At 41.5% G+C, this 144179-nt stretch overlaps 2 protein-coding genes and 1 long non-coding RNA gene across 8 annotated transcripts; 2 read left to right on the top strand and 1 right to left on the bottom strand.

The window, feature by feature from the left end:
• Window positions 1-9576: 9576 nt before the first annotated feature.
• On the top strand, window positions 9577-10226 carry LOC133218038 (uncharacterized). The gene is made up of 2 exons (XR_009727039.1): window positions 9577-9655; window positions 9701-10226. It is a non-coding gene; the product is annotated as an uncharacterized LOC133218038 (long non-coding RNA).
• A 912-nt stretch (window positions 10227-11138) lies between these two features.
• LNPEP (leucyl and cystinyl aminopeptidase) lies at window positions 11139-59253 on the bottom strand. Of its 6 annotated transcripts, none has more exons than XM_061364057.1 (20): window positions 59045-59253; window positions 53867-53954; window positions 50180-50280; window positions 46140-46980; window positions 45144-45282; window positions 34660-34791; window positions 31529-31649; window positions 30796-30950; window positions 30362-30475; window positions 28146-28277; window positions 24010-24141; window positions 20373-20533; window positions 18439-18527; window positions 17119-17299; window positions 16239-16395; window positions 15397-15581; window positions 14586-14747; window positions 13566-13706; window positions 12344-12425; window positions 11139-11397 (listed from the first exon to the last, which is right to left on the bottom strand). In XM_061364057.1, the coding sequence occupies exons 4-20, from the start codon at window positions 46955-46957 to the stop codon at window positions 11266-11268; spliced, it is 3033 nt and encodes a 1010-aa protein (XP_061220041.1). In that variant the 5' UTR covers window positions 46958-46980; window positions 50180-50280; window positions 53867-53954; window positions 59045-59253; the 3' UTR covers window positions 11139-11265. The 6 variants fall into 6 exon arrangements, with proteins under 6 accessions (XP_061220041.1, XP_061220043.1, XP_061220040.1 ...); XM_061364059.1 differs by having other exon boundaries at window positions 53867-53951; XM_061364056.1 differs by lacking the exon at window positions 53867-53954.
• A 15702-nt stretch (window positions 59254-74955) lies between these two features.
• SHB (SH2 domain containing adaptor protein B) lies at window positions 74956-143366 on the top strand. The gene is made up of 6 exons (XM_061364069.1): window positions 74956-75700; window positions 99799-99916; window positions 121096-121311; window positions 128022-128190; window positions 131383-131502; window positions 140590-143366. Exons 1-6 carry the CDS (start codon window positions 75119-75121, stop codon window positions 140771-140773), a joined length of 1389 nt encoding a protein of 462 aa, XP_061220053.1. The 5' UTR covers window positions 74956-75118; the 3' UTR covers window positions 140774-143366.
• The last annotated feature ends 813 nt before the right edge of the window (window positions 143367-144179 follow it).

The following is a 144179-nucleotide window of genomic DNA, read 5'->3' as shown; positions in this document are numbered from 1 at the left end:
CTTGTTAAAAGATTTAAGTTATGCAAGCTTTAATCAATTAACACATTTTACCCTGTTGCAAAAGATTTTTTAAAGTTAGCAGAAGTCTGAATAAGTCTATGATATTACTGTTTGAGGGTCCAGGAGTTTAAAAAAAAAGAATGCCACCCTTTCTCCAGAAAGTTAGAAAAAGGCTGAAAGAGGCTTGTACTGGTATTTTAAGCTTATTTCTGACTTTATTTGCTGCTGATGTCCATTTCAGTTACAAAGACCATGACTGCTTTGAACAGGAGCAAGCCAGAGATGGTTTGTGTAGATTTACAAATAAGCAGGAAGCAAGTTAGTAGCAAAACAATATCTATGAAATAGCCATCTCAAAATTGTCTGTGTCTCCTTTATTAGACTATTGTTAGGTACATGAAGAAATGTCCCCAGAGTCTCAGTTCTATCGTTTGCAACAAGGATCTCCTCTGCTGTACTCCAGAGGGTCATCAAGCCATGGTCAAGCATCTACTTAAAGGCTATCTGATACAAGGAAGAGACTACGGAGACCCTCATAGGCATGCTTTTTTGAAACTCTTAATTTGGGTTTAACACATCCTTGCAACTTTCTTTTAGTGGAATCATATCTCAATGCTTCAGTAGTTTCATTATAGGTCATGTCATTCAAGAATACAGATACTCAAAGCTCAGAGTAAGCAATTCACAGCAGTCTTGAAACTGAGAAGTTTCATTTGCTTTAGATAGCAGTATATTCTAACAAAATTGAAAACTCAAAATGTAATTTTGTCCTAGTCTAGCATCCTTCAGAGACAGAAAATCTCTCTAAAATGAGATCTCAGGGTCTTTAAAGTTGTTTTGCTTTCTTGTCAGAGTAATACAGAAGAATAATAAAGATCTATTTTTGGCCATAAACTCAGAAAAGCAGTAAGACTACCCTAAAAAGAAGCACAACACATTTGACTGCTCTGTTTGTGAGATGCAACTGAACAAACCAAGGTTTGGACCTCACAGCTTTCTTTCAGGAACAGCTGTGCATTTTTCAGTTTTGTGTCTACTATCCACATGGCTGCTAAGCCTGACTTCCCATACAGAAAAGAAACAGCATCTTTTCATTACAAGGACAGGTTAGGGGAAAAAAAAAAACAAAAACAAAAACAAAACAAACAGCTTGTAAAGACTGTTTCACTCGGCAAAAACAAACCAAATGTTGTCTTTTTAAAAAGTCACAGAAGATATTGAACACGATCAGTCCTAACACCGACCTCTGAGGGATACCACTCATCACTATTTCTCCTTATGCAAGGAGCCTTATGTTGACGATGTCCATGTGCTGTACCAGGCTTCAAGGATAGTCCTTCCTGATTAGAGATTCATTGGCTCTGTTTCTTAACCTGCCTACACAAGGGCAAAGCCACCTCTCCTGCTGTTAGTTCTTTCTTCATCACTGACGTTCATCCTGACCTTGTAGGAGGCCCTTAGATCTGTCCAGGATTCTCCATTGTAACACAGGCTTCAACTTTCCAACTCTCTGCATACAGAGCTTGAGTGAGTGTAGTCATACACATTTTGTTACTGATGGGTGTAAAATCCTCTCACTTTGATTTTACAAATACAGATCTAGTTTCCTTGTTTAGCAGCTGCTGCATGGTTTAAAAGTACATGGTGAAGTTCCCACTCCCGCAGGGAGTGTAACAGAGCCTGGCTGTGGGGCCTTCACTGTGCTTCTCTCTCTGTTCAGTTTATTTCAGCATGTGCCAATGCTGCAGGGTTACCTGGAGAACTGTCACCAGGTAGATTCTGTGCATGCCAACTGCATCCCATCCTGGGAGTAAGCAGCTGCATTTTACCCTAAGGTTTCCTTAGTGTTATACCTTTGGGATATAGACTTGGGGGAGGTGATCTCTAGTTTCCTCTATTTTCTATGCAAGGGGAGGATGTGAGGAGTCTCCTTCTGCCTGAAGTGGCTGGTTAACCTGGTCCCAGAGAAGGGTCTGTGCAGCGCAGAAGCTCCCTCAGGCTGGCTTGCTGCAGTCAGCAGAATGAGCCACCACTGATCTCAAGAACTGCTTCCTCAAGCAGACAAGCCTCCTTCCCCAAAATGCATGGTCACCTTTGTCACACTGCTGATCTCTGCCTTCAGCTGAGACACCTCCAGCAGAAGCTGCAACTTTGGGTTTGCTCCATCAACAAAGCGTGCAAATTCCTGCAGGAACAGGAAAGTAGATGTTACCAAACAACAGCCCATTCTCCTGGGGAGCATCTGAGCTCAGCAAGGAGCAGAGACACAAGTGCTCTCCCTGCTTTGCAAGTGCTTCCATTCCTCTCAGGCTGAGAGAAAGGCAAAGGATGGAGGGAAGAATGGGAGCCCTGGCTGGTGAGAAAACAGGTGCAGGTAGTATAAGGTCAGCTGACACCTCTGCCCAGACCCAATTCCAGCTCAGGAAACATCTCTTACCTCTGCATCTTTCTTTCTGCTGCAGATATCCACTTCAGATCCTGAAAGGGCTCTGACCATCACAGCATACACCACCAGAGCTGCCAAGGCTTCTCAGGAGAGGCTTCCTAGGAAGCTCCAGCTTCTTTGGGTTGCCCTCCGTGAAAGCAGAATTGCCCGTGATTTAGCCATCCACTGTCAGCAATGCTCCCTTGCAGGAAGTGCCTGTTCCACAGGAGTCAGCGACCTCCCTCCATGTCTTTGCCTGCATTGTCCACACTTGCAGTGAGGTCCCGCAGTAGATACCAACACTGTGCAGCTGTGATCTTCAGGTGTGCTTGGTGCCCCAAAAACTATTCGCCATTTCCCCTCATTGCTTCCCTGAGCCCTGCTACCAGGCTGCATTGGCCAGGAGAGGTGCCTCTCCATTGCTCGCCCTGCAAGGCCTCTCTGGAAATCCCCCAGTTGAGGCTTGGAAATACATACATCCTTCTCTCACAGCCTTGCAGACTAAGCAAGCCCTTTGGTCCTGTGGCAGGTGCAGAAGTGTGGCTGGGAGGGTACCAGCCTCACTGGTAGTCCAAAAGCAAGTCCCCATCAGGGACATACTCTGGAAGCACTTGAGCCAAGGAGTTCCACACATATGAGCCAAAAAAGAAAGCTGGTATCCAGCCCAGCTGTCACACTCAGATGTTTGTTTATGCAGATTCATCAAGAACCACTGGGAGCAACAAGAAGATGACTTTCAAGCACCTCTTCTAGTGCAGGGCCATCTTTTGCCTGTAAAAGTGGGAGTCCTTTGTCTGTCAATGAGCCAAGTCTTGAGCCTCTTTACAGGTGGATTTTCACTTTTAAGCCTCAAGAGCCATTGTTTTGGAAGCCTGCTGCCGTCAGAGAGCTGTTAGAGCAGTGCCCAGGAGGAATGTGCTTTCTGTCCACACTGTTCAACACTGCCAGCAGCTCTTACCCGAAGTACGGGCTCCAGGAGCACCATCACTACTCTTGAGAAGCAAAATAGTTGAGCAAACCAAGACTTTTGGCTCCGCACCCCAGTGTCTCTTTGTCCTACCTCAGCCAAAGTTCGAGCCTCCGGGAAACATGTGGCAGTGAGACTGCTGAGGGGCTTGCTTTGCTCTTGGCCACAACAGGAGCAGTTGAGAGTGAGCAGCTGGCTGAGGAACACCTCTTGCTCTCCTCTTTGCTTGTACTGACCCTCAGATATCCCCTCTCTCTTCCTTTCTAAAGCAGAAATGTGTAGTACATGCATACTCCTTTCCCCACCTTTGCTTTACAGGCCTGCAATGGAGGAACAGGAAAGAAGCTGGTATGAGCTGCAGCACTCCCCACCACTGGCAGCACAGCCTGATTCTCACCCCCTCCCTCCTAGTCCCTGCTCCCTCAGCCGGGCAGGTCCCAGGGGCTTGGCAAAGCTGGGCCCTGACCAGCACATGATTGAAAAGAAGACTCTGAAAAACAAACACTTTAAGAGGAAACCATAAGTGCACATAGGAATTAAATATAATTAAAGGATCAGAGGGAAAGCCACCCTTTGGATGACTGGCTTCTTTACATTTATTTCCTTATGAAGGTTCCTTATATCCATCATAGTATCACCAAACTCCAGGAAACAAACTCTCCAGCCAGAATGATGGGTTTGTAACTGACATAACTTTATTATGGTACTGGGTGCACGGGGGATTGATCCCCCTGTCACACACATCGAAGAGACAGTTCACAGCTCACAGCTCACGAATCTTCATTACATACACATTCATCAGAATTCTGTGAAATGCCCACCCAATTCCTGTTACTCGTTGCATACGGTAACTTGTGCAGATAAGGCTGTGGGGAAGGGGCTGTGAGCTTGAGGAGTTTTCTCTGGGGGTTGCAGTGCTTGTCTGGGGAGAAATACCCCCACTCGTTTTACCCTTCTATGAAAATCCATTAGTTAAGGACACTGGAATGTGTTAGTGTTTCCAATTAACTACATGCTCTTGTTTGGGCTAATTTATGACCCTGAGACGCTCCTCGAGCTGTTTTCTTTCACAGCCGTTCACCTATGTGCCAGGCCTTACCAACACCGAGGAAGGCCTACATTGGTTTGAGAGAAGCCACCCCTTCACTCCCTTCACCCTGTTTGCAGCCTAGCCACGGCCCCGCCTCCCCGCTGCAGGCAGTGCTGTGCGCGTGCAGTTCCCGGTGTGCCCCGCGCAGGGGATCCGCACGCTGATTGGCTGCGGCAGAGGCTGGACCGGGGGACGCAGCGGGGCCTGCACCCGTCGGCGGCGCGGAGGCCGGGTGAGGGAGTGGTGCTGGGGGCTGGGGCCGGGGCCGTGGCCGGGGGAGGCTGGGGACCCCGGGGACCCCGGGGAGAGAGGCTGAGGCGGCTGCGGACCCCGTTGAGTGGGGGGGGTCTGTGGCCCCCGAAAGTGCAAGGGAGTGGAGCTGGGTACTACGGCGTGCTAGGGAGTGTGGGGGCAGGTTATGAGTGGTTGTAAGCACTGGGGAGTGGAGCTGGGAGCGTGGGGGTGCTGGTAGCTGTGGGGATCCCACAGCTTTCCGTGCCCACCCCAGCCTGCGTGATCTGCCAGCTTGGTGACACCTGCAGAGGAAGCACCACGAAGGAGCAGGTCTTATGCATGGAGGCCATCAAGCTAGCCATGAAACTGCAAGCCATGCATTGGTTAGTTGGCCTTGGAAGAGGGGAACATCCTGGCTCTGAGCTTAGGGTATGCGCGGTTAGGGAAGAGCTGGCCTGTGGGTAAAAGCAGCATTGCTGTCTGTGGCTCTTTGGTGGAGGACTAGCCCTGGCAAGAGGGTTTGGTACCTTCTCAGCTTGGTCTGGAGTAAGCATATACTTTGGGGCGTGGGATCCCATTAATTCATCTTGCCAGGTCAAATGTGAGATTGTTCCTTTCTGCCCACTGCTGTCCCTCCCCCACTGCCCTGAGAATGGAGCATGGCTGGTGGGGGGGCGCTTGGAGAACTGGGTTATTTTCCCCCTATAGGTGCACTTCCTTCCTGCTGCTGAAGGCCCAGCCAGAGCTGCAGCAGAGCAAGCTAGAGCTGAGCCACTTTGACCTCTAGCAGGTCTCTTTCTCCTTGAGTCTGATGATGATGGGTCCCCACTTTGGGCTCAGAATAGGGCAGTGGGGGAGATGAGCCCTGATAGTTTTGGTGCCAAGGACTCTTACACCCCATTTTGGACTGCGGTGAGAGATCCACCTTGCGCAGGTGCTGTTGGGGCGGCAGATCCTCATCAGCCAGGAGGATGCAGGGTAACTCTGAGCCATGTTTCCTGCATCCCTCCTCAGTCTGGCTGGGGCAGGAGCTGGGAGCAGGGCTGAGCAGGGAATATACCAAAATAACCATCCCTTTTGCCTGCAGAGTTCAGAGCCAGCAAGGCCAGGTGACGATCCTGCCCAGGAAGGGCAAACAAGAGAGAAAGAAGCTGCAGGACCCCACCTCTGAGCCCCCTGGGGAAGAGAAGGATTTCCTCCTGAGAGGGTCCTGCATTGGTGGTTGTGGCCATGGTGGGCAGCTGGACAAGCCAGATGCTCTCAGTGCCTGGCCAAAGCTGAATTAGAGGAAGAGGCTGGCCCAGACAAGACTGCAATGGCCGCCTCTGCGATGTGCATGGGTGTGCAGGGGCACAAGTTCCAGGCCCCCATCTAGGGACATGCAGGCACAGTAGAAGAAGAGGAAGGATGCCAGGCACTGCAGGCTCAGTCAGACCATGTCAAAAGTTGCTCTGGAACCACAGGGCCTGCTGCTTCACATCCAGGATCAAAAGTCTAAAGAGCCTGGAAGAAGGAAAAAAAAAAAAAAAAGAAGAAACCATGCCAGAGTAGCTTGTGTTCTGCACACATGAGTTACACGTGAGTTCTAGAATCTGGTCTAGAATCAGCCACAGAATGTTGATTTGCAAATACTCTTTCAAGTCAATTCCCAGTTGGTTCTCTATGAACAGGGATAATAAGTGCTGCTATACTAAGTAACTGTGAGCCTGATGGCATTTAGCGAGAGTGCTGAATAGGAATCGTCATCACACATCATTATTCTTGGTTTTACAACCTGAAGTGCTTCGTTCATGAAGAAGCACTGAAGGGTTCTGGTTCCCTTTGCCTGCTGCTTCTCCTTCCTCTCTGGCCAACACCATGGAAAGACACAAGGTTATCCAGCCTGCTGTCAGTAGAAAAAGGGTGACTGCACTTCTTGCCAAGAAAGCTTGCTGCAATGACAGGGGTGCTGCTCTTGAGTGAGAAACCAAGGGAAAGGGATGGAAAATACACATAATTCAGGAATCTCCCACTGCCTGAAGCAGCTGGCTAACCTGTTCCTGGAGAAGGGTCTGTGCAGTGCAGAAGCTCCCCCAGCAAGCCCCTGGCAAAGGCTGGCTTGCTGCAGTCAGCAGACTGAGCCCACAACTGATCCCAAGGAGTGCTACTGCCCAGACAAGCCTCCTTCCTGAAAATGCAGGGTCATCTTCTTCACACTGCTGATCTCTGCACCTACCTGGGAGGTGGGAACGTCAGTAACAAGCTTCCCAGAGGGATGAAACACACAAACAGCACCCTGCCCAGGGCACAGAGCGCAGTATAGCACCCAAACTCCAACATCCCACAATGGGAGTTCCCTGCAAACCTGCCCTAAAATCCATTCTTTAGGTCCACGTAAGGGTTCATTTCTCCAGTTAATTCCTGAATCCTCATGACCAATAACATAATAAAGTCAGGATAATCCCAGGACAGGAGAAGTCCCCACCTCATCATCTGTCCCACAGTGGGTCTGATCCAGGTTTAAGGCACACAGTGAAACCTGAAGCAGTGCTGGCCCCAGTGGCACACATGCGCAGCCAGATGCCCAGCCCAGCCTAGGGTCCTTGACATCCCAGTTCCAAACTGGTTGAGGTGGGGAGGAGGCCTTGCTTGGAATTGATGAGGAGCAGGCAGGGGTGTGCAGGGCAAAGCACTATCATTAGGCACATTCCATAGACAAACAGCCGCCTCCAGCAGGGTTCTGGGTTGCACTCAGGGGTTCCCAGTAACCTTTAGACACTCCCAGTTACACACAGAGGCTCTTGAAGGGTTTGCAGTTGCTCCCAGTTGCTCACAAAGGTTCTGGGTTGCCCTCTGGCGTTCCTAGTTGCCAGCAGTAGCTCACTAGTTGCCTCCACAAGGCTCTGGGATGTTCCACCTTCCCCTTCAGAGGCTCCCAGGGTGACAGTGCTCCTTGCGCCTGTGCCCCATCTCACACAGCTAGGCTTTCGGCAGCATCCAGCCCCGCAGACATGAGAGGGAGTACTTCCCAGATTTACCACTTATTTAACGTGTGTTTGATTGGAAGGGGGGAAATTGTATTTCGTAAGTGTAAAGATTGTAAAAACTCTCCCTGCTCATGCCAAGATGGGAATTAAAAACAAACAAAAATAAAAGCAAGAAAAAAGAAACCAAATTTGCTGGATTTGGGCTGGATTTTGACTGCATTGGAACAAGCCAAAACTCCTGAATGCCTGCAGTATATTGATGACATCGTGTGTGGGCCACACAGCAGAGGTCCAAGAAAGGCAGAATAATCCAGATTCTTTTGAAATTGTTTTTTGCCATAAAACAAATGTCAAATGGCCTTCATAGGAGCTCCAGTTTTTAGGAATAAAATAGTAAGATGGGTGTCATCCATATTCCAGTGGATGAGACTGAAAAGATCAGTTAGGTCTCCACCAACTAACAAAAATAAGCACAAGCTTTCTTAAGTGTCATGGGGTTTTGGGTAATGCAAATTCCACATTATAGTCTGATTTTAAACCCTTGCTATCAAGTGGCCTGGAAGAAGAATAATGCTTTACACTTCAGCCAGGGACAACAGCCCGACCTGGAGCCTCTGGCAGAAAGCACCTGGAAAGACTTGAGATTCTCCTCTGAGGTTTTGCAGCTGGGGATATACAGGATCTGTGATTCTGAATCTTACCTACGCCTTCTGCTTAAGCCTGAGATCAGGTCCATAACACGCAGCCTGCAATCATGTCTCCCAGACAGTGGTGGCCCAAATCTAAAGTTGTTTGCAACCCTCACCTTCATGTGACACCCCCATTGCATACCACAAACCCCTGCAGTTCCGAGCACATTCCACCACCTCACCTACACCCTCATTCTAGCAAGAACAGAAGAAAACTGTGACAGCTGTCAGCAGTGTTTCCCATACAGATAAGGCCAAACTAAAAGCTTTCAACAGCCCTCATCTTCCCCTACAGCCCCATCCCAGCCCCACAACTACAGCCTACGTTCCAAACACACACAAGAGGCTCTGCTCTTTGTCCTGCACCTATGCCTAAGCTTCACCTAATCCCAGCCAGACTCCAGGACCAACAGGAGTGCTGCCAGCTACGGCTCCCAAGAAAAAGCGCCCAAAACAAAGCTTTTCGCAGCCCTCACGTTCCTTGGCAGCCTTTTTGCAGTTTTTGTAGTACTGGGGCTATATAATTTGTCTTGCATTGAATCCTAACCCTTTTCCTGACCCTCACTCTATGCTAAGACCATGTATAAAATGGAGCCTCATCATTAAAGGCTGGCTGCCCCGCACCGTATCTTAAGACATTCCAGTCTTCATCGGTTCGTAGTTTACTGGGAATGGGAGGAGTATAATTAAACATTTCTCATGGAAGAAGGACTCCAGCACAGTTTTTAATAGGGTCAGAGATTCCATGCCAAAAAAAGACTTGTTAAAATCTCTATACCTGACGAACCAAAAGTATGCATATGCAACAAACAGTAAACTGAAACATTATTCAACAATGCCTCCACAACTTCCCCAGCTTTCCAGAGTTTCTTGGTAAAGATTCTTGTCCAAAACTCAGCTTTCATAATAGTCATTAAAGCATTTGAGCAAAATAGTAATTTTTTTAAATCCCCACAACAAAATCAGGATAGAAGACAGGATCTTCCACAGTTTCCATTATGCCTCAGTAATGCAGTTAGGGATGAGGTAAAGTACTTGGGATAGAAGAGAGAGAAAAAGTTTACCACTGACTTCTCATTTAAAATGAAGACGTAACTAGAAAGAGAGATGACATATTTATGCACAAATATGCAAAGATGGAACTCGTGATTCTTTAGAGATTCCAAAGATTTTAAATAAACAAGGAAATGAAGCTGTAACACACAGCAGTACAAAGATTCCCAGAACATAATTAATTACAATTCTAATTCCATCACTTTCAAGGAAGTACCATTTATTTTCAGTGTTCATACTGTGTCTGCTTACATACTTACATACTGCTAAACCCAGGACAATACTGCCAGTTCCTTTTTCAGTGCGTGTAAAAATTACTCATTTCTGGGCCTTTTGAGCAAACAAGGGTCTATACACTATTAAGATCTAACATTCTTTCAGATAATTTCAAGGTTAAAAAATCTGTAATTCTAATGTGATCTGAAAAAATAGGAATTTCTTTTCCAGGATTTTTTCACAGATATTCAGGAAAAAATGGGAGAAGTATGTTAATGCCTAAGCTGTCATTGCTTACAATTTTTGCTAACCAAATTAACAAACAATGCTGCGGTTTCATTAATTAAAGCATTCAATTTAAGTTCCACTGTGACAAATTTTTAAGTCCATTAATTTAACTTTAATTCAAAGTACTCTTCAGAATTAAGTGTAGCTGAAATTAGCTTAATTAAAACAGTACAACTTCTAGTTGTTAGTGCTTTCATTCTAGTTTATAACTGACCACATAACTGGACAACGATAAGACAACAATAGTCCTGAATCCGCTTGCATGAATCCACAAAAGGTGTATTAGTAATGAAATAAGTAAGAACAAATCTCCAGATAAAAAGGTATGTTTACACTTGCATGTGTTGTATATGTATATGCTATACCTCAAAAATGCCTTTTTCACTGATTTTGACACAGATGCATATTGCACAGTAGGTATTTCACCTTTTTAATGTAGCACATTCATGTTTTGGATCATTTTCTTTAGAAGATTTTGGAGATTTGTCTCACAAGGTTTTCCACAACAGTAGAACAAATCACTAAAATCTAAATGAAAAGATTTCCTAAAGGTGATGTCAGAAAGAGTTAGCAAAGTTCATGAAGTATACTGTGATATGTGAGTTATTAGACAAGGAAAAAACAAAAGTCTAATAAATTCAGAGTAAAAGTTCCAGTCACATCAGCGTTTCTGGAAATCCCATCTCTCTAACAGTTGGTTTTGCTATCTGGTTTTTCTTTTCCACACTACCACCCAGCCACTTCATACATCAAAGTGTATACTACCAGCATGAGATATTACCATTTCCTAAAGACTACTGTGAAAATAAAAAATCCAAACTTAAATCAGAACCTTATTTAATTTCACCTCAAACTGGAGTACTTTATAAGATCAACTATTACTTATACATCTGAAGTATGATTTTGTTTCATAACAGCTTCTATGTACAAATGTGGAAACCACCTACAGTTTAACATTATAAAAATCTACAGCTCAAGAAGCAATCTGCAAAGAAATAACAGTTCATGGTAACTCATTCTTTCTTTCTGTCAGTATTAACCCTCTGCTAAGGAAGCACAGCACAGCTCCAAATGGAAGAGCATATGTTTCAAATATAAAATTATATTAAATCATTTGTGCAGATATTTTGTCTATAGATGAAAACAGTTTCAGAATAAATACATCTTGCTCATTAATGTTCCAAGGAAAATAAAGATCTGCGGCATGCCCTGAGCTATCTAGACTCTTTAATAGTGCAGTGTTGCAGTGATGCCTGGTTTAACCAGGGCTTTTGCAAAAGAAATACAGCAACTGCCCATAGAGCTTCAAAAGGGCTGACACACCACAGCATTATATACTACAGTAGTTCTTGCAGCATTGCTAAGTTCCTCTCCATCCACTGGATGTTGAGCTGAATTGTGTCGATTGCCTCTTTTACAGAATGCAGTTGAGAACTCTGCTCTGATTTTGACTCAAAAAATGACTTCACCTGCATAGCAAGAGAAAAGAAAGAAAAAGAACATCTTCCTTATAATCAACACTGCCCACACAAACATATTCAGAAACAAAGGCAGGAAATCCCTGAGAATCACTTTTATCTATGCAGTAAGCAAACCTCTCAAAGGAGTTCCCAAAATGCAAGGAAAGCATTTTTCATGAGAACTGCAACAGTAATTAGTTTGGTTTCACTAAGGTATTTCACCAATAAACAGACATTCACTTATAATCACAGAGCACTCAAAAATTCTGGAACAGGAGTCTTGTTCTGTGACAACTCATTGCAAGCAATCCTCTTCAGTGCCTTGGAATGAACCTCATACCCACTCATAATTATCAATGCTAACAATTATAATACTATAGATCAAACTCTGAACGATTACCTCTACAAAATTACCTGAATGATAATATTGGACTAAGCCATAAGCTTGATACATTAACTTGTTAGATTTCTAATTTCTTACGGCTATTGACTGGCTTTTAACTGATACTCAACCCCTACAATAGCTCTGTGGGAGTGTTACAGCAAATTCAGGTTTTGTGGCACTGCATCACATTCCAGAGATTCCATAGCTTCTTCACAAAATCTAGACCAAAATTCTATTTAGACTGAATAATTATTTTGGGAGACAGTGTTATTACAGTTAACAGGAAAACAAAACAATTTAAACAGGTAACTGGATTCAGTTCTATATGCAACTGTGCCACATACTGAGTATGTGATCTTCAATACGTTCATGTATGTATTTGCCATGTTGTGAAGTATTTGTATGTATTTGCCATGTTTGCTGTGTGTGAAGTAGGGAAAGCAAGAGATGTATATCCTAGCAAAAGGACCTCAAGGACAGAAATTACATGTGTTTTCTTCTTCCCTCAAGTAAATGAAAACAGCATTAGAACTAAGGAAAGATCCCTTTCTGGTAGATTAAGCCACCAACCTCAATCAAGTGTGCCTTTGTTGCAAACTGAGAAGTCGACCAGCTAATGATATTCTGGATAGTGTATGAGCCTAGGTGAAACCTGAAATAAAAACAGAAGTTATTTTTAACTAAGAGCCACTTCAAGATGCAAGTTCAGTATACATGTGCACATTCTTATTTCTACCTTTTCAATAGTTGGAAATCATTAAAAGGACTTGAATTCAAGTTTACAGATCTAATTTATTAAGACATACAAGTCTTAGAACTCCAAGACTCCTAGTACCCTAATCCCTCTAAACATGGAAAATTTTCAAACTTATATCACAGTTTAAACAGTAGAGAACTGAGGACACCACACACCGAATACAAATACCTTTATTTGTGGCATGTATTCAAAACTATACAGTAATTGAATCTGCAACCAGGTTTCATTTCAAGCAAAGTAATTTTGTAATATTGGAATAGGTTGCCCAAGGAGGTTGTGAATGCTCCATCCCTGGCAGTGTTCAAGGCCAGGTTGGAAGAGGCCTTGGGTGATATGGTTTAGAGCGAGTTGTCCCTGCCCATGGCAGGGGGGTTGGAACTTGATGATCTTAAGGTCCTTTCCAACCCTAACTATTCTATGATTCTATGATTGTATGAATAACAGCTTGCTAGAGCAGAAATTTTCATGTATAAGAAGCTTTTTTTAGCAATGTGAAACTGTTCCAAATCAATACGAGGATTTAGAAATACAGTTTTCCATGAACTGTTGGCTTTTTGGAGACATGCAAGCTAGCTGTCCTGCTGGATACCTTTCAAGGCCTGTTAAGGAGAACATGTATTTCTAAAGCAAGCAGTATTTATTGGTTATTTGGATTTGTGCCTGCTGTAAAAAGGGGGAAAAAATATAAATCTGAATGAATTCCCTGGGTCAGATTTTGAATGCATTTGATCCATATAAATACCCTGAATCTGTGGTAATCATCTTAAAGACAGTATCCTTTTTAACAGAAATCCAAATCAAGATTTTTCAGAATCACTATGAAGCTCTACAAGTCTACAAAATCCCATCAGCTACTGGTGATACTTCAAAGTTTATGTTCCATGTAATTTTTGTAAAATAAGATTTTTAAACGGGTTAAAATTTTAATACAAATCATCTCATATGAAACCAACTATTTATTATTGTGCTTGAAAGAAACAAACAGGTGCTTTTGCCATTGTAAGTGTGAAGTTTCAGCTACATCAAAAGCCTTACTTTCGTGTAAGCTTTTCCCAGTTCTCTTTGACAAAGTCCCAAGCCAACAAATATCCAGGTAAACTCTGGCTAACAGTTGCTATGATGTGTGAAAGCTCCTGTGTCCTGATGACTTCTCCTTCAAGGCTGTTCTGCATTAACCTAAAAGACAAAGCATATGAAAAGGGACAGGTAAAAACATCTGTTCAAATCTTCACAATTCTCCTGAGACTCCTAAATTACATGGAAAAGATTATATAATAGACCAAATAACAAAGAACTTTTGGCATCTAGAACACGCCAATGCTCCATTTAATAACCACTGTATTTACTTCACATTAGTTTCCAAGTACCAGCGAGATATTAGCTCTAAGCCAAGTAACTGAATTTTCATTGTTCTTGGAAAAGGTGAAGCAAATTCTAACAATGCATAAAAGACAACAGAGAAGAAAGCTGTAGCACAAATCACCTAGCAGGACAGCCCTGGTGTCCTTCATGCAGAACTGAAATTTGGTCTACGGAGTGGTGTTGGAGCATACTGTAAGGTCAAAATTTCACCCAAGGAAAGAAAGAAAATGGAAAAAAACAAAACCAAAAGCAACCACCAACAAACCCCAAACAACTAAAACAAACAAAAAAAACAACCCCCCAAAAAAAAAAAACCAAACCCCAAACTAGTTATTATCTTTGTTATAAAGATACACCAATCTTTTACGACTCCATAAAGCAACCTGCAATTTTGTTACCTTCACCACAAAATCTGCAATTTTCTGTTACCAGTAGCACAAAGCCTTGAAGTTAAACTGTTTTCTCTTTATAAATATTCAGAATCTGTCTTTTTAAGCTGTTCTGTTACATAATCCTGAAGAAGCTGATACTTCTCACTTAAAAATAATTTATTTAAGGCTGTACAAAATATGTGAATAGATTTTCATTAGCAATCAGAAACATTTTCAACAATACAAAAAAGGCAATACATTTTTTCATAGAAGATTTTTAACACTTTTAGTTTACACAGCTACTTTTTTTGCTCCTTCATACCAGATTAGCTTTCTGACATCTTCTGTGCTGGCCAGGGCTTCAATCATTTTACTTTTCTCTGCTTCAGAAACTGAAGAGGAGTACATCTTTAGGAGGAAGTCCCAGCCATCACTAGATTTGGCTCCAGCTGTAAATATGGCTTTCATAACATCACTAGGCAAGCTACAGGGAAAAAAAAAGAAATACAACAAAACAAAACAAAAAAAAACAAGCAAAGAAACAAAAGGGGGGACATAAAAATGCTCATCTGAGAACAAAAGGAAGAAAAGTCACAAAATGAAAATATCAGCTTGAAAGAGATGCCTCTCTCTTGAGCAATTGTAAGTTTGGTGGACTAAACTCATGACAGTCTAATACCTTAAGTCACTGGGAAAAAAAGCAAATCATTTTAGTCATGTGAAAGCACAGTAAATTGTACAAAAATCTGAGTAATTTTCTGTGGTTCAAAATGCACATGAATCCGGAGCAGAATGAATTCTGCAGGATTAAAAGGTATGCTCTGATGTTGCTATTAAGCAATTATTGAGCGTGCAGGAAATGCAGATGGAAGCAATTAGTAAGTCTGCAGACAAAATCAAATTCTAGCACAGTACTCCCTCTCATCTTGAAATAGCAACTTCTTCTACATAAAAAACAGTAAAAGAATGAAATGCTTATCATCCATGCTTAGTTGGTGGTGTGGTTGGAGTTTCTTTTACTTTTTTTGTATTTATTATTGTTTTGTTTGTTTACCCACCCACCCAGAAAAAATGGTGGCAAGGTAACAGGAAACAGGTAGATAAAAGAATTGGAAACGCAGTTTTTGCGGTACCTCATTGTTCCATTAGAGTTCACCCACTTCTCAAACATTTCACTGGCAGTTGTTCTACAGTTTCTTATATCATGGGTGCAGGCAAAAGCTAGCAGCGTTGACCGGAGCTCTCGTTGAGACAAGACCCCATCATCTGTCCAACTCTGTTGATCAATTTTTTCTCCAAGCAGGCGCTCTATTCTGTGCTAAAGGATAAAAAATCATTAGCAATAGCTAGTTCTTCCCAAGAGGATTTCCTAGATATACATATTACAAAATTATCTCTATATATACACACAAAATTAGTTTAAAAAAAAAAAAAAAAAAGCCTCTAAGCCTGCCAGGTGACAGTTAATACACCTTAGTTTAGCACAAACAAACCAACAAGCCTTTACCTGTAGGCTGAACACTGTTCGTGTTTGTAGTCTTCTACCTTGCCAAAAACACAGCTAGGTACCCACCAGCTACTACATCTCAGGTAAAACACTTTAACTTAAATATTACCTCATAGACACTGCATTGCAAACCACAGCTTGGTCTGTTTATCACAGCATATCTCTCAAATATTTGAATAAATACTAAATAAGGAAAAATAACATAGTAAGAAGTTTTTGGTTTTTATAATTTTCCCTAAGCACTCACTAATTACCCTTAACAAAAGACTTAAGGAAAGCAGGCAATACTGGCAACTATCTAAAATCCCCATCCATTTTAGTGAGATTACTAAATACTATCTAAAATCCCCATCCAATTTAGTGAGATTACTAAATACTCAACTGTCAACACTTAAAAAAGATAATGTAACTATCAAGAACATTACAGGTAATTATTTCAAATCTGATTTACAGAATACTAAGACATACCATGAGGCGTGCTGCCAGCTGTTGTTCACCCTTTTTCTCTAAAAGGTTGTATATAAGACTCAGCTGAAACAAAGCTTGAGTGAGTGGCGCAGTGCTGCTCTCTTTGTTAAGGTAATCAATGAGCTCAAAGGCCTTTTCCAGAGACTCTTTTCCTAGACTATAGGTCAATAAATACAAACATTAAAATGACTTCCAAAACAAAAGCCCTCCCTGAAACTTGATCAGAAGTGATGCTCTCCCATCACACTAACAGAGGGACTGGGGAACAGAAAGATTAACAAAAAGAAACACTTTGGATTTAGTGATTTTTATATGACAGCATCAGTAAGATCTGAACAAAGCAACAATGGCCAAATTTGCCTTTAATTAACAAAACGATGTTTAAAAATGTTTATCATAAACAAGGGTATTCTGATACAGGAAGCAGCTGTCAAAGAGGTCATCCAGAATGCTGTATCTCACCAGCTCTGATGGCAGTGGTGTAAGAGGAGAGAGGGAGCCAGTGAAAATTTGACAGGCAAATAGCTTACTTGTCTAAAGTGAAGCACTCATTGACAGAGTACAGGAAAACAGCCTGCTAGGCAGATTATCAGACACTAAAGAAAACCATCTTTCTGAAATGGCAGCTATCATGTGGCTTTTTGTGATGCAAATAAATGGATGCTGCTATAAAGAACAGGGAGATAACATGAAACACCACTACAGAAACATCTGTGAAATAATTAAAAAGGAATAGTGAAGAGTGAACAGTTTCAACTGGCTAATAAAGACTAAATTAAAACTCCCCTGAAGCAGTCTTTCCACAATCTAAGTCTGATCTTATTTGACTTGGAAAAATCTTTAAACACAGATCAACTGTTTTCCAATATAAAAGTCTTACCCTGCAAGGTTGAAGATATTGTTGATTAAATTGGCTCTGTCTTTAGGACTCAAAGCAGTATGGTTTTTTTTCAAAAGATCAATAAGTGTTTTCCAGTCTTCACCATAGTGTACTATGTAATAGCCGTTCATGTCCACATTGAATTTTATCCATTCCACCTCTTCTGGAAGTTCAATGATAGCTAATAGATAGACAATCAGCAGCAGAAACAAACACTTAGCAACTGTTTGTTCAAATCCAACTCTATGAAGTAGACTGGTTCCAGAGAATAAATAAATCCTTTTCCACCCACTAGTTCCCCTACTATGAAGAAGGAATAGTCAGTACAAAGGTTCCATGAGAAGGCTCCAAAATTCCAGGCTGTAGTTCTTCCTCTTTCCTACATCTGACTGAATGAATAGTATTCCAATCTGCACCAAGATTTATCTATGCAGTTAATTTTTCCTCTTCTGTCAAGTCCTCTTTTCAAACCCCATCTTTTCTCTGCATACTTTCAGGTATATACAAAGAGAGGGCATTAATTAGATGCAAGGCCAACTCTAGTTTCAAAGTCAACTAGATAGAAGAAGCCAGGCTTTGGGAAAAAGTTCTTCATTTCAGTTGAACTAATGCCAAAAAGGTCAATTACCACAGCACCTACAATGCGTTTGAAATTTAGTAAATATTCTACCTAAAACACTTTTGTAAAATCTCCTACTCTTATATCCCCCACATCCAACTTTCTGCAGTGAGTGAGGTACTAATACAATGAACATGCGACCATCAACAGAACCATTTAAGGTGAAACAAAAATTATGAAATAAGGCTACTTTGGTATTCTGGTAAGATCAAACCCACATCCAATTAAGCAGCTTTGTGTGAAACAGTTTTGTGTGAAAAGTTCTACATCATCCCTCAAAAACTTAAATCTGATCCAGATGCAGCATTTTCTTGTACTATTAAGGCAAGGAAGTAATATTTCAGTGGAAAGTGACTTCCTCACATTTCGGCTCACTCGCAGAGCAGCTCTTGCATTACCTGCTCTCTGAAGGACATGCAGTTTCAGAGATTTTATACGTGCATTTGGAGGAAAAAAAGTACAGGTTTTTACAAATTTCAATCTTGTGCTTCTGCTCCACTTGCTGCCATTTACTTGTACATATAATGCTATAGGGAACCAACTTTCTAATGATGACACCAATAGTAGTGGCTGACTCCAGATCTCTGCAATTATTTTGTACTACATACGGCTTCATCTTCACATCTCACTGAACTGTGCGCTCAGAAACATCAGTAATCTATAATACTTACGTAACTTGCTACTGAAGCTTGGAGACATACCTGACTTCTGGTCCAATAAATATGCATTAGTACAATGGGTGAAGTTACAGCTACTAGTTATGTAGGTGAGAGGAATATGCCACAGATAACTGCAAAGAAAAGCAAATGTTTACTTACATATTACACATATATTATTCTTGTCTTGAAGGGTGTTTTTGTTTGGTTGATTTTTTTTTAATTAAGCATTTTAATATATTAAAATTACTATTTCATGGTGGGGGGGGTGGAACTAGATGATCTTAAGGTCCTTTCCAACCCTAACTATTCTATGATTCTATGATGAATGGTAATAGAACCACAGCATGCTGTGTAAAATAATAGCTTAAATCTCATTCATGCAATCAGAATATGAAAATAAATGTATAGTAATTATTTGTTTATTCCTACAACATTGAGAAGTGTGAAATTTCCACAGAATCACAGAATGGTTGGAGTTGGAAGGGACCTTTAAAGGTCACCTAAGTCCACCCGTACTGCAATACACAACTAGACCAGGTTGCTCAGAGCCCTGCCCAACCAGACTGCGAATGTTTTCAGGGATGCAGCATCCATAACTTCCCAGGGACAACATGTGGCATTGTTCCATCACCCTCCTTGTAAAAGATTTCTCCTCTATATATGGTCTGAACCTACCCTCCTTTAGCTTCAAGCCATTACCCTTATGCTATTGTCATATGGACAGGAAATCTCTGGCTGTATTAGCAGTATTATTTTCACCTCAGTCAAATGTTCTGTCTTCCTGAAAATTTAAATTAATTATTTTTTAAAACAATTTGTATTGAGTCACATAGAAGACTCAAATTCCAAATCATAGGAATAGAAACCAAAAGTGACTGCATACCACAAGGACTGTCCCAAGTGAATGCCAGGCTGGAAGAGTAAGTGCTATGGTTGCTTATAATGATGATAAGGACTCTTAACTGTTTAGAGAAAACACCACTTTGAGGGAGATGAAATAAGTTGCACATATGCAATATGCACATATTCCAATTTTGACAAGTACCCCTTCTGTGTAATAGCTCACACAGAGCACTCTTCTTCAAAAGCTTTTTATGCATTCCCCAAATTGACATCGACTAGAAACAAAAGAACAATTAAGCCTAATGATCCTTTCCTTCTTCTTTTACCTTTCAATCACACATTATTTTCCTTCCTCCATACAACAAAAATAAAACAAAACCCCGTGACATCAATATTTCATAAGACAAATCCTTTCATGGCCTGACTCTTTAAGACAATGGAAAGGACTCAGTTCCTGTTAAGACTTCAAACAACTGAATAAGAACACCAGAATCTCAAAAGGATTCAAATGTTCATATTTTGGTTAGTTCAGTAAGGTTCATAATATAAGATGTATTTGCATGAATTCATTCTTATAATTAGCAACTGCCACAATTTTTCTTTCTCACCATTTGCATATGTACTTCCTTTTAGGCTTTGGTACCATGGATATTGTCTCTCATATATTTAGCCATGTGCTGTCATGCATTACTGCCGTCTTAACGATTTTAAGTGAAGAAAGTAACTCTAGCTTCTCAACTTTCCATTAACATATACATTCCATTTCCATTAACATTAACATTTTCATTAACATTAACATTCCATTAACATTCCAAGATACACGCTAAATTTTGGCAGGAAGGAGTAAAGGCTCTTAAGTAAAACATGCATCTGTAACTTCTGCAACCTGCCTTTCTTCAGCTTCCTATTATCCACATAAAAATTTTCTGAAATTAAAAGAAAGCTTTACCTGTGGAATCTGCCTTATGGTATTAAAATACTAGATGTGTGAATGTGTGCCACTTTTCTATTACTACCTGCCTTCAAAAAAAAATACTAGAACGTATGAATATAAGTGAGAAATATGTACAAGATACAGGAAAGATATCTATAGGTAGATTTTAACAGATAAAAAGTATTAAGAAGGCAATAACCTTGCATCTGGCGTCCAGTTTTCTGGTTCCATGAGGTACAAATATTTCTCTTGTTTTACAGAAATAATCTTTCCCTTTCGGACAACAGTGACTAAAGGAAATCCTTTCTGCACGATCCAAGTTTTCATCAACTTTTTTACATCTAGTGTTCCATTGGTAATCTGTACAAAACAATCATAAAATAACAAGAAAATAGCAAATGGAGAACGTTCCTAAACCTTCCTCTTTAACTTGCCAAGTACGTAGTATTGTGGTTCTGTATCTGTAAGCAAGCACTTTGACACTGAGCTTGCAACTTTTCTAAGCAATGATTTAGGGGAGCAGCTGGGTTTTATATTCTTAAATTGAGGGAATCCTAGCTGATCAGTGAAAAGACAGATTGGAAACATTAGGTATGCTGAACCAGTGTGTCATGAGAGTGAAGAAGAAAATGTTACAGAAAAGGAAGTTATGGTAAGCTCCCAAGTTCCCTCCTACCCTTTTGTGTTTCCATATTGGTATTCTGATATTATATGGGTGTTTTGGATTCAAGATCTTTTAATTCTGAAATTAACATTACAAATTGAATTAAAGCAAAGTAGTTTGTACAACAAAAACAGCATACCCTTTATCTCCTTTTTTTCTTTCCTCCCACTGACCAGCCTTTGTATAGCTTAACCTTCAACCTCTTCTAATCTGTCAGGAACTGTTTGTACTAAAACATCCCCACTGAAGGACAAATACTTTATAATGTCTATGTATCACTGCTTTTTTATTAGCCAAGATGATCATCCAACCTGAAAAGCAGTATGTCCTCTAACTTACAAAAATATGTTTTAGGTTGAGCTATCAGGAACAGAAGAAAATTAATATATCATTATTCAATTCACATTTAACTTATACCAACCTATACTGTGTCTTTTTCTAGTTTACCTCAGCAGCATCCTACTGTCAACTGTTCTCTCTTCAAGCCAACAGCAACATGTACAGTTTAACCTCTTGGGAAAATACTACACTATTTATGCAGAGAATGACCATGAACTTTACATAGCTGTTTCAATTCAAGGGAAACAATTCTCTATCAGAAGTTTAAAGTTTATAGAATTTGCAGCCTACATATTTTTTTAACTTTTTATCTATTCCCAGAAAACCACTGTTCGCTAAATCCTTTTCATAGAACAGTTTGGGTTGGAAGGGACCTTCACAGGTCAACCCACCCTTCAATAAGCAGGGACATCTTCAACTAGATCAGGTTTTACCCACAAACACATCCAGCCTGGCCTTTTCCTCTGTCTTGTTATCACAAGCTGTCATTGTGATACTCACAATGGTACTTCATGCAATCCTTCAGCAAATCCACCACGAAGCCCTGATGCATGCTATCACTTCCTTTTGCCACTATCTTTTCTTTCTTTCCTGTTACACTTTGAAAACACCAGGAAATCTATAAGATCAATGCCAGCAAGCCAAAACCAAACAAACAAACAAAACCCCACAAAAAAACTCAAACCCAGGAGGAATGTTAAAAGATCAGGAAACTAATGAAGTCTAACATTTGCATTTTGTCAACTTGCCTGTTTCTCATCTTAGTCTTCCAGTGTAACACTGTGAGCCACCTAAAGACTGGCAGAAAGATTTATGTTTAATCTGTATAGAGACATGAGTAAACTTGAAGCTTGATCTACTGAAATAATTCTAATCCAAAAAGGGAATATGGAAGTGTACAAAAATGTAGGCCACATGAAAATACAAAATCAACAGCATTACCACCTACGTGCAAAAAAACTCCGCAAAACAAACCAAAGGCTCAGGCACAAAATTAGGTGCAACCAGAAATGGACATAGGAGAAAAGGTAAACATCTTAAGGAGCATCAGAAAACATCTAAAGGACCAGTTAGTGGGCTCCTCCACGCAGAAGGGCAATTTCTGGCAGGTAATGCTGTTGAATACTTGGTGTCAGCAGGATTTTGGCAACTATTAAATTTGCACTAAATAGAAATGGTTATTTGTCATTAAAACAAGAAATACACAAGAAATGAGTTCTGATGTTAGATGTTACTAAATTGGTTGGATGCAATTCACTTAGCAATACTATTACAGGTGGGTGAAGCAATCCCACAGTTAGTAGCTATTATTTTTGACTCTTAAAAGATGACTGAGGTTCCAAAAGACTGGAGAAAGAGGTCTGCTGAGTTTGCAGAAAAGCTGACCTTGGCCCATGGGCAAAGAGTAGAGTTATGATAAAAAACCCCTTCTTTCTGAGCCAGGGAGACAGACTAAGCAAGTAATTTAAAGTTGTGAGAATGACACTTTTCTTGTGCTCTAGTAACAGTTAAACACTGCAGCCAGTAGCAGTTAAGTCCTCACATTTAATTAATGTAAGCATGTGTGTGGTCTCTTCAGCCACTCTGTATAGATAATACCATCTCCCTGAGGTATGTTTTCTATGTATACAAGACTGAAGTTGTATGGTCAGAAGGCTCCATTTTGCAGAAGTTGAAAAAAGAAAAGTCTATTTAAAAAAATATCACTATACAAACTAGAAGACTTCTCTGTCATAAGAGAGTCACAGTCTGATATCACTGATAATCCCTCACTAGCTGACAAACTAGTGACTGTATGACTGAACACACACAGCCACTTGTGACATATGGGAATAAGTAATAGTTTTCCATTCTGCAGAATTTCAAATATCATGAGGTAGATGTGAAGAACCAAAACTAAATATTAAGTTAGTATTCTGCTTAGGACTCAGCTTCTGCAGGGAAACCTCACATATATTTCTGAGACTTTTATGCACACTATGCAGTACACACACTCACAGGGAAATATGTTTCCTTCTCTTACACAACTATCTTGACATTCCCTTGGTGATACTCATCAGCTCTTTCTTGTTGGGATCAGTCCCTTTCTTGCACTCTCACTCAGACACATTTTCCCTTTCACCCCCCACCCCAGTGCTCTATCCATTCCACTTCTCCCACTCCACCCCTCTTCCTCCCCTTCTCCCTTATGCTGTCTCTCTCTCCTCCTCCACATGCACCCTCTTGTCCCTACTCTCCCTGGCTTCCAGAGGCTTGCAAACTCTCGCTCTCTCCTGCCTGTGCCATTGGTTTCTTGTGCCCTCAGTCTCTGCCCTCAGTCTCTGCCCTCACACCCACTTTAATGCCTACCTTACCATTTGAGAGCTGCTGAACTAAACTGCCCCCCACACTCGGTTTTCCTACAACCCCAGCCATGCTTCTTGAATCAGTTCTGTCACTGAAATGAAGTTACACTAGTACAGTGTATCCCAAGACCTCTACAGAAGTTGGATTATTGGAAAGTAAAGTTTTGCCCTGCTTTTGAGATATCTTTATTCTGGTCTTAATACACTGACAATGCAACTCGAGAAAGAATATGTACATAGTGATGTATACACCATGTGGATATGCATGATAGTGCATTCCCACTTCCAGTGGTTTTTTTTGGGGGGGATGACACTCAGTGGGGTCCTAAAAGCTACAGAAATATCCATATCTGTATGACAGAACTTTTGACTATGATAAGCAAGAATTTGCAGAGTATTTCCCTATGATCTATTATCTTATTTCTTTCACAAACCAAGAAATAAATCAAATTTACAACAAACAAGAACAGCATATCAAAGATGGATACCTCATTAATGCTGTCCCACAAGTCATCATTCTGGGCACATCCATACTTGTGATTATGCAAGTATACCTCAATTCCAGCTTGGAAAACATCCTTAGTGAGATAGTGCTTCAGCATCAAAAGAAGTGAAGCGCCCTTCAGGGAGGGGAAAAAAAAGAAAAAGAAAAAAAAAAGAAAGAAAAGGAAAAGAATTGGTAAATTAAAGGTATAGAATTTGTTGAGGCATATGCTTTTTCACAGTACAGGAATAACTCAGTAGCTGGCAGATTTTACGCCAAATGATATCATTTGAATAATTACATTAACACTCAGATGCCTTGTAAAAATATTTCTTTTAGTATTTCATAAAGTCCAAATACACTTACAAAAAATGCTGATACAGCTTGAAAATTTTTCTAGTTGGTATCATCACAGAAATATTGCCTTCCTACTGGTCTCTGCTGGCTGCCATGTTTCATTAGAAATACTCTTCTGTACGGTACAGAACTGCACTTGTGAGATGGTATTTAACAGTCATATGATTTGCAGTTGTATCAAAAAGCTAAAAATACAGGGTGTCCTGGGTTTAGCACTAGCAGTCATTTTTCTCCTTCTTGGTAGCTGGTGCAGTGCTGTGTTTTGACTTTCGGGCTGGGAACAGAGCTGAAAACAATGATGTTTTGGTTTGGCCAAGGACTTTGTGGGCCTCATGCTCTGCCAGGGAGGGGGGAAGCCAGGAGGAAGCAGAGACAGGACACCTGACCCAAACTGACCAAAGAGGTATTCCATACCAGAGCACATCATGCCCAGGGGGGAACTGGGAGTTACCCAGAAGGGCTAGGGGGACTGCAGGGTTGGAGGAGGTATCGGTCGGTGCTTGGTCGGGCTGGGGGAGCGAGTTACTGGTCGCCTGGTGATGAGGTGTTGTATTCTCTTTCCTTGTTATTTCCTTTATCATTACTATTATTGGTGGTAGCAGTAGTGATTCTGTGTTATACCTTAGTTACTAAACTGTTCTTATCTCAACCCATGGGAGTTGCATTCTTTTTGATTCTCCTCTCCGTCCCTCCAAGAATAGGGGAGGGCAAGAAGAGGGGGTAGTGAGTGGACAAGCTGTCTGGTTAGGGTTAAACCATGACAGTTCTTTTTGGCACCTAAGGTGGGGCACGAAGGGGTTGAGATAACGACAGATCTGACCGGATTAATAGTCACTCGTCACAATGCTGATTTATTGGCTCTCAGAGTTGTTCCTCTTGATCTCACAGCTTCAGAATGTTGTAACTTACTTAGAGCCGGTATTTGCTGTGTTAGTGTTTATCAAGTGTGGGGCTTGGGCTAAGGTTCCTGTCTCACTGTACTTTATGGCAATGACTTGTAATACGGGCGGGCTCCAGCAGCAGGGCGGGACGGACGTGGCCGTGGACTGGTCCCTGGCCGTCCGGCTGCTCCTCACCGTCCTGGCCCTCGCCCTCGCCTCCGTCTGCGTGAGGCTCTGGGGAGCCGAGGGGGGGCGGCCCCGGGAGCCGGCGGCTGCTGAAGCGGCCCGGGAGAGCGGCCCCGGGGACCAAGCGGGAGCGGGGCCGGAGGCCGGCAGGGAGCGGCTGCCGGTGGAGGAGGTCGGGGCGGTCGAGGAGCGGGAGGAGGCGGCTGCCGAGCAGCGGGAGAAGGCGGCGGAGGAGCCGAGCCCCGCAGAGGAGCCGAGCCCCGCGGCCGAGCTCAGCCCCGCGACGGCCGAGAGCATTCCCCGGAAGCCGCCCGCCGAGCCCCAGGAGGACGCAGGAGACCCCGCAGCATTTCCCAGCAAGGCAGAGGAGGAAGAGCTGGACTCAGGAAAAGAGAAGCTGGTGGTGGGAGAGCCGGCAAGCACAGCAGCTACACCAGCCCCAGTGACAAGTACAGCAGCATCGCTTGAGAGTTCTGAAGGTTTTGAATGGCCTTTGGGTACCCTTGGGACCTGCCTGCTGATTGTGATGGTGTTCACCATGTTGGCACACACACAGAGTGTGTTTTACCCACCACCATTTTGTCTGATCTCAAAATTTAAGCAGAGTCGGGTTTGGGTCTTGTCTGGGGTTAGACGACGATATGGGAGGACCAAGAGGTTTCCCCCAAGGCTGGACAGCCATGAGTGGCAGGGCATGTGGGACAGTATGGGCAAGTATCTAGTCCACTGGGCCCCTCCAGTGCTTTGGAAGCATTGGAGATGGAAGGCAGCTGTATGGAGTCCCCAGCAACAAGCTGCAGAAACTGCTGAAGGGGACAGTGAATTATTTTGAGCCTGGTGGGCCCATGGCACTTAAGGCCATCAGAGCAGAGATGCAACATCGAGATGGACTCATGATCGAGGGGTGGACTTAGCAATGGACACTATTGCCCAGGTTATTCATGAGTGTGAACACTGCACACAGCCTCTCCTGCTCTGAAAGACTGTTACAAGAGATGGAGCCTGACATCATGGACCAGATGGACTCAGCAGCTTTATAGGGACTGGTCCATGGACTAAGATAAGAGTGCACTTAGATAAGAGTGATGGTATATTGAAAATGTAGGATCTGAGCATGACATGAATGGTATGGAATAAGGAGTGGATAATGTCCTGGGTTTAGCAGTAGCAGTCATTTTTCTCCTTCTTGGTAGCTGGTGCAGTGCTGTGTTTTGACTTTCGGGCTGGGAACAGAGCTGAAAACAATGATGTTTTGGTTTGGCCAAGGACTTTGTGGGCCTCATGCTCTGCCAGGGAGGAGGGAAGCCGGGAGGAAGCAGAGACAGGACACCTGACCCAAACTGACCAAAGAGGTATTCCATACCACAGCACGTCATGCCCAGGGGGGAACTGGGAGTTACCCAGAAGGGCTAGGGGGACTGCAGGGTTGGAGGAGGTATCGGTCAGTGCTTGGAGACAGGCTGGGGGGGGCGAGTTACTGGTCGCCTGGTGATGAGGTGTTGTATTCTCTTCCGTTGTTATTTCATTTATCATTACTATTATTGGTGGTAGCAGTAGTGATTTGTGTTATACCTTAGTTGCTAAACTGTTCTTATCTCAACCAGTGGGATTTGCATTCTTTTTGATTCTCCTCTCCGTCCCTCCAGGAGTAGGGGGAAAGCAAGAAGGGGGGGGAGTGAGTGAGTGAAAGCTGTCTGGCTGGGGTTAAACCACAACACAGGGAAAAGAGGAAATCTACTTAGTAGATCTACAGATGACTGCAGAAGGACAAGTGCATTTTGATAGTGACCAAAGATGGACAGGTGGACCCATCGGCCCTGAGTAGACCAGGTTCCTCAACTGTGTCTCAGACTACTCAAGGATGGCAGTCAAATCATGTTGACCAGTTAAGACTTGCAAAAAGAAATTGGAGAAGACAAACCAAGACAGCTGTGGGAACAGCACTGCACTGAGGTAGGTGTAGTATTTGATTATTTTCTAGTAAGTACTAGCTGCTCCCATGGTTTCTTATTAGATGAAATTGCAAGCATAGACAGATAGCGGGGGGGGGGGGGGGAGCTAATCTAAACAATATAAAAGGCTTTCTTCTAACACTATCAAAATTATGTGACACAGTATGTAAACTTGAGACAATGTGAGTAAAAACTGGGCAAATACAGATACTTGCTCTCTCATGCATTTTCAGGTGAGGCACTGTGGAGCTCACAACCCTCACTAGACATTAGAAATAATCAAGTTGCAGACAACCAGGATATGCAGTGAAATAATTTTGTACTCCAGATGCAAGCCTACAGCTCAGAAAGTCTCCAAAGTACTGATTTTTAAAAGCAGGGAGAGTATAAAAAAAAGCAATTGCTTAAGTAAGAGCCTTGTTTTTACTCTTTTCATAAGCATTTCTTACAGTTTGCCATCAAAATAGTAAATATATCTAACTGGATATTTTGTTTCACTTGCTGGGTAACCCTCTCACATCTTCATGAGTATTCTACTTTCTGCTGAAGCATGCATGAAGCAAAAGGATATTAAGTAAGAACAAAAAACACGTAATCTTTACCTAATTAAAAAGCTACATAGATGCTCAGAAACACTGATGAGAGATCCTGCATTGTTTGTGCTAAGTGTAAATTACCCCCAAACAATTATCAGTGTATGCCTACTTACTCATGTTTTCAATACTAATCATTTCCCAAATATTTCAAAATATTTCTAAAGTTACCTTGATATAAGAAAGTGCATCAAACATTTCTTCAATTTGCTCTGAAGACTGAACAGCAGAGGACACTGGATGTGAAGAATTCAAGGAATCCTTCATCATAGCCTTGAAAATCAAATCAAGGAAATCTTCATCCTAAAAAGGAAAAATTTTAAGTGTCTGAGAAGCTTGACCATAGAGCAGAACAGTAAAAGTTGTCTCTGCATTGCTATCCCATTGGCTTAACAAGCCATTGCTCACCTTCCTGTCAATGAAGGTAGCAAAAAATTTGTCAGGGTAGCATTTATAAAATCTATTTATAAAATCATTATCAATCATTTAAAATGTATTTAAAATAAAAAATGTTATGAATCTATTTATAAAATCATTTCAGCAGTGGAATCTCACTCTTGAGTTTGCATCATTATCCAAACCCTTAAACTCCTGTTTCAGGTAAATGCATCATTGGCCTTAGTGAAAATAAATTTACCTACTAAGTATGTGTCGAGTTTCAGATTTGGCTCACCAATGTTTTCAGTTCATTTACAGGAAACAGGGAATACAAAATCATAACCTCTTTGGTATGAAGTCTGGTGAAATTCCTCACTATTGTGTTACTTGTGAGAATGTAAAGAACATCTCTTCTAGTGATCCTAGTAACAAAATATCTTCTTTTCTTCTAGAATTAAGATATTTCAATTGAATACATTGTTAACAGAACACAGCAACTCCAAATGCTCAAAAGAAGCTGACTGCACTGCTATTTGTCCATTTAATTTCACTGAGACTTAAGCAAACAGTTCTCTATACAGTTACCGCTACACAGCAGAGAGTTCTGTATGACACAATAAAGATACACTTTAAAGTTTAAAATATTAAAGCCATTCTTCTTGAATGCAAAAGTTCTGAATGATTTGGGGTTTCTGTTATTTTTACCAAAACACATCTTTGGCACCACCAACTGGAGAAATCAGATGTTGGTGAAGGCACTTTGTCAGGCATCTTTCAAAACAAAGTATGCAAGAATTAGATTTGTTCTTGTTAAACCATTAGTCTAGTTTTCTCTCCTCCTGTTACCCCATATGCACCCAAGAAGCACCCCACAAACGTACTTTCAGTGGGCATCAAACTCAACAACCAAGCTAGCCCGAACTGAAAAATTTTTTAAACACTCAGTTCCAAAATAGAATTCTACCAAACCAAATTAGCAGCCCAATTTTCTTAATGCAGCAACAAATATGAATTAAGAACTAAAAGTCACACTCAGAATGCTGAGAAGAAAACAATCCAGCAAGCAGGACATGGTACATGTCAGGTTTTTAATCCCATGATTAAAACTGCAAATCATAAACACTCCTCGAAGCTGGTTCCAGAGCCTTCCTCTCCTAGGAGATACCCTTATCTAGGATGCAAAATTAGTCTCCCCACTGCTCCCTCCCTTTACTTCCACTAATCTTGGTTTCTCTGTCTTCGTTCAGTGACAGAGATGCTTCACAGCAGTGGCTGGTATCCATTCCGTACAGAGCAAAAGATCAAACTTGAATCCTTCAAGTTTTCCAGGGTTTCAAAAGCTAGGTCACTTAGTACCCAATACTTTCCTTCAGCCACATTGCAAACACAAGTGCCAGTGTGGGAGCAGTGCTTTGTACTATTTGTGTAACTCAATGCTTTCAGAATTCATTAGGTGGGACCATATGATACTTTTATACAAGACCCCTGATTTCTGAATCCCGAACTGATTCAGACAGAAGCAAGTACTGCAATGGAAAGACAGAAATTATCATAGTAATACTTAGTAACCTGAAGCTCTGTTGCTTCTTACGTCTACTAGGAAATGAAGGGTACTACTTTCCTAGTAGTTCACTAGAAAAAGTACTTGGTCGACTATATGCCTGGACTTTCTGTGTAAAGAAAAGTTATAATGTGATATATAGACATCTGCATGTTTTAATACCTGCTGTCCTTCACAGAACACTTTAACCTACAGAAAACACAAAAGCTGCATATAGACTACTACCAAACAAAACAAAAACCACAAACACAAAACCAGCATACCCAAAGCCCACCTCCCAAACCACTTCCAATATAATGAAATTTATAAAGCAGAGGAGATAACGTATAACCTCAATGGTGCTGAAAGGGAATTTCAGCATAGTTCGTAAATATCAGTTCTTTACAGGCAGCATTAAAACATAGATCATACCAAAGGTATGGGGAATATAGTTACAGAAAGTACTTACTGAATGTAATTCTGGAAAAATCTCTTCCATGGCAAAGTACTCCATGAAAGTGGCAAATCCCTCATTCAGCCAGAGATCATTCCACCATTCCATAGTTACCAGATTGCCAAACCACTACAAAAGACCAAAAATACTATTCTATTTTCATAAATAAAATTGGATTAGTACAGTAACACTTTCTCTATCCTTCGATTGCAGCGAAATCAAGTCCAGTCAAAACCACAGTAATAATTTTGCATGAACGGCTCCCTAAGTACTTCAGGCAGAGCTGCACCCCACCTGCTGTACTAGAAAAAATACAACCACAAATATTTCCAACAGACACAATGTACAACCCCGTCACAGTGAGGACACGAGTGAGTTTAAGGACAAAATTACATTTAAAAAAAAAAAAAATGCACCACATTTAAACAATGACCTCCCCAGACTAGTACCTGATGGGCAAGCTCATGTGCTATCACTGCAGTTACTGACTTTTTATCCCTTGCTGTAGAAGTATGACTGTCAAACAAGAGTGCTGATTCTCGGAAGGTGATCAAACCCCAGTTTTCCATTGCACCAGACTGAAAATCAGGAATTGCTACCAAATCTGGAAAAGATTTGAGAAAAGCATTTGAAAACTGCTAGTTAGAGCAATTATGTATTTCAGATCTACCTGTTCTATTCAATAAACCCTGAAAACTTCATTATTAAAATCCTGTGGTGTGGACATGTGCTCATATCTCAAGCAGCACAGAAGCCCCATAGACTTACAGCTATGTTTCTGTAGCACTGCTCTTAAGTAGTTTAGATCTTGCCTTTAGACCTTGCATTAACATCTAATGAGGAAATGAGGCTCCCCTACTGAAAGCAGAGGTTTAGAGGACTACATTTCATTATCTTCCTTTCCAGTCAAACTAATACATATGCAGAGAAGTCAGGGTGCACATTTTGCACTGGTGAACATGATTCACAGATTGAGAATTCTCTATCTCCCTACCAAGGCATATCACGTTAAATTTACATGGACTGCTTTGATGTTACGTATAATTATAAGCAATTCAGTGTCAAAAGCATATAAAAAAATCCAGCTTGGGAATGACTTAATGGTTGTATTTACCACTTTTTTTTTTTTTTTTTAATTTAGGTGAAACCTTATTTTGCAATTTTCACATGACAAGGACTTACCTAATTTTTCAAGAGGGTAGTTTATTAAAAAGTACTTTTGATAAAATTCCAGAAGTTTCACTGATGTATTTAGGGCATATTCAACTTGGTTTATATGCTGTGGTATGGCATAGACGGATACCTAGGCCAAACAGAAAAAAAGATTTTGAAACATATAGCTACAAGAGCTTTAGAAGCAAAAGAGAAGCTTGCAGAAGTTCCTGAAACAGATAGCACAGTGTCATGGTTTAAGACCAGCTGGTAATTCAGAACTACGCAGCCGCTCGCTCACTTTCCCATCTTCTTCCTCCCACCGCTCCCAGAGGGATGGGGAAGAGAATCGAAAGAATGTAACACCCATGGGTTGAGATAAGAACAGTTCAGTAACTAAGGTATAACACAAACCACTACTGCTGTCACCAGTAATAATAATGATAAGGGAAATAACAAGGGAAGAGAATACAACCACTCACCACCTGCCAACCGACACCCAGTCCAACCAGAGCAGCAATCTAGCTCTTCTGGTTTACTGCCCCCACTTTCTATACTGGGCATGACGTGCTGTGGTATGGAATACCCCTTTGGTTAGTCTGGGTCAGGTGTCCTGTCTCTGCTTCCTGCCGGCTTCCACTCCTCCCTGGCAGAGCATGAGGCTCAGAAAGTCCTTGGTCAGAGTAAACATTACTGAGCAACAACTAAAAATATCGGTGTTAATCAGCACTGTTCCCAGGCTTAAAGTCAAAAACACAGCACTGCACCAGCTACTAACAAGGAGAAAAATGACTGCTAATGCTGAAGCCAGGACAGACAGTTTTCGGAGTACACTTCAGTTACAAATACTAGTTATGAAGCTGTCAGTGAAGAGTTGGTTTTTTTTTACTAAAGCCAGTCAAAATACAGACAGACTGTCCAGGTGACCGGTGTGTATGTGAGAACAACTCAATGCTGACACCCTTAAGGAAAGTATTCATTAAGGGTCTACATAAATAGAAGTTGATCCAGTTCCTTTTTCACTCCCTCATGAGTTAAATGACACTGCCTGCATGCCTCCATTAGTCAGTAAGTTTTGTCTATCAGTATGGTAACACTAGTATCATCTGCAAGAAATTCTCCCAAGAAATAATAACTGGCAAAAGTTAATCAATTTTCCTACCTGAAGTAGAGCCATATTAGACCTGATGTAAGAAGCATTCACAAAAATTGAAAGGTTACAGCCTCCTTCTAGTCACACTGAAGTGGCTATATCAATAACATAACTTCGATTAGGTTACAGGCTGATCCAGGTTTAGGATGCCCTTTCATACACAAACAAAAAAATACGTTGAGACTGATTTTCCTATTCTATTAAAAAAAACCCTTCCTTTTACCATACTACAAATCAGTAAACAAATGACATTTCAAATAGATAGATAGAGTGATCTTTTAATTTTTGAGTTTGAACCAGCAAGGACAAAATCTAGTGCTCCTGGAAACGTATTCTTAGCTGCAAATTTTAAGATCAAAACCAAAGGATCTTCTGAGTTCTTAGACTTCAACTCTAAGCTATTTTATAACATTTAAGACAATAAGCTTACTCTGTGTGAACTGGTTAGCCGAAATCTTTGAATCTCCCAGCCACAAAGAGCTGGAAGCATTCTGAGAAAATGTAATTATATGCTTCCTTCTTACAATTTTCCTTGACCTACTAGATGCTGTTGGCAATAGAACAACCCACTAGCTAGACTTTGGCCTTACTTAGTATAACCATTCTTACGCTTTCTTCCTTTAAGCTGTCGAGTACTCTTAGATACTGCTAAAACCCTTGTGTTTGGTGCCTTCTAAAGGTCTGCTGGACTTCCTTAGCTTGGTCAAACCTTGCTTGGTGGTCAAAATGGAAGGAGAAGCACAATTAAGAACCTTCTTCCTTAGTTAGAACACATCACACAGTCCTTTTCTCCCGTCCTACATGCCTCTGCCATAAAATACCTCAGAAGTACTGACAATCCATGCAAATTGCTCTCAGTTTTATGAAAAAAGCAAAGCAGACCTCCATAGGTAGTTGTTTCGAGCTCTGCAAACATGAAACATTTAGTATACTCATCAGTTTTATGCCTGCTAAAGAACTGGCTACATAGTTTTAACAGACTACAGTTCAAATACACACCTGAATGGTAGCCACAATGTGGGGATTAGAGAGGGAATAAAAAAAGTAGTGGTCTAACCTGACCAAATGCCTTATTCAGCTATAATTAGAAATACTTGTCCAAGTCAGATTCAAAGCTTATTAACCAGTACCTTTACTTGTGTATACTGGATTAAACAGAGGGTTGCTTCTCCTCAGTGTTACTAGCAGTATTTATTCCCTCTGGCCCTCTCTAGGCAGGTACTGGCACTTCTGACTTTTCATGAGGAAAGGCCAGTTCCTGTTGGAGAGTCATTGCTCACATCAAACTTCTGGACCTCCTAAAACGAGATAAAGGAGCACCTCCTAATATTGAAATGCTTTTTCTTTAGTTAGTGTAATTGCACACATCGTATGAACTGCTCACTGACCATGCAGACTATATTCCCACGAAGGACAAAGATCAAAGAGGACCAACTGTCTCAGCCTTGAAAAACCAAAAGTCTCACAGTGAAATAACTGTATTCAGGTGACTAAATGCAGATATAAACTTAGTCTGTTTGCTTTACCGCAGGGCATGGGCTTGTTTGGGGCTTTTTTAGTAGATTATCTTTGCAAGCATAGAACATATTTGCAGCTTGAAAATAGTATGTACACTTCCCTGGTAACTGTAATGTTCCTGTACATCACCTGAACAACTGGTTTTCATGACATTACTCCCTCGCAGATGAAGTATTAAAACTAAAAGTTTAAAACTTTCAGCTCTGACAGCTTTTAAGAATTTTAGATTTTGTAAATTTCCACTGTTAACAAGACCTGATGCTGAGTCCTTTGCTGGAACAGTCTTCTCAATCTGGTATAAGCACTGAAGTCAGCCCAACCTATAGCATATGGCTTTTTCCCCCTATACTATTATGAATATAATAAAAGCAAGAAAATAAATCCAAAACAGACAAAGCTTGCTTGTGGGTTACAGATTTTTTATGTTTTGTTTTGATTGGCTGGTTGACTTGAGAGGGGTGAGGGAGAACTTAAAATGCAACAAACATACCAGACTCTCATTAGTTTCCCTACTGATGTTTTTCAGGTCTGCAACAACAAAGGCTACTAGGTAGGTGCTCATCTTCAAACTCACAAAAAACTCATCTTGAACAATTCCGTCTGTCACAGGAGTAGTGGCTTTCTGCAGATGAAAGGAAAACTATTAATACAGACACAAAACACTACGACATGCAAGGAAACAATGTTAAATACATAAATTAAAAAGATATATATAATTTAGTTCAGACTTTGACCCCCTGTATAACCCAAAATCTATGTGAAGATTAGCATTAATTCAAGAGGGCTTTAGGCTAGATAGGAGGCACAGTTCAGCACGGCCTACTAAAAACGGTGTTATTGCATGAGTTAAACATCTGTCTTTTCCCAGAAGCCTCTTCAAAACTAGGTAATCAGACATACTATTTTAAAATAGCAGAACAAAAAGACATTCACATACACCTTTATAAAAGAAAAGAGACTGCATTTTAAAAAGTGAAGAAAACCTATGGTTTCTGTTAATTTAAAGCAAAAACTTGCCCAGGTTACTGCCAAATGTAACTATCTGCTCAGTCTTCTGAAGTAAGATACCATCATGTATCTTAAATTACATTTAGTGCAGAAATTCTTCTTTAATATTATCCCTGGAAGGGCACACAATATGCCTTACTTTTCTGTATAGTCCTTCACAAGCATAAATTACACAAAGAATAAAGCAAAAAGTTTAAAACCAATATAGTGCAGAATAGTAAAGGTCTGGAGAGAGAGATGGTAATCCATATGGCTTCCTAAACTTCATAAATAAACTTGCTTCCAGAAACCACAAATATTTAAAAAACAACAATAAGCTTAGTTTTAGGCAGGATCATTTCAAACCAATGATTTAACACTTAACTGCCACAGAAAATTTAGCTATCAACCTTAAAGAGGAATAGATTTTTAAGCCTGAAGACACAATGGGACAATTATCTAGCCTAACCACTGCCTATAACAGAATGCCATCACTGTATTCCTTCAGCAACTCAACATTTCTGCATTTACTACAGCTTAATCTTCAGAAAGAGGTGATAACCTATTTAAGAAAATATACTCTGGCTGCAGATAAACTGGTTCAAAAATCAGTTTTCCTCATTACGAAAACAAACAAAAAAAACCAAAAACAAAAACAAACAAAACCACTAACAAAACCACAACAGAAAACACAAGTCCAAGCATACACAGTTTATTTCTAGCCTTAATGTGTGTCAGCCACTATATATTGATATCCTAGTAATGTGCATGCTAGTTGAGAAGGCCTGCCTCGAAGATCTCTTGCTCACGTAGGTATTTATAGAAAATGAAGTTCAGATTTAACCATCTCATGCCTAAATTAAAAAGGCTGTCCATTCAGTACAACTTATTACCAAGAACCAGTTATTACAGAAGTATCTGTAAAACTTTTCCTAACAGGAGTTTATTTAAGTGTTCATTTTCAGAAAAAAAACCTACCCCAGAAATGATCTCATCAACACAATATACTTCTATAAAACACAATTTCTTTCTTTATTCACACAAGAATCAACTCATTAGCCTGTACATAATTGCATAGGGAGCACATAGTATGTAAGAGAATACCTAATCCAGGCTAAATTGTAAGAACTCAGCATGTGCTAAAGCTCTTGTGAGATAAAAAAAACTCCAAAGAAATAAATCATAAAACCATGCCACTTAAAAGAAGATTTACATATAAAAACGGGTACAATTTAAACAAACTGCCATGGACACAAGAAGAAGTGCTGTGTTGATGTAGCTTACTATTTCACAGACATTCTTGCCTAATTTCTTCCTTTAGACACTTAAAAAAAAAGTTTTTATTGTAATTCACATGTGCAAGTTATGTGGAGAACTTACAAAAACAAAGGAACTACTTTTGAACCCATTCACAGACTGCATGCTTGGACCTTGTGCAACAAAAGTGGAATTATATAGTATCAAATTATCAGGGCATAAATTTGGAGGACAAAATGAAAATAATATTGTTTACAGTATAAGTACAAATAAGTAATTATCTTGGGGATGTTGCCCGTTAGCAAAATCATCAATCCATTTACTCTACATGTTTCTATATCTTCCTGATAAATTCTAAGTAAACCTCACCTGTTCTTCTGACACAAGAATTCACATTTGATCCCCAGCACTAAACATACAACTTCATTGCTTTTAATGTCTTTTTCTAATACTATCTTTGTTCCACATCCAGAAGCTTTCTCAGATCTTTATCAGACATGCAGGTGTTGTAACAGCCTGTTTTTTTCAGATTTAATTCACATTTCTTGAGGTGTGAGAGCTATTTCCAGTCTAATTAGAAGAAGATTCTCTGGCAACAAAAAATTCACTAAACAAAAAATACAGAGTTGCCCTTTCAGGCATGTTGGCTGGACTCAAGTTACAATTCTTGGCAACACAGAGCTTCAGCTTCTGGGCAGACTCTCTCAGGAAGGCTGAAAAGTCTGCTCTTATCTCTTGAGTGAACACTGTGTTCACTGACTGCATTGTGACCCACTTGCATAGTTTGCAGAAAGACACAGTCTGAAATGTCACAGTCTTGCCCAACACCACAAACACAGGCACAGCATTTTCCCAAGTGACCTCTTTCTCTACATGCAAAGTTGAATTAACACCTCTCACAAAAGACATGAAATCTGAGTGAAAACATAGGAGAAAGTAACGAAAGTGATGGAAGGTCTAGGTTAAATGATTCAACAAAGCACCTGCTGAGGAAGGTACCTTGGAGGTGCTGCACAACCATATATGGTAGGAAAAAGACAAAAAGGAAGTAGATACACGTGCTTGCTACCATGCGATATCTTACTCTATCACTTACTCTGCTGAAGAAGCCTAGTACCACAATGGACATGAGCAGACATACCAAGTGACAGTAGGCAGGTAACTGCTACCAAAGCACTAGCAACTATCAACGCAGGAAACACCCTCCAGTGAGTTTCCGTTCAGTGGTAAATGGTAATAATGTTTTGATGAAAGTGTCGTGGTTTAACCCACAGCCAGACAGCTTGTTACCCACTCTCCCCCCTTCTTGCCCTCCCCCTACTCCTGGGGGAACGGAGAGGAGAATCAAAAAGAAATGCAACTCCCACGGGTTGAGATAAGAACAGTTTAGTAACTAAGGTACAATACGAATCACCACTGCTACCACCAACGACAACAATGATAAGAGAAAACAGCAAAGGAAAGGAGTACAATACCACGCGCCGAACCGCCAGTCCGACCCGGCCCACCCCCTCTCCTTCCGGGTTCCCCCCCAGTTCCCCCCTCGGCATGACGTGCTGTGGTATGGAATACCTCTTTGGTCAGTTTGGGTCAGGTGTCCTGTCTCTGCTTCCTCCAGTCCTTTTCCCCTGGCAGAGCATGATACTTAGAGTGGATGCAATTTCTACCAAAACATCACCTCTGTCAGCTTTGTTCCCAGCCCGAAAGTCAAAACACAGCACTGCACCAGCTACCAAGAAGGAGAAAAAATGACTGCTGCTGCTAAACCCAGGACATTATCCACCCCTTATTCCATACCATTCACGTCATGCTCAGATCCTACATTTTCAATATACCATCACTCCGATCTCAGTGCACTTCTATCTTAGTGCAAAGACTAGTCCCTATAAAGCTGCTGATTCCATCTGGTCCATGATGTCAGGTGCCATCTCTTGTAACAGTCTTTCAGAACAGGAGAGGCCGTGTGCAGTATTGGGTCGTTGCCTGCTGATGCTGATCATTCCCTTACTGTAGAACTTGTCTGGTTCTGTCAAAGTTCGTTCTCTCTTGGGATGATGGTTGGAGGGAAGTCAGGGCTAGTTGCTGGTGGCCTGAAGACATCTGGTTGATGGGCTATTAAAGTATTACACAGCAGGCAACAACATACAATTAAGTTCATTGGCTGTTTTCCCCTAAAATTAAATCCCCTTGAGGTACACATCGGACTTCCCCATCATCCTGCATTACCCACCAAGTGTATCCAGGTCCCTGAGCAAAAGCAATCCCACGAGTGGGTTTGCCTTTACTTGAAGCAGGAATAACCCAGACTGTCTTCCCCAGCAAATTCTTCATATGCACCACAGGAACTTTGTCCCCCTCTGCAATATGTAAAAGTTCCGATTGGGCTGGGCCAGCTCTGTTGGCAGATCCTCTAGTGTTGACCAACCAGGTGGCCTTTGGTAAGTGTGTATCCCAATGCTTGAAAGTTCCCCCACCCATTGCTCTCAGTGTAGTTTTTAACAGCCCATTGTAACTTTCGATTTTCCCAGAGGCTGGTGCATGGTAGGGGATGTGATATACCCACTCAATGCCATGCTCTTTGGCCCAAGTGTCTACAAGGTTATTCCGGAAATGAGTCCCGTTGTCTGACTCAATTCTCTCTGGGGTGCCGTGTCGCCACAAAATGTGTTTCTCAAGGCCCAGGATAGTGTTCCGGGCAGTGGCGTGGGGCACAGCGTACGTTTCCAGCCATCCGGTGGTTGCTTCCACCATGGTAAGCACATGGCGCTTACCTTGGCGGGTTGGTGGCAGTGTGATATAATCAATCTGCCAGGCCTCCCCATATTTATACTCCAGCCATCGTCCTCCATACCAAAGAGGTTTTAACCGTTTGGCTTGTTTAATGGCAGCACATGTTTCACACTCATGAATAACCTGGGCAATAGTGTCCATTGTTAAGTCCACCCCTCGATCACGGGCCCATCTATATGTTGCATCTCTGCCCTGATGGCCTGAAGTGTCATGGGCCCACCGGGCCAAAAATAATTCACTTTTATGTTGCCAATCTAAGTCCATCTGAGCCACTTCAATCTTAGCAGCTTTATCCACTTGTTGGTTGTTCTGGTGTTCCTCAGTGGCCCGACTCTTGGGTACATGGGCATCTACATGACGTACCTTCACCACCAGGTTTTTCACCCGGGCAGCAATATCTTTCCACAGTGCAGCAGCCCAGATAGGTTTACCTCTGCGTTGCCAGTTGCTCTGCTTCCATTGCTGCAACCACCCCCACAGGGCATTTGCCACCATCTATGAGTCAGTATAGAGATAAAGTACTGGCCACTTTTCTCGTTCAGCAATGTCCAGGGCCAGCTGGATGGCTTTCACCTCAGCAAACTGACTCGATTCACCCTCTCCTTCAGCAGTTTCTGCAACTTGTCGTCGAGGATTCCATACAGCTGCCTTCCATCTCCGATGTTTTCCCACAATACGGCAGGACCCATCAGTAAACAAGGCATACTGCTTTTCACTTTCTGACAGCTGATTATATGGTGGGGCCTCTTCAGCACGCATCACCTCCTCCTCTGGTGACATCCCAAAATCTTTGCCCTCTGGCCAGTCCATGATGACTTCTAGAATGCCTGGACGACTGGGATTTCCTATTCGAGCTCGTTGTGTAATTAGTGCAGCCCATTTACTCCATGTAGCATCAGTTGCATGATGCGTAGAGGAGACCCTGCCTTTGAACATCCAGCCTAGCACGGGCAACCGGGGTGCCAGGAGGAGCTGTGCTTCGGTGCCAATCACTTCCGAAGCAGCTCAAACCCCTTCATAGGCTGCCAGTATCTCTTTCTCAGTTGGGGTATAGCTTGCCTCAGATCCTCTGTATCCCCGACTCCAAAAACCAAGGGGTCGACCTCGAGTCTCTCCTGGAGCTTTCTGCCACAGGCTCCAGGTAGGGCCATTCTCCCCAGCTGCGGTGTACAATACATTTTTTACATCTGGCCCAGTCCGAACTGGTCCAAGGGCCACTGCATGAACTATCTCGCGTTTAATTTGCTCAAAGGCTTGTTGTTGCTCAGGTCCCCATTTAAAATCATTCTTCTTACGGGTCACGTAATAGAGAGGGCCTACAATCAAACTGTAATTTGGGATGTGCAGTCTCCAGAACCCCACTGCACCCAAGAAAGCTTGTGTTTCTTTCTTATTAGTTGGTGGAGACATTGCTGTTATCTTGTTGATTACATCTGTGGGGATCTGTCTACGTCCATCTTGCCATTTTATTCCCAGAAATTGAATCTCCTGTGCAGGTCCCTTGACCTTACTTCGTTTTATGGCAAAACCGGCTTTCAGCAGGATTTGAATTATTTTCCTCCCTTTCTCAAAGACTTCTTCTGCTGTATCGCCCCACACTATAATGTCATCAATGTATTGCAGGTGTTCTGGCGCTTGCCCCTGTTCCAGTGCAGTCTGAATCAGTCCATGGCAAATGGTAGGGCTATGTTTCCAGCCCTGGGGCAGTCGGTTCCAAGTGAACTGGACACCCCTCCAAGTAAAAGCAAACTGTGGCCTGCACTCTGCTGCCAAAGGAATTGAGAAAAACGCATTGGCAATATCAATCGTGGCATACCACTTGGCTGCCTTTGACTCCAGTTCATACTGAAGTTCTAGCATGTCTGGTACGGCAGCACTCAAGGGTGGTGTGACTTCATTCAGGCCACGATAGTCTATTGTTAGTCTCCACTCTCCATTAGGCTTTCGCACTGGCCATATGGGGCTATTAAAGGGCGAGCGGGTCCTGCTGATCACTCCCTGACTCTCCAGTCTACGGATCAGCTGATGGATAGGAATCAGGGAGTCTCGGTTGGTGCGATATTGCCGCCGGTGCACTGTTGTGGTTGCAATTGGCACTTGTTGTTCTTCAACTTTCAGCAGCCCCACAACAAAAGGATCCTCTGAGAGACCAGGCAAGGTGGACAGCTGCTCAACTTCTTCAGTCTCCAAAGCAGCAATACCAAAAGCCCATCGGTACCCTTTTGGGTCTTTGAAGTACCCTCTCTTGAGGTAGTCTATGCCAAGGATGCATGGAGCCTCTGGGCCAGTCACAATACGGTGCTTTTGCCATTCTCTCCCAGTCAGGCTGATTTCAGCCTCCAGTACAGTCAACTCTTGGGACCCTCCTGTCACTCCAGAAATATAGATGGGTTCCACCCCTTGACAGCTCGATGGCATCAGGGTACACTGTGCACCGGTATCTACTAGAGCCTTATACTTCTGCGGGACTGATGTGCCAGGCCATCTGATCCACACAGTCCAGTAAATCCGATTGTCCCCTACCTCCACCTGGCTGGAGGCAGGGCCCCTCTAATAGTCATCACAGGATTGGACGCTTAAGTCATGTTGAAAGGGATTATTCTTCTTTATCACAGGAGCTGGAGTAAGATCAGCTCTTCCACTCCACCTGGGAGACTGCTCACCAGAGACTGAAGCCGTAGCTCTCATGGGACGCTCAGTCTTGGCCTTTGCTCCTCTTTTCAATTCACTCACCCGTTCCTCCAAAACTGAAGTAGGTTTTCCATCCCACTTTGTCATGTCTTCTCCGTGATCCCGCAGGTAAAACCATAGGGTAGACCGTGGTGTATACCTCTTGTATCTCCTTTCTCGAACAGTGGGACGCCTTTTGCTAATAGCTGAAATGTGTGTTGGCACACGCGAGGAGTTGGATAAGTCAGATATATCGTCCCTCAATTGTTTGAGATCCTGGGACAGTTTTTCCACAGCTGAGATGATGGAAGGGGTGAGATTGTCTTCGAACTCGCGGAGTTTATGAACCATTTCATCCACTGTTAGTGGTACTATGTCATTCCAGGTTACTGTTGCCAATGAATGGGCGTATGATGATGGTGCATTCCGTGTAAGTTTTCGCCACATGGGTCGTGTACGTTCGACTTCATCTGGATCTATGGGTATATTCCCGTTATTCGGCTTGATGTGATAGATCATCTCTACGATGGCTGATTCTCTCAGAGACTGGATACCTTTGTCTATAGTAGTCCACTTGGCCGAACGACTCATAACATCGTCCTTGTATGGAAACCTTTCTTTGACAGCTGCCAAGAGCCGCCTCCAGAGACTGAGAGACTTTTTCTCTCTTGCAATTGCTTTGTCAATTCCCCCTTCTCTAGCAAGTGATCCCAACTGCTTGGCTTCTGTACCTTCTAGTTCGTGACCATCGGCCCCATTGTCCCAGCATCGGAGCAACCAGGTGATGATGTGCTCCCCTGGTTGACGGGTAAAATCTTTTCGCATATTCCGTAGCTCGGTTGAGGTCCGAAGTCGAGAAGTCACCTCTCCTTCTTCTTCTTCATCATGTGATGATGACTCCTGATCATGTTCTGGATCGAGTAGTGAACACATTGTTTCTTCATCTTGCTTTAACCTTCCTGCCTCCTTTTTGCTTTTTCTCTTGCGTACAGGGGCAACCGATATTGGTACGAATTGGTCCTCTGGTTTAGTTGCAGTTGTTATCACTGTGGTTTGAGTAGCGACTGTACTTGTTGCTGGGGGTGGTGTAGCTGCTGTACTTGGAGCTGGAGTATCTGTACTGGCTGTTGCTTTGCCCTCAGATCCAGCGACATTTTTTTCCTTTTGAAGGTGCTGGAAAGCATTGAACATGGCCCTGTAAGCGTAGGCCAAGCCCCAGCACGTTGCCATGATTTGTCCGTCTCTGGTATGGCCAGAATGACCACACACCTCATTTAAGTGTTTTACTAATTCTTCTGGATTTTGCAGTTGTTCGGTGGTGAAATTCCAAAGTACTGGAGGGGCCCACTGACCTAGATACTTGCCCATACTGTCCCACACACCCTGCCACTCATGGCTGTCCAGCCTCAGAGAAAATCTCTTGGTCTTCCTACTTCGTTGTTTAACCCCAGACAAGACCCAAACCTGACTCTGCTTAACTTTTGAAAACAGATGAAATAGTTGTGGCCAAAATACACTCTGTATACGTGCCAACATGGTGATCCCCATCACAATCAGCAAACAAGTCTCAATAGCAGTAAAAGGCCATTCAAAACTCTCAAATGATGCTGTAAATGCTCTGGGGGGAGGAATGGGAGGGTAAAAGAATGCCTCCTTCACAGGTTGACCACCCGAGAAGGAGAAAGAATATGTGTAATTGCTAAGCATTTCTATTATATACCTCCCAAAGTATAAAGGTGGTGACCATACTGGGAACATAAACCAGATAAGTTTCATGATCAATAATTCTATTGTGTTACAAGTCATCATCATAAAGTACACTGAGACAAGAACCTTAGCCCAAGCCCCACACTTGAAAAACACTAATACAGCAAATACCAGATCTAAGTAAATTACAACATTCTGAAGCTGTGAGATCAAGAGGAACAACTTTGAGAGCCAATAAATCAGCATTGTGATGAGTGACTATTAATCCGGTCAGATCTGTTGTTATCTCAGCCCCTTCGTGCCCCACGTTGGGCGCCAAAAAAGAACTGTCGTGGTTTAACCCACAGCCAGACAGCTTGTTACCCACTCCCCCCCCTTCTTGCCCTCCCCCTACTCCTGGGGGAACGGAGAGGAGAATAAAAAAGAAATGCAACTCCCACGGGTTGAGATAAGAACAGTTTAGTAACTAAGGTACAATACGAATCACCACTGCTACCACCAACGACAACAATGATAAGAGAAAACAGCAAAGGAAAGGAGTACAATACCACGCGCCGAACCACCAGTCCGACCCGGCCGACCCCCTCTCCTTCCGGGTCCCCCCCAGTTCCCCCCTCGGCATGACGTGCTGTGGTATGGAATACCTCTTTGGTCAGTTTGGGTCAGGTGTCCTGTCTCTGCTTCCTCCCGGCCTCCCCTCCTCCCTGGCAGAGCATGAGACTCACAAAGTCCTTGGCCAAACCAAAACATCACCTCTATCAGCTTTGTTCCCAGCCCGAAAGTCAAAACACAGCACTGCACCAGCTACCAAGAAGGAGAAAAAATGACTGCTGCTGCTAAACCCAGGACAGAAAGATAACCTAGTTCAGACACAGACCAGGTAAGAAATTAGTCTTGCTGGTCTGTCTAAATGAATTAGGCTTCCATAAATGTTTGGCAAACAGTTTAACATCATAAAGCATCACCACAAAATTCAGATATGCTCTTACAAGATTTTGCATGAAAAGATCTAGCTGCAGAAATTTCAGATCCCTCATCCATATTCTGGTGTTGGCTCTGTATTCACATCTTACTTCTCCTCATTTTAGGCTCAAATGCACATGCTTCAAGGTCAGGCATATCTTTCACGAAGACTGTTGCTAGTTACACACAGCATTGGTAAAGATATTCCAGTATTCTGCACATTTGCAGCATCAGCAAACATAGAAAACTCAAAAGTGAATCTTAAGGTCTATTGAGACTGTTGCAGCCAACAACAAAATTCCTGCAAAATAATGATTCATTTAAATGTAACAGGAATCCCTGCCATAGCCAGTCAACATCCTACAATAACAGCCCTACAACAACATCCTACGTTGTGCAGTACATTGAGCAGTTTCCTCTACAAAGTTACTTAGTTCAAATCTTTGAGGAAGAGATAGTTGTTTTATTAAAAAGTCACAAACTTTATAGCTTATCTGCTCAAGTCAATATTCTGAGCATTAATGCAACAAAACACAATGCAAAGCACTTAAACAGATTATCTAGGCAGCTCCTCTACTAAAACTCTACAAAAGAAGGTACCTTTGGCATATTTGACATAGTGGCAAGTTTCTCATCTCTCTTGATCTTGATGAAAAAAGTAGCTTTAAATGCTGGTTCATCAAAGCATGGAAAAGCAGACCTTGCTGCCACAGGTTCAAACTGAGTTGCTGCAAACCACCTAACGATAAGAGCAGAAAAAAGCAAATTTAGAATTATTAAAAGAATAATGTCAGTTTATTTATGATAGAACAGTCATTTCCCCACAAAACTCATACGTTTGCTATGGGAGTAGCTTTCTGTCAGGTGGTCCTGGACTGACCCAGACTGCTTTTTCTACCTTTTATTTATTGCACTGCTTTGTTTCTAAAAAATGTTCATGGACAAGTGTGCGCCAAAAGCGTGAACACTCTTTAGGTACATGACCAGTGTTAAGACCCATTCAAAGTGGGGGGTGGTGGGTGGCAATTTCATTAACCTTATTGGTAAAAACCACTGATTTACCCTTTTTAAAAGTGGGCATGGTGTTTCCCTTTTCTCCAGTCACTGAGGACTTCATGACTGACTTGACAATTGAGAGCTGCTTGGCAACTACATCTATCAGTTCCCTTAGGAATGTAGGATGCATCTCTTTGGGTCCCACGGTTTTGTGTATGTTCAGGTCCCTCAAATAAGTCTCACACCTGATCTTCTCCTACAATGGGGAGACTTTGTTCCCTCAGTCCATTGAGACTCAGGGACTGGGGAGATTCGGGAAGAATTTCCAGGAAGAAACTAAAAATTAAACAAACAAAAAGCCACATTATAACTACCTACAACCAATATGTTGCACTACATTTAACTGACAGAGAGGCTGCCCTCACTTAATGAACTCACCCATTAAAGACACTTTTTCAGGTTGATTAATCAGGAGATTAAAGATGGATTTTGCTCAATAGGAATCAGTTGTACAAAACATCCAATAGAAAAAGCTATTTCTACTATTATTAAAGCACAATCTAGAGTGACAGAAGAGAGAAGATGCATTTGTGGGCATACCTTTGCTTGGAATTCTCATCCTTGTAAGAAATTTTGTAAAAGCCGTAATAGGTATCTGATAAATTAGACGAATATGCTATGTTGACAGTATAATTCTGTCCTACGAGAAGAGCCTCAGGAGCCATAACTGCAATCTGGTCATGCAGTGGATATTCCAGGAATTCAGCTGGCTTTTCTTGATGCCCTCCTGCTGAAGTAATAGTTGCCTTGGTGATATTAAGTCCTGAACTGTGAAGTACAATCTTCCAAGTTACATGGATGATGTTAACCACTATCTTTACAGAGCCTGAAAATTTCAGAGTAGTTAGGTTGGGTTGCAAGACAAGATCATAATGCAGTGGTACAACATCAGAAGGAAGTCTAATTTTTGCCCATGGAAATAGTTTCCCATTGGTTGCCAAGGGGTATATTAGTTCAATTGTATGGTTTTTTTTATGGCAGCCTTCTTTGGTAAAGGTACATTTTGGAAGAAGATAAATCACCATTAGTAATGCGACTGCAATCACAAGAATAACTGTGAAAACCACCATGGTCTTTGTAGAGGGCAGTGAACATGATCCATTTGAACTTTGTCTATAGACAGACATGTTGTTCCGGAGACTGGAGCTTCTGTTCATGAAGGACAACCCCAGCAATTTTGCTGATGACTCATAATCCTCTTCATCATCATCCATTTCATGCTCTCCAAGGCCACGGACCAAGAGACGTGAGCTCCTCGGCTCATATTCCACTTCATCAGGCTCCAGGGGATGTAAACAAGGCTCTTTTGCCAAGTCAACAACGTCAGGCTCTTCTTCAAACATGCTGTTTTCAATCATATTCCTGGGTAACTGAATTTGATCTGAAAAAGACCATATGTTACATATAAACAAAAGTTGTGGTTATAATACCTCAGATACAGTTTACTGAATTACAGAATGGGAAACACTTTTACAGAACATGCAATCAAGAGGTCATCAATTTTCTCTCTCAGGTTTGTTTCTAAAAGACTTTTCTGTGCTTTTCTGCCTACCATAACTTCTCATTCAGTATCTTCAAAAGATGCTTCCGTTGTGCATACTCAATCATGTCTTGCACCACAACCAGGGACCAGCTATACCACTACATAGCACTCCCATTTAGAATCACTGAATGGTCTGGGTGGGAAGGAACCTTAAGATCATCCAGTTCCAACCCCCCTGTCCACGTCCCCCAGACAGGGCACCTTCCACTAGAGCAGGTTGCTCAAATTCCCATTCAGCTTGGCCTTCAACACTGCCAGGGATGGGGCAGCCATGGCTCCTCTGGGCAACCTGTGCCAGCACCTCACCATGCTTGCAGTAAATAATTTCTTCCTTATATCTAACCTGAACTTCCCCTGTTTAAGCTTAAATTTATTACCCCTTGTCCTATCACTACAGTCCCTGACGAACAGTCCCTCCCCAGCATCCCTACAGGCCCCCTTCAGGTACTGGAAGGCTGCTCTGAGGTCTCCACGCAGCCTTCTCTTCCCCAGGCTGAACAGCCCCCACTTTCTCAGCCTGTCTTCATACGGGAAGTGCTCCAGTCCCTTATCACCCTCATTCACTGATGTCAGTGTCTTGGCTACATTATTCCTACCCCAGTAAACTGTATTTATATTCAACTAAATTAGTCAAGATGGAATATTCTTTCAGTTGCAGAATAAAGCATAGGCAACCAATACAGTTTTAGAGGAGTTTCTGAATAGTTAATGAGTTCTTTAATAAAGGAGAAAATCTGTCGATGTGCTGGCAGCTACACAAAATATCCATTTGATATTCTTAATCTTCATTTTCACATATACCCAAAAAAAAGATTAAACGTATTCCTCATATAAAAATGGCAGTATAAAAATCATTGTTCCAGTAGATACCTTCTTATACAACCCTTGAAGAAATCCATGCAGGTAAAAAGTTACACCAGTGCCAATCAGATTTTGCCTCCACAAAAATCATCCTTGATAGATAACATAACTGAACATAAAAGAAGAACTGAAATTCATACAAAATTTTAAAAGTATCAGATACTTTAATACTCCACATGCAGTTATATTTTAATCAAACTTCTGGTCATCTCTATAGCTGTTTATGTAAAAGGGTATCTTTCAACTAACCTACTGAAAAGTGATAAAAATTAAAAACACTTGTGGAAATAAAAATGGGATATGGACATCCAAAAGTAACCAACTTCGGAGCAAGGTACCTTTTTCACACTGTATTTAATACAAAGTACTATAAACAACATAGAAAGGATGTTAGCTGGCTTTTCTCAGGACACCACAGTGTTGTCTAGAGAACAAAGCAACTTAAATGGAAAAGCCCAAGAAACCCCACTACCCCCAGTGTTTTAGGGTCTTGACATTACACTTGAGTTAGCCTCCTCTCACAGCTTCTAAGGGACTAGACAAAGCTCTTTTCTGACTGCAAGGCTTCAGAATGAAACTAATCTCTTTCAGATGTGAAGTTCTATTTATAATTGAAAAATAATCATATCACAGCTCTATCCACCAGCTCTTAGGTTCCCAGAATGAGAATGATAATTTTTTCTTTTGATTTAAACATACTGAAAAGCAGGTTGGTTTTTATTGATTTCTGATAAAAATACACATTTTGCCAATCTATATAGAACTTATAATATCAGTGTTACCATAATACATTAGTGATTTTATCTATATTGCTAAAGTCTCATCCAATAACTAAGGATATTATACAGAAACAAGTAACATTAATCATTTCAGGAATATATATATGGCTGCTTGATAGGATCTAAGATGTTGAAACAGACTAATGTAAGATACTGGGAGGGTAAAGATTTGTGGTTCAGTAGTAACCTTTTATTCCCCCCCCCTTTTTTTTAAGTCAGGTTTCTATATGGCTGAAATTCTCATAGGTGAAAATAAAACATCTTAAAGAAAAGATGGCAAGAATGTTTTCAAACCAGATATATAAAACTCCTCAACATTTACTTTAAAATGCACCAAGACTTCCTGTCTCAAGGGCACAAACTCCGAAAATGATGGCGTCTGTAGTCATAACACTGAAAAGGATGGAGCAAGAATTTTTATTCTAGCCTATGTTCTACTATGCTTTTCACTTTGTATAGTACCTGTGTATTAAATCTCTAATGGTACTAGCCTGCCACTTATTCTAGAGTTAGACTGACAGACTGTTCAGATACCCTCAAAACAAGTAAGAGCTTTGTAAATCAGCACCTTGCATCTCCAACAAAAAACTACTGGGTTACTGGGGGGGGGGGGAGAGACGTCAGCCTTGAACATCTTCCTGCAAAGTCCTTAAAATAAGTAAAAAGAAAATAAATAAAAAAAAATCCTACTCCACAAAAGTCAGTAGAAGGTGTACTGGTCAATCTGATCAAGCAATACAGAGATGGATGAAAGCAGGTAGATTCTTGGAATTTGGATCTAGCTGCTCACCCTTTGTCTCATTGTAAACATGCTGCTCTGAGTAGGAATAGAATCATAGGGTCACAAGGTACCTGGAGCTGGAAGTGATTTCAGTAAGTCACCTACTCTAACCTCCAGGCAAAAAGCAGCTTCTGAAAGTTTCTCCTGGGGCATTTCCCAGAACAGTGGTTCATGTTCCACCCTTTAGGCTGTGGTTGCAGTTCACTTGTCCAGCAGTATGGTCTCTACTCTGGAGCATGTGCACTTATATGTCAGATTGGAAGCCTCACAGAGTAAAGAAGGAGGGTAGAAAGCTAAGTTTCAAGTGAACACATAGATAAACTAGAGCAGAAAAATTAATGGAAAGACAAAATATTGTGCAACGGAAGCTTTTTTACAATTCCTCTGCCCAATAATAGTTTATCAAGAATTCACTAAACCACTTGTAACAGAGATTCGGTTGATTATTACCCTCTGCTGGCTGCTTTTCAAATCTGCTGTCTAGGTTCAATCAAATTCGAAAACAGACCAAATTTCTTCAAGTCTCAAAGCAATCCCACCCCAAACCAACCAGCTGCTGGTGGAAGACACCCAAATCAATATCTGCAATGTAGAAAAGGCAGGTATTAAGACTCACATCTCAACCACTCCAAAAGGCAGAAGACAACACAGCTCCAGCACCAGCCATGGCATGTGCTGCTGCATGGCCAGCAAAAGAGGTAGATGACAGGGGAGGCACTGCAGAGGGAAGGAGGAGAAAGAGAGTATCAATCTGGCAGAAAGTAGGCTTTTATCAGCTCTGTTGCTAATAGAATAGTTTGCTTATCGAAGAGCTTATTCTCTAGTAAGTTTTTTTCTAAAGCCAATTGTCAAAAGTATTTTTAGAAGTTGCATGTAAGCACTCAGTCAAAAAGAATTATACAAAATAATCTCCAACTGAAACTAAAAAAGCTACAACAAAAGTTAGTTTCAAGGCAACTCACAGTTTTAATACCTAAGAGACATTCATTTCCATGAAAACAACAGTTAGAAACAATTTCTGCTGAAGCATTTGCAAAACTTGGAAGCAATCAAAGTCTTGGTTCTTCTGTAGTGATGAAAATCTATAAGATCAGAACCTTACTGAAGATCAAGGGCAACACCAGACTACCATTCTGCACTGGAGAGCATACAGACAAGGTATCAAAAGCTTACTGGTGTTACATATTTGCATTCACAGAAGCATAGAATTCAGGCTACTTTTTGGAGAGGAGCCATAGCAAACATGTATAAATTTTTTACACTCAGATTAACTCTGGAGTGTTTGTTTCATGCTGGTTTATTGGGATTTATAATATTATAGTATGAATCATCAGTCATGTGAATTGAACTCTTACAGCCTCATAGTTTCAATGCATGAGCTGCTACAATATAGCTAAAAACCTATGGGAAAGACAAAATAAGGTATTCTTAAACAAAACCAAGTCATTAGGAATAAGCAGCAGCCCAAGGGAAATGACTCTAACCATCACATTTCAGTGTGATCTTTCACACCAAGGATCAGTGTGATCTTTCACACACAAGACACAAACATTCCAATTCAAGACATAGGCATTGCACATGAATTCAGATTCCAAATATGACACAGAAAAACTTGGTATAACTGTAATACTAGGGAACTTTCATCTGTAAAACTGCACATTCCAGTGAACTACCACTGCCATGACAGAGGCTGCAGGTGCACTAGAGGCATTTGTAGTCATGCAAGTCTAAAATTAGGGAAGTACCAATCCGAGATGCTAAAATGCACTACAAAAAATTATCTGTCACGAGGCATGAAAATTTAAATTTAAGTCTTTACTAAATACAAGGAAAAACAAGGAGTTAAAAAAAAAAAAAAAAAAAAAAAAGGTCACGGGGCTGAGTATTGTTGCTCCCCAATTGGCACTAATTAAGTGATGCTAAAAGCATAAAGCTTAAACTTGAAGTTACAGCAGCTAGAAGCTTGAGCATGCCCCAGTGAAAGTGGCAGTGTTTGCTGAAATCAAAAAGGTTCCTAGAGAGTGTTGGTTTGTTTTGTTTAATTTGGGGTGTTTTGTTTGTTTGTTTCATGAATGTGAGAGCAAGTACTGCAGTAACGAGCTTCTGCACACACACTGGAGCAGAATTCTGCCAGTTGGTCTGTATCATGGAAATTAAAACAATATATGGATTATGTATTTTAAGACTCTCTCTTACCTTAAATTGCCATAAGAAACAGGAGCTGAGAGCATAATCTCATGTAAATCACTGTTTATTAGTCTTGGGTGCTTGTAAAAGGCTTTCTGAAAGTGTCTTCCTGATTTTTTAAGGAAAGCACAATTGCATTTTCTTCAGCAGGACCTCAGGCTGAAGAACCACATGCATCAATTACTTTCCAGCATTTACTGGTTACCTTTATACAGAGATAATCAGACTATCACTGATACGTCTTTAAATCTTTACTTTCGTGTCAACAAAAAGAGTGTGGTTAATTCACTGAACATTTTACTTATTCAACTGGCAAAAAAATACAGTGTTTTTTTCATATTTATCTGAAGGTCAATAAAGATAGCTGAAGCTAACTAATACAAGCTTAATCTAGATTTTGATAACCAACACAGGAATATTGTCATAGCATCATAGAATGGTTTGGGTTGGAAGGGACCTTGAAGTTCATTCAGTTCCAACCCCCTATCTTACACTAGACCATGCTGCTCAAAGCCCCATCTAAGCTGGCCTTGAGCACTACCAGGGATGGGGCAGACACAGCTTCTCTGGGCAACCTGTGCCAGCATCTCACCACCCTCATAGTAAAGAATTTCTTCCTAATACCTAATCTTCATCTACCCTCTGACAGCCTAAAGCCATTCCTCCTTGTGCTATCACTACATGCCCTTGTAAAATGTCCCTCTCCAAGTTTCTTGTAGGACCCCTTCAGTACAGGAATGCTGCTGTAAGGTCCCCCTGGAGCCTTCCCTTCTCCAGGCTATATAATGTCCATTCACATCTTAGCAAATATTTTTAAATTTCAATCTGGTATTTTTTCCACAGTGAAAAGCAAGGGAAGTGGAGGGAAGGGAAGAGGAGGGGGTGTTTTCAATTATACTTTGCTCTTTGGGCACTACTGAGAGAGAAAACCTTCTACAACTCCCAAAAGCATTAAGCCAGTGTTCCATTCTCAGCCAGGGGTTGAACAAAACACAGAATGGGAAAGAGGGCTCTGAACTTCAATGTTAGAACATGGGGTTTGTGTTTCCTATCTCCAATCTGATCAACAGTATGCTTTGCAATTAAACATATAGAAGCTGTTTAACCCCGGAAGCCGAATGAAAAGGCCTTTAGTCTTCCAGGAACAAGACAAGACAGGAAATAGTGTCTCAAATTTCTTGAGCTACTGAATATACATATTCATGACTGCTTACTATCTTCTGCACTGTATCTGTTCACCAATTTTATGGCTGATAAATACCAGGCTCATCACAGCTGAAGTTGCAAAACACTTCTCTGCCAGTAGCAGTTGCTCTGTGGAAAAATTTGTAGAGAACTTTGCAAAATATCTAACAGACTATGAGTCATACATCTGACAGGGTTTTTTTTGTTTGTTTGGCGTTTTGCTGTTTTTCTTAAAGCAATAAATTCAAATTATCATACCTTCTCACCTAGAACAGTTTCTTAAAAAAAAAAAAAAACAACAACCAACCCACTGTGCTTTCCAGATTGCTATTGTTAATTAAACAAACTTGACAACTCCAGTGATAATACTATACAAAGCATTTGTAGGTCACAAGTACTGCACACTCATTGCTTCATAACTGGTAGTTCAGCTCACAGAAGTAATAATGTCTAAAGGTTATTGCCTGTGACTTGCAGTGCAGCGACTTTTATGGTTTTAACAGAGCAACAACATATCTCCCTTTTGCCAGCCTCATTATGTGGTAAGACAAATGACTTTGATAGAGAAAGACATGGTAGTGTGCCTGCATGGTAGCTCAAGAAATACTGAGATCTAAATTGCTCCAAACCCCTACCCAGGTATCATATATCAGCTTTGAAATAAGCTTCATTACAGTCATGGGGTCAGAAGCAGTTCAGACACCAGATGCTTTTCAGAAGGCATCCTGGGACCACTTCTTCCATTCATTCTCATAATTGCAAAAGCAGGTGAGAGAGCTGCAGACTGCACTGCGTGACAGACTGATCTATACAGCAGATGAATGTGCCCCGTGGGGTCTGTGAAATACTTCTGCAAAAATACCACCAGGGTCATTCTAGAGCCAACCCTGAGGGAGCTCCAAACAACAAGCTGTGCATACAGGCAGCTAACCTGGGTTGCTCTGCCCAGCAATGTACACATCCTTGTTCACACCACTGTTATTAGAACGTACACACATTTCAGAACATATATACTGCTACTAGAAAAAGAAAGAAAATAGCAAAATTAGGGAAAAAGATATAATAGAAATAAAACCCACAACTTTTTGTTCCTCTCTAGACAAAGCGTATTTTTAATCACCAATTTTACTTAGAAGAGAATAATTTCTTTAGATCATAGACGTGCCAATGATACAACCCTACATAGTAACAGTTCTAAACCCACGAGGGGGTTTTGCCTTGATTGATCTTAATCCCATAATCATAATTTTTACAGATGAAAAGTTACCACAATACGGCCTACTCTTTTTGTGAAAAGGACCCAGGTTTGGCAAAGACAAGGTTTAGAATCTACATATTGTCATTTTAGATATGCCACTGGAATGGCTTTCATGGTTTTGTGTATACATGGGATGAGGCAGAAAATAATCAAAAAGAACTTTTAAGTGTAAAGGATATTGACCCTCCTGCATTTTAACATTTAGTGTAGCCTTTTCTATCTTACCATCTCTCAGCACAGCACTAGTCTGAACTTTTGCCAATCAAGAGAGCTGCCAACAAGTCAGTTGCTGTGATGGAGCCAGCTAGCCTAATCAGTGTACCTAATGTAGGACAAACAACGGCATTCCCACCATAAGCAGTTACAAGTAATTCTATTGATGTGTTAACGATTCTTTCTCTGTTCTCACGTTTCTCTACTTCCCTCATTATTCTAACCATCAAATTGCTTTTAACTTCATGGCAGATGCTGGAATATTCTGTTCCAGATTTGTTCCTAGTACATCCAGATCTTAGCATTGTAAAATGCCAGCAAAACAAGGATGTAAATCTTAGCCCATGTGAATGGAGCCCAGATTGTTTCTCAGCTACACAGAGTGCATCCAAATTACTAAACTCATTTCTGAGCAGCCATTGCTATACAGGGAGTCCACAGAAATCAGTAAAAGCATATACATATCAAATGCACTGATAAAACAGATTCCTGTTTACCTTAGTTGACACAGGAACACAAGATACAGATGCTACAACACGGCTTTGTGGAAAAATACTATCCAGCAACATGCACTTCAACAACATAAAACTCATATATAGAAACAGATACAATCAGCCTTTTTTTCCGTCAGTAATATTTGACTAAAGTAAAATGCTTGGGATATGCAAAACATGGGGGAGGGAGAGAAAACACTGAGATTCTGAGACTTTTTTATCTACTGTCTCACCAAAACAGATTACTCGGTCTGTTGGTCAAGACTGAATATACAGTTTAAAACCAACAGGAACCTTTCTGCTCCGTGACACAACAGTATGCAGTATTGACAGCTAGGTGTATGCCTGTTGCTTCTAACAAATTATGCACACAGAACATGCTTCTGCAGTCTCCAATACCAGAATGGAATGGAATGGACTATAAAATCATGCAGTTCCAAACCCCCTCCCACGGGCAGGGACACCTCACCCTAGACCATGTCGTCCAAGGGAAAATACATATATATACTGAATTATATACTGAACAAATCTAACACAAAGACAGAAAACATTGATGAATAGTCAGGAACTAGCTGAAATTACTAGATTTTGCAAATGACATTTTTCTCTTTGTAAATTACATTAACTAACTTGAATCATTTCTACCTTCTACAAAAAAACCCCACTTCTTCCCATGAAAGCCTTTTTATTTTGTTCATCAGTTTAGTTATGCAATTAACTTCAAAGTTTTTATTTCCTGTGTAAAAAGAAGATAAAAATAATTTAAGAATGTCAGTAAAAGTGAATATTATTTGCATTTCAGCAGATCATCACATTTCAGCATATCATCACAAGTTTTCTCTTCTGCAGCTACTTGTTTATGCACATCAGCTGTCATGAGAAATGCTGTAATAGTTTACTTCCACCTTTCCTTTCATCTCAAATGGAACAGTTCCGTGTTTAACATATTAAACAGGAAATGGTGAAGTAATCTTTCAGAAACACATACAATCTAAAAATAAAGGCAAAAAGCTTGCAAAACATTTCATAGTATTGTCAAAAGAGAGCTGTCCCAAATTACACGATGTATCTCCTTTAGTCAGGTTTGTTTGTTGGTTGTTTTTTGTTGTGGAGGGGGTAAAATTGTGTAGGTAGCAAATGACTAGACAGAATTAATAAATTCTGCTCATTAGTTTTTAGATACCAATTCAGAGGATTTGAGATCATGTAACTTGGAAAAATAATTATGTGCAAACACAGTCAAGTTCTACATGTGCTTCTAATTTGATTATTCATATTTCTGAAAAGGTCTCAGATTAAGAACAGTCATGTAAATTTGACAAATTTATATAAAAAAATAAAATCTTACCAATAACCATTTCTGACACACTGATTTACAACATTTATAACATTTCAGAGAAACTTCAGACTGAGAATGAGGAAAAAGTTCTTCACTGAGAGGGTGGTTCATCACTGGAACAGGCTCCCCAGGGAAGTGATCCCAGCACCAAGCCTGTCAGAGTTCAAGGAGCATCTGAACAGCATTCGCAGCCATACGGTTTGGGTTTAGGTAGTCCTGAGAGGAGCAGGGAGTTGGACTCAATGATCCTTACAGGTCACTTCCAACTTGAGATAAACTATGATTAACTCAGTGACTCCAGGACCTAAGAATGGATCTGCAATTAACTGTTCTTCCAGAGCCACAGAACTCATACATTATCTTCAACTAAAGTCCTGGGCAGAAAAGAAGGCATAGCAGAGAGCTCTCCAAAGTTGACTTGAGCTAAGTTCCCAGTACGGGGCTGGGGGCTGAAGTAAAAAATTAATCTTAAACCTTTTTATTTAGGTTATCTGAGTGTTTCCACTGGAGAAACTATTCAAACAATAAGAGTTCAGCACACCTGCTAGCATTTCTAGGAAAGGATTTCTTTGACTTCTCAATTAGAAAAACAGTGATCTTTCATTCCCACTTCAGTGCATTTGCTGCCTTAAGGACTGTTTTATAAAGTCTTTATATCCATTCTGAAACAGCTCTACATCCATAAAGTAAAACAAGAAATTGTCTTCTCGACAGTTTGACAAATGGGCAGAGTTCCAAATCCAACTGAAATGCTTTGGAAAATCGTAAGACTCAGTGCGCTCCCCCTGTTTTATAAAAGTAAAAGCCCCAAAGAACTCTTGAGAGCTACAGATACAATATTGTAAGCTTCCCGTGACAACCACGTTTTCCTCTGAATTTACATAGGACTTTGTTCAGGAAATTAACATACACACCCACAAACATAACACAAACCAAAACCTTTCAGTTACCATAAAGCATAGTTTATTTTAAAAATTTGATGCCCGTAACAGCTTCAGACCACCAGCCAATAGTGTAAACATCCCTTTCAGTTCAGATTTTAGCAGCTGCTACTGAGCACCAAACACACCTCAAGATCATCAAAATAAGGAGCAACATCTATGCTCTCATATTTGCACATTCTCTTCAGTGTCCCTCCCAGCACAGCCAGCTTTCTGGAGGAAATTTATTAACCAGCTTCAGTTACAAATTTTCATCCAAATCATCTTAGCTCCATCCCCAGGCTTTTCACATAAGGGAAAAAAGAAATAGGAAGTTCTGAGCATGAATATGGCTTCTTAGTGGTAGCACAAGTACCTTTGAGCTATATGATCAAACTCACACTGCCACTTCTTCCAGCTGCACGGTTACAAGTGCAGAATCTTTTTAATGTTTTATTGCACAATGCAGTAACATTATTATGTCAAACAGACTTTTAGACTGATAGCAACGACAGGGGTGCAACATAGCACTCATAGGGGAATGCATTTTACAACCTTGTGACTGTAATAAACTGTAAACCAAAAGATCAACTGCTTGTACAAACTGTACTATACATATGGGAAAAAAAACCCCAAACAAAAACCATACAACAAAAAATCCACAAAATAAGGAAACAAAAAATCTCAAAACAAACAAAAAAAAAGTCCATCTTGCTAGTTAAACCAACAAAATATACCCAGAGATCATGACATTCAGATACCAAATTTTTAGAGTATTTGAGAAAAGGGAAACACAAGGCAATGACAATATACTTCCCAAGTGAAACAGAAAGTTTATTTTTTACTGCATGGGTTTTTTTCTGATTTTGGCAGAAGTTTTGTACTCTTGATTTGGCAGGTCACTGAGGAGTTAAAATATAATGCAGCAAACTCTACCCTGTGTTTTAGCTATAGCTACCCAGCATGTTTGTAATTTAACAGACCAAATCCCATCTATAATAAAAGAGCTGTATTTTCAACAGAAAGCTGTTGCTTTACCGAGTGTCTTTTCTTAAGTCCATATTTGGCTATGGTCTTAAGACTAACCAACATACTTCAGTTTCAGTTTGATCTGAGAGCTTAATTTCCTCTTCTGTCCTGGATCGATAAAATGTGTTACTGATACAGAAGCAGCGGTAACATGGACTTCACATGGCTTCTTTTCAGTCACAAGCATAAGCACACACACTGTCAACACTCTTGTATGCTTATCTCAAAACTGCAACCACAATGTTACTTTAAGCATTATTATTCTGTCAGTGCACCGACAGTTCTGAAAGGTTCCTGTTTCCAGGAACACACTGAAACATTTTTTTAAACAGCCTAAATCCTCCTGTATTTCATTTCTCCTTTGCTGTGAGGAAACACTGTAGAAAGTGCTTAGGTCAGGAAAACTGCATAAACAAGGGGTTTGGGTCCTCCTTCTCATTAGAGAGACATGATGGCTTTGGCATCATGCGGGTGCTTATAAGGCTCTTTCTTTCCACGGAGCAATACATAGTGAGAACGCACCTTGGTGCAGAAGTTGCCCAGGCTTCATGTTGTCCGTTATCTGCCACAGCAAGACTATGGCCAGGCAACAAGTACCGAGAAAGAGTAGGACCCTCTTCTCACCTTCCAAGTTACAACACACGTGTCCTAATTCACCCAAATAAAACAAGACCTGAGGTGACTCCCACGGAATAAGTACGACTGAGGAGTCTTCCCCATTCCCCATGGCAAGTAGCTCCCGCTGGGAACTCCCGCCGCGCCCGGGCCCTGCGGCAGGAGGCAAGGTATGACGGGCCAGCCCGGGGAGGCCGTGAGCCTCCATCCCGAGCTCGGGGTGCACCGCCGCGGTACTCACCGCCGGGAAACGGCTGCATGTTCCCTCGCAGAGTCCGGCCTCCGCCCTCAAGAGAGAAACTCCTGGTGAGAGGGGAGAAACGACGCGGCGGCGCGGCACGATTCTTCACTCCTCCCGCAGCATGCTCCCAGGCCAGGCGCTGCCCCGGGCTGCTGCGCCACCTCACACTGCAGTTGCTGTTGCCTGACCTGATCCCACCCCTTCAGCGGCCGCTGATGCCCCCCAGCTCTGCAGTTTCTCAGCCAGCACCAACAACCCTCTGCCTGGGGCCCGGCGCCAGCTTCCCCCCCGTCGCCCCGCCCCCCGCCAGCCCCACGCTCTGGGTGCCGGTGCGCACCGCCGTGCACGGCTCTCCTTGCGGGAACGGGTGTCCTGGTGTCGGGCCCTGCCGTCTGCTCTCCTGGGGGTATGTCGGGGGTGTCCCGTCGCTGCAGGGGAGGGATGACCTGACCGCAGGGCTCGGCTCCGGGACGCCGCGCCGAGGCTGCTCAGGGGCCTGACACCCGTGGCAATGTGCGGGACCCTGGCAGCTTCAGCTGCATGTCACCGTCACGATTTAAGCTTAATTTTCTGTGTTTAGCTTTATTACTGCCTTACCTGCTCCCTCCTCCCTTACCACTACACTTCTGTCATCACGTGGCTGATTAAATACCTTTTTTTCCCCTTAATATGGGAAAATTTTAACCCGATTGTTGGAAAAGAAGAAAATGGGTGTTGATTCAGAATCTGAAGGTCCCCTGTTTATTTTACCAAGTAAGAAATCTTACGTTTAACTGTTCTTAAGGGGGTGGGCAGAGGGGATGGGGGCCAGGCATCCACAAGAGCTCGGACTTTATTCACAGTCCTGTACTTCTTCTCACTGGTACATGAACCGGGAAGGCTATTTTTTCACACCTTAGTCTTAAGTGTTTTAAATACTTAGTTACATTGACAACCCTGTGGCTTAAACTAGATCCTAGTTACGTTTCACACTATGCCCTTGGAGTTTAGTTCCAGCCCTAATGTAGAGCTGTGTCAGTTTTAATTACTGTTTACACACCAACATGGTTTTAGACACTCCTTAGCATACAACAACCCATCCTCAAAAGAAAAACTTCAATTATTGAATTATTACATGAGCAAAGCATTTCTTTTAATATCATAGGATGTCCTGAGAGCTTTCTCTTCTAAGCACAGACCCTGCCTGGCCTATATTTAAATATATTAAGGAAACATTAACAACCATACAGGTGACTCGGCAGTATTGGGATCCTACACAGTGTCATGCAGAGAGCGCAGAGAGGCCCTATTAATATTTTTTTTAACTGCTTATCATTTGCTTTCACCATTCTTCATTTTTATCAATCCATAACTCTTCTCTGTGAAGAAGAAGGGCTAAAATAAGATCATGCTCTAGTACATGTGTGGAAATTTCCATAACTGTATTTCCCTATTAAAGTCAAGTTTTAAGAGAATACTATCTGAACTACTCATAGTTAGTATATATGGTTAGGTATAGAGGTCATTTCACAGGAGCACCAATTTGCATTTGCTCAGTAGTACAAGAATAAGGGTTTCCATATAATTTTGTATGACATCATTTAGAACACATTTGAACAGAACTGAAGCTCCAGCTTTGTAGGAGTTGTTAAAAACCTGGAATTTCTGCAGTGAAATGATGAAAAAAAAATCTCTGTCAAAAAGTTACAAATCCTTTTCACTATTAAATACCAGTTTTAGTTATAGCCCAGTAGTAGGAGTGATTGATAAGAACAATGAATGTCTGGTGTTTTTTTTCCCATGCCTTAAGTAAATTATTACCACAATGGCTTTTTTTTTTTTTTTTTCAAGATGCAGAATATAACATTTCTTTAATTGCACAAAGTCCTAAATATATCCTTAAAACATCTGCTATGATTTATATTCCATCTTTTTTTGGCAGCCTCCATTCAGGAATATCTTAATTGAGGCTTTTCCATAGGGGAAAATATGTTTGCTAGAAACCCTGCCTCTTTCTCACCTTTGAAGAACTGCTTTCCCTGAGATATTTCAGCTTTTAACAGAAGGAAACATGACTCAGAACTTCTTTGTTCTGGTTTATTTTTCTGGTGAGAGGAACAGAATTTTGGCCACATGAATATTACAACTGTCAGGTAGACGCTTGGGTGCCTTTGACACAGTGGGAAGTATCCAGTTGTTTTCTATCAGATCTGCACATAAGAAGAAGCTACATTAAAATAGGATGTAGGGCTCTGTAGCTGAGAAGTTTCCCAGACTCCAGAGTTTGAAGACAAGTGTGTTACTTCATCAGACTTGCTAAAACATGTTTAGCTCAGAATCAGATGTGGGACGGGTGAAACGTTTGGCTGATGGCCTTAAAAGGGACAAAAAAATTCCCCCAACAAATACTTATACCTAAAGCTTGAGCAGAGAGAAAGAATGGGGAAGTTGGCTTTATTCCTTGACTGAGGTAGCAAATACTACCGATTACTGTGTTAATTTCCTCTTTACTGTGAGGGGGTTTTATTTAAAGCTAAAAACCTGTACATTGCTGACACCCTTATCCCCTGCAAGCAAGAACTACAGCTGTTAGTAACCACTGTCTGTTCAGAGTATTATCCCAAGGAATCCACAGTACAGTGTTTATAAAATAAATAGCCTTATCAGCCTGTGTATCTTACCTGTTGAGATATCCTCACCTAGGAGAAACAGCTGCTACCACAGAAGAATCATTGCTATGTATATTATGTTGTCACAAAACCTACCTTTCAGCAATACTTCCTAGATCTACATTCCTTTTTGATCAGAGCATAGTTAAATTACACATTACCTTGCCTCTTCCTGTTGTCTCTTCCAGAAGCTTCAAGACCACTGCATTTATCTTAGGGAAAACATCTTAAATGCAATAAATTTCTAACCAATTAGATGAAAAATAGATCTGAGAGAATAGGTACCATAAGTGCCTCAATATGAGAAAAAATTCCACCATGAACTATACAACAAAGAATCCTTGCATAGGAACGCTTATAATAGTGCATGTAGAGGCATGTACAAGAGGGAGCATTCAAGGATGCCAATGCAAGAAAAGTTACTATCAAGAATTTCCAACGAGTTAAGATATGCAAAGACAACCACATCTCATTTAGCTCCACTGCTGACAAAAATATGTATTTTAATTGTTCTACTATGTATTTTCTTAGAATCTAGCAAATTCTTTATTCTTTCTGGCCTAGAACGAGGATTTGGCAGGATGCCAATTGCAGTCCCATTCCCAGTAGCCATGTAGAAATAAACAGCAGTGGTACACGAGCTCCTAGATGGATGACATTGCTACATTACAGATAAATTAAAAAAAAAAAAAAAATCAAAAAACCAACAAACAAAAGCCCTCAAGTTCAAGACGTATTTTAAGAAGGAGAGGCTTGACAGGGTTAGAAGATTAGAATGTTTTACTGTAGCATAGACCCTTTGCCTGTAAATGCTCTTCCTGCCTTGCTATTTTTGTTTAATTCATAAAAAATAAATAAACTATTTTAAAACTTCCACATCCTGAAATTAAATCAATGTATTTTTCTCTTTTCCTTGCAACATTTCTACTATGTTTGTATCTCACTTCTAGACTCACATCTATATTTTTGTGGTTTGGTTTTGGGTTTGTGTTTTGTTTTGTTTTAAGGAATACTAATTAGAAATTATCATGCACTATTAGGATATCATCCAGGTAGCAGAGAAGAAACTTGTCAGTTTTTGTGGTCAGTATTCTATAAAGAATGATTCAAAAGTTGCTTTTTCCTCAGGTAAATTAGAATACCGTTAAGTATGATAATTTGTGCAGATCTAACAGCTTGCCACTTAACAAAATGGCAATGTCCTTTTTCTGCTCAGCTCTTCCTCTTGGCCTATATTTCCTTCATACTTTCACTACTAACTTTGTACCAACTCTGATACTAGTTATATTCCTCTGCAGGCTGATTCAACTCTTCTACTGCCTAATCTGGCAGAAAACTAATTCAGCAAAACAGTGGATAATTTTAATTATGGGTTTTATCAGAATCTGCAAAGGATATCATCAGTAAAAGGAGGGCTCACAAGCATGCAGCTAAGCAACATCAGCTCAGAGTGAGACGAAGAGAAGGAAGATTCTTCTCAGTGGTGAGATGTCTATGGCAATCTCCCCATTAGGGTTCAGTTCTTCAGCTTTCTACATATATGGATTTAGCACTCTCTTTCCAGTGTTTCTATTCTTAGCTCAGCTCAGGAAGCAGTCAGTTCTCTTATCTAACACTAATTGAAACTGCATAGATTGTAGAATGGTCAGGGTACTGCCACAGAATACATGCATGTTATTGCACACACTTCTCTGAAATACTCAGTGTTGACAGTACCAGATTTGATTTCATTTGCACAAGGCTTTCATGAGTGCAAAACCCTTGCAATCATCTGAATAGGATTATAGAAGAAAATTGTAAGCAAACAGTGAGACTAATGCTGTTTAGCAAAATAATATATTTTAGTGATGTTCTCTCTCAGTCTTAAATTATGTAGAAGGCTGTAGAGCTTTTACTTGCAATGAAAATGTAGCCTCCAGTGTTATGCTAACAGGCAAGGTATGCCACAAAATGACTATATGCTAGCTATAGAATATAAAAAAATATGCAGTTTATTAAGCAAGCACACTAATGTGAATAAGCACACTAGAGCAAACAAGCATACTAATGTGAATCAGGTGTGTATCTCTCTATATATATTAAATATATGTAAAGTACAGAGGAAAATTAGCATCAAATCATTACTGCATAGAGAAAATAGAGATTAAAAAGAAATACATCACTAATTACCACCGAATCACCAACCGGTCCCACACTTCAGCTGGGAAGTCCCATTGCAGCCAACGCCGGCAGTCCCAGGTAACTGGAAAACTCCTACTTGGTGCATCCACCCGTAGGTGAATCTTCAGATTCAGGCACAAGAGGGTCCTCCTTTTATAGCCTTAGAAAAACAGCCAGCTTTATGCCAGATCACTGTTTACTTGTGGGGCTGTGCAGCTTCTCACCATCTCACTGTTGGCCATGCCTAGAGTATTGGCCAGGAGCCCTGGTGCAGCCAGGTATGAAGGTCATAGAACAGCTGCACAATAACTGAATGATGAACAAAAATATATATACTTCACCAAATATACTTTGACAAAAAGTGTAATTTGTAGTCTCTTGGTCATGAGAGGGAAGCAACTCTCAGATAGGCTCCCATCCATTACATCCAGTCAGATAGTATATGCAGCAGGGTAGAGATCACAGCATATGGTAATCAAGATGTACATCAGTGACATCTTTTAAACCATGGTCTAACTTGCAACATCTCAAGGAAACAAGAAAGTATAAAGTCTTCCCAATGTTTTTGAGCTCTGATTTAAGTATATATTCAGCATCTAGAGTCTTTCCACTTGCCTGTGAAATTTTCTGCTGTTTCATTTATTTCACTGAAAGTCTTTCCATGTTGTCAGTGTTCCTTTAAAAATAAATCTTTCAGAAAGGCAGGTAACAAATAACCTGATAACACTATGTTGAAGAGACATATAATTGTTCTTAATCAAACACTATAATTATTCTGCTACATTTTTAATTAAAACATTAATTTCAGATATTAACAAATTCTCTCTATTTTAAGCAATAACTAATGCTTTTAGGTATCCATTCTAAGCAATAGATTGGCCTTCATAGGGCTTGTGTGCTACGGCTTGATACTAGTTATGTTTGTATTATGAGAAAATAGTTATATAATCGTTACTGGTATTAAAATTATAGTTTACATCCTGTCCATTGGAAAGTCTCTGTACAGGCAATTGTTCCACAACCACATTTAAGAAGCACTTATTTCATGTGATTCTTATTATTAGACTAGCAGTATATTACAAGATTTCTACAGAGAAAGTCAATGCAGTCAGAGAATAGTACAGTAAATAATCATGGATAAAACAAATGTTCATACACACAGGTTTGTGAACTTTGCAGCTGGTGGCAATTGGAAAAGATAGGTCTAGGTGGTGAACAAAAATGTTGATTTAAAAATTAGCATGCCACTTGGTTAGGATAACTTCTTGGATGGTATAGGCAAGAAGAGTCAGACAATCCAAGCAGCTAAAAAGTGGTATGGCTTCCCAGATGGATACCACTGTCAGACAGCAAAAGTTCGTATGGATTAGAAATACATTCCTGCACCTCTGGCTCCAAAGGCACAGGATAACTGCCAGTTATGAAAAGAGCATTAATGCACAAAAAATGTTTGTGAACATAAGACATAGTACAGAATAATGAAATTTAATCTGAAGATCTTATGCTCCTATTAAGTGGCCGGTGCTCCTTTTCTTTGTCCTCGCACCTTTCACATTAGTAGTTTCTTCAAGATCGAGTAATATAGGGAAACAAGATATTGTCACAGGACTCGAAGATAAAGAAATAACATATAGCTTATTTGAGAAATAAAAAACATTAAAGTTCAGTCCCAAGGGCTCAGAGTTAACCAGTTCTGCCTATTTTTAAACCTTTATGCAATATTTTAAATGCACCAGTTTTCAAAAACTTTTTAGGTAACACCCAATTTTCATAGAATCATAGAATCTTAGAATAGTTAGGGTTGGAAAGGACCTTAAGATCATCTAGTTCCAACCCTCCTGCTGTGTCCCCTGCAGGGACACCTCACACTAAACCATGTCACCCAAGCCTCTGTCCAACCTGGCCTTGAACACTGCCAGGGATGGAGCATTCACAACTTCCCTGGGCAACCCATTCCAGTGCCTCACCACCCTCACAGTAAAGAACTTCCTCCTTATATCCAATCTAAACTTCCCCTGTTTAAGTTTTAACCCATCACCCCTTGTCTTATCACTACTGTCCCTAATGAAGAGTCCACCCCCAGCATCCCTATAGGCCCCCTTCACATACTGGAAGGCTGCTATGAGGTCTCCACGCAGCCTTCTCTTCTTCAGGCTGAACAGCCCCAACTTTCTCAGCCTGTCTTCATACCGGAGGTGCTCCAGTCCCCTGATCATCCTCGTGGCCCTCCTCTGCACTTGTTCCAACAGTTCTATGTCCTGCTGCTCTGAATCTCTTCTTTGCCCAACCTGTAGCTGTGCCTGGGATTGCTCTGACCCAGGTGTAGGACCTTGCACTTGGCATGGTTAAACTTCATAAGGTTGGCATCAGCCCACCTCACAAGCGTGTTGAGGTCCCTCTGGATGGCATTCCTTCCCTCCAGCATATCAGCCGAACCACACAGCTTGGTGTCATTGGCAAACTTGCTGAGGGCGCACTTAATCCCACTGTCCATGTCACTGACAAAGATGCTGAACAAGATCGGTCCCAACACTGATCCCTGAGGAACACCACTTGTTACTGGTCTCCATCTGGACACTGAGCTGTTGACCACAACTCTTTGCGTGCAGCCATGCAGCCAGTTCTTTATCCACTAAGTAGTCCCCCTATCAAATTGATGTCTCTCCAATATAGAAACAAGGATGTCATGTGCGACTATATATATTAATCAGATATACAGCTGATATGAATGGGTACACTGACACAGCTCTATTGGACTGAGCACTTTTACAATGAGTTACAAAACCAAAGGATTTAATCCCATAGTTTCCAGACTGAAGACTAGTTTCCCACCGACTGATTTAGAAAAATCAGATATTGTTATCTTTCCTAGAAATTAAACCATGGAAACACACATACCTGCACATTAATTTCAATAATATGTTCAGTTCTCACACTGGTGATTTCTATCCAAGTGTACAATCATCACCATTATGATCCAATAAAATCCAACATATAAGACAGTTGTCAGCTAGTTAGAGGAGAAATAGAGCTCTGCACTCCAAAGTGATTTTAATTATCGTGGTGTCCTGGGTTCAGCAGTAGCAGTCATTTTTCTCCTTCTTGGTAGCTGGTGCAGTGCTGTGTTTTGACTTTTGGCCTGGGAACAGAGCTGATAACAATGATGTTTTGGTTTGGCCAAGGACTTTGTGAGCCTTGTGCTCTGCCAGGGAGGAGGGGAAGCCAGGAGGAAGCAGAGACAGGACACCTGACGCAAACTGACCAAAGAGGTTTTCCATACCACAGCACGTCATGCCCAGGATGTAACTGGGAGTTACCTGAAAGGGTGAGTGGACTGAGGGTTGAAGGAGGTATCGGTTGGTGCTTGGTCACGCAGGGGGGGATAAGTTATATCGGTTGGCTGATGGTGAGCAGTTGTATTCTCTTTCCTTGTTATTTCCCTTATCATTATTGGTGGTAGCAGTAGTGATTTATGTTATACCTTAGTTACTAAACTGTTCTTATGTCAACCCATGGGAGTTGCATTCTTTTTGATTCTCCTCTCCATCCCTCCGGGAGTATGGGCAGGGAAAGAAGGGGGGGGGAATTAGTGAATGAGTTCTTTTTGGCACCCAACGTGGGGCACGAACCCACAACCCTGGGATTAAGAGTCCCATGCTCGTCTGACTGGGCTAGCCAGCTAGTGAACAAGCTGGGTTTAAACCACGACACATGGTCTGGTGAAATGGGCTACCTCACTGCAACAGTACATTTTCAACTCAGTTTCCAGAAAGAAAAGAAAAAAGAAAAAAAAAATAATTTTCTGGAATAGCCAACTGCAAGTATGCATATGCAATTACTAGCCTGCTGTTTGCAACATCCTAGCTAGCTTCCCACAGTACCCTAAACATGTCTGGCACTTACCAGACCCCATCATACTGAAACTGCCATTCTTTCTACCCTACTCTCTATATCCACACTAACCTCATTAGTGTAAACAGAATAGGCAGAGAACATAATGGATAGTTCAGAAACTGCTGACCAAGGTCTTGAGAATGGGGAATGGAAGCAGAAGTATACAGCTTTGAAATTTCCACATTAACCTCTAAGTCTTCTTTGGTGACACATCGGTAACAGCAGTGACCAAATAGCATGACACCAAGAGTGCTGTAGTCACTTCAACAGTCTTAGGAAGTGCATATCTATTGAAAATAAAATATAAAATTATGAATAATATCTAGGAGTCTTATGCTTCTGTTTCTGAGGAATTCACATGACTTTGGTTGTGAGCCTGCTTGTACTCACAAGATATTTAGCTCTCACGAGTGCTACCTCGGCTGGACACTGAAGGATGGCACTGTCTTGAAGGAAAAGAACAGAGCATATTCTAAAAAAAGGCTGATAAAACTGCTGTAGCTGAAACCTTCAAAATACTTCTCATGTCTCAGGGGGAATCTTACACAACACTTAACGCATACCACCACATGCACCCAAAGAAATGTTTGCAGGATTATCTGGCTGAAACATAGAATATGCTTTTAGAAGCATTATGATTGAGGTGATACAACATTAGGAATCACCATGTAACAATTCCAGGGGTAGATGACTGCACATTCAACAACTGCCTGGGATCAAAAGGAAAAGTAGCACAAAGGACTTCCAGCCACTCCAGCCAGTAAGTTGGGTTTCATCTGGGTGCAACTGAAATGCCTCTATGCCAATTCATGTAGCTTGGGGAACAAACAAGAGGAGTAGAGACATGCCACACCTGAAGGGCTGCGAACTCACTGCCATCATGGAGACATGGTGGGACGCAGCCTATGACTGGAGTGTTGGAATTGAGAGATACAGGCTCTTCAGGAAAGACAGGCTGGGGAGACAAAGAGGAGATGTCACCCTCTATGTCACTGGAGTGCACACAGCTCTGCCTGGGGCTGGATGTGGAGCCAACTGAGAGCTTATGGGTGAGGATTAAAGGGAGGGCAGGGACAGGAGACATTACAGTGGGATCTGCGACAGGCCATCTGACCAGGAAGACCAAGCGGATAAGACCCTCTATAGACAGGTGGGTGAGGCCTCACATTCACAAACCCTGGTCCTCATGTGGGCTGCAGCCACAGTGATAACCATTGGAGGTACAACACAGCAGGGCACAAGTAATCCAGGAGGTTCCTGGAATGCACTGATGATAACTTCATTCTCCAAGCAACATAGGAACCAATAAGGAGATGGGCTATGCTGGACCTTGTTCTCACCAACAGAGGGGGGCTGGTGGGGACATGTTCACTGGACGAACATGTTCACTGGACAAATATGTTCATGCAACTGCAAAGTTTGGTGCCACTCACCAACATCTGTCAGCTTCCCCTTGGTAAGCAATCTTTGCTTTTCCTATCTGCTCTTGAAGAAACAAATGCACACGCAGCAAGTACTCAAGGGAGTCCACAGAAAAAAGTCCCTGAACAAATGCTGGAGTATCTGGATGGGTACTGTACATACAAAAAAGTCTGCTGCATGGAAGAGTGGTCACTACAGCTGCAGGGAAATTCTACCAACAGGAACTAAGACTCAGTCATCCTGATGTTAACTAATGCAATGGAAATACTGCTTCAGGATTTGGTTCACCTGCTTCCTATGACTCGGGGGGGTGTGGGTGATATGGAGTGGAAACAGAGAGCTGCACCTCCAGAGGTTGGCAGAAAACTGGGTCCCACAATTCGTCACAATGCTGTCCTGCAAGCAATGGCAGTGAGACATATGCTGCAGCAACAAACATGAGGTCTGAGAAGCTGTAGGCAGCTTCTTCAGTGGAATAAAAATAGCCACCTTGACAAACAAGTCCACCATCATGAGCATCATTGTATACCCCTAAGATGTAGGCATGTTCACAATAATACACATTGCAGTAATTTCCCATAGCCACTCAGGAATTAAGTGTCCTGTGGCTTTCTCTTGACCTGGGCACAGACACTGCAAGACCAAACATAACTGGCTGTCATGAACAGCCAATTCTCACCCCTGTGAGAAGCTAACAGCAGCAAGCCTGTGGGATCCATGCTAGGATTGCTAAGGTTCATTAACTTATTACTTGGAAGACAGTCTGAACACTGAGCTGGCAAAGTATGATGGTGATTTACATTTGTGTAGATCACCTACATGTAGGCAAAAGTTCAAGGTCTTCAAGAGGGCCTAGGAAAACTAGGTAGATTGAGAAGCACTGATGCAGTCAACTACAAAGCAATACATAATGAATACTACAAAGTAGTGTGACTGGTACCCCTGTTCCTGACAGCTGGTAATGTGGTTAACATAACTAATGCCATTTTATGATAGCCTGTGGGTGGCAAACTTATCTGTAGTCTTTACCTGAATATGGTGCAATATGCACAAATAGGAGGAATACAAGTGCACTATGAATGCTACAGCCTTTTCCTGAACTACTCAACATAAGTCAGCAAAAAGGAAGCTTATCAAAAAAAAAGAACATTCCTGTATTTTCTGATGACACCTCTTAACATGCTGAATGCTTGTGATCTTTTGCTTAGCCCAAGCCATACTAACAAAAGGATTTTCCTCCTTTCCAGTTTTGTTGTAGATATTTCAATATGAAGAATTGATCAATACGGAAAATGTTGGACTTGTTTTCTTGTAGGATAACTCTAAAGTTAGATATGGCAGCATGACTTGGGTGTTTATTAATCCAGAAAGTTCTTTCCTCTCTATGTTACCTGTTACTTCTTCATTTTTATTTTAACTTGAAATGCACTGCATGTACTGCAATATTAATTACACATGAAAACCAGAAGAAAGAGTGGAAATAAATGTCTTGAATTCCAGTGTAGTCGCTACTTAACTTCATTATTTATTTAAATTAGCATGATTAGAACTGTGGATACTCTGTCAACACAAATTAACTACTTGTGTGCAATAACACACATGTATCAAATGCCAGCTCTTCATTTGGTCTCAGAAGAGGTAAGCATCTCCTTATTACTCACTCTCTAAGCTGGAACAAATTGCAAAGCCTCTCCTGGTACTTCTACTACAAGAGATGCAGAGCCAAGCAGAAGCAGATGTTCAACTTGGATCATAACACTTTATTTTGTAATTTCACAGAGAAGTTTTAAGAAAGTTCCCTTTCACCACTACCCCTCCAAACCTATATTTAGTAAAGAAACATTTCAGAAACAAACCAACCATAATTCCGTTCAAAACTCAGAAAAGATGAAGTATGTTTCCTCTAAAAAGCCATGTGAAAATCATTTGGAGACAGACTAAGAATTCTGCAGGTGCAGATATACCCTGCATTAACAGACTGGGGTTGGAAAGCACCCTGCACGCATCCGAGAGTGCTGTGGTTCTTGAAGACTCAAGCTGAAACAACCTCTGAGATTGGCATACTTCACACGTAATAGAAATATTAAGCTCATTTCTCCGCTATGCCTGTCTTGCAGATTCTTCTATTTTCATTCATAGATATTATCCAGGTTTGGCTTTTCCTGGGGTTATCCAGTATCCTATCTTTCCTATCCTCACACATTGCTGAGATCTGATGGTAGGTAAATTAAGGGAACGTCTGAAATATTAGAGAAACTTCCCTGAACTATCATCATTCTGTCACTCCAAGCTGTCAATGCAGATGAGAAAATGTAGTTCCGCATTAAGCCACAAGGCACAGTACTGGAACCTTCTTCCCCCTCACACACTGGATACAAGTCCTTGGTGGAAAGACTGGCAGAACAGGAATTAGGGAGCTGCTAGACTTCTGGGTAATGAGATCCTTTGATTTTCAAAGAAACTGAAACTCATATTGCTTCAAGGCAAAAAACTCACCCCTGTATAAAGATCCTAGAACATGACATTCCTAGAAACAACAACTGTTGGGAGTCTTGCAACCCCCTGAAAGACCCGAGTATTAGCCAGACAAGAAAGAGGACACTTCGCAGGCTCAGGCTGAGAAACTGATCTGAAATAAAACCCTGACGTTTGACAGGATGAATGTGCTAGTCAGAGGTGTGAGAACAAAACTGAGGGTGTAAAAACAGAAATGGTTTTTATTTTGGGCAACAGAAACAGTTGCCCAAGCCAGTAAAGAGAGCATGCTCTTCTTCCCACACAATCTTATGGCAATGCTGTAGGCAGTCCTGCCAGGAAAGAATTATAATTGAACCCCATATTCATAGTGGAAGAGCTCCGTTCTCAGGAGGTCACTCAAACATACAGACACCCTTACCATGAGCAAATTGCATATTAATGACCAAACACAAGGAATTCCCTTACATTCATATTAGATACAAGGAAGAAGTTCTTTACTGTAAAGGTGGTGAGGCACTGAACAGGTTGCCCAAAGAAGTGGTGAATGCTCCATCCCTGGCAGTGTTCAAGGTCAGGCTGGACAGGGCCTTAGGTGACACGGTTTAATGTGAGGCATCCTTGCCTATGGCAGGGGATTGGAACTGTATGATTTTAAGTCCTTTCCAACCAAAACATTCTATGATTCTATAATTCAAAAGAGAGAATGAAGCTTCTTAGAGAGAATGTGCAGCCAAGCACAAGGTTAAAATGGTCCATAAAACCAGATAAAAATGTCACGTGAAAATACAACCTGTCTTTACTTCATGAAGAAAACTGACTCCATTCTGGCCTCAGAACCCATGACAGGGGGTGGGTGCATAAAATATGCTACACACAATATTGATGGTTGGCTTCAGCAGTGCCAACAGCGAAGTAAATAGGTTCTTGCCAAAATGCAACAGGGCACTGGTGACTGGTAATGAGAAGCAGATAAAGGGTTCCTCTTCTCTTCCCTCCCCTATTCTGAATGTAAAAAGGGAAGATAAGAAGAAATCCATCTCCCAAATGATGAAAAGCAGCAATGCAAATGCAACGAGCTCCTGACATCTTCACATCACTCTCCAAACACTGCAAACATTTACTATCCCTTCTTCAAAACGGGTTTACATCTCAGTTCTAGTGTCAGGCCATCCTTCTGTGCAGAAACCATGCTAGGACTTTTGCTGTTAAGAACACATCCATGGCTCCTAATGACACTGGAATGTCCTTGTGCAGAGCTTTGACATGTATGAAAAGAACTCCAGCGTTGTAAGTCCCCAGATTGCTCATGTCTCTGCATTCATGGGCTTGATAAAGCAAAAGGGATCTGGAAAACCCTGTCAAAAGCTAGAACATTGTGAATTAAAGGGATGAAAAAGATGATTCAAAATGGAAAATAATTTTGTATTGCCTGTATGGATGGGTTTGGATTTTGAATGAAGAAGGCCTTCAAAAGATGTAATTGTGAGGCCTTCTTTATCCTTTATTTGAAGCGGAATTCCATCTGTGCAGTATAGCCAGAACTCAACTGGTTGTTCCAGACCAGCAAGCACAACGGAAGCACCACAGGCCAAGCTATGGACTGGGTAGTTCTTTTGTCTGCTGAACTTCTTTATTGTGACAGAGGCCATATGTAGGCCTGGAGACATCAGTCTAAGGATATTCGTATCCCCACTTCCATACTCAGTGCCTCCAGCCTCCTGAGGCCAGACAGAATCAGCACTGGGATGGGGACTAAAGATTCAGGTAAGGCTATCACCTGAACTTGGGAAAACCTGCTATGTTAGATACTTACCTTTGGGTAGATTAAGAAAGATAGACCAATCCTAACTGGTCACAACAATGGTGGGCCAGCAGATCTAACCCCCCCAGCAATATGGAAGCTGAGCAGCATGATTCACACAGGTATCATCTCTGCATTTGACTCGTCCTTACCTAGGAACATACATGCGAAAGGCACCTACTAACAAAATACACAGTACCCTATATGCTTTGCATCATAGAATGATTACGGTTGGAAAGAAACTTAGGATCAACTAGTTCCAACTCCCCTACCATGGGCAGGGATGCCTTGCACTAGACCTCGTTGCTGAAGGCTCTTTCCAGCCTGGCCTTAAACATTGCCAGGAATGGAGCATTCATCACTTCTTCAAGCAGCCTGTTTCAGTGCCTCACCACCCTCACAGTAAAGAACTTTCTTATATCTAACCTGAACTTCCCGTTTTAAGTTCTAACCCATTATCCTTTGTCCTATTCCTACAGTACCTAATGAAGTCCCTCCCCAGCATCCTTATAGGCCCCTTCAGAGAGTGGAAGGCTGCTCTGAGGTCTCCCTGCAGCCTTCTCTTCTCCAGGCTGAACAGCCCCAACTTTCTCAGCCTGTCTTCATACGGTAGATGCTCCAGTCCCCTGATCATCCTCGTGGCCTCCTCTGGACTTGCTCCAACAGGTCCATCTCCTTTTAATGTTGAGGGCACCAGAACTGCACACAGTACTGCAAGTGAGCTCTCATGAGCGCAGAGTAAAAGAGCAGGGGTCATCTCCTCCAACCCAGCCAAAATGAGAGCTTGGTTCCCCCCTTTGGTAGGGACCATCTGAGCCCAGCCTAAAGACCCCCCCCACCCAACTGATGGAAAAGGGGACGCACCCATAGCTGTACCAGAAAAGCCCAAGCCCGACCTGTGTAGGCAGTGCCTGACCCCACATCATCCTGGCTGCAGTATACCGCGCCCTCGGACAACCGGTTGGAGGAGAAACCAAGGCTTCTGGAGCTGAAGCCAGCCGAGAAAAAAAAAAAAGAAACCCTGGCCTGCGGTCTCCTGGCGGCGGCAGTAGCTTCCCTGCCCTTCACGCGGCAGGTCCCACCCGCTGCTGCCGCGGCCGGCCTGGCCGCCGCCGCGTCCCTTCTGTCACGGAGCGCGGGCACAGGTCGTACCGACACTCGCGCCCCGGCCACGAGCGTTGCTGCTGCTGCGGGTCCTGTCCCTTCCAGCGCTTACAAAAGGATACAGCGACCCTGCCCAGACCCCCGTCTCCGTTCCCGTTCCCGTTCCTTTCCCTTCCCCTTCCTGTCCCCGTCCCGCCCCGCAGCCACCCGGCTCGGCCCCGGCTGTGGGCGGGCAGAGGCCTGCTTACAGCTGCGGCGTCCGCCTCGCCGGTGCGTGCTGAGATCAGCCCGGGCCGCTTGACGGTGTGAAGGGACCGGGTTGCGTTCGCGAGAGCCGCGAGTGAGCGCAGGGCCTGGGCCGGGAAGGGTTCCGTCACGCTGGGAAGCTGGGGGGGGGGGGGGGGGGGGGTGTCTAAGCGGGGCGGAGGAGCGGCGTGTGTGCACAGCGGGGCGTTCGGGGCGCCCCGCTGCCTTGCTTCTCCATGCTGGCGCCGGCGCTGAGTGGGGCTGGCGCGCCGGGCGCCGGAGACAGCGCACGGTGCTGAGGGGCCGCGGCCCGGGGAGACGATGGCCAAATGGCTAAGTAAGTACTTCAGCTTGGGCAATAACAAAACCAAGAGTCCCCCCCAGCCTCCGCGGCCCGACTACCGAGAGAAGAGGAACGGTGCCGGCAGCGTGCCCCGCCCCGACGGGCCGCCGCACCTCCACCTTCACCACCACACCTCGCCCGGCTTCCCGCGCCGCCGCCTGCGCGACGACACCAGCGACCTTCTCCGCGCCTACCGGGCACAGAAAGACCGCGACTTCGAGGACCCCTATAGCGGACCCGGCTCCTCGCTGCTGAAGCTGCGTGCCATGTGCCGCCCGGATTACTCGATGCCGGAGGATCTGGGCGAGGCGGCCCCCAAGGCTTTCTCCTCCTCGTCATGCTGTGCCTCGCCCCCCGCCGCCGGGGCAGCCGGCTCCCCTCAACTCTTCCGCAGTCACAGCGAGCGCCGCCCGGCCACGCCACCCGACGTGAAATACATCTCCCCGAAGCATCGGCTTATCAAGATCGAGGGTGGCGGTGGCCGCGATGTAACAGGCAAGAAGCTCAACAAGGGCTCCAAGCAGCTGGCGACCTCTGTCCCCTCTGCCACAAATGACAAAGTAAGTGTTGTGGTCCTGTTCCCGAACCCGTAGATTTGGCAGTAGGGCTGGGGCTGCATCAGCCCCTGGAAGGGATTTTGGTGACAGGACTAGTTCCTATCTGAATTCATCTAAAGCTGTCACTGCTCTCCACCGTGCTGCAATGGGTGGCCTGGCTTTTTTCAATATCTCGGGGCAGGCAGGATATGTGCAAGGCTGGCACGTGAAGCAGTGGTGCCCAGTCCTTTCAAACTCACCTCCCTTCTGATGGGGCAGGTGTGCCTAGCTCTGCTCTGGGCATAGTGCAGTGCCAACTTCAGGAGTGATGGCAAGGCTCTGAGGTTGGCATGCTTCTGCAGAACAGGATGTGAGTCTTTTGAGAGAGTGCTTGGGGAGCCCTGAAATCATTTGAGAAGCCCTGTGCTTGTGACCCAAAGTTGTAGCCTCAGACGCGTTGCATGTGGTATGGAATGGTCATATGTATATATATGACCACATACCACATGGAAATATATGTATATAATCTTTATATATAAAAATAATAATCTGACGCCATCTTGAGTCAGACTGCCTGTCTTAAAAGAGACAACTTGTCATGTACCCAATATAGCTTCTTTGACTCCTTTGGTGTCGAAGGTGAAGTAGTTTGAAGTCCTGTGTACAACAGCATCACAACTTCCATGATAACTGTTCCAACTGGCAGGTACCTTAAGCAAACATAGCTATTAGCTCAGTTGCAAATGTTCTCCTATCTTTTAATCTTTGTTCCCTGCAAATGCTAGCAGAATACTGTAGACACAGCACTGGAAAGTGCTGAGCTCAGGAGCTTGGTTTACAGCTGGGAAGCTTTGCAGAGGGAATCAGTGTTAATTATTTTGTAAGCACAGCACATGTTCCCCCCAGCCTTGTTGGTTCTGGTAGCTTAGTTCTAGTTTTTCCATAATTGAAATTAATATTTCTTCATTTTGTGAATTGTCATTTACAACTTCAGCGCAATAGTCGCATCACAGGAATTCCAAGAACGTGCTCAATGTTATCAGGTTAAGTGATCTGTGCATACAGGTTTGAGTATGTAATATGATTGCATTGACTAGTGACACATTTCCGTGAAAACTTGATAAATTACATCCTGTCCAGATGAAATTCCAAATAAATCAGCTTGCAATGGTGATGATACAAGATCTCAAGTCTAAAATTTATTACATAGCATGTCATTTTAAGTGTACTTCCTGACAACAGTTGCGAAAGCAGCAACTTCTTTTGTTGGAGTAATAGTCTTACTGTGTTACCACATATTGTCTTCTTTCAATTGCCTGTGTTGATACTATGTATCTGCTTTTGGCAGATACTTTCAGCAACTTCAGAGAAAATAACTGCTTGGGGCAAAATGCTTCGAAGTGCAACTGCTAGTTTTTTTCTTTCTTTTTTTTTTTTTTTCTGATTTATTATCTTTTCATTTTAGACACTACTTGTTCTTTTTTGACTGAGAGAGAGTTATTGTTTTTCTTAGTAGCTGGTGCAGTGCTGTGGTTTAGTTTTAGTCTGAGAAGAATGCTGATAACACACCAATGGTTTAGTTGCTGTTCAGTATCATTTAGCCTGGTCAAGGGCTGTTCAGTCTCTCATGCTCTGCCAGTGAGGAGGGACCCAAGAAGCCAGGAGGGAGCAGAGTCAGAACACCTAACCCAAACTAGCCAGAGGGGTATTCCATACCACAGCATGTTATGCCCAGTATAGAAACTGGGAGGATTTACCCGAAAGGGGAGATCGTTGCTTGGGTCAGGATGGGTATTGATCACTGGGTGGTGAGGAATAGTATTGTGTGTCACTTGGGTTTTATGTGCTTTTATTTGTTCTGTTGTTGTTTCCTACTATTACCATTATCATTATTGTTTGTATTCTTTCTATTATCACTATATTTTACTTAGTTATTAAACTGTTCTCCTCTCGACCTGCATGTTTATACTCTTCCAATTCTTCTGCCCATCTTGCCTGGGAAGGAGGAGTGAGCAAGTGGCTGTGTGGTGCTTAGTTGCTGGCTGGGCTATAACTGTGATGCTACTGAAGCAATTTTTGAAGCACAAACTACATCTGTTGCTAGGTAACTTGCTACCTACTGTGTGGTCATAAATCTGTGTGCTGCCCCCAAGCCCTTGTTGCGGGTTCTAAAATTTGTTTTGAACAAGCAACCGACGTTTTCGTACAAGAAGAAACAGAACACTCATTTTGCAGTCACATTCTTTCTGTCTTTGGGAGAAAGAACTATATGTGAGCTACATGCTAAAAGCAAAATGTGCTGCTGCCATCCACAACAGAATTTGGTTGTGATGCGCTACATAGCTTGCCTTTTTTTCAGTTGTGTTTTTTCCTCCCAGTAATGGGAATGAAGTACCTTGTATTTCACAGCCCTGGAATGTGAAGCCTGACAGGTGAACCTGGTAAGCTATGATCATAGTGGGCAGGCAGAGAACTGCTTCTCTCCTACACCTGTCATTCAATGAGGAAAAAATGGAGGACATTAGTTAACAGAATAAGTCTAGCTCAGTGGCAAAGCAAGTGAAAATAAACTTCTGTAAGAAGGTGATAGCAGAAGGGACAGTAAGCATGTTGTCAAAAAAGCTAGAGGTTTAACATTCAGAAGAGTTATGAAATGTTAAAAACATGGGGGGGGAAATCTGTGAGTAGCATAGCTTAAGCTATGTAGTTTAGGAATGAAAAAGATCTACTTGCCATAAAGGCGTGTCATCATAGAAGTATGTGTTTAATGATCCACTAATGTTTGTTAAATGCTTGTGTCCATTTAGCACCTCTGTTTTTTTCTTCTTTGCATACAAAGATAAACTGCTGTTTTCTGAATGTTCACTAAGTGAGAAGTATGGTTTTCAACAAATTCAGTGATCAACTTTATAATTTTTGTGACTGGTCATCAGTAAAGAGTTGTCTGCAGAGCTCAGTTGTGTGTTAAACTGGAAAGAGTTACTGGAATGGGAAGGAGATTTAGGAAGGTGCTTGGTTTTTTGTGGTTACTTCTAAAAGACAAATGGCAAAGTATGAATAATGGCAGACAGGTTAGTCAAAGTTCCCAAGAAAAAAAGTGATAGACCAGCTGATTCAAGGAGCAGAAGAGATGGGCATTAAAAGCAATGGCAGGCATGATTGTGTTTTGCAAGATTCCAAGTACAGCTTGTAAAAGTAACCACAGACATGTAGTGTATCTGGGCTTCAGGAAGGTTTGATGTGTAGAAATAGAAGTACTGATTAAAGTTCAAGCAGACAAATCCAAACTACCATACATCTTTAATAGTGAGGTGACTAACCTATACAACAGATGTCCAAGAGAGAGTCACCATCACCAGGTGTCTTTGAACTCAGATTAGTGGGTGGATTTTTTTATTTAGGTAGTATTGTCAGGCAGGCTTTAGGGCTTTGACAGTGATGCTTATCTTCAAACAAGGGAGAGCAGGCTATGTTAGAATTCATGGCAGGAGCAGCTCAGTTCCTCCAGTGTGGGGGACAAGAAGCTACTGATGTCTGCCTTTAGTGCTGGCCTAGGAGATGTTAACTGCTTAGCTCCCCTATGACAAATGAATGAGTGTAGGCAAGCTGGAACAATTTAGGAAATTACTGGTTTCCATCTGTAGTGCTGGCCTGGGAGATGTTAACTTCCTAGCTCTCCTGTCACCAGCAAATGAGTGTAGGCAAGCCAGAACAATATGTGGCTATATGCTGGAACAACCTAGCGGCTACTGTGTGTAAGAATAAATTCAAGACCTGGCTTAACATGAGCTCAATAGACAGAACACTTGGTGAACTGGGGATCTGAAAGAATGACTTGAAGTCTTTCTCAGCAACTCTCCTTTATCTGGTGTTGTATGGTGTGTGTAAATCCAAGATAGTAATGGGTGAACGGAAAGTGTCCCTGTGAAAGGATACTTTGTGTATTTTGTCAGCTGTTACACTTTTTTGAACCTTAACGTTTCTCTGCCTGTATTTGCTGCTGAGGAACCTGGAACACTATTCAAAGGGCAAAGATAATTGTTTCATAATGAGGAGCATTTTGCATTTCTACTGTGTAGTGGAGAGAGATCTGTGCAGCAGTTCCGGATACTGAATGCAGAAGACACTCTTGCAGCACCGATTTGCACAGGACATGTCTGATGCTGTAGAGAATAGCTCAGTTCTTCACAGGCAGAACTGATCCAGTGCAAAAGCATGTCTGGAATGAGTGGCAGCAGCAATCAGGCAGGAAACTGCTCAGGGCAGCACAGTTGCTGACTTGGTTTACAAAGGTCTAAAAATGAAGTCTGTGTGTGAATTCTATACTTGTATAAGAAAAAAAAAAAAAAAAACAAACCACCATCCAACCCTTTGTTTTCATGGGATCCACCATGGAAGTGTGTGGTGCAGAAATCTGGCTAAGCGTGAGGGCTAAAGCTGTTTTCCTGAAAAGCTTTCACCCCATTATGTAAGAAACAAGCACATTTCTGACATTGCAGTGGCCTATGGAAATGCTGTTTGCACTTTTAAGGTTTTCCATAAAAATATTTAGGCTCCATGGTACATTATTTATATCTGTATATAATTAAAACATTTTAGTAAAAATTGAGAACATGTTTGTCTTATTTCTATACACAGAAGGTCTAAGTTTCGTTTGATCTTGCAAGTGAGAACAATCAGGTGTATTTAACAGAATCTAGCAGCTGGTATTTTGAGGTGCACTGAGAAAACACTTAAAAGATATCTAAGCAGTGTTGGGGTTATTTTTAAAAGTATATAATTTCTAGAGATCCTAAACTACAGATGTATCTCTCTGTCTCTTTCCCATGTTCAATCCATTACAACAGCATGTAAAGCTGCCACTCATTAAAGTTGGTTCTACTCTGAAACACACTTCCCCACTGCATGTGGCTCCGATTGGTAGATGGCTCTGCTTTGAGGCAAAGGTTTCTGGAAAAGGTGCCACTGGTCTTGTGAGCCTCCATAAATGGCTTGGACAAGGCCACACATAAAAGCAAGCTGCATTTTTTTCATCTCATGTTATACAGTGCAGATATAATGCAGCTAGAAATGCATTTTTCCACATATATCACTCATTATTAAGGGAAGGAAGGGAAGATACTCAGTTATTACCTGAGTCTGTGGAGTCTTAGTAACTTTAGGGCTGTTTGAAGTAATGTGGTAGGCTGTTCAGTTACAAGCATCTCTGGCATCTGCAGTGATTCGGAGAAAACTCCAGGAACAAACTTGCCAACAAAGTTTTCAAGCTGACAAGCAGGTATTCTTTATTGCGGTGCCGGGAGACACGGGGGATAAATCCTCCTAACGTGTGTCCCCGTACTGCTGTACAAGCCACCCTTATATAGTCACTGGGCATACATACATATTCATGAGGCTACGTATGGATTACATCATTTTCCAGAGAGTTCCCCGCATGCGTACAGAATTGTGGTGGTGGTCTCTGAGGGTCGGTTACTTCTTCCAACAATCTTCATCACTTCTGGCAGCCTTTGAAGCACGCGCAGTAGATGCTCATACCAGTTTAATTGGTTCATTAGCACCAGAGACATAATAATCCTCCTATCCTCCTACTTATCAGTTAGTTTAACTGTAGCCCATCCTGGACACCTGCCATTCCCAGATACTCCTTATCCCTGTGTCCTGTTCTTCTAGACTGTTTTTCTTAAAACTAGGCCAACTATAACGATTTATCTTGTGAGAATTCTTAGTATGTTCTCTAGTTGTACTCTGTTTTTTTTTTCTCTATGTATCCTGCACCTCAGTAATTTTCCATTGTTACTGTTACAAAGCCATCAAACTTAACATTACTTAAAACTTCTTATAAAAGTTTCTATATCCCATTTTGTGATTTTGTGCCCCTTTGTCTCAAATTCCCCCCTTTTTCTGTCCTTTTGCAAATTCTTTTGCAACATTTTATATATTACCATTACCACCAAAAGTCTTTTTGAAATAATATCCCGTTTCTACCTGGTGCTTAGTTTCATTCCGTTTCCATTCTTCGTAATTTATCATAGACCGTTTACAACACCAGAGGGAACATTGTATCATACCACAAGTAATCAATATTAAAATAATTAACACCAATATTCCTGCAACCAGTTGCCTCAACCAGGAGAGATTGGGTAACCATGAAGTTAACTTTTTCCATGTTTCTTCAAAGCCCCAGGAGGTGCCATCCATGGCCATTTCACGAAATATCTTAGTTTGTTTCCAAATTTCCTCCAGATCTGTTTCAATTCCACCACTTTAGTCTGTATAGGAACTACACCTTTCATTGATTATGGAAGAAACCCCTCTTTGTGATGCCAGTAACATGTCTAGAGCCATTCAGTTTTGTAATATCACCTTAGATAGGCTAGTTATCTCTTGTTCTGCCTGGATTATATCGATGTTTTTACTTTCCATTTCCTCTATGGTTGCCGAGATATTTACAATTGCCTTCTCTAATTCACTTACTGCCAAAGATGGAATTAGCCCTTTTACAAAACTGTGAAATGAGTTGTGCTGTTGAATAATAGGGTTAAACCCTCAATTAATTCGTTCAGCAAAACTTCTAATCCAGGTCCTGGAAGGGTACCTGTTGATTATAGTAAAATTGGGTATTACAGCACCTAAGGTGCATGCCCCCTTCCAGTTGGGGGTAGAATCTTATAAGCATTTTTCCACATAACCAATACCATCCTTTCCCTTTAGGAACGGGCCATCACTGAACTACGATACCATCTATGTTAATTGTTAATTGTATGATTGTAATTTGAATGGTGACCTACATCTGTGGCATTTAAACAAGCCTGATCTCCTACTCTGGTTTCTGATGTAATACCCCTTTGTGCACAGGTGTAGTATTTATTACCTGGGTTAGGATTAACTATTTCAAATGTTAACCTTTCCTTCGAATACAGATCGCTAGTGTTCACCCACAAATTTGTCCATGAGACAGTGTTAGGAATTGGAACTCCAATTAATGGGAGATCCAGGCTTTCTCCTGATTTAGGCAACTGTGCACACACCCAACAGTCATTATGATGAAAATATTAGTAACATTCTGCACTAATTTCAGGTATAAATTCTGGTCCCAAGCTTGTGCGCCAGTTATCATATGACTCCAAATTATGACCGACACAATTTCATACGCAAGGGTACTGAAGGTTCGATCCACCCTGTCTTCTCTGGCTCTGGTGCTTTCTTTATTCTTGAATAATGTGCCCAAGCAGGTTGTTCCTTTATCTTCACTGCTGTAAAGGTGATCAATAATATCTGGTACAGTCCGCTCCACTTCTCCTGTAGAGGATCTCCTGAAGAATTCTTAACATAAACCCAGTCTCCAGATCTGAAAGGGTGAATTGGATAATCCAAACCTCTTGCTCTTTTCCCTATTATCTCCTCCAATTGTTTTCCCAGATTGATCAGAAACTGTCGGAGATAGCCTTCTCCCACTTCCTGAAGACTTTCTCCTTTAAACTGGGAGTGATACGGTCTTCCATACAAAATCTCAAATGGGCTAACCTCTTCTTTTGACCGGGGTCTAGTTCGAATTCTTAATAAAGCCAGTGGTAATGCCTGGTACCAATATAAATTTGTTTCCTGACATATTTTACTAATTTGTTGTTTAATCACATGGTTCATCTTTTCTACTTGCCCACTGGCCTAAGGCCTATATGGAACATGCAGTTGCCAATCAGTTTCTAATTTTTTCCTAATTTCTTGTAACAATTTTGCACTAAAGTGCGAGTCTCGGTCAGAAGAAATTGCCTCTGGTACCCCAAAATGATCTTATTATCTTGTTAAATAATATTTTAATCACTTGTTTTGCATTATTTATTCTGTAAGGGAATGCTTCTGGCCAGCCTGAAAAAGTATCCGTTAACACCCATAAATATCGATAACCACCCCTTTTTTTTTTTTGGTAATTCAGAAAAATCTATTTGCCACTGCTGTCCGGATAACTTCCTCTCCCAATTGTCCCAGTTTGATTTCTATTTTCAGTCTTAGGATTATTCTTAAGACATAGCTGACATTGTTTTGTCACTAATTGAACTGTGGTGTATAGATTTGTTTGTCTAAATATTTATGCAAAGAGTTGCTACCCCAATGAGTTTTATTATGTTCTTCCTGAGCTAACATCCAGAGCTGGTTATAGGGGATTACAATTTGCCCACCAGGTATTTGAGCCCAACCCTCTATTTTCCTGTCCCTTTAGATTCTCAATCAATTTTCTATCCTCTTTTGAATATCTAGGTTTAGATTTTTCAATTGGTAGTTTGCCGTCAGGGATTAAGGACATGATTTGAAATTGTTCAGCTGCTCGTTTGGCTTTAAAATTGGCCAAATTATTTCCAATTTCTTGATCAGAGCCACCTTGTTGATGCCCTTTACAGTACATAACAGCTACTTCTTCAGGTAGCTGAACAGCTTCCAGTAATTGTAGAATTTCTGTAGCATGGTTAACCTGTTTCCCTTGTGTGTTCAAAGGTCCACATTCTTTCCAGATAGCACCATGGACATGGACCACACCAAATGCATATTTAGAATCAGTCCTAATATTTATCCTTTTATCTTTAGCCAGTTCCAGGGCTCTTATTAATGCTATTATTTTTGACTTCTGTGCAGAGGTGTTACCAGGTGAAGGTTTAGATTTTTTTTTTTTTTTTTTCCCTGTGAAGTGGTGGTAATGGCATATCCTGCCTTTCATTTACCATTTTTCATGAAGCTACTACCATCAGTAAACCAAGAATCAGCATCTTCCAGAGGTCTTTCTTTCAAGTCTGGTCGGCTCGAATATACAGTCTCTATGGTGGTCAAGCAGTCTTTTGTTAGTGGTTCTGTCGATTGTTCCTGCAAAAGGATGCTGGATTCACAACGTTAGTGACCGCAATTTCTGTATTATCCTGTTCTACAATAGTGGCCTGGTATTTAAAAAACGTGAAGGAGATGACCTCCTTTCTGCTCCAGGACTACTGATACCACATGGGACACTAGTACAGTAATCTTTTGTCCCAAAGTAAATTTGCAAGCCTCTTTAATATTTGTGATAACTGCTGCCATAGCTTTTAGGCATCTGGGTCATCCTTTGCTCGCTTCATCCAGCTGTTTTGAAAAATAGGCCACTGCCCTTCTGTAGGGTCCTAGTTTTTTGAGCAAGGACCCCCAAAGCTATTCCTTGCTCTTCACAGGAATATAGCCAAAAGGATTTAGTCACATCCAGGAGTCACAGAGCTGCAGTTCTCATTAGCTCTGTTTTTAAATTTCTAAAAACCCCTTCTGCTGTATCAGTCCATTCTAAAGAGGGAGAATTTCCTTTCAACAGTTCATATAGGGGTCTTACCAGAACACCATAATCATGGATCCAAAATCTGCACCATCCAGTCATTCCCAGGGATGTTCGGAGCTCCTTGACGGTCGCTGGTCTTGGAGTCTGGCAAATGGCTTCTTTTCTAGCAGTTCCAAGTTCTCTCTGTCCTCCTGTTATTTCATATCCTAGGTAGGAAACTTGGGTTTGGGTTAGTTGGGCCTTTTGTCTGGATACCCGATAACCATTCAGTCCCAGAAAATTTAACAATTCCACTGTCCACTTGATACATTCTTCCTTTGTTTCTGTAGCAATTAACAGGTCATCCACATATTGTAACAGAGTCCCCTTTGAGTAGGTGGCTTCCATGATTCTAGTTCTCATGCTAGCTGATTTCCAAAAATTGCCGGACTGTTTGTTTTTTTTAACCCTTTATGTAAACTATCCAAGTTAATTGAGTTTCCCTTCCTCTGTCAGGATTTTCCCATTTAAAAGCCAATAATTGTGGCTTTCTTTGGCCAGTGGTAAGCAAAAGAAAGTGTCTTTTAAATCCAGGACGGCAAACCATTTTTGATTATTATTCAATTAATAATCTATATTTTAAAATTTATCAATTTTTTTTTTTATTCCCTTTGATCTTCTAATTTTAAGGGATACTGTTTTATTCTAATTGGGTAGGCCCCCCCTTTTTATTTCCACTATAACAGGCAAAGCATTTTTCGCCTTACCTGGAACTTCAGGTGCCCATACTCCCACATACACCTGATTAAGGATTTCTTCTATTTCAGGGAGGTCCTCCTTTTTGCTTTTCTGTCGAATTAAACTCAAAACTGCAATTAATTGTTTTTAACTCTGAAGTCCATTTTGCCTTCTTTAAATGTTGCTTCTCGCCCTAACAAAGATTTTAGAGAATTTGGCATGCATAAAAATTTATGCATTCCGATTTGTTTTCCCAATTTGTACTTTAAAGGTTCCAAAAAGAATGCCTTTTTTTTTTTTTTTTTTCCTCTTTTCCTTGGTGGCCAGTAGCTCCCACATCTGTAACGAATTCTTTTCTCTCTTATTTAACACCAAATAAGTTACTCCTGTATCCACTAAAATTCCACTTTATTTCCCCTAGTTCATAGTCTTAATGTAACCAGTGGATCTGCTAGGGTAGATTCCCCAGGTCCCCGTCAGTTTAGTTCCAGTTCAGTCACCGGAGCCACTCCATGGCACTGCCCTCCCCAGGCAGTCTCACTTCCAGCGTCCAAAACCCCCCATAGCACGCACACCGGTCCGGTCCCACAGAAGAGAAGAGCCCACTCCCCCACCTCCTCCCGACATCCCTCCTCCCACGCTCAAACACAGGAGCTGCTCGAGCTCCCCTCCTTTCCCCCTTGGTTTTCCTTTTTTTTTTTTTTCTTTTTCTCACAGCAGCTCCCCCTGCTCTGCAGGGCCTGCAGATGCCTGCCTCTGCAACGGCACTTCTGGTTTAACCCCTTCTTAACTCTGAATGTGGATGTGCCGCTTGTTGCCAGTGACAGAAATCTCTTCCTCCTTATCAATATCAGATAGGACAGAGGCAGAGGGTGCTCCTCTCGGAGGTACCTGTAGTACGTGATTTTACACCTTATGTTCCTGATTACTGTTTTTTAACTTTAAACATCTTTCCCCAATATCAGAGGCTGAGCATCTCCAGCGTAACTTTCAGTTTTTCCCTGTCCTTTTCCAAAGCCAAAATTAAGGAATCTGGTGGAGCTATATTAATTTTGCATTCAGTCTGTCACTCTGTGTGATTTCTTAAAGTGAAAAACATATCTGCATACATTACTTCATCCCATTTTCCTTGCCCCCTTAAAACAACATTAATTGTAACAATGTATTATAGTTCAGAGTTCCATTTTTAGGCCATTTTTCCTGATCTTCCAAAGTATACAAAGTGCCACCATTGGTTACAATATTTTACCAATATTTTCTTATTTACCAAGCCCCCAGGAGACCCTCCAAGTTTTTTCCAGTGTGCCAAAATGCACCCAAAAGGATTCTTTTTCAAGATCTCTTCACTCTGCTGATTTTCCATTATCAATCTCACATTCACACACACACACACAGATGGTATCCCCAGACATACTCCACACAGTTACAACACTTGAGACAAAGACAGAGACTTAAATTCAACCAAACAAACAACAGTTAATAACACAGTTATAACATCCTGTCACCAGTACCAGAATCGCAAGACCAAAATCATTACTGTAACAAGCCACAAAATAAGCGAATACCAGTAGAATCAAAAGCAATACTTCCTAACCCTTATAGCTCAGACCATATTGTAACATTAATAGGGGGGTTTCCTTGAACCCTTTATAGTTGACCAGCCTGTCAGTGTCCCAGGAAGGATGAGACCCTTGTGTCCGACCAGCCTGTCTGCGTCCCACTGTGGGAACCATACTGAACAGCCCACTGTATCGGAGGGTGATTCTACTAACCTATTCAGGGACCCCCGCTGACAGCATCACTGAAAAAAATCCCTTATGGGCTGTTGATAGCACACTGGACCCAAAACCATTTCCACAAGACACCCCCCTGTGTCTTGTAGGACCTAAATCACAAGATGATACCCCCTGCTTAGTTATAACAGTCTGTCACTGATACCAAAACCACAAGACCAAAATCCTTAATATAACAAGCCACAAAATAAATCAAATACAAGTAAAATCCTAAACCTTTTTCTGCAAGACACCCCCTGCGTCTTGCAAGACCCAAACCACAAGAAGCCCCCTGCTTCCTTTGGGTGTATACCAGTAAAATCCAAAACCTTTTTCTGCAAGACACCCCCTGCGTCTTGCAGGACCCAAACCACAAGAAGCCCCCTGCTTCTTGTGGGTGTATACCAAACGGACGCTAGCAGCCGGGTATACACCTTTACCTACGAGATTTCTTATCTCGATTTACGGAAGGCTTCCAAACCATGCGTACGCTTACCAGGCCAATTTACCAAACCAATTTACCAAACCAATTTACCAAACCGAGGTGCCCCCTGCACCTTACAGACTATACAAAAAAAAAGAATACCTTTTATGAGATGGTCCTTGTCTGCTCCCGCAGCGATCCGAATGAGTCGAGGGGTCCCTCCGGGAAAAATTCCCGAGGGCCCTAGGGAGCCCTGTCCTCAGCGGGTCCTGCAGCCGAGCAGAGAGGGTCCCATCTGGGTCGCCAAATTGATTCGGAGAAAACTCCAGGAACAAACTTGCCAACAAAGTTTTCAAGCTGACAAGCAGGTATTCTTTATTGCGGCGCCGGGAGATACGGGGGATAAATCCTCCTAACGTGTGTCCCCGTACTGCTATACAAGCCACCCTTATATAGTCACTGGGCATACATACATATTCATGAGGCTACGTATGGATTACATCATTTTCCAGAGAGTTCCCCGCATGCGTACAGAATTGTGGTGGTGGTCTCTGAGGGTCGTTTACTTCTTCCAACAATCTTCATCACTTCTGGCAGCCTTTGAAGCACGCGCAGTAGATGCTCATACCAGTTTAATTGGTTCTTTAGCACCAGAGACATAATAATCCTCCTATCCTCCTACTTATCAGTTAGTTTAACTGTAGCCCATCCTGGACACCTGCCATTCCCAGATACTCCTTATCCCTGTGTCCTGTTTTTCTAGACTGTTTTTCTTAAAACTAGGCCAACTATAGCGATTTATCTTGTGAGAATTCTCAGTATGTTCTCTAGTTGTACTCTATTTTTTTTCTCTATGTATCATGCACCTCAGTAATTTTCCATTGCTACTGTTACAAAGCCATCAAACTTAACATTACTTAAAACTTCTTATAAAAGTTTCTATATCCCATTTTGTGATTTTGTGCCCCTTTGTCTCAGCAGTTACTGCTCAGCTTGGAAACAGCCTCAGCTCCGGGAACAATTCAGATTTCTAGACTTCTGGACACAGAGAGATCCAAGCAGAGAAAGACTATCAGGAAGGAGTGTGAAGCAGTTAGACCCATGGAGATTGAGGGAGGGAGTAGTAGTCTTATGGGAGAGTGTATTGTGTATACCCTTGCAGTAAATGGGTCCAAAACATTGTAAAGAAGTACCTTAGTTACTGAATTCAAGCAAGAAGACTGACTTGTCCCTTGTGAATTATGATGTGTTTATTGAACTGTCTAGTGAGAGATTGTAACGGAACACGTTCAGCATGTATTTATTCTGAAAATAAGGGGCTAATACTGCATTACAAATACCCAAAAGGGAACTGGGCATAGTAGTGGACATTTGTCCTATTTTTGCCCCTTTTCATGCGACCTGTGTATCTGGCATCTGTGAACCATGTTCACTTGTTCCCCAGTCAGCAAGAACATATGCTTGCATCACTTTTTCATATGTACACTCTCTTGCTTCAGAGGAGAGCATGCAAGTTGAACATGTTTCTGTGCTGGGCTGTCTTTCTGAATCCAGGAGATCCACATAGCTGCTAGGCTCTGAGCTAGTGCCTAGCACATGCTTAGTTTCTGGGCTCACTGCATAACATCATAGAATTGTTATCCTTGTAAAGGAGCTTAAGATCACCCAGTTTCAGCTCCACTGCTATGGGCAGGAACGCCTCACACTAGACCAGTTTGCTTCAAGCCCTGTCCAGTCTGGCCTTGGACACTGTCAGGGATGGACTATTTACCATTTCTTTGTGCGACCTCTTCCAGTATCTCAGCACCCTCACAGTAAAGAACTTCTTCCTTATATCTAACCTGAACTTCCCCTGTTTAAGTTTGAACCCATTACACCTTGTCCTATCACTACAGTCCCTGATAAAGTGTCCCTCTCTGGCCTGTGGAGAGCCGTTTGGAACCGTTCCTCCTTAGAGCCGGAGGCCTGCATTAGGAGATTCCCCTCTTGAGTCATCATGCTGTCCCAGGAAACTCCTTGAGATTGGGAGCCCTCTCTTTCTTAGGTGAGGCATTTTGGATTATTGGCCATAAAATTTAAAAGCCAGCAGTGAAGTGACAAAACCATGTGACATCCAGAGTCAGTAGTTCATGTTGGTGAAGCTTTAATTGAGTTTGAATAACTTTTGGTTAGCCTCTATTTATTGGTTCTGTGTCAGGCTCTCATTTATTTTTAAGGGTAAGGAAAATCTCCTCTGGTTTAGGTTATGAAACAAAACAAAGATGCAGGAGAAACTATAGCTACCATATTACAGCTGGTGTCAGAAACCTTTACTTAAGGTTTCAGTCATATTTTGCCACTAGAGACTTTCAGATTTTGGATGCAAAGTCAGCAGGCAAAAAATTCTCTCCATTTACTAGCAGGCTAAGCACAGTGAAGATGACAAAATATCACAGTTGAAAGGGTGTCTTGTTCCTTCCAAGAAGTATTATGTTTGCTTCATCACATGTTTAACTAATACTTCTGTATCATCTCATAGAATTATAGAATAGTTAGGGTTGGAAAGGACCTTAAGATCATCCAGTTCGAACCGCTCTGCCATGAGCAGGGATGCCTCACACTAAACCACATTGCCTAAGGGTCTGTCCAACCTGGCCTTGAACAGCACCAGGGATGAAGCATTTACCACTTCTTTGGGCAACCTGTTCCAGTGCCTCAACACCTTCACAGTAAAGAACTTCCTTATATCTACCCTGAACTTCCCCTGTTTAAGTTTGAATCCGTTACCACTTTTCCTGTTGCTACAGTCCCTGATGAAGAGCCCCTCCTCAGCTTCCTTGTAGGCCCTATTCAGATTCTGGAATGCTACTAAGAGGTCTCCATGCAGCCTTCTCCTCTCCAGGCTGAACAGCCCCAACTTTCTCAGCCTGTCTTCATACGGGAGGTGCTCCAGTCCTCTGATCATCCTCATGGCCCTCCTCTGGACTTGCTCCAACAGCTTCATGTCCTTTTTATGTTGAGGACACCAGAACTGCACGCAGTGCTGCAAGTGGTCATGCTCCTTGTAATGCAGCCCAGCACACGATTAGTGTCTGGGCTGCAAGTGCACACTGAAGGCAGCTCGTGCTCAATTTCTCATCCATCAGCACTGCAAAGTCCTTTTCTGAAGTGCTGCTCTCAATCACTTCTCCACGAAACTTGCAGCTTGTTGCATATTGGTGTTCAGAAGAACCGATATCCCTAAGGCTGCAGCATAGTATTGTGGAGTGACTCTTTGGCATCTGGAAAGCCTGCACAGAGGATGTGCTATCACTCTGAAGTCAGAGCATTTAGTGTGCTGGAGGAGTCAACATCCTTCTGTTGTTGAAGGTAAGGTTGAAGAGGGCACAAACAGTGGCAGCTGTTGAGATGATTTATGCATGTACATACATACATATATATGCATATACACACATATAAAATCAATATATAAAATATATAGGTGGGGGTGGACTAGATGACCTTTGAAGGTCCCTTCCAACCCAAACCTTTCTATGATTCTATGATTATTACATGTTATTTTACAAACATAAACATGCATATTGCTGGGAAAGAGGTTGTGGACCTTCTGTCTTTGGAGACTTTCAGAACATGTATGGGAAAGGCCCTGGACAACCTCATTTATCTTTCATATTACCCTTGATTTGACCACAACAGTGGTTTAATTGTCCTTAGAAATCTCATGGAACCTAAGTATTAATGTAACTTTGATGTTCAAAAACTGCCGTGGAGCCTGAGTGTTGCCAACAGACTTCTGTTAATACAGTGCATTTCTGTAAGGACACTATTGCAAGATCTAAGGTACAGCTCTGTCAAGCTGCGATGTTTTTCCCAGTTTGTAGATGAATCTGTGCAGTAAGTGAATGTGGAGTTTGTCTGACGATAGTGTCTAAAGCATACAAGCATACCTTCTGCAAAAGCATGAAAGAATGAATAAACCTTTGTTCAGATCAAATGCATGTGTATATAGTTGGGAATGGCTGTGTGAATCAATGGGAGAGAATGATGTTGTGAGGACACTAAAACAGTGCTGCATATTGGTGCTGGTCCACAAGAAGGAATGAATTATGCTTGCTTCTATGGATTGTGCTCTGAATTTTCACAAAGGGGTTGTGCAGTACTGGGCTTAACTAGGTTTACATGTGGACACAGAAGTACTGAGACACTAAGCACAGCTAAAACAGCATTATACAATTCTGTTTCAACAGGTGAGCCACCATGAATACAGATTACTTAATACTGCATGATAGCACAGACATTATCTGCAGCCTTTACTTCAGAACTGTTCAGATAAAGAAAGAGGTCTGTATTACACTTTTTACACATCAGCTTAAGGTAAACTTGCAACAAATGGGTAGGTAGCATTAGGACTGTTGTAATGTAGAAATGAAACTTTCTATAGCCAGAATATTGTTAGGCAGTTTATTGTGATTTAAGCTCTTAATGAGAAATAAGGCACAGAAATAATATGTATCAGAACTTATGTAAATGCCTTTTAGTCTTATTAATGAAGATAAAGGTTCTAGAAAGGAAAAAGGTGAATCAGTGGGTTTTTTAAACCATTAGGTTTGCTAGTAAATTTGTGTTTTGCAGTCTACTTTTATGGTCACCAGTTTGCCATTGTATTTGCTTGGATCCCTCAAGGAATGCTTATTCTGTATTTTTGTTACAAGTTCCTTTGCTCCCCAAGCTTACTGATGCATATAGGAGTGAGATTTGTGCCTCTAAACATCTTGGTGTATGTCCTTGCCTATCAGTAGTTCCTTACAGTGTCTGACTCTTGGACATTTATAAAGAGCACTGCCCCATGTGGCAGAGAGTATGGTTTAACTTCTCATTCCTTAGCTGCTATGCATCACTGTTATTATGTCCTTGACTAACAGTATGCTAGGCACTGTGCTGAAGTGGAGGAAGCAATACAAGACCTGGCAGTTGAAACGGCACAAATCCATGATTCTGGGGATATGGAGGAAAGGGACCATGGTGCTGATCTTCCTGGATATGGTGCTGTTTCTGTAAACATTACTGTAAAACAGTTCATGAATGAGGAAACACACACAAGGTGTGGATTTGGCGTAGTTGTGCACTTTGCAGGAAGTACAGAAAATGACTTTACAAAGCATGTCCTGCTAATGTCAGTACATGGGATACTTTTTTCTTTTTTTTTTTTTGGGACTTTTTCTATTGGTGTTTTAGTTTGGGGGGTTTCTTTCTTTGTTTGTTTTTTTTTTTTTTTTTGTTTTACCTGCTAATACCCATTAACTGCTCTGCCTGTCCTTCCTTCCATAACTCTTGTATCTGTTGGCAGATGCTCTAAGGTGTATTCAAACTCAAAATAGTAGCGTGAATGCATGCAGGAAGGACCCTTTCCTTACTGGGAAAGCACGTAGAACTCTGTTTTTAAACTTGCAGCATCTGGGTGGCCTGCATTGCTGTATGTGAACTAGAAACACACATCACATAGTGGGAACTGCGCGTACTGCGTGGGGAATCAGGGATATAGAGAATTAAAAATGGGGAGGCAAGAAGTCAGTAACTGTTGTTTATGTATCAGCTTCTTAGCAGTTGGGTCCTGTCACTGTGGGTGTGTGGACTTGTAGAAACCACAAAGAGCAATTCATCATCTCTGAAAACTAACCCCTGTGTATAGGGGAAAAGGTCTTGAAAGCCTGTTATTAAATACTGGCTTCCCCTCCCACCTTGCTTACCAGTCCACATCTGTTTCAGAAATTTAGGATCTATCTTTCCCAGTTGTGCTTCAATTCCATTTTAGACAAGGAATGTGTCCCTCTCTCAAAATCAAAGGTATGAATGAGTCCTGTGATTTCTTAAACTCAAGAAGAAAATTTATGGGAGGAGAAAAAGGGGGCAGGCCAAGTGGGAGAAGTATAGGAACAACAAGAAGGGCTTCTACAAGTGTGTCAGCAACAAAAGGGAGATAGGGGAATGTCTTCCAGGTGGCCCTGCCTTAGCAGGAGAGTTCTACTGGATGATCTCCAAAGGTCTGTTCCAGCCCTAATGATTCTGTGATAGAGTGACTTCTGCTGTAGCTAGTGACTGGTCTTTGTGACTGTGAATTCTCAGAAAAGATGAGAAATTTTCATTACTTTGTAGTAAATGTGTTAACCATGGTGTTCTCTGACACAAATCCACAATTTCTAAGTGTTCTTAACTTCTGTGTGTCTGCTGACAGTCACAGTCGTGGTTTAACCCACCCAGACAGCTTGTCCACTCACTCCCCCCGCCCCTTCTTGCCCTCCCCTATTCTCGGAGGGATGGAGAGGAGAATCAAAAAGAATGCAACTCCCACGGGTTGAGATAAGAACAGTTTAGTAACTAAGGTATAACACAAATCACTACTGCTACCACCAATAATAGTAATGATAAAGGAAATAACAAGGAAAGAGAATACAACACCTCATCACCAGGCGACTGATAACTTGCCCCCCCAGCCCGACCAAGCATCGACCGATACCTCCTCCAACCCTGCAGTCCCCTCTGCCCTTCCGGGTAACTCTCTGTTACATCCTGGGCATGACGTGCTGTGGTATGGAATACCTCTTTGGTCAATTTGGGTCAGGTGTCCTGTCTCTGCTTCCTCCTGGCTTCCCTCCTCCCTGGCAGAGCATGAGGCCCACAAAGTCCTTGGCCAAACCAAAACATCATTTTTGTCAGCTCTGTTCCCAGCTGAAAGTCAAAACCCAGCACTGCACCAGCTACCAAGAAGGAGAAAAATGACTGCTACTGCTAAACCCAGGACAGTCACATTGACTGTAATTAATTGCCAGTCACAAAAGCCAAGAGAAGAATAGATGCTTTGCCCTTTTTTAAAAGAAAGTAAATGTATGTTAGTAATATATGTATAACATAATATTTAATAGTAAATCATTCCCCAGAAAAGAGTCCCGTAATAAATGTTCCAAAGGTCTGTCTGGCAGGAGAGGTCTTTTGTTTTTCTGCTTCATGCTAGTTAGCATAATTCTTGGATGCTTCCAGAATAGTGTGTCCTTAATTATTATAGCCACTAAATCAAATTAACAGTTCTCTGCTTTCTGTTTCAAGGGTAGATCTTTTGTATTTTCTTTCAGTTCAGGGAAGGGTTGTCCCTAAAGAATCAGTTTATTTCAGTGTGGTAAGATCTCGGTTTTTTCTTTTTTGTTTGTTACCTTTAAAATGTAACTCCCATAGAGGTATCTGAAAAATTATGCCTTTTTTTTTTGTTTTGTTTTGTTTGTGGGTTTTTGTTTGTTTTGGTTTTAGTTTACTTTAGGGTTTGTTTTTTTTTTGTTTTCTTCCTCTGGCAGCATGTGCAAATCATGCCTTTGTGTATGCAAATTATTGCTTAAACTTGTATTTAATATAATTATATAGGTAGGTCTTAAGTGGTATTTTTTGACTGTAAAAGAGCAAAGTGAAGCTTGCACTTTAGTTCATTTATATTAAAGGAGAAAACCAAAATCTCACCTTGTATTTAATTTTTGGGGGTGAGAGAGAGGGGCGCTTGTGATTTTTTTGATCTTGTACCTCTAACAATTTATCTAGAGCTATGGTTTTGCAGTTGTCAGTTTGTTTGGTGACTGAGCCTTAACTCCTTTTCTTTTGCCTTTGAGTTTCAACAACCTGCTAGGCAGAACTCCTGTGAGTGTTCCCTAAATCCTTGTTGAGCTCTCTGATTGTGGAAGCTCAAATGCAAGTTTCACTTACTTTTGATCAGTGCATTTCTATTTATGTTTTGGAGTTTATTTAGCTTGAAGTTACTCGTGCCTCAAATTACTGTTACTAGATCTACTGATAGAAAATATCATGCATAAGGGGTACAAAAAGGAAGGGCTTGTATAGAGCAGGAGTTAATAGCTGTAGCAGTTCACAGTTCACTATATAAACTTGCATTCTATTAAGAGATAAGCCACAGTTTTTTAAAAATATCCCTGACTAATGCAGCAAATTGAGACATGAATTTTGAATTTGAGCAGCTTCCCAAGGCTCTCTGGGGATTCCCTGATAGCTGTGGTTCGTTTTGAAAGGTAGGACCCACTTGAAATGTGACAGGATTTGGCAGAGAGAAATTTATTGTTGTCCTGCCCCAAACATCAGACCCTGAGTGAAAGCCCTCTCTAGCCTGCAGTTACAAAACCTCAGCATGCCGCCACTCCTCTAATTGCACCTGTGTGGCAGGTGCAGCATTAGATCCTGGGCAGCCTGGCTACTTGAGAGACTTGGAGACACTTCAGTTGTCACATGCAAACGCCTGTTCTCCGTGCCTATGGGGGAGAGCTGACAGCATGAAGCTCTCACATCAGATCTTCACCACATGGCATGGAAATGCTTAAGATTGTGGTCTGGAGAGCACATGTCTTTCCACTGGACATGCAAGGAATGTAGCTGGAATACTCACAGACTTGTGAACAGAACCTCCATGTAACATTGGCAAGCTTGTGCTTTGGGAGGATGGCATAAAGGGGTATGAGAACAACATATTCATACCTCTGGCATGAGGCAAATGCTTATTATCTGTACCATGAATAGAAAATTCTTGTAATCAGAACCTGTAGTTCCTCAAAAGACTGCTGATACATTGTCTTTGTCTGACCTACTGCATGTAGGCTTGGAAGATAAGCTTGCTAAGGTAAAAGTAACTTGTGAGAAGATGGCACAAAGTCTTGCAGAGTAGGAGCTCTTTTTCCTAAAAGAACAGGAGAAATCTTCCATAATGGAGTTGTGAACAGAAGTTTAGAGTGTAGACATTTACAGTACGTATGTTGTAATAGAACTAACAAGCATACTCATCTGAGATTTTTAAGCCTTTTTGAATGAAAGCTTCTTTTTGAAAGAGGTACTAAAACTTGAAAGTTCCTAGGCAGGGATAATTATAGCTGTTAGCAAGTACAGAAGAAATGAAATGTTGGCACTGAAGCTGAGAATTAGTAAATTTTAAGATATATGGAAACAGTCACCTGGGAAACCCTCCGATGGCTCAGAGCTGTAAAGCTACTCTTAATAAAGGAAATACTGATACGTATCTTTTGGAAGGTGAATCAGATGACTCTTTCTGCCCGACTGAGTGCTGAGAGGTGGGTTTGGGATTTGTTTGTTTGTTATTTTTTTGTTGCTTTCAGGGAAGTTTTTTTTTGAGTGATTATTCAGGGGAGCAAGTTTGCCCAATATGACAAAATTGATAGGTGACCTGATTGAAAATATAGTCATGGCGAGCTGTATAGAATCTCGCAGTGCTTGTGACACTATTACTTATCTGAAGGGGAAGAGTTTACACCCACTGTCTAAGTAAACTAGGGGAGATTTTCAGTCCAGAGATTACTGTAGTGGATATATTTCCACTCACAGTCTGATCTGGTACATACTTACAGGTAATAAAATATAACAATAATAATGATAAAAACAAGAATAAGTTAATGTGGATTTGAAACTTCTTACATTTTTTTTTTCAATTTCCTTGTTAGAAAGCAGCTTTTGCTTTGTTTGACCTCTTCTGAATAATAAATTAGTTGCTTTAGTCTTTCTGTTTATGTTTGGTACAGTAAAGCTCTTGAATAGGTTACCATTATGCTTAAAGCAAATCAGTTTTGACTTTTATCTTGTTTGACAGCATTTTATATATGCATATATTATGCACATTTATATGTGTAAGATTTTCCTCCTAGTATATTTTTTTGGCAAATGGAGAAGAAGAAATAACAAATAAAAGTGTTCAAATCCTTTCTGTTTCATATTATAGTACAGTTATGCTAAGGATTGCCAAGTATTACTTGCCAACATTTATAGTGGGAGAGCAGCACAGAGCCCATACTACTACCCAACAGCTCTTGACAGGATTACGTCAGAAGACTAATTGGATGGCATTTCAGCTGCAGCACTTTGGGACACAAATCTGTCCTCGTGACTAGGAGAAATTACTGCTGCCTGACACGCATTGTTGTCTTTGACTTAAGTGTCTGCAGCTGCTGTCACTTGATTTGCTCCTTGGGGATATGTCACTAGACATGGGGGAGGGGGCTTTTTTCCTTTGGTTTAACTGGGTTTTGCAACAATAAGGCAGTAATTTTGGACAGTGACTGAGAGAAAGAATTATTTCTTTCCTCCCACTATTATCCAGGTCAGCCTGGTGGTTTCAGGTCAAACAGAAACTTCAGTCAATTTAAACATGGAGTGGAGAAAAGCAAAATTAATATAATATTAAAACATCAATTCCAGGTACTTTGATATCCCAGCTGTTAACCTGTGACTGTAGGGCAGCTAAGTCTTGCTCTGACACTCACAGCTGTGAGTTCTGTCATGACAAATGCATCTTCTAAAATGTCCCTTCTTTTGGATGTGCCTGTGTGTGACCTGTAGTTCAGGGATGGGAACTTATGGTAAGGGACGTGGGAGTTTTTTGGTCAACTGGATTGTTTGTTGGTTTTTTTTTGTTTGTTTGTTTGGGTGGTTGGGTTTGGGGGCATTTTTTTTCCTTTGTTTTTGTTTAGGGTGGGTTTTTTTTGCTTGTTTGTTTGTTTTTTGGTAATAAAAATAAGTAGTAGAAAGTCAGTGTTGCAGGGCCTGACTGTGTTAGATGTTTTGTTTGCTAATATTAAAGGAGATCTCTGCATTTCCCAGTAGTGTTCATTTACTCTGTGGCCTTTGTGCAGGTTTTTGATCTGGAAGTACGTGTGTCTCCTGCTCTTTGCTCTGTGTGGTGGAATATGCTGGCAGCAGGAAACAGAACAAGATGCAGGTTCAGTCTTTTAGCTGGCAATGTGCAACCTGCTCTTAGTTGGCAAGACTGAAGCTGTTGGTCTTACTAGTTCTGCTCCTAAGTCTTGGGTGAAGAATCCCTGTTAAAGAGAATAGACTTTCTGGGCAGAACCTCTTAGGCTTGCTCTGCTTTGAGTGAGGGGTCCTGAGGTCTTTTCCCACATGAATTATTTTATGTTTCTGTGAGTATTCTGGTGCTGAAGCCTGCCTCTTCTTTCTCTGCTTCAATCTCTTCTGCCTGTTCTACATAACATCTCTGTGCTCTGCAGTAATTCTCATACGAGGATTTTTTCCTTTGCTCTGCTCCTTACCAGCTTCTAGAAACCCAGATTGACTCTAGCCCTTCAAAAACAGGGAGGAATGATTCCTGTTGCTTTAATCAACTGATTTAAAAGCTTCCATAACCAGCGGAACTTACACAGCATACAATGATTGTGCAGGGGTCAGAGGGCTATGATAATGAAGGGTAGGGATTAAGATTTTCTAAACTACAGGGAAATTTGTTCTTCTGACAGATAATTTCTTTTTCTTACCTTTTGTTCTAGTTCACAAAATACTGGTAAATGTAATGTTCCCTTGAAATAATGGCACAGATGGGTTCAAGGAACTAAGTTTAAACAAGAAGTGTACTTCGTGTCTTGTTCCTTTTCAACTGACAACTAGAATTTTTTATTAATTTAGTGAAAAGAGTAGCCTTTGAGTATTTATTTGTAAAGTTTTTAGCAATATTTTCAGTTGTAGCTGATATGCTTAAAAACAGAGGGAGTGAAGTAAGTGAAAGTGTGGTTTGTTTGATTTTTGTTTTCCTGAATATTAGCAACCTTCTCTGATAAGAGTTGCATTGGATTGAATATGCTGACTGATTGAATCTTTCTAATTTGTGCATCCCAGTTATTCTGTATCTTGTGCTAGTCAGAAACCCTTTGACATAGAGTCTGCCTCGTGAGGTTTCTGGTATGGAGTACACTTCTACTTCAGCACCATTTAATAACTGATTTGTGGCAGCTGTATATTTGTCCTCTGAACTCAGACTGTGCTTAGAAGATGGCATAGAATGTAGCTGTGTGAAACTGTGGGGTTTTTTTTCCTGGTAGGGTGTTACTGCCATCTGACTGGAGATTCTAATAACAGTTAATTTCCTGTCTTTCAGGTATTGATAGCTGATGACTATTCAGATCCGTATGATGCTAAAAGTGAGTTGAACAGAATTGGAAAAGGGGAGAATACTGGCTATATGGAACCATATGAAGCCCAGAGAATCATGAATGGTAAGAAAAGACAACTGAACATGTGATCATGGCAGTTCACATGGATATTAGAGCTGCTATTACACAGAAATGTTCTTTAGCACACAAAACCACATTTCAGAAGATGCTCAGTCAACACTAAATGCTGTGGAGGCTTTTCATGTACCTGCATGTGCCTTGTTATCTAGAAATACTGCTCTGGACCTCACTATTGAATATAGATGGTTTGTACTGTCATGTGGAAAGATGAAACTGTGAGCAATGGGAGCTAAAGTGTGTTTTGCTCAGCTTAATAATGTCAAGGCTTTCATCTGTGTACGTGGTAGGGATGACCAAAAGAATGACATTGTATTAGTTCACTAAAAAAGAGTTGGTCAGTTTGCTTATGGCCTTTTTTTTCCCCCTTGATCAGATTCAGACTTCCTGGTTTTCCCTCTGTTGGACAAGGAAGGTGCAAAGCTACATCTTTGTGTAGATTCCTTCTTTCCTTTCTCACTTCTCGCATGGATTTTTTTTTTTTTTTTTTTTTTTTGACCAAAATGAGACACTTTATGGTACCTGTGAGCCTTGAAATGCTATTCTTGGTAGCATCCTTTCTTTTTCTGTCACATAAAGAGGTGGTTAAAGATGCCATTGTTGGAGCAGTTTGGACTGTTTGAACTTCTTGTCCAGGCATTAATTATGTGGCTGTATTTTCCTCATACAATCTTCATCCATTTCCTATTTGTTCGCTGTACAGTCTGTAAATTTTTTGGGTTATGGGGCCATATGTTTCTAATTTATGACGATTTCACTCAGTCAACACACATCTTTATGCAGATCAAGTGTGCATTTCCTGGATTTGTACAGCAGGTCCTCTTTTTCTCATTATGAAGTAAAGTCACTCTTGTGCCCACTTAAGTTGATTGTATGCTTTCCTTTTCTATTGGCAGCTCCTGCCCTCAGAAAAAATTAATCAGTGGGGGAAGATGAGGCTGTTGGATGCAAAGATCCTTTTTTCATGCAAGTGTTCCTATTTTTCTTCTCTTAAATAGCATTTCTGAAGGGAGCCCTGAAGTGACATGTAGACTATATTGTTTGTAAGTTTTTAGTATTTTACAGACCAGCTTTGAGCTTTTTTTTCACATTGGGATAAATCTGTTTATTCTACTTGAGCAATTTCTCAGAAAAAAAAAAATAGAATCGTACAATGTTTTGGGTTGGAAGGGACCTTGAAGATAATCTAATTCCAATCTCCCTGCCATGGACAGGGGCACCTTCCACTAAACCAGGTTGATACACGCCCCATCCAACCCTCACATTCCCAGGGATGGGTGTCCACCCAATTATGGGAAATACTAGTCCCAATAAGTTCTTCTTTATACAGCAGTGATGAAAATTTGTAATTTTAACTATGAAGCTGACAATGCATTGATTTCTTTCTTCCTGTGATTAGGGTAGGAGCTTATTCTATCTTCTTTTCAAGATTAGCCATAATAAATAGGTGTTTTAGTGGACAGTATTAGATGTCTTAACTAAATTAAAGGGCAGAAATTTCTGTGCACTTGCAATTGTAGGACACCCTTGGTGTTTGGTGCAGCGACTAAGCTGTTATATCTGCTTTGTATGTTGTTACAGTAGGAGCTCTCAAAGATGCTAAGGGCACTTTTGAAACTGGGGTTTAATTGAGTATAATGTAGCAAGTGTTCTGAATATGCATTTGATTAAGCCTGTAGCTGAAATCTTCCAGAAGATCTTTAATGTTTTGAGATCTAGGCTTTTGGTTTCCAGTCATCTTGTCCTAATGCTGGTAGAAATAGAGAAAGTCTTTCCATAAACCTTGGTGAGGTTAGGATATATTCCATTATATTCAAACCTGTGGTTTTTTTGTTTGTTTTTTAATTGCATGGATGTTGCCTTTGTATTTTACTTGACAAATAAAAATCCAAAGGCATCTTTTTGGAGAGTTTTCGAAGGTTCAGTTTATATTTCCCAGGTGAGTTATGTTGTGTATTTCTTACTTCTAAGGAAAACCTTTGGACTGCAATTTGATTGGCCTCAAAATGTTTACCACTGTTTGATGTGTTTGTTTGTTAGCTGTGCTGTCTGATGAACATAAGAATGTTATATGCTATCCATTTAGTTTAACTAATCTCATGAAGCCCTTCTGACTGTATTTCACATGGCTTAATCCTGGACAGGGGGAATCTGCCACACTTCAGCAGAACGCGTTTTAGGAGAGAGAGAAAACAAACCAGCTTTTTGTCAATTATTCCTTGTTTACCAATCTACTGTAATTCTTGATCAGCTCTGGAAACCAGATGTAAGGGCTAGTTTGAAATAGGAGCCTAAAGTTCTTGTATTTGCTACATTCTCCTTGAGTTACTCAAGGATTAGACAAAAGCAAATGTCCATATGAAGTAAGACCCTATTAATTTGATTTGAAAAGCTAAGCTTACACCTGAGTAGAAACATGTGATGTCTGAAATGTGTGTTCATTCAAAACTTATTCTTCTCCCCTGAAAGCTCTGTGGGTTTGCACTTGTCATGCAGTTGGCTCTCAGTTGATGCTTAATTAAAACAAGCAAACAAAAAAAACCCACAACAAAAAAAAAGCCTTTAACTTGATTATTTAAATAAACTATTGATCCATATGATTCCATGCTGTTTGGTTAGAATTAGGTTAGGTTTACTCAGGCCTGAAGTTTCTTCTGCTGATAGTGTCCATAAAATACACTCTTTTCCTGGGTCTGTGGTTATGTTTAATGAAAGAAAGCAACCTTTATACCAAGGTTTGGAAAGGCTTTTTGAGGAAACGCTTGACCTGAGGGTAAGGTAGAGCATATTGAGAATGAATGCATGTTTATAAGAAGCTGTCATCTCCTGGCAGCCAAGCACATCTGCTGGACAGTGATGATATTCATAAGTGTCTGCTCTGTCTTCAGGAAATCTGCTCGAGAGATGCAGAGAAAATCCCTGGGAATTCAGTTCTTGGTGCAGTGTGAGTCTCATCTTGGCTGGGAGTGCACCCAGATCCACAGGAACTGTGTTACTTATATGCCTTTGCCAGCATATTTGCTGAAAGGACTATTCTCTCAGACCCACAGTATAAATCCTTGTTGTTCTTTGCAAGAGCTAGACTCTCTGTCCAAGTGTGTCCTAAGTAATGTGTTTCCACTGCTTTCTTATGCAAGCTTTCAATTCTTTTTTTTCCCCTAGCATCAGCCTGTAGCTGATGCAATACCTGAGGCAATAGCATGTGGCCTGTCACAGGAACAGCCCTGTTACCAAGTGTGTAACCAAGCATCATTGCTTGGATCAGGTATAGGAGATACATCATGCTTGAGAGAGATTCCCAGAGGAGTAGTGGTTGGAGATGCTGCATTTGAAGAGAAGTGAACAGTTGAGATAATGTCAGACCAGAGTGGTAGTGCCCATAACACTGTGTTGGCACAGTTCTTCCACAGCTCCTCTCAGAAGGAATAAGGTGAAGTTCACAGACTGTATGCAACATTTGCAATCAAATACCAAATCAAGACAGTCTTCGTCCTACAAACCTGGTCTATGTAAGACAGACCAAACAAATGAGTTTATGTACATGCTTCAGGGGCAGGGGACTGGTTGTCCTGGTTTCAACTGGGACACGTATTTTTCTTCCTAGTAGCTGGTACAAAGCCATGGTTTGGCTTTAATCTGAGAAGCAAGACCGATTCACTAGAGGGGTCTGTGTGCTGGACGTGAAGAGCTGGAAATTATTTCTAGGAATGCTCTAGAGCATTTGGATCATAGTCCTTTCTGTTGTTCACTGTCTTCATCAACTTGGGTGATGACGTATCTGTACTATCAGCAGAAGTGAACATAAACTAAAGGAAGTCATCAATGAGGAAGGGGAGAGCCTCCATCCAGATGGTCCTTAATAAATATGAAGATTCTATCAACAGTAGCTTTTTGAGGTTAAGCAAGGGGGATATTGGAGAGAATTCCAAAGGGAATTTCACAGCTTTGTTCAAAGTCTCACAGCATTAGCATCCTCCTTTCTTCTTTTTCTGTGTATTTATCATTCTCTCTCTATAAACTTCATCCTGACTATGCAGTAGAACACTGGTGAGCAAGATTAATTCCCTCACATTTAGGGATTTTGTGCTTTGCCTGCTGGATGCAGAAAACTAAGACTTCTCTTTAGGAGCAAGCACTGCTAGAAGAGCAAATGCCTTTCTGCACTTTACTGTTTCTTTCTAGGGACTGCAGAAAGAGTCTATGCCTGCATCATGATGGAATCTCCAATGCATGACTGGCAGCCTAGCAAAAGCAGTACGGCAGTAGCTTTGTCTTGCTTCAAGCTATCACAGAAATGCTGGGAGTGTGGGGAAAACAGCATTCCCATGAACCTGCACCTACTTCAAAAGGTCTTGGTGTCAGTTTCCCTTGTAACTAGACAAGCTGGTTTTTGTTCAGACATGTAACTTCATCTGAAAAGTCACTACAGTGCCATGGTTGTGAGTCAGTTCTTGTAAAATCCTTTTCCATGTGGCTTCTGGCATATTGCTTGTTGGTGCCTAGTTTACCACTGCAATGTGAAAAGAGCAATGCTAATTACTTTTATAAATATTAGGCTTCATAAATTAGCATGTACAATATGGGATGTTTAGAAAAAAACATTTTTGGCCTATTGAAGGTCACTGAGCCTAGCATGCCTCCTGTGATCTTTAAGCACTGTAGTGACTGGTCAAGGTTTGCTGTCTGCACATGGCAAATAGCTGTAACCAGTACAGAAGAGGCAGTGTTTATGCTCACTAAGCTCAACAGCTGGCATTGTTTTCAAAATACTTTAATCTTCTTCTCTTGTTCCTGCATTTTTGTGTGTTTCAATTCTAGATTCTATTTAAGGACCTAACACTAGGCTTGCCATGACTAGAAGTCAACGCAAAACGGGAATTTATCCATCATGAATCCATCTCATACGGTATTGTGGGTTCCTGGCTAAAACTCTTTTATGTTCATTGTCCTGTTACCAGATGGTGTGAATAAGACTATATGCTGGTCATTCTAGCAGAACAAGATTATTTTTTTTCTTTAAAAAATGTGGGGAAAAGTACAAGGTAACGCTTTACTCTTTGAAAACTAGATATGTATGCTGATTCATAGAAAAACTCTTAAGAACTCACCAACAAAGTTTAAGTTGACAAGCAGGTATTCTTTATTGTGGCGCTGGGAGACACATGGAATGGCTCCTCCAAGCGTGTCCTGCTCAAGCACCAAACAAGCTGTGACTATATAATCGTTAAACAAGCATATTGATTACATCCCATGCATATTCATGAAGTTGCTTATGCATTACATCATATCTCTAGAAAATTCTTCCCACATGCGCACAGTGATGTGGTAGTTGTCTTCGGGATCCCTGGTGGTTGTTTCTCCATCATCTTCCTCTTCATCACTTCATCCTTTGGCTGAACTTTGGAGCTGGCCAGCCTTGTTGCCCATTTGCCATCTCCTTAGTTGGTTCTGTTTTCCCTGAACATTAACTGAAGAGTTCTCATTGTTATAGCGTAACATTAACTGAAGACTTCTCATTGTTACAGAGTACAGCTGGGGTCCAGGTCACTTGGTTACAAGCAAAAGGTTCATTCTATATACAATGACCTATCTTTCATTCTGCCTTTCTTGTTCTTTCGCCATCTCAACTGGCTCTCAACTTGTTTGCAACGTGGAGAGCCACTGCATGAGAGCTAAAGTACAGTAGTAACACACAGAAGTAAGCTTGTGACTGGTTACAGGATGGCTTTTTACATGTTGGGAGTTTTTTAAAGGACTGGACTTGAAATCTTGGGAGCTATTTCTAGACATGACAAAGGAGATGTATGCATCTTGAGCATACCCATCATTTGGAGCATACTGCTAGTGTTACTGTGTGAGTTTATAGAGCTTGGCCCTCACCTATTGCTAGCCTGATTGTAGTGCAGAATTCCCTATAGAAGCAAGAGCATATGTTCTGATCAGCTGTGCACCTTCTTTAAAAAATGCTAGATATAATGTTAGTTAAAAACCTCCTGGGGCTTCAGGATCTATTTCAAGTTGTTTCTTCCTTCATTAGAAATTTGGACAGAAATTTCATTAATTAATGATTTAAAAGAAAAAAGTTGTCTACAGACAATTATAGAAGAGAACTTCTTCCTTTGCATTAGGTCTGATGTACATGAATCGAGTCATGTTTGAAATAATGCTGAATCTGCATTCACATAAGTCCTTACCTTCTCTCTTGAGTGAAGCAATAGATCTTGTATGTGCTGAGAAGCTGTATCACTTCAGATCCATGTTGAGTTGCCAGGATTATCAGTACTTCTCTTCCTGTATTTGTGGGGCACTTTGCAGCTCATCAGTGAGTGTGAGGAGATAAGGCCAGAATGCATAGAGTCTTACTTCTTATGTTGGGAGGGACTGTGGTGTGTTGTGGTTGCTATGACTAGGTGCACAACTAAGGGTGGAAACCAGTTGTGCATAAAATGAATATCATTCATCTATGTTTAAATCTTTCTCCTCCCCTACAATAATTTAGGCATTCTCTCTAATGTTTAACATTAGGGCAGTGCAAACTGCTCTGGATAGTGCATACCTGCTTACAAATGAGTGAAAATAGAACACATAGCATTTCTTCTCCACTCTGTACAACTGGATAACTGTAAAATCAGCCTTTTCCTGAAAAAGTAACCATAACTGCATCTGAATTTGGAATAGAAAGAGATAATATCTATGTCCTGCCACTCAGTGCATCAGTTGCATGCACAGAATTTTGTTCCTTAGGTTCAGTGTAAAAGCATATTGTTCAGAATGGGTTTAAGTGAAGATTTAAATGACTTCGCTAGCCCACCACCCTGTTTCAGCATCTTCGTCTTGCTCCAGACTTGATGTAGTCTGGAAATGGACTAAATGGTGAAACTTGAATCAGAAGCCTGAATATAAGTTGAGGCTTTTTTCAGTTTCTTGTTGCTTCATCTCATTAAGACACAAGTTACACCCAAAATAATGGGAACAGGATATCCAGAACTTTGAAAGGTAGGTTAGTATGATAATAGACTAGGTGAAGTTGCATTTGGAAGGAATGTAAATTCATTCATACAGTTTACTTGCTCAGTGTCTAGCAAATCTGGTGTATGTTTTTCCACAAAAATCAAAGCGAAGGAATGGAATGCTTGGATGATTGAGAAAGAGAAACCACTGAGCTCAAAATTGGAAGCTCCCTTTGGAAGACTCTGCATCCTGATGACAAAGAAGCAGAAAGTTTCAAACTACTTTGATCAGGAGGGTTACTTAGGCAAAACCTATCTACTTCCCTAATGCAAACAGTATCTTTTTAAACATAATTCGTCTTGTGTTCCCACGCTTAGGCTGTAGCAGTTCTGTGAAAGAGAGAAATGGCTTTGACAATCAGGATAGCCCAGGCTAGCTTATGGATATCCATGTTTGGTCTCAGTCCATTTCTAGCTTTGCCACCATGTCAGTGTGCTCCCAGTACCTGTCCTCTTAAGCTTAATTACTAGAAAGACCGGACAGGTGCTTTGAGAGACATAAGGAAGCAACCTGCTGAAATACAGCTTGAGCAGGACCTCATCCATAAACTTCCCAGTTTTTGGACTGGATAGGGGATATGCATTCTGAAAGCATGCTGTTGCAGCAGGAAGAAAGATTCCTGGCAGCTGTTCACTATCCCTTCTTGGGATGAAGGAGCAGAGCCTGGGCAGATGAGCCTGGACTGGGGCTGTATGTGCATGTATGGACTCTGTTGGCAGGAATTCTGGGTGCTTTTCACCAGGAGGTGTGATGGAAGTGTAGGTGAATGATACCACTGTGGTCTGCATGTAAAAGGAAGGGACTGCTGTAAACTTTCTTTTGGTTCTGACTGGGAGGAGTCAGAGCCACTTTACAGAGAGGAGGACATCAGTGGTACATCTCACAGACTTACCAGTTCAACCATCAGTCTTCCAAAATTGGTCCCAGTCCTGTTGTTCTTCTGCAGTATTGTTCAAAAACAGAATAGAAGGGATTTGTTATATGAAGAATCAGCAGCTTGGGAAGATACGTATGTTGTTTTTTTTTCCTCAGGAGTACTTTTGCAATCAACCTTTTGATGCTATATTTTCTCTGATCAGTTTGTTTTTTTTCTCTATACAGCACAAAAAATTAAATAAGCTCCAATAAGGACTTGGGGGTGTTGCTCAATGAGAAACTTAATGTGAGTCAGCTTCAGTGTGCGCTCACAGCTCAGGAAACCAACTGTATCCTGGAATACGTCAAAAGAAGTGTGACCAGCAGGTCAAAGGACGTGATCCTGCCCGTTTGCTCTCGTGAGACCCCAATTGCAGCACTGTGTGCAGTTCTGGTGTCCTCAACATAAAAAGGACATGAAGCTGTTGGAGCAAGTCCAGAGGAGGGCCATGAGGATGATCAGGGGACTGGAGCACCTCCCGTATGAAGACAGGCTGAGAAAGTTGGGGCTGTTCAGCCTGGAGAGGAGAAGGCTGCATGGAGACCTCTTAGTAGCATTCCAGAATCTGAATAGGGCCTACAAGGAAGCTGAGGAGGGGCTCTTCATCAGGGACTGTAGCAACAGGAAAAGTGGTAACGGATTCAAACTTAAACAGGGGAAGTTCAGGGTAGATATAAGGAAGTTCTTTACTGTGAAGGTGTTGAGGCACTGGAACAGGTTGCCCAAAGAAGTGGTAAATGCTTTATCCCTGGTGCTGTTCAAGGCCAGGTTGGACAGACCCTTGGGCAACGTGGTTTAGTGTGAGGCATCCCTGCTCATGGCAGAGCGGTTCGAACTGGATGATCTTAAGGTCCTTTCCAACCCTAACTATTCTATGATTCTATAAGAGGTACAGAAGTATTAGTTAAACATGTGATGAAGCAAACATAATACTTCTTGGAAGGAACAAGACACCCTTTCAACTGTGATATTTTGTCATCTTCACTGTGCTTAGCCTGCTAGTAAATGGAGAGAATTTTTTGCCTGCTGACTTTGCATCCAAAATCTGAAAGTCTCTAGTGGCAAAATATGACTGAAACCTTAAGTAAAGGTTTCTGACACCAGCTGTAATATGGTAGCTATAGTTTCTCCTGCATCTTTGTTTTGTTTCATAACCTAAACCAGAGGAGATTTTTCTTACCCTTAAAAATAAATGAGAGCCTGACACAGAACCAATAAATAGAGGCTGACCAAAAGTTATTCAAACTCAATTAAAGCTTCACCAACATGAACTACTGACTCTGGATGTCACATGGTTTTGTCACTTCACTGCTGGCTTTTAAATTTTGTGGCCAGTGATCCAAAATGCCTCACCTAAGAAAGAGAGGGCTCCCAATCTCAAGGAGTTTCCTGGGACAGCATGATGACTCAAGAGGGGAATCTCCTAATGCTGGCCTCCGGCTCTGAGGAGGAACGGTTCCAAATGGCTCTCCAGTAGGGCTCCATTTATTCCCTGGTCAAATCTGAGCTGTGATCAGACATGGTCTTGTAGACCCCAAGGGCTCAGGACCCAACTTCCTTGCCCTTGTACCTGATGACCTCCATCACACAGGTAGGACAAGAATTATGCATGTGGGAAAGTCTCCTGGGGTTTTGTCCATGGGGAGAAGCTTCTGCAGGACTTGGTCAGGTCTTTCTCAGGGCTTTTGTTAGGGTGTGTGTTCCTGCCACAGATTTGAAGATTCAGCCTGCTCTGTGCTTGCGACAGAGACTGAACATCCTGCCACATCAGTTTACAAGCGTTTTGATATGGTTTCACAACAGTGTCATAAAACGAGCTTAAAACTTCAGTGGAAAGTGGCCGGAAACAAAACTTCTTTTGTGCTTCTATGCATTTTACGTAGGCTGGCAACAACATACAGCTTCTCTCCTTCTCTTGTTTCTGTCTGCAAAGAACTTTGCTTTGAAGTGCTGTTTTGGAGGAGCTCAAATGGCTGTGTAAACTTAGTGGTTCATTACTACTCAGGTTGTTTGAACTATTAGAGGCTTTTTTCTGCATGAGCAGCCTGCCTTTCTGGATGGGGTCAGGGAAGTCTGTCTTTTTTGGTGTGTGTTGGTATGCTGGTATGTTCATTTCTTTCTGTCATCCCTACCCAGACCTAGGAAGCCTACAGTGTGTTTATGCTTGCTGATGGACTGTGTTGTGCTACTGTGACTGAATTTCTTCATCAGTATCAGTGTGCACAAAACTAGCATGGAAACACTCAGTCTTCATCTGAGCTTGCTCTTGGTTCTGCCTTACTCAGTTTCACATGCTGGTGGCTTGGGGGTGAAAGAGGAAGAATACAGCTTGGTTTTATGAAGCAGGATGTAGGCATGCAAAACTGATTCTGTTGTAAGTCCAACTAGCAATTGAGAACAAACCAGGCAAACTAGGGAGAAATGGGGAAACTTTCCTGGAGGAGCTCTGGGCTTGCTTTGAGTTCTGCATTTATTTTCTGCAGGATGGGTAGTTTGAAAACCTATGTGAAGAAGCAGTAGGTTTTGTGGCTGTTGTGCTGTTGTAGCTCTTGTAGGGTCTGTCAAACAATTGCACATGGCTGGGGTGGGCTGCAAGGCAGAAAAGTGTGACGGCATAGCTGAGCCTCTTTAGCTTTTCCTCAGCAAGTCCTGCAGCAGTTGTCATGGCTGTAATGCAGCCTGAGGTGGTCTAGAAGGTGTCTGTGCTGCTGTCTCAATTGAAATAAAAAGGCAAGAGGGAGACAAAGGGAAAAAATGTGGTGTATTTCAGATACACCATTGCTTTTGTATGTTAGGCCAACTAGCACTTATTATTACCCTTTTGTTTGGTTGTGAAATGCACCAGCACTGAGAAAACTTGGCATTGTGGTAGAATATAGAGGATATCACCAGGCAGCCTCTCCCTACAACTTTTTTTTTTTCTTAAAAAAAAAAAAATATATATATATATATAAATTCTGTATCTTTCTTTCTTGAAAAAAGAACAAAACACCCAGCAAAAGACCCCAGCTTTATGCCATTGTCCCTTTGGGTGTGGTTTTGTGCGTTGGAAGTGTTTGCAAGCACATTGGTTAGTGGTTTAAAGATGCATATTGGAAAATAAGAGTGTAACTGGAAAACTTACAAGAAAGTGTTAACTCATTTGTATGCATCAAGTTTATGACTGAAATGAACTTCTGTAACTCTTCATGATTTGTGATACTTCTGTTGCAAGAAGGGGAGAACTGATTTGCAGTGTTTGCATGACTGTGGTTTGCTGTCCAGAACAGTAAGTTCTGTTCTTAATGATGCTCTGCCGAATGCTAGGCAGATTTGTTTGCTGTTGTTAGGTATCTCTTTAAGCACAAATACTTTTGAGTGATGACCGATAGACTGTATATCTTAAAGCATATTATCAGTAGCTGTGTATATTAAAAAAAACCACTTCATGTTCTGTACTGTTAGATAGAAGCATTATTAAAGGGGAAAGAAATGATACTGCATTGCTAACAGATTACTCTGTAAGAGGACTTTCCACAAAGAACCAGTATCTACATGGGGTTTGACTGAATAGTATAGTAATTGCAGACAAATCTGCAAATAAGTGCAAGGTACTGAATATTAGCAGCTGAACAGGTCAGCATAGAGTATTTGAAGTCTTACAAATTCTAGGTACCAGTTGCTCCTTCCATCAATCAGTTGCTGAGCTAACTCAATCAGTAAGGGATTATAGGGCAAGGGGGTAAGGTGAAATATTTTACTGGCAATTCTAGTGTTCATATCCTTGTCACTTCTTCTGTGATAGCAAGTCAGCTGTCTATAACTTCATGCAAAGCCTTGGATTGTGAAAAGCAAAATCTGTGACTGGATGTGCAGACAACTGAGCAGCTTCCTTGTACTACTCATGTGGAAGCAGAATTCTAAATTAAACTATTTTGTCTTCAGAGCTGAACAGCAAATGTAAACCATCTTTTATGTCTACACATCCAACAGATGGTGGTTAGTCTTCATTAAGGTACTTAGGTACTGATCAGAATTCCTAGGTTGTGCCAGCAGATCAACACGAGAGTCGGAACAGAAAGAGTGCAACTAGGACAGCACTTTCCTTGGGAAAGCAAGTCAAAGTGGGTAAAATTGCAAACTGTTTCTTGCAACTTACCATTTGCAAAATTGCAAACAGTCACTGTAGCAACTTGCAGTGAACAGGAAAAGCTCTCTGGCTTTTAAGTCCTGCCAGAGGATGAAACAGAGTACTGCTAGTGCCTGCTCTTTCTGGGATACTGGTCAAAGGGGAAATATATCTTGTACGTGCACCAGATATCACTTCCAAAGCTTTGACTTCTCTTTGTTTTCATGACATTTTTCTGAAAAATTGCAAAGAAAGATGAAATGATGGGCATTAGTCATCAGGGAAGCTTCAGGCTATATTTTGAGCTCTTTGTCTTTTTAATCACAGTTTCACATTCATTCCCAGCCTAGATGTTTCTTTAGAAACAATGTACATTTCAAATGTCTGTGTTGCTTTTCACCATGTAGTCTGTGGAAAAAGTCTATTTTAGGAGTTAGTAAGCAACAGTCTTTCTCCCTGCCTTGTACTCTCCAAGGGGAATGCTAGCAGGTGACTAGAAGATAAGAGCATATCTCATCTAGCTTGTTAAATCAGACATGGCACCTCTTCTGGCTACATGAGTCTACTATGCCATACGTTTTTCCTATGTGCAGTTTCTTCTCCATCCCAAGTAAGGCCATGTTTAAAGTTAGTTATGTGTTGAGAAGATAAGCCTTGTCTAGATAATTCTTACTGAATTATAACCTTTGGCTATAAGGGAAATAGTTGAATATTTTATCTTGGTTTTAATAAACTCAGTTGTCTCACATCCAGGTGTCCCTTGCAATATTATCTTGTATGCATAAATGCAGATAAATATTTAAACTCATTAAAAATGTTTTTGATCAGTGCTTATCTCATTCAGTGATTTTGAGCAAGCTTTCAGTAAGCAGAGACTCTCACAAGCAGACAAGATGCAAGCAAATCTTTCTTCTGTGTATGTGTTGAATGGCATTTATCAATGGGGGTTCTTCCACTCCTTTTGCCTCTTAAGGTGATTTCTTTGAAGAGAAATGATTGTCTGCCTGAAGTGAGCTGTCAAGGACATTGTGAGTATCAGTAGCAGCCATGAGTAGCAATAACTGCAGGAAATAACAGTTATAGATGCTGCAAGCTTCTCTGTCCTGATACTGGAGAATGTTAGCTTGTTTAAAGTAGCTACCATTTTGGTGTTAGAATGCCTCTTTCGGAGGACTGATTCTGCTAGTGCTAATCTACATCTCTTGGAGAAGTCTGTAAGGAGTAAGTAGCTAAGCAGCATCAAACCACCTCTGAAGAGGTAAAATCTGCAGAAATTATGAATTCTAAGATGGCAGTTACAATATTTAATCACTGCTTTATTTAACAGGAAATTAGGTGTTGAGGAGGAAAGGCTTTTTAGAATAAACTTGTGCTTTCAGGGAACTTTTTTATTTCTTCGCCTCTGCCATTAAAGAAATATGTCTCCAAGGACAGTTTTCATGTCCTTTAGAAGCATCACCACCTCAAATCTACCAAGATTTTGTTTTCTTCCCATGTGTTTTGTATTTTTTTTTTATCTGCCTCTCAATGACACCAATATCCTCCACTCATTTTCCCTGCCCCTCCCCTCCTCTGAAAAAAAACACTTGTACTTCCTGTTCTCTTCGTCAGAATATGCTTGCTTGTTTATTTTATCTCAGCACATGTGTTCTGTGGAAGATAATAATGTTTTTTCTTGCTGATTTATTGATACTTCTCATAAAGGAACTTCTTTCCCTCCTGCCCTTGCTCTGACTGGCCTAATAGCCTTTCATTATCAGGATTGTTGGAATGTAAAGTTGCTTTGAAAGCTTCTTCTTGGGGTTATAAATCATACTTGGACTTAAGTAAGATTTCCATGATGCATACTGTTTCCAAGACATTGCTTTTCACATCAAGAGATTATGCCGAGCTCTTACACCAAGGCAGGGAAACAAATGCCTGTCATTCATTCCTGGAAAGTGGCTCATTTCTGAGTCACTTGGCTTCTGTTCAGAAGCAAAAATGATGGAAGATTGTCTTATAGCCAGCTTTCCTGCAGCAAAATCTGGAGTCATGAGCATTGGGAGGCTGTCACAGCAGTCTCAAAGGAAAACAGCCTTCCCTGATATTGGAGTATTATTGGTGTTCTCTTGTGTCCCAGCAGTTGGAGGCATCCAGCTGGACCTTGAAGCACAGCAGAAAGCAGCTTGACTTCTGATGGCCTTAGGTGAAATTTGAGCAGAGGTAAAACTTAGCTTCTGTGGTGAATAGTCTGCACTAGTACAATGAAAATTCTGCAGCATGACTTCTAAAATGTTTCCAGGTTTTCTTGGCCAGGATGCTGAAAAGAAACATTGACGGTGAGGCTTGGAATGAGTAAGTAGTTGGCTAAGTATTTCTGGCCTGCTTATGGAGATGGAGAGGAAATGGATTCAGTGGAAACAAATGTTCTTGTGTCAGGGCAATCTTTGCATTAGCATCTGCCTTTGCCTCTGGCAAAATGACAACTTTTTGGTTCATTTGTAGCCTACCCATAGATTCCATACAAGCAGCTCACTGCCCTTTACTGCAGCTGCTTGCTGGTTCCATGGCTCTCCGTTGGAAGCATCAAGAGCAGAGCATGTGGAGAGCAGAGGTTTGGGCCAGTTCAGCAAGACCTGTTCCCTGATAGAGAGCAAGGATAATTCCATATGAGACTTGGCTTTCTATGTTCAGACGTTGCTCTGATGTGGCCTTCTGCTAGGGATGACCAGTCTGTCAGACTAATATCTGGGGAGATGCATCAGGTATTTACCAGTACCTCAGTGTAAATCTGATCCTTCCCAAGTTTCTGTTTACAGATTTACAATGATGTGTAAGAGTACTAGGAATACAAGTGGCTGTAGTACATGTACAGGCCTTATGGTTTAGTTTAGTTTGGTTTTTTTCATTTCATTTATATTTTTAGCGTGGTGCTCTTCTAGTTATCCCAGGCTTATCTGTAAAAAACCAGCATGCTGCAGCAAGTCCTCCAAACACTTTGCAGACTCTGGGGCTCTTGAATATGAAATATTTGAAACCACGTTTCAGAAGTTGTGCTGCTCATAACTTTGCTCTGACTATCCTAGTTGAAGACAGGCTAGCCTGTTACCTAACAGCTGAAACACTCCCTCTTTCTGAGGCATTTTGTTTATACAGGAGAACAACATGCAAATAGTGAGCCCAAGCAAGGGATTGTTTGCTTGCTTGCTTTTATTAAACATCCAGATCTTTCTGATGCTAAATGTTTAGTTTATTTGTGTGCCTTGAAAATTTGATACCAGAAAGATCTGTAATTTCCAGATAAAGTTGGTTCAACACTAAGATCCTTGCAGCTGGAGTTATCTCGTAGATTAGAGGAGAGGGACCTGGGGGTCCTGGTGGACGACAGGGTGACCATGAGCCGACACTGTGCCCTTGTGGCCAAGAAGGCCAATGGCATCCTGGGTTGTATTAGAAGGGGGGTGGTTAGTAGGTCGAGAGAGGTCCTCCTTCCCCTCTACTCTGCCCTGGTGAGACCTCATCTGGAATACTGTGTCCAGTTCTGGGCCCCTCAGTTTAAGAAGGACAGGGACCTGCTGGAGAGAGTCCAGCGCAGGGCAACTAAGATGATTAAGGGAGTGGAGCATCTCCCTTATGAGGAGAGACTGAGGGAGCTGGGTCTCTATAGTTTGGAGAAGAGGAGATTGAGGGGTGACCTTATTAGTGTATATAAATATATAAAGGGGGAGTGTCACGAGGATGGAGCCAGGCTCTTCTCAGTGGCAAACAATGAAAGGACAAGGGGTAATGGGTACAAATTGGAGCACAAGAGGTTCCACTTAAACCTGAGAAGAAACTTCTTCTCAGTGAGGGTGACGGAACACTGGAACAGGCTGCCCAGGGAGGTTGTGGAATCTCCTTCTTTGGAGACATTCAAAACCCGCCTGGACACGTTCCTGTGTAACCTTATCTAGGTGTTCCTGCTCCGGCAGGGGGATTGGACTAGATGATCTTTTGAGGTCCCTTCCAATCTCTAACATACTGTGATACTGTGATACTGTGATGTAAATGCACTACGTGAAAATATCATCACAGTGGTATTTGCTCCAGGTTGCTTATTGTTCTGCATATTGTGTAGTTGATAGGGGGCTGCATTTTTCTTGTAGTTAGCAGGAAACTAAATCCAGGTCACTGGGACTGAAGCTGTTTAAATGAGCTGACCTCTGGGAAGAGGACATTAGTGAAGCAACAACCATCTGTATAAGACCTGCATAAATTCTTAAAGCTGACAGCTGTGCTTTGTACAATCCTATTCCAGCACCATGTTTACACGTTAATGTGTGTTAAATGACTGAACAATGTGCTGGGCTTCCTTCAGAAAGGAACAAAGTTAAGTGCATGCACAAATGACCTTGAATAATCATTGTACTTTCATTCAAGGGCTTCTATAAATGCTAGGTTTTCAAAAGCTAGTGTTACATGTCAGTACTGTTTCCAGCATGTTACCTTCGTAGTCAGATTTATCTCGCTAGGATAGGGTTTGTTGGTAGGGAAAGCAGCAGAGGAGGTAGTAGGACTATTATTTTAAATCCTGCACCAGCCCTGGAATCTGTAGCTGAAGTGGAGATGGGTCTGTTTTATCACAGTTGCACCACAGCTGGTATGTGTGGGTCAGTACACTTTGGAATCTGACAAAACAGCTTTATTGTGCTGCACTTGATTAGTTAATTTGTCTGTATCTAATTACATTATAAATCTATTTCTCAGTGGAGCATGCATAACTTACTGGTTCCTGTTCAAGTGCTAAAGAAACTGATATGCCTGTGTTACCACAGATGCTGTGAACTCCTTGCAGGTAAAATGCTTAAAAGCTTTTCCAGTAGAACACAGGAGGTTATAAAAATCAAGGGATTTATATGACTTAGTGCTTTGTCTCTTGCAGGCTAAGACTCTTTCTGCATGTTGGATGTAGGCAAGCAAGATGTGTTTCTACTGTGACGCAGGAACCTGCCTTTACTTCCCAACTTGCCCAACAAAGTTTATAGCTCAGTGTCTTTCACCAGACAGTAAAACAAAATCTGTTACAAGTACTTAACTTGAGAGAATCTTTCTGTATCTGAAATTCCCTATACAATTGTTGTAGGACTTCTACATGTTACTTGTATTATATGTCATCCGAAGAAATGTTGCGAAGGGCTTTGTTTAAGTTTATTACTGCCTGATGAAACTTACAAGCATTCTTGATTTGGGAAAACAGGATTATTTTTTTTTTTAAGAGTGCAATTACTTTGTTTGACCTGTTGTTACTGCATACTTTAGTTTGAGATGACGGAAATATCTCTTGGCATCTGTATGCTGTAGAAGAATCTGGTTGTTTTGTTGTTTTGCTTTCTCTTGGAAGGAAAGCTGTAGAAGCTCACCTACTGGGTTCTATAAGCAAATATTGCTGTCTTCAGAGTTTCCATTGTTGGCTTTTTAGCTGTTCTGTTTTCTTGACACCTGCCCTAATTCACTCCGAACTCCACTGAGGAATACAGTGCATCTATGAGTAATGCTGGTGAATTATTTAAGACTATTAAGAGGTTTAGTGTGGTTGCTCGAAAGTTATCACGAGGTTAACTGCTCCCCTGTGGAGCTTTTTCGGTATTGTATGTGTCTGTCAGAATTGTTCATCAAGCAGGAAGAAGAATGTCACATTCAGTCTTGTACCTTATAATCTTGTGTTCCCAGATGTCTCAGTTTCTGTACCTTCTTGTCAGGTTCTTGGTTTTACAGTGGAGTCTGATTCTGTTATAACTGCTAATCTGTGAGAATAAGAATTATTTGTGAGGGTCTTTCAGCTGGCTAGCAAAAAAGTTACTTCAAAACCTTAGTTATTTCTTCTAGTAGCTAAATAATTTATTGAGTATAATTCTATATGTATAAAATGCATAAACATGTACTCTTCTGTGTCGGCAGTAAGAATTCAAAAGATACATTAAGAAAAGTGAAAAATATAAAAAAAAGTGAAATTATCACAGTTTTTGGTTTCCTGGCCATTCCAGACTATTTCAGCACTAAGAGCTGTTGTTGATTAGAGATTGCATGGAAACCATGAGAAATGCTTCATCACAAATGTTGTGTTGTTTTCAACTATCTAATTCTCAGATATCAAGTCTGCGTTGAACTGTGTATAACGCTTGTGGTGCCGATTGAGCATTGCTGTCTGTTACTGACAGCAACTATTGGTGTTTTTACTTCTATTAAAATTAAATTTTACAAATACTCTTCCAATGCATTAAATAAAAAAAGTGGAGTTTCAAGCAAATTTATAGGAAGCTTTACAAAACAGGCTGTGTGTAAGTATGTGTAAGTGTGCATATGTATGCAGACATATATTTTTATATATGCATGTAGATATATTCTCCTTCCACTTTCTCTCTCTCCCTACGTTTTAGTTTTGCCTAGAGAAACTTTTCTGCTTTAGGATCAAATAGTTTTTCTAACTGAGCATGAATTATGAATCAGTAGCATACCACCTTCTATTTACAGGTAATTTTTCCCGTGTGCTCTGGTGCTTTGGTCCTTTCTGTAAAGTCTCTGATTTAGTAGGACTGTGGCATTTCTTCCTCAGAAATACAGATTTCCTGGTGTATGAGTGGCTGGCTTCACAGTACTGAAAATCAGATACATAGCATGTTTCTGACTTTAAAAGGAAAAGTATCTTTTTATCCCGGAGAATTTATCCAAGAGACTTTTGGCTGCATATCCTTTCTAATGCAGGGTTTTTGCTTAATGCATCATTTTTCCTTGAGCAAAATTCTTTTCAAAAGATAAGTGAAAGACAAAAGACTGTGTTTTAATTAAAAAGCTTTAAAGCACTTTTTCCAAATAAGTTGCCCTTTAAGATACCATTTTCTAGGTTTTGCTTGCATTGAAAGGTGGTAATGTGGTTGTCATTCATAACTAGGCATTATCATGACCTATCTTGCTTGAATTTACAGCATTAGTTTTGGTGTATATTGCGTGAAGTTTACTGTATTTGCACTGTATAAGCTTTTTATTTTTTTACAAATAATAAGGGTACTCTTTCATATTGTTTTCAATATTGTAGACATTTCACAGTACTTTTGAAATGGTTTGGAGGAAATAGAAATTACTTGGTCATAATATTCATGCTGGTAGATGAATTGATGAATGAATTTTGTTACAGGAATGAAAAGAACAGCTCTAAATCTTTACTTAGGCTTGTGGGTTAAAAGCTTCCTTCCTTCTCCCTGTGATGTCGTCTAACAAAAAACCCTATTCAGTCAGGGTCAGCTGAAACAGGTTGCCCGTGACCACATTCAGTCAAGTCTTGCATATCTCCACATATGGAGACTCTCCAGGCAACCTGTTTCAATGTTTGACCGTTATCACAGCAAAAAGGTGTTTTCTTGTGTTCAGATGGAATTTCATGTACTTTGATTTGCTTTTTGTCCTGTCACATGGCTTTGCCATCCATCTTCTCTCTCTGCCATTGGGTATTTATATTGACAAGGCCCTCACTGAAACTTACCTTCTCCAGGCTGACCAGTTCCAGTTCTCAGGCTCTCCTCATAAGAAAAAGGCTCCAGTCATATATCAGCTTCATAGACCTTTGCTGGACTTGCTCCAGTATGTCTATGCCTATCTTGCACTGGGGAGGTGAGAACAGTCCAGATGTGTCCTCACCAGTGCTGAGCAGAAGGGAAGAATCACCTCCCTTGACCTACTTTCAACATTTATCCTAATGCAGCCCAGGTTAGTACAGTCCCTGTTTACCTTAAGGGTGCATTGCTGGCTTATGTTCAACTTGCTGGCATAGAGGACCCCAGAGTTCTCTGCTGAGCTGCTTTTCAGCCAGTTAGCAATTTTCAGGTATCTCCAGGTCCTTCTACATGATGGCACAGCCATCTGGTCTGTCATTCACTGTCCAGTTTTGTATCAGTAGATGGAGTGACCCTGGGTTTGTCTAGCCAAGGCTCTGCAAACTCCAAAGAATGGAGACTGCTCCCATGACCTACATGATGACCTATCCTACGGTTGTGCTACAGACCAGTGGAAGAAGGTTCCCCAAATGTTCCACTTGGATCTCTCAAGCTACATCTTAGATCTGTTTCTCCTTATGGCATATTCTGACACTGCACAAGAAGGGCTCTAATGCTCCGCAGGCAGCTGAGAGCCGCTGTCACATCCCCCGCTTGGCCTTCTCCTTACCAGAGTAATAAAACTGTCTCTTCTTCTCATAGACCCTCAGATCTTGCTCTCTTGGTAGCTCTGCACTGGCTTCTTTCCAGTTCTATGAACTAGATTCCTCCTTGCACACTACTTTTAGGAAGTGCGCAGACTAGTCATAGGTAGGACCCACCCACCTCTCGGTAGGGTCCTACTACGGAGCATGTAGTCTCCTTGGGGCCAGTGTGAAGGCCTGACAGTTTGCCGCTTGATTTGCTAGCTGTGCTTCCCCTTACAAAACCCTATTTCTGGTTTGCTGTATTCATGAGGGCAGTATATTGTTTCTTTTTATGAAGTTTCAACACGTTTATTTTTTATAAGATCCGTGTTAGTTTACAGAAATACATGTTTTTTAGTCCAGTGTGAGCTAAGCTCTAGTTACCAGTGCTTTTGTTCAGTGTTCTTACTCTAGTTCTAGCTTATTTTCTGCTGGTATTCTGTTCTTACTCTAGTCCTAGTAATTTTTTGCTAATATTTTGTAGAGGTAACTGCAAAGAATTTTTTATTAGCATATTGTACTGTGGTATTTATTTTTTTGTGAACTTTGTATCTTCAAATTTCACCTGTGAAGGATCTTCTCTTAAAGATTTAACTGCATACACAAATTCTGTTCTGCAGATTCAGATTACAGTTCCTTGTAAGTGTGCTTTACACACACTGTCAGGGATGGTGTGCTTCCTGTAATCTGACTCTATGCAAGCTAGGGAAAGTTGGTGGAGGCATGGTACTGTATGTGCTACAGTTGTTAGCCAGAGAAAACTTGATTCCAGCCAGTTACCAAATGTAGAGTTTAGAGTCTTGTGCAAGCTTGCCATCTGTGTAATTATGTGGCTATTAAGGACTGGATGGACGTTGAATGCTCTAGAATTACTGACTGTAATGATAAAGCATGGTTAGCAGTGATGCTGATGCAATTTTCTTTCTTGCCAACAGAGTTTCAGAAGCAGGAAGGCATGAAGTCCCATCAAAAAAACATGCAGCTCTACGACACGCCCTATGAACCAGAAGGCAGTGGTGTGGAATCTGATTCTGAAAATGTGGTGAGTCACCGTTTACGAGAAAGCAAATTGCCACAGGATGATGACAGGCCTGCAGATGAATACGATCAGCCATGGGAGTGGAACAAAGTCACCATCCCAGCTCTGGCAGGTAGGATTCCTAGTTCCCAACTAGGAAGTTCTCTCCTTCACTCATAGTATATGTACTTGCCTTGGGAGAATTAAAGTGTTTCTGCTCTTCTAGTGTGTGTCTGTATATGTGTGTGTGTGTGCATGTGTATGTATTTATGTGTAGGAATCTCTGGAAAGCAAATGTCAGTAGTCTCAATTCTTTACCTGTTGCAGAAATGTGGACCTTTTGTATAGCTCTTCAACTGACCTGTTGTCAATCACGTCAGCACTCCTTGCCCCTACCCCCATTTTAATGGATGTGATATATAGTGTTCATTCTTCAGTGGCTCTAAGACAAGGGAGTTGCTTTCCAAAATCCTAAAATTGTGGGGCAATTCTTAAAGGGGCAGGACAAAAAAAATAGTGGAGTAACATGCATGCAGTAACATACTTTTACTCAGTGATGAGTTTCTTGGTATTTAGAGCATTTTTGTTATAATTGCAAGCATTTCTTTGGATATACTAGATTAATGGTTGGACTGGATGGTTTTAAAGGTCTTTTCCAACTCAGATGATTCTACGATTGAATGTAGAACTTGGTTTTGGATTAATCCCTTTGAACTGCTGAAGTACTCCCATATCAGAACTTGTCAGTCAGGGATATATGACAAAAAAGGTCTTCTGTCTCTGTTAATGTCTGTGCTTGGTGTTGGTTAAACTGCTCTTATTTCTTTTATTTGTTTTTCCTTTTGCTGCTTTGCAGGAATGGTTATGGGGGGCTTTGTTCAGTTAATACGTGATTTCGGGGCTTTTCTTTCAAACAGCCTCTGTATGCCCAGCAAAGTCCAGCTGTATCAGTTGGTCTGACTATGTTCCAGGGTGCTCTTGTAGGGTGCTAGAGTCATATATGTTGTATGATTTTCTTCTCAGTAGTATGTTCTTGTGAAAAGCTGTGTCTAGGATCAAGGTTAGCTTGGCAGAAAGCTTGGAAAGGAAAGTTGTATGTGGTGATGGTTGTGGGGATGAGGAGGGAAGAAAAAGAAATGTGATTCTGGGAGGGAGCATGGGAAGAATCCTGAGAGCAATGATTAGTAGTCATCATGCATTTACCCTGGGTAATTCCTGCTTGACAAACCTGTTTGCTTTCTGCATTGAAATGGCTAGATCTGTTAATAGAAAGAGAGCAGAAAGTGTCATCTGTGTCGAACTTCAGCCTGCAGCGTGCTGTGCTGTAGCATCAGCTGTGCTAGCTGATTTGAAATGCTTTGGCCTAGAAGGATGGACTACTAGATGCATGAAAACCTGTCAAGGTCTCTGACCTCAATGGGTAGTGCTTAGTGATTCATATTCTTCCCAGAGTTTGGTTAGAAGTATGATTCTTCAGGGGATCTGTTCTGGAACTCTTCCTGTTTAGCATCTTTATTGGTAACCTGGAGGATGAGGAGAGGGAATGCACCTCATCAAGTTTGGAATGATATCAAAGGGGAGAGTGTGTGTGCAGAGCTATCATTCAGAGGGACCTGGACAGGCTGGAGAAATGGGCTGACAACAAGCCTACAAAACGCAACCAGGACAAACCCAATACCTGCATCCGGAGCAGACTAACTTCCTGCAATGATATGCACTGAAGACTGGCTGACTTGCTGGGTTGCAGCTTTGCTGATAGGGGTTAGAGTCCTGGGGGAATAGGGACTAAATGTGTGGTGAGAACTGGACTTACTTAGCCTGTAGAAGAGAAAGTTTTCAGGGGATGTAGTATCAACTTTCCAATGGCTATGAGGAGAACTTTGAGAAAGTGGAGCCATATTCTTCACAAATGAGCAGGTGTGATGGGAAAATGAGACATATTGAATCAGGAGAGGTTCTGACTCAATACTGGAAAGCTTTTTCGTCTGCAAGGACAGTCAAGCATTGGAACAAATTGCCCATGAAGTCCTTACAATCTCCATCTTCAGATTTTTTCATCCTGTGTGGAGGGAGTATTGGATAAAGTTTGGAACAACCTGATATGATCACATAGCAGACCCTGCCTGGAGCAGATTGGGTTGGACACCTGCCACAGTGCCTTTCCACTTGAGTTATTCCATGATTTTGCAGTTCCATGTGCCATGATATTGCCACACCTCGAAATGAAAACTGACTTCTCTCCACAGCTACAAAGGGCCACTGTCCTGTAAACAGAGTTTCTAATGACTGTATCCTTCTTGAGTGTTTCTGACCTGTTCCCCTAATGGGTAGGTGGATGTGGATGACAGAAATGTGGCTCTTCATTAGCACAGTGGAGTAGTGGTGTGGTGATCTGTTGTGAGACTGATTCTCCCTCTCTGCTTCGTTTGTTCTTACATCTTCAGATTGTGGTTGATTTAGGTTTGTTGCCAAGCCAAGCTGATGTCTGCAGTATACATCCTGTGAAATGTGGGTGGGAAAGACAAAAGGATGAAACTAAAGCAGCTGCTTAAAAAGAAACTTCTTGTTCAGCATTCCCTTTCCCCTTGTTGGGCTCCTATGGAACAGAAGAGAAGGTTAGAGAAAAATTATTTCTGCTTTCTAGTAGCATGGTTTCCTCTGGCGTGTGAGCTGTTAATAATCTTGCAGAGCTCCAGGCTCAGATACCCTCCCATTAAGAATCTGCTGATAGTTCTTTCAAGGCTGGAATTAAAACAGCATCCAGTTCTATTGGATGCTGTTCAGGTAAAGCAGTCTCTTTCCCTAAAGAGCATGAACTCTAATACAGAAGTCTAACCTGTTTGGCTTCTAGTGTGTTACAAAGTTCTGCTGCTGAGCTCTGCCTGGTGGAAGCAGGCTTTGGCTCAGGGTTGCATAAGCTCACTCAATCCCTTTGCTGGACTTGTGGTGGGAGATTGCCTGGCTATCACATCCTGGCTATGATTTGGGATAATCTGTTGTGTGTCAAGATAGGCTAATCAGGGACACGTATCACTAGGTTTCCAATGTCATAATAGTTTTTTTTTGCAGATGCTGATTATTGGTCTAGTGTATGTGTATAAAGCCTTCTGCTTTGGGTTTATGCTGTAGCATTCATCTCTGCCCCAGTTCAGTACACATTTCCAAGCCTTTTCATGTGTCTCTAGGATGGCAGCAATGCTACCTTTTCCTTGGAGAAGGCATATATGCAGCCTCCAGCTCCTGAAAGATAAGCCTTAATATGCATCAACATAGTCAACAGTAACTCTATTGTAGAGATAGGGTGTCTGCTACGTGGAGGGATCAAAAAGTTACTCAGAGCACATATAGGGGCTGTGCAGAGCCACAGTCAGTGTATTTGCAGTGGGTCTTAGCCTGCTCTCCACATTTTTTTCCAGGGAATTTCTCTATACTCCATTCCAGATTCTGAAGAGTTTTCACTGTTTTCCCTCTGCCACATCTGCTCTTGTCCATCTTTCTTTTGTTTGTGGTCATCTTTTACCCTCTCTTATGTCCTACAGAATTGCATCTGTGTTTAGTCTCATTTGTCTTTCTAGCTGACACTTGTTGCCACTCCGTTACCTTCTTACATCTCCTTGAGATTTCTCCCATCTTCAGACACCTACTCCCTATCACCCAAGACCCTTTCCTATTAGCATTTCTGCCCACAGAGAAGAAGGATGTTGTGCTTCCTTTTTCATACCCGTTCTTCTAGACCTTTGGGCTAAGCCAGATGCTATCGGAATGTCTGGGTTACAGTGACTGCAGATTGCAGTTGAAGAACTGCAAAGAGGCTGAACAGTTAATTCTTGCTGACTGTGTCAGCTGAAATGCTTCCAGTTATTTTTTGCCAATCTGTCCAGTGTTTGCTTGGCTGGAGGCATGTTCAGCCATTCTTATGTGTGTTCTTGGACTTAGAGCTACTTGAGAACAAAGAATATTTTGTTTGAAGATAGGAGGGTAAGTAAAGCCTTTGGGCTGAATAAAAGACCATAGAGGGCAGTGTGTCTTCTGTGTGACTCCTAAGCGCTGTGGCTGGGGCTGGCATCATGCTGACATTGTGGAGCAAGCTATGTACAGCCTTCCCCAGGGACTTCTGCTGTTTAGTGCTGAAAGATTTCTCTCTGTGTAGTAAAGCTGGAGTGCAGCATTTTGACTGTCTGAAGCTTGAATTCTTTAACAAACAAATTTGGTTTTATTTCCTTGGAGGCTGTACAGCTGAAGATGAAATGTGGTTTTGATGGCTTTTTATGGGAATTGGGCACGTCGTGTTAGACCTCTTGCTGAGCCGGGCAAACTAGTTTGCCTAGAAGAGCTGAGGCTGGCAAAGTAGCATGAATGAAGTAGTTTCGTGGTACATCAGTCTGCCTTGGAAGCGAAAGCCCAGTTCAGGAATGTCAGGTTGACACTGGCTCCCAAATGAGCCAATGAGGTCTTTCCAGGTTGTCATATGGGACAGCAAACCTTTGGGTAAAGCAAGTGCATGTAAAATCTGTAAATCCTGTCTTGAGTATTGCTTTACAAAACAAGTGCGCCTCTGTTACAAAGAGGGCCATGTGGTACTAGTTTTCAGCGCTCATCATGAGCTCCTTGACAACTGCTGTTATACAGAAAGCCTAGGACCTGGGCACTTGAAGCAGAGAATTTCTGGCATGACTCCATCAACAGAGGAGCATGGCACCAGCTACAGGGTGGGGGAAGAGAGGCCATGTGAACTGTGAGGAAGGGTCAGGTACGCACTCAGTTCTATAACTGCAATGGCTATATAAACAGAAGTACTACAGCAGTGAAAAACTTTATATTTCCCGCTGCATGTAGCCAAGCTTCTGAACCTTCACTGTATATACTGTAGCTTTGGTTAAAAGGGGACTATACTCAGCCCTGATAACAGCATTGCATGGTTTGGTGCCTGACTGGGTATCACACTTGTCAGTTTAATCTGCCTGGATATACCTTTCAGATTCCTTCTTCCTGCCGATTTAAATTCTTTCTCACCCCTCCCCACCTCCACGCCCCCGCCAAAAAAATACATGGAAGGGCAAGAGATTCAGAGATGCCTGAGCTTTTCAGACAGAAAAAATATTCAAAAGCATCTGAAATTTAATTTTGTGCTATTTTTTGAGAACAGACCCTAATTCTAACCATCATGTTGTAAAGATATTGCTGTTTATGAAGCTGAGTTTCATGTTTGTCCCATGAACTGAATTTTTTGGTGTGAAAGAGGTTGGTTGGTCAGAAGCTGACATTAAGTTCACCAGTTTCCACAGAATTCACAAACTATATCCAGGTGGTTTTCTTACAGTCGAAATAATAGTGCTGTTTATATATGTCACTGGCAAGTACATACATGCAATATTTCTCCTTGTTATGCTAATCAGCTTTCATTACCGATGTAATGAGGTTAAATCTGAGTTACCATTTTAAGAAATAACAAGTATATTTCTGCCATGCATACTTCAGAATATGATGAAATAAATTCGTCCAATTTTTACATAATTTGCGCCTACTTTCTCTGAATAGAAAATTTGGAAGTGTCCTAAGCCGCATGAGGAAGGCATCCAACATACCTCTATTTTGTATGCATTATGTTTTTGAACATTATAGCTATCTTCCTGTGGTATAGTGTCATGTTAAAACAATAAGTACTACAGCCACATGCCTAAGTGGCTGTGTAAATGCATGAGATCTACAACACGCTGTTGGCCTTGTACCATTTTCTCTGATCTTGAAGCTCACAGGTCTTGAAAATCATAGGGGAGCTCATTGTACTGTGTGTGTTTGTACACGTTTTGTTGATTGCCTCCTGATTCATCTGCAGCTTAGAGTGTTAGTTTTTGATGAAGCAGCAAACCACAGAAGGCAGTGGAAGTAAGGAAGATGGTGTGGGTAGCTCCTTTCACGGTTTCTGTCAATATTCTGTCTTTAATTTTTTGAAATTACATAGATATGTGGAATCTGTAAGTGGAGTAAATGTAGAATGATAATGCTGACATAGAATCACAGAATGATTTGGGTTGGAAAGTATCTTATGATCACCCAGTTTGTGGGCAGGGATACCTTCCTCTAGACCAGGTTGCTCCAAGACCCATCCAACCTGGCCTTGAGCACTTCCAGGGATGGGGCAGCCATGGCTTTTTTCGGCAACCTGTGCCAGCGCCTCATCATTAGTATATGCTTTGCTATAGATGTTGCAGTGCTCTAAAAATTACAGATTTGGAAAATAAGTTATTTTGGTTTTCCTGGAATAATATAGCTTGTGAAAGAGACTAATAAATGCTATTTTCCTTTTTTGTCACTTTGTACCTTAATGTTTCAAAACAAAAGTTTTGTGTCCATTTGCATAAGCGAATACACTTTCAATTAATTGCTGCTTGCCAGTATTTCTGATGTGGATGTTAGATGGGTTAGGATGATTAGGATGATTCCATTGAGGCATCTGATTCCACTGATTTCAGATGTTCTCACTTGTTTGTTACTGTATTTAGGGCAGGGGCCTATCTTTGTTTCTGTTATGTGCTTAACAGTATCATCTCTTGGAAAGTATCAAATGCTAAGATAAGCCTTAGTTATTGTAACAAGGTTTGGGAGAGCGTGGATTTTGCTGTTGGAAAATGTGGATTTTGCTGTTGGAAAGGCAGAAGAGTTTTAGGACTGAATTTTGCATAGTTAGAAACACCTTTACATAAGTTTGTGGATAAACCGCTACATCCTGATGCTTGTGGGTGAATGTTTATTCTTGCTGGGAAGTGTGAAACCTTCTCTAAGTGCTACTATTCTGGTCCTTGTTAACCTTGCTTGGAGAGGTAATTATTGTGTGTCTTGCAGCCCAATTTAATGGAAGTGTGAAACGACAAGCATCTTCTCCCTCAAATGACCAGCACAGGCAGTTAAGAGCACCTGGAGGAGGCTTTAAACCCATCAAACATGGCAGTCCAGAGTTTTGTGGGATCCTGGGGGAGAGAATAGATCCAACTATTCAACTGGAAAAGCAGATGTAAGTAATTGCTCTCTAGCTCTTTGCCTCCCCAATTACAGAAGCAGCAAGTGTCCCAGATCTTCCTGTCTAGTTCACCCTCCTCAGTTTCCCGTGTTAGTGCAAAAAAATATTCCTGTTAATTGTGTGATTAACTTTGTTGGAGACAAAATGCTCTTAAGCAGGAAATTCACCTCAGGGACAGTGAAATTTGTCTGCCAAGAATGTGCAATTATTCCACTTCAACTGTGTTGATTACATTGTATTAGGGAAAACAGATGCATATCACCTATATGCAAATTGTGCTTTAAAGCTGCACAGATTCCATAACTTTATGGCTGCATAGCATGTTTCTAGTGCCCCAGATGTACCCTGCTCCAGAGAGAGACTGATGAGACCATTTACAAAGCCTTCAGAAAAGAGACATTTCAACTCTGGTGGTGTCAAGCTTGAGGGTGGTATTTAGAGGCAGTTCTATCAGCTCCAAACTCAAGTTCTGGGAGAAAACCCTGCGGTGAATGTCTGATATCCACAAAGGTGTCCTCTATCCTGCCATATGATTACCCTTCCTTGAACCATTTTACAGATTGGCTTGTGTGATGGAATGACCCACTGTACTATGTTATACCAAAGGTGCAGCCTCACAGAAGGGGCCAGAATCCTCTGTTACGCAAACAAAAACAAAAAAAAAAATCTTTTTGTGGACCAGTTTGCACAGGTTACGCTGATATTTCTGAGCACTGTGAAGCCAATGGATTCACACAGAAAGGCAAAGAAGTCATTTCTTGATATGAATGTGCTTTTTGTGAGAATACTTTGTTCCTGAGCATACAAGTGGACAAGTAGATTAGCAAATTTCCCAAACAGGGAGAAATACCAAGGTGTAATACTGTATCAAGAAAATACTTTTAGTTGTTTAGTTGTGATTAAGAAAAATGTAACTATGAACTTAGTAACTCTTGGATCCAGGAGAGTTGAATGAATTTGTTCCACTTCCTCAATAATACTGAAAAGAATAAAGTATGTTCTGCTGTTTCTATTGTGTTCTTGAAAGTGAATCCCTCCCAGTCTTATCTACAAGACCTGGTGACTTCCTGTTTTGCTCTGACTGGTTCAAAAACAGAGTAATGTTGTGCATTATATGAGCTGTAATAACTTATTATACTTACTGTATAATTGGTGCAGCTGTCCTGTTTTCGATAGAGCTGCAGTGGAGCTGCAGCCACTTCAGCTGCAGCTGAAACCTGGCCCTTGAGAAAGTAAGGGACATCAGGAAGAACGTTCTATAAGCCACAGTCAGGATGCTTTCAATTTTGCTATCAGGTTAGCACTGTGTGCCTGTTTTCCAGGATATATTAGAAGGTGTGCATGTCTTCAGGTTTCTATGCCTCATGCTTTTGCACTGGTATCTATCAGAAGCTGTCATTTCACTGTTTTGTCTTTGATCATCTGTACAAATACCTGTATGTTAACATTTAAAAAATAAACACAGTCAGGGCAAACTGAGCCACTACAGTTGAGACAGCAGATTTGCCAGGAACTTTAAGCTGATTATCTCACCATGCTTATCTTGCTACCTAGCTGGAGCAATCACGGTGTTCCATTTACATGGGCATATGATTCACAAGCAATTACACTTCTGGCTACTCCTCTTTCATCTTGGCTGTAGCCAAAACAACTTCCATGGTTCACCTGTGAATCAAATATTCTCCATCAGCAGTTGTCTTCATACTTCACTGCTTTTCTTCCAACTTGTTTTAAAAGCAGGTTTTGCTTCCTGAAACCAGCCCTGCATTCTTTTTCTGTGAATCTGACAACTAGGGAGCATCAGATCTAAACTATAGATGAAATAATTCCTTCTGAATGTCAGAGTCCAGGGTATCTCCCTGGTTTTGCCTGGGTCAGAAAAAATATAGAAATAGGAAATAGATAAAGGGGAGAATTTTTAGACTGTCCTAAAACCATTTTCTGATTCACACTTAGAGTTAATATTCTTCCCTTACACTCAGAAGGTAACGTAGTATTCAAATTACTTATTCAGAAATATCTTTCAGCAGTAAATATTCCATGGGAGATAGGAAGAACAACCCCTGAAAACATTTGCATATGTGTCTCAATTTTATTTGTGAAGTGATGGAACTGTCAGGGACTCCCTTTCTAGTCTGCCATGAATATACAAATTTATAAACCGTTTTTAGCTTTCTCTAATGAAAGCTGTGGCTGTAATCAGGCACACAATGAATTTTTAATTTGAGCACCGACTTTTGTGTAGCACATTTATCAGATTTGGCATGGAGCTGGCATCAGCACAAGGTAGTTAAGAGCAAGAGTTCCGTCAAAGGAATCTGTCTGGTCTTTATTCACCTTTTAGTTGGAATATCTCCCTTAGAGTAAGTTTAGCAGATAAATAAAATTACAACAAATGGAAAAAAACTTTTTGCCCAAGGCCAGTGACAGTTCCTGATAATAACACATAGCAGCCATTCCTGATGTAAGCATTCCTGCTGTAAGCCATTCCTGATGTAAGCATTATGACACTACCATATAAGGCATGGTAGTGTCACACTGTGCTTCAAAGTGCATCTGGCAACTGCAGGAAGGGAGAGATCTTCCTCAGAGATGTGACTGACCCAGTGCAGGACTGAACACATTACATTGCTATGGAAACTTGAGAGAAGGGTCAGCATTTGCTACTGTGACTGTGAGATTTTAATTGCTGATGCCGAGCAGCATGTGCTGAGGAGGTTCTTTGTTTGCAGTGTTCAGTTTAGTGGAGGACCTACCTCTTCTCTCCCCAATTCTTTTCTTCCCTAAATTGATCGCACCCACTCCACAGATCCACCAGAGTTTTACTTAAAGCGCTCTGATTTGTCACAGCTATGTTTAGAATAAGTGTCTTCATTATAGATCTTCACACTTTATCATTCTTCTTCTTTCTCAAAGATTTATTTTTGCAAATGTTTTCCACTGTTAACTTTCATATCCTTCAGATGCAATTTTCTTTTTGTTTGCCTTTGTTTAATTTCTTGTTCTTTTGTATATTATTTGAAATACTGATATATCACAGATAATGCAACCAATGTACTTTTTATTCATGATATGAATTTAGAAGATATCCATGTGATAGTAACCATTATTCATATCTTAAAGAAAAGAAGTAGTGAAAGGAGTATGAGTTGGAATGTGTGTATTAATCTGTCTGCTTTTTCCTAGATGGTATCATGGAGCAATCAGTCGGACGGATGCAGAAAACCTGTTACGTTTATGTAAAGAGTGTAGCTACCTTGTAAGAAATAGTCAAACAAGCAAGCATGACTATTCTCTTTCACTGAAGTGAGTACTTACAAGTTAAAAAAATAAATGTAATAAATAATAAATGTAATTTATAAGCTATAATTTTTCTGGTACAAGAATAGAAAATGATCCAGTCTTTTGCTGCAGTGGTTCAGCTGAGAAGGGCACCCAGTGAGTTTGAGACTGTCAGTGTGCATGTTATATAGTGACAATCACTGAATTTAGGATCTTGCAATTTGGGGATGTTAAGAGATTTTTAGTCTTCATTTGATGCCTATCTAACAAAATGAACCTGCTGTTTCTGCTTCAGGGTGAATAAGCAACTGTATTGTTTGGGGATTTTATTTCTTTTGCTTCATACATGGAAGGAAAGCTTTGTATAGTTTACTGTGCTACAGCTGTACAGTATTGCTACAGTTCTTCAAAGTAAAAAGCCCAGGATCAATAATGAATGATATACAGAATTAGGAAATGAGGATTGTTCTAGTCTCAGTGCTGCTTTGAAGTTGCTACACGTACCGTAAGCTGATTAGGATACATTACAGATGTTGGCTTCAACATGTCATAGAATGGTTTGGGTTGGAAGGAGCCTTCAGAGATCATCTAGTCCAACCCTTCTGCCAAGGGCAGGGACATAAGTTCACTTGCATTTCCAGCAGAGGAAGTTTCCAGGCACTCATGCAGGAGAGCAAAAAGCCCCTTGACTTTCATATAGGCTGTACATCTGTAAAGAGAATTGTTTCCTTTTCTTTCCTTGTTACAGGATAGGGTCTGATACGAAACCTAACCTTCCAGGTAGGTCTGGGACACAAGCATGTTTGATTTTTTTGCTAGCATTACTCCTGACAGTTTGGCTTTTACATGGTTTCTTAATAGGTCTGTTCTGGAGACACATTTTACTGCCTGGGGATGATGGTGAAAGGTACACCTCTGTAGACAGCAGCAAACCTAATCCTTTTTACATTCATAAGCTCCTTAGAAATAAAGGGCCACATCTACTCTACCTTGGTTTAGTCTGCCGGTCTAAACAAGTGAATTCCAGACTGGGTTTGTAGCTCCACTTTGGATTTAGTAGAAGTGCATGTGCTGTGTGACAGTCAAAGAGATTTCAAGTCTCTGTGTTCTTTCAGTTTTGTTGACTTCACTGCATTGGCTAAGCCGATGTTCAGGTGGCTTCTTACTCCTTCCTGTGCTTCATTTTTAAGTGACATATGTAAGACCCATTTCTCCAGCACAGATACATGGGTTGTATCAAAGTGCTTAAACAAGGTGTGCATGGGGTAGTTGGCAGATTTAACCATAGCAACCATCCATCCCCTCATCAGATTGTACTGAGGATGTGTATAGCCCGCTTCATAGTGGTGACTCCATTGCTGGAAGTAAAATTATTTCTGTTTACAGAAAAATGCTGCTGAAATACTCAATTGCAGACTTTAGTTGCTGCTTGATGTCACTGGCAGGCAGTTAATTTCCATGATGATCACAAGGATATGAGTAGGATATGCAACTGGACTTTTAAAAAATCATAAAGGAGCTGCAGGCATTGGGTTGCTGGCATGAGCGCTGTTGGAGTTGTGTGCAGGTGCCTCATTGCAGTGTTTTTGAGAATGCCAACTGAATATAAGACTCTTTTTAATCCTAGAATCAACCAGGTTAGGAAAGACCTTCAAGATCATCAAGTCCAGCCATTGCCCCAGCACTGACAAGGCTACCACTAAACCATGTCACTGATGGCCTTGTCTACACAGTTTGTGAACACTTCCAGGAATGGTAATTCCACCACTACTCTGGGCAGCCTGTTCCAATGCCTGACCACCCTTTTGGGGAAGAAATTGTTCTTAATATCCAGTGTTAACCTCCCCTGGCGCAGCTTGAAGCTGTTTTCTCTTGTTCTATTGCTTGTTCCTTGGGAGCAGAGACCAGCCACCTCCTGTCTCCATCCTCCTTTCAGGCAGTTGCAGTGAGCGATAAGGTCCCCCCTGAGCCTTCTCCAGACTAAACACCGCCAGTTCCCTCAGCCGTTCCTCATCACACTTGTGCTCCAGGCCCTTCACCAGCTCCATTGCCCTTCTCTGGACCCGCTCCAGCACCTCAATGTTTCTCTTGTAGTGAGAGGCCCAGAACTGAACAGAGGATTCGAGATGCAGCCTCAACAGTGCAGGGGGATGATCACTGCCCTGGCCCTTCTGGCCACACTATTGCTGATAGAGGCCAGGATGCTGCTGGCCATCTTGGCTGTCTGGGCACAAGCTGGCTCATGTTCAGCTCCATCAGTCAGCACCCTGCCTATATGTACATGTGCACACACAGAGGTGTCATTCCCATAGTCCCTGGGCTGCCCTTATAAAGATTTGTTGAGTTCATTGAGTGCGTGGTGTTGGGCTTTAACAACGTGATTGGGTTATAACAGTCTTTTGGGGCAAGAAACATGGTTTGTGGTGCTGGATTACTGAATACTGAAGCCAGCTCTGATTCCATCACCACTGCACGTTTCTGGTTAATTCTTCATTAATCAAAGGGACATGGGTTCCAATTCTCAGATCTGGAGACAGATGCCATGAGATGCTCAGTGTCCAGTGATGGCCACCATATGCATACAAACAAAGTGACAATATATATAGTGTTATGTAGCACTTAACATCATATAGTTTAATTTATTGGCTATTCTCACCCAAAATCAAATCCCCATTGGAATTCCTCATCCTCCTGCATTACCCACCAAGTGCATCCAGGTCCTATTTCAAAACCGCTTTAATCCTACCTCATTAATGTTTTGATTTAAAAAACATATGCCATGACTTAACATAGACAGACTGTGATTGAATTGTGACTTTCTGAGCTGAAATGCCAGAACTATATGAGCAATGCCTCAAGGCTGCCTATGGGACCCTACAGGTCTCTAGATCAAGTGCTGTGCAGGCTGATCCACTCCAAATGGTAGCAGGCCCAAGCGTGCCTGGCTTCAGGCTCTCCCTATCATTTAACCAGAGACCACTGTGTGCCAGAGACCACTGTGTACTACACAGCAGGTCTTAAGTAGTCTGCAGAGGCGTAAGAGCAGCAAGGGCTTTTATTCTCAGACAGAACTGGAGGACTGCTGTCCTTAGTTATTTCCAGTGCCCCCTGTACTTGAAGCCTGTCTGTCCCTAGCACCTGCATGCTTGGTGCTCTTTGCCAGTGCCTGGAGATGTGCAAGTGCAATGGAAACTAGACATAATGTATTCACTGTGGGCTGTTGCACAGCACTTTGTAAGCCTTACTGAACAAGATTGTCCTGAGATCCTCTGCTTGGGAGAAACCTGTTCACGTTGTTTGATTCCCATTAAAGCACATAGCACCTTCTCTTGGCTTGTTGTAACCAAAGGGAGGGGGCTGGGTTTTGAGGCCACTGCTACTGTTGTGTGTTCTTGAGCTGATGTATCTGTTCAAATAGTAGGTTAGTTGTGATTCACAAAAGCACATCCTTGGTTACATTTCTTGCCAGAAGCAAAAGAGAGGAAGAAGAACAAAGGCCTCCTAGAAATATCTGAAATAGAAAGGTTTACTAGATCTTAAGCACAATATCTCTCAGCTTCTCCACCTCTGTCAAGTCTCATGGCTTTCTGCTTTCTTTTCTGTGTTGTTTCTAAGAACATACCCCCTTCTCACAAGGTAGGGGAATTGCCAGGGTAGAGCACCAAGTTCTCTGTCAGCTGTGTGGTCTCAAGGAAGACTGAATGAGACCTTAAGGCCTCAGTGTCTGTTGGTTGTGTGAAAACCAGCTCCCAAAAAAGAATGTTGTCAGACTTGAAGAAGCAGGTGGAGTTGTCTTGAGCTTGGACCCTCCACATGAGGCTGGAAGGCTCTCTGATTTATAGGAGGGAAGGGAGTACTACCCCACAGCCGGGCACAGTAAACCAAGTAAAACCTGTTGGTGTAAGGTTCAACAGCCAAACTGAAGGGGTTCACAAGAGGAGTACTAGGATGTATACTAGATTTGCCTCTCCTAGAGTCCAGCTTTAATGAATATTTTCTACACTAGAACACTAGAGCTGCGTCTGGGTGCTCCTTAAGGCCTGTTTCCCCATTCAGTTCTGTTGAAATGGAAATTCATCCAACAAGAGCCCTGAAGCAATGGATATGGTCTCTGCTGACTCTGCTTTGAACATGGGAAAGCACTGCTGAAGATTGAGCTATCCAGGCTTGTTCTGGCAGTGTATTGGACTAGAGTCCTAAAGTGGTTATCAAATTTGTCCTTAGTTACCTGATTGAGTTTGATGTCTTGCTCTTTCTTTGTGTAATAAGTTTGAGGAGAAATTGCTTCACTGTTTAAACATGTTGATTAAAAATTATGACTGGGTGCAGAAGCCTTAATGAAATACTTTCAAATAACCACAGCCACTTTTCGATTGCTAATTAATGTGCTCTGAAAAGCACTTAGCCATCTGTAGCCTGCATCCTCCCATTAGGCTGTGGGGTAGGGATATATCAGCCTGTGATATAGTAAGGTATAATAGGCAGAATATCTGTATACTCACATGAGTGACTACATGAATAAAGGATTACACGTATTGAAGTATCTGTGAAGGAGAGATAACATGGAAAATATTACGGAAAAGTTGAATTTACACAAAGCCACACACATACACAGGAATGAACTCACAGTTCCCTCTTGTGCTGTGAAGAGGATTTGACTGTTAATTGTCATCTTGCGGCAAATCCTTTAATCTGTGTTGAGAGCAGACTCTGCTGTGAGTATGACTCATTTCTATGCTTATGAGGGTTGACTAGAAAAAGGCAGTGAATTACAGTATGAAGTTTCTGGGACTGTACTACTAGCGCTGTCACTGCAAAATGTGCAAAAATTGTTGTCACAGAACATTGTTCGGGGACAAATAATAAAATGGTCTTTGTTGTGTAACTGCATAAATGAACCACATTAAAGAATAAAAAAATAGGGATTTAATTTAGCTGGGTTTTGGTTGTTTTGGGGTGGTGTTTTTTTGTTGTTTTTTTGTTTGTTTGTTTGTTTGTTTTAATCATGCTGGAAATATGTTGTCAAGAGACTGACAGAATTCTGGCTACAATGGGAAACAAAAGACAGGTGAAACTGGCTCTTTTAAAATGCAGTTCCAAGTCTACCTGAATGATACAGGAGCCAAAGACACTTGTGTTTGAATATGTAGGAGCATGACCTTTTTCCATTCTAGTTTACTAAAGCAAGGGTTCCAATATCTGATTGGTTGATACTGGAATCTGATGAGCTACTTCTGTCATCTGTGGTTGCATTGCTCTATCTATGGCACTGTGTTTTCTTTATTATTATTGTTATTTAGGCCAAAATGATTGTAGTTAGTCATAGAAATGGGAAAGTATTTCATATATAGGTCAGTAAGATGTTGGAATTTCTTTATGGGGTGAAATATGTTCTGGTAATTGTGTAGCTCTGCATCTAAGATCATTCTTTGGCAAAACTGTAGCATCTGTTCCTGTCCAAATGTTGCATGCTTCTTCCAGGCATTCAGACTCACCACTGACTTTTAGATGTGTTTGTGCTGCTCAGGGACATTTATCAGCATGTGTGAGACGGCATTTTTTTTCAGTTAAGTATCACACATTTCTGATTCAGGAAAGAAGGAAAACACCCTGATTTTGTACTGAGATTAAGTGACAGTGATTTAAAGTCTATTCCTTAGCTTCGTGAGGTTCTTACTCTTGAAGTTTGGGGTTTATGATTTTCTTTTTCTCTAGTAACAAAGGACTAATTTTAGGTTTCTCAAAACACATCAATGTCTGGCAATGAGAATCTATGCAAGTATTACCTGTATTTGAAAACTTAAAAGATGGTAGAACTTGCTTAATTTCATTTAATATAACTGAAGATTGCACAGTAGACATCTCTTAAAATAATCTTTTCCTGCAGCAGGAAATCTTTCTTTGTTCCATTGACTTTGAGAGGGCCAGACAGGCTTAACTCACATGGGGAATTTGCACAAGTTTTCTGTCTGATTAAAATTCCAAAAGTTATCATTCCAAAGGTATTAAAAAAGTGTCCAAGTTGCTTTGTTAACAAATTAAAATGCAACTGTATATAAAACATCAGGGTAGCTTAAGTTGTTCAAGTCAGTGTCTGTTATTTTGATATATCAGTTTGCGTAACGAAAAATAATTACGTGTGAATTGGGTACATCTGGGGTCAACAAAGAAGACCTTTATGATGTACAGCTCATCTCAGTTAGAAACAAAGAACTATTATTGTTGATGGCGTTTTAAGCAAAAAAGCATCTTTCTATGGATTGTAATCCAGAGAACTGGGCCTCCTTGTCAGCATTGTTTAAATTCTCCATAGCAGAATGAAGGAATATGATCTACCTTCCCAGAATAAAAAGGTTCCAAAGGCCCGAGGGGGAGCTGTGCATGCTTTTGTGCCTCCTACAGCAGCCCTGCACTTGATAGCGGAATAGACTCCACAACGTGGTTAAAGTTGTAAAGTAGGTATGCTTTATTCAGCTGAAGACGCACGGGGGATTGGTCCTCCAAAAGGCATGCGTGCCTCAGTGCCATTTTCCTTTTACATTTATCCTGTAAAGTCATACATAGGTATTAGATCGCACAATACGCCTATACATATTCATATTCTATCCCCGCTTCGTATTATAATGAGCTAAAAGGCGCTCCACGCATGCGCAGTGCCTCCTGGTGGTCTTGGGCAGGGGTCTTCAGATGAAGTAAGTAGTCTTCCTCTTGTGGGTAGGGGTCTTCAAGATGAAGTAAACGAGTCTTCCTCAGGCTTGAACTTTTTACCTCTGGCCCTCACGCATGCTCTTTAGGAGCTGGATGGGTCTGGTCCATGTCTAGCTGGTTTAACGGGCTATTCCCTTCGCTAGGAAGCCTTATCTTAGTACTGTCTGATAAGGCGACTGCTGGGCTTGTCAAGCCAGCCATGATTTAAGCAGTACTCCTTGTACAACCCCCCATTCTCCTCACTAGGAGGTTTTGTTCTGGTATTTGTCTGATAAGACATCTGCTGAGCTCGTTAAACCAGCTATGACTTAAGCAGTACCCCCCTGTACATTTTGACAACCCCCCTGTACATTTTGACAACCCCCCCTGTACATTTTATCTAACCCCCTTGTACACAATAGGCCACATCAGTTTCAGCACTGTTTCTTGATTTTCCTTTTTCCTGTAGGAAAAGAGGAAACAAATATTTGGCTCACTCATACCCTTCCACTCTTTACTTAAACCTATTTTTAATTGCATACAGCTGGGTAAGAACTAGAGAACTATAATCCTGGTAAACTGTGTTGTGACCAGGGCTCCCATTCCATGACTGCTGATGAAATGCCTAGTTGCAAGCTCCTTATATTACATCTGTTCTTTACTAGCAAGCAGGGTGGTGAAAGAAATGGAAGTAGATGTGCAAAAGGAAGAGGAGAGCCATCTCTCACTTACAAGTGGGTTTTAGGTGTTCAGCAATGACTGACATGTTCAGCACATGAAGCTCGTAGAGGTGCCTTTCTAATGTAATAATAGAACACCTCAGTATAGGGTATTATTTTTCAGTCTTTCTCAGTGAAGAGCAGCCATTACCTAGGCTCTAATAGCTAATTCTTTCAGTCAGGGTTTTCCCTTCCCATGTCTTTTTGCAGCAGTGTGCACCACACCTGCACCACTTTCATTTCATGACTTGGATTTCAATTTCAAGAAATGTGGCTGGATTTTAGACTAGGATTATTTCACAACTCAGCTAAATGCGCAGACTCAAAGAGGCAATGCACTGTGCAGGCAGGTCATCTAGGAACTGAATGCTTCTGAATGCTGTCATGGTTTAAGCCCTGCTCGTAACTCAAAACCACACAGCCGCTTGTTCACTCCCCCTCTTCTTACCTCGTGCTCCTGATGGGATGGGGAGGAGAATCAAAAGAATGTAACTACACAGGTTGAGATAAGAGCAGTCCAGTAACTAAGGTATAACACAAACCACTGCTGCTACCACCAATAATAATAATGATAAGGGAAATAACAAAGGAAGAGAATATAAAACTAAAAAGGGAAGAAAAAAAAACCCAAAACAATAAACACAAGTGATGCACAATACAATTGCTCACCACCCACCAGCCAACACCCAGCCTGACCTGAGCAGAGATCTGGGCCTTCCGGGTAACTCCTCTCAGTTTCTATACTGAGTATGACGTGCTGTGATATGGAATGCCCGTTTGGCTAGTTTGGGTCCAGTGTCCTGTCTGTGCTTCCTCCTGGCTTCCCGTGCCCCTTCTCACTGGCAGAGCATGAGACTGAACAGTCCTTGATCAGGGTAAGTGCTACTGAGCAACAACTAAAATATGGGTGTGTTACCAGCATTGTTCTCAGACTAAAGCTGAAACACAGCATTGCACCAGCTACCAGGAAAGAGAAAAATGACTGTTACAGCTGAACCTAGGGCAGCTGTGGAAGACACAGACTGGTTCCTGCCTGCAGGAAGGCTTCAGGATAGCAGCTTTTGCTCAGTAGAGGGTGGATGAAAGTCTTTATGCCATTGATGTTGGGAATGGGCTCATCTGCAGAAGTTTTCCCAGCTGAAACCACCAGATGCTGCACATAGCCATGCTCTGGGCAGATGCTGTGAGGCTGGAATGGGTGTTGTCTGTCCCATGGATAACAGGACAGAGTAGGGAAAGCCTTGCTTCATCTGAGTGAGTCTCATGGCCTGCCTGTGTGTCTAATGAAGAGAGCCTCAGCCCTCTGGCAGGCCAAGACTAATGATACCTTTTAGTCCAGAAGTAATGATTAGCTGTAGTGAACAGTAAACAGGGAAATACTTGGGTAGGACAGGAAAGCGGGTGTGGTCTAGCACACCTCTGGATCATCTCCAACCTTGCACCTGAATCCAGACAGCATATGGGATGAAAACAACATACTGGGTTAGGCTGCCTGTGTGTTGCAGTGTCCTTGTCTGTTGCAGGCTGTCCTTGTCTGTTGCAGGCTGTCATTGTCTGTCAGGGTCTGGCCACTGTCTTGGCCTATCACCCAGCAACTATCTATACATTGTTATCCTACTTCCCTTTCATGAATGAGAGCCTGTTGTGATTCTGCTCCCCTCTTCCCTATGCACAAGCATGAACTAACACTTTGCTTTCCTTGCAGGAGCAGTCAAGGTTTTATGCACATGAAGCTGATGAAGACCAAAGAGAAGTACATCTTGGGTCAGAACAGCCCTCCCTTTGACAGTGTTCCTGAAGTCATCCACTACTACACTACAAAAAAGCTGCCTATCAAAGGAGCAGAACACTTGTCACTGCTCTACCCTGTAGCTGTGCGAACCCTCTAATAACCTAGTCTCACCCTTTCCTGTGGATGGGAGGTGAGTAGTATGCTAGGTTGCACAGAATTCATTGCCCAAATTCAGTGCTTGGGTCTGTGATGGAGCGACAGCCTTTAGTCTTGGGATTGTGGGTGCCCTGTAGAGTTGTGTAAGGTACTCTAATGCTGCAGGGTGCCTCCAAAACTAGGCTTCTACATAATAGAAAGAAATCTTGTTTTAGTACAAAGAGAACAGACAACCTTCACAGAGCTTCTCTGTGACTGAAAGTACTTCCCGACAGTTCTTCCTCCGTGTTTTGAGAAGAATCAACAAATTCTTCTCAGCAGTAAAACACCAGCAACTTTTATTCTCTTGCTACCCTGAGAAACTTCTTCGTGTGAAAGAGTAACCTGACTGAGGGACCCCAGAGTCCCTTGGTGGACCTGAGAAAAAGCTGCTTAGCAGGTGAGTCCCTGTGGCTCTGCTCAGTTAGCCTGGTGGGTTTGGGGGGATTTTTAATGAAGTTTCTTGGGGTAGTCAAATCTTGAACTCCTATTAGGCACACAATCTTAAAATAATTTTGTAAAAGCAAATCGTGGTCAATTATTTATGAAGATGGAATATAATGAAAAAGTAATTTGTTACATATTTTTATCCTTTTTGGTAAAATAATCTCTTAAGGGTTACTGTATTCATTTGCAAGTTTCACTCATAGATGCAGGCAGCTAATTCTGTTTGGTGCAGTTAAACGGTAATGTTTTAGGTAGTTAAGAATGAGGCATTTTAATATATGGGTTAGTATTTATGCATGTGGGTGGTCAAAGGCTTTTATAAAGCTTTGTAGGCACAATCTTCACTTGCTCATTCATCTGTATCAGACAGTCCTACTGAGATAGCATACTAACAAGTGTGTGTAATACTGGCTTTCCATAAGATGATATTTGCAGCTGTACAAATGAGAACTTTGGTATGTAGCAGAAATTTGTTTTTCTGGGGTATCAAGACATTTTTCAAACAAGGTCCCTTGACACCTACCTTCTGGCCAGTGTTCATTTTCACCATAAGCAGAAGCCTCCTGCTGTATTTCAGTCACTGTCAGCCAGAAGCACTGCACTAGCTTCTCTGAATCTTAGTCCTACCAACTCAATGCCCATCTACATGAGAGATATTTTCTACATGCTCTGTGTGCTCGTTCAAGGGGATAAATGAATTTTATGTATATACATATATATATATAATTGTGCAGAAATTAGAACTGGACAATCAATAGCCTAGTAGTCCTCATTTTGTGCCATTTCCCACCTGTGTCTAGAATGATGTGCATTAACCCATCAGCTGTTGTAGTAGTGTACTGGTTATATGCAGTATATGTATTTTACAGGCTGCAATAGGAGTGTGAAATTGTGTGTTATTTAATTCAGCTTTCTTACCTACTACTCTTTCATTTTATGTATGCTTAGAAAGAAGTGCAAATAGGAGAATTGTAATGGAATAACCACTTACTGCCTGTAAAAGTAGTGCTTCATTATATTGTCTAATCTGATAAGAACCTCAAGGATGTCCTGTATAATGTCACTGGTGATGAATGTTCTGCTTCCTTTTAAGCTTGCCTTGTTCTTTACATGACATCCAACACAGTTTGAACTGGACGGGATCACATATGTGAGGAGCCCATTGTCATTCTGTGCAGCAACAGTAGCGGGTCAAGCTGCAGCTGTTTCACCCAGAATTTGAATCTGCATTGTAATAGGCTCTTGGTGGTTTTCTGAGAGAAGAGTGGCAAAATAGAGTACAAAGAGACAACATTCCTTTCCAATAAAACTAAGCATCCCCTTTTTCACATACTCACCTACACTTGCTTTTTATTTCCCAAAAGTCTTTTCAGAACTCTTCATTCTCCTCCTAACATCATCCAATTGGTAAAAGCATACAGGCACTTTTAAATCAGCACATTCTTCTTCCACAAGAGTATGGGTACATGAGGGTGGCAGAACTTGCAGAGGTTAAGAATTAGATTGAATCTGCTGCTGTCTGAGTCTTTGCCTGTGTGGGCTCTGGCAATTCCATCATGCCCCTTGAGACAGAGGTATGTCACATTTCTTCTTTTGCATGTTGAAGTGCATTTTTGAGAATTTGGCACTATTGCTGTTCTGTGGCCGGTTTATTCCTGTAGTGGAAAAGTATGCCCATACTCTAAGAGCAATTACCAGTAGAAACCAACAACAACCAAGGCCTTGCCAGGCTTCCTTAAGCACATTGTTTTTACCTCATGGGGATAACTGTTGTACCAGATCTTGTCATGGGCATGACTGAAAGTCAGCTGAAGCCAGCAGGTGCCATTTTATTGCAGTCTGCAGATTCTGGGTTGGAATCCTTGCTTCGTACAAATCAGGTGAATAAGCATCACACAGATGTGTGTAAAGTTTATTACAGCTTCAAGGATTAGATCAGGGTTCTTGATTCAGCCAGAGGAAATAATCCCAGAAAATGTTGGTTGTCTGTGGGAAGTGTGGTTTGTGGGTTTTTTTAATTATTATTATTATTTTTTAAAAAGACTTTTAGAAAGAAGTGCTCATTAATTGCAGAATAAATAAAATGGGGATTTTTGTTTGCACTGTAATGCTGTCTTTGTTTAAGTGATTGTATGATATTTTTCCAGTGAAGGAATATTATTCTCAGACTTTTTAATGTACAGTGAAAACGCGGCGTGTTGCAGTATTGCGTATAGGTGGAAGATCTTGTAGCAATCATGCCTATATAGCACATTAAAATTTTATTTAAAAAAAACCCAAACTTCTCCCTTTTCTTCCTTTAATTGTTACTGTTAATCTGTCTTGAGCAGCTAATAGTAGAAGAAGCCTTTTGGAACAACTTGTGTTTGTGTGTCTTGATTGTGCCGTGAAAGTCATCATTAGGCTATAATCTGGTTTGGAGCGAGTCTCAGTTCTGCCCTGAGTAATTCTCTTGACAGTGAACACTTTTGCAAGGGCTGTGCCAAAACTACACAGGTGCATGATATTGCTGTCAAATTGCTTGAAGTGCTCAACGAATCCAGTTATTGCTGTATACAGCGTAACACTAGTGAATCACTTTCTGCAGACTTTGTAAGAGGTGTTAATTAGGCTTCTATTTTGATAAGTATTTCTCAGTGTAATGAAAGCCCCCAAGCTGTAAACATCTGTATGATGGATAGGGGAGTGGCCAAGATTACATCTTACAGCTCTTTCCATAACTGGAAAAATCATAAAGGTTTGTGGAAGTACAGTCATCACTGTGGCTTCTGTACTTGATAATACTGTATTCTCTGAGATGAAATGCAATATGCGGGGCTCTCTGAAGTGCAAAGGTACAAAACACACATTTCCAGGTTCTCAAAGAACATGGCCTGAGTCTGTGCTTCAAGGAAAACTGGTGCTGCTTGGAGATTGACATA

This window comes from Neopsephotus bourkii, unplaced genomic scaffold (genome assembly GCF_033783945.1).
Source record: "Neopsephotus bourkii isolate Nb327-2 ecotype Australia unplaced genomic scaffold, CSIRO-AGI_Nbou_v1 NB_1184, whole genome shotgun sequence".
Taxonomy (NCBI): domain Eukaryota; kingdom Metazoa; phylum Chordata; class Aves; order Psittaciformes; family Psittacidae; genus Neopsephotus; species Neopsephotus bourkii.
Note: the sequence above shows the minus strand (reverse complement) of the source record. Positions and strands in the feature narration are given on the sequence as shown.

What these genes read in the sequence shown, in the direction of transcription:
- LNPEP (XM_061364055.1), bottom strand. An exon ending in CTATGTCAAATATGCCAAAG is followed by an intron (nt 34,792 to 45,143) that starts GTACCTTCTTTT and finishes TTTCATCTGCAG; the next exon opens with AAAGCCACTACTCCTGTGAC. An exon ending in ATGCACTTTCTTATATCAAG is followed by an intron (nt 24,142 to 28,145) that starts GTAACTTTAGAA and finishes CCCTCCCTGAAG; the next exon opens with GGCGCTTCACTTCTTTTGAT.
- SHB (XM_061364069.1), top strand. Translation starts at nt 75,119, where the DNA reads ATGGCCAAATGGCTAAGTAAGTACTTCAGCTTGGGCAATAACAAAACC. An exon ending in AGCCCAGAGAATCATGAATG is followed by an intron (nt 99,917 to 121,095) that starts GTAAGAAAAGAC and finishes TCTTGCCAACAG; the next exon opens with AGTTTCAGAAGCAGGAAGGC. An exon ending in CACCATCCCAGCTCTGGCAG is followed by an intron (nt 121,312 to 128,021) that starts GTAGGATTCCTA and finishes TGTGTCTTGCAG; the next exon opens with CCCAATTTAATGGAAGTGTG.